Raw genomic sequence first — 141740 nt, forward strand, 5'->3', positions numbered from 1 at the left:
GAAATTTATATTCCAAGTGACACAGTAACAGACTCGGTTGTAATCAAACAGCACTGCTGAGGTGTCAGGAGCACAGATGCTGCCTATCGAAAATATTTAAAACAGAAAGTAAAACTTTGAAAAATCTGCAGCAGGGAGTGCAACGAAAGCACTCTGTGGTGTTTCTAACCCAGTGCGACTCCTCTCTGCTTTTCACAGCTCTCTCTGGTGCTGGAGGTCGGACGACCTATGTGAATCACCCCAGCTACAGCTCAGATAAACCTTGATGAAAAGCAAAGGCCAGCAGCAAGGGAGACACGCGGTGTCTATTGTGCACTAGACATCGGACGGGGGGAAGGGCTGCTCCACGCATTTTGGGCAACTTCAGCCAATGGATTCCTCCCCTGGGTGTTACAGGAGGGCTTGGCCAGCATGTGAGAAAGGGAGGGGTGAGTTTGAAAACAACCCAGCAGGCTCGAAGGAAGGAAGAAGGGTAGAAAGTAACCTGCTCACCTCCGTGCAGGCATTTTGCTCCAGGTGATCGGCGGCGTTAGGGGTGGAAGCTTAGGAGGGTCCTGGTAGTGGCCCGTGGGTCCCTGCTCGGCGCGGGTCGGCGTGGCGGAGGTCCTGGGTGCAGGTAAACCCGGGACGCAGGTGTCGGGGAGCGGGCGCTGAGCTGCGCAGCCCGCACAGGTTGCCTCGAGGTGCGAATTGTCCAGAAACGGTTGAAAGAGGTTTTTTTTTTTTTTTTTTCCTATGGGAGGAGGAATTCTGCTCTTTTGTTTTTATGGGGATTTTGGTGGTATGTTTGCTATTAATGCGGCTGGGGGAGGGAGGCCAGGAGGGAGCAAGCTCAGAGATTAGCATGTGATCAGCTGGCTCTTAAATATTACGGGCGGTTTTGAGGTTAGAAAGGCAAAGAGGCAATATCTTTTGGCAGAGCGGTTGACACAATGGAAAAATATAAATATTCTTCCATGGATGTCAGCCCTTTTTCAGGTCATAGTGTTTTAGAAATTAGAAAGTATGTGCAGTCAAATCTAGATGAGATTTCCAGTGATTGATAACACAGCTGCTAATAGAGACATTCAGCAGAAGATAGAAAAAACACCATTTTCTTGTCTGGAGGTGTGCTGGATGGTTCAGGGGTTTTAAATCTTCTTTTGATTACTGACCCAGCTTTTGGGCCAGTGATCCAGTCCTAAATTTTACCAGAAAATTCTCTAGCAATTCTTGACTGTGCTTTAAAAGGTGTAGCTGGCGTGATGCACTAATGTGGTATTTTGTGGCATCTTCTCTTGTGGTTACTGTTCCAGTTTCTCTGCCACCTCTTTCCTCTTTGCTGAAAAATCTCTTTAAAGCCCTTCTTCTGTCTTGCAGGGGAAGCTGGATTCCATGATCTATGTTAATAGCTAGAATTTATTTTCTAAATCTCGGTGATGACACTGTAGTGGTTTGCTTGGTAGATGCTAGTCAGTTGAGGTGCAAAGAGCAACTAGAAATTATTTTTTGATTGATGGGGAAACAACATCTTTTGAGGCTGCCTCTAGGTTACATGTGAAAAAAGTCTTGTGTGAGCACGCTGAACTGTCCTGACTTGAAAATGTCTGCAACTCAGTGTCTTCATGAACAAGAAAGGTTTTCTTTTTGTCATTTGTCTGATGGGAAAGTATTTACCATTAAAAACACAGCAATCGTGCTGCACATTCTTTTAACAGATCACTATTATTTTAATTCTTAAACCTAGTTTTGATGATTCTTGCAGAGCTGGGCCAGTAAGTCAGTTCAGAGGCTCTTACACAAGGAAAGTTTGGCTCTTATTTCAGTCAAATGTACACTGATTTGGATTAGAATTTTACTGGAAAAAATACGTAAAAATACTACAAAAGTCAGGTCATCATCTATTAACTGAGGAGGGTTCTCTTGCTGGCAGCTGAAAAATCCTGCAATGCAAAAGTACTAAAGCAGAAGGGATCTTTATTTGCTTCCCTCATAGCACTAGACTGCTATTGCTTGGGCTCTCCGGAGTGACAAAATACAGAAATAAAACAAAGGGTTAGCTGAGTTTTTAGGAGAGACTGTGAATGGCGGCAAAATACATGACAATGAAAGGAGACTATCATTAGGTGTCTGGCCTCAGGCAGTGCGTATAGAATAAACAGGGTAAATGTAAACTAAAATAAGGTAGAAAGTTTGGAAGGTTGTGGATGGATATGCACGGTTTAGCTGTCAATCCTAAACCTGCACTGTGTTAAAGAGTTTCAGCAGTGGAGAAGGTGGCTGCAGCACCTTTTACCTGTCGGATTGACTGAACAGTAGGAATCCTGTCTGCCAACTCTGAGGCAGTTGTGGCGTTTCCCAGTCCCCCTGCCTAAACCCGTGTCCTCTAACACCCAATGCTGAAGAGAAGGTAGAGGTGTCCTGTGTGAAGAGGGAGTAAAAGATCTGAAATCCCCACGTTAGCCGAGAGCAACACAAAGGAGAGGCAATACATTATTTTTCTGATGGTTTTGCTCTAGAAAAAAAAACCCAACAAATTGATTTCCAATTAATGGAGGAGGACACAATGTCGAAGAGGAGCCAGGCACAGCTATCAAGGTTTTCCCTGGCTGGCTGTGCTGCCCGTGGAGGTAGGGCTCTCGCCTTCCCGGTCAGGTTCTGTCACTGGCCCTGCGAACACTCACCCATCCCCTCACATGGTCTCTGGATGCAACCGTTCTCCTGCATCCCAGGGTTTGTCATTTCAGATCTAACCTAAAACCTGTCCAAGGTATTGCTGATGGACGCTAATGATCCTCCTAAACGTCAGGAAGGCAGGAGAGGATGACCTTTGCGCTTTTGCGAGCCGACTGGGCTACGTTTGACAGGGAAGTGGCAGTTGGTGGTCTGGTGTGTGTGCGGTAGCCCCAAAGGACACCTCTTCACGCACCTACGCGGGCAGCTTAAGCCAGCTCCACTTCAACCCCCAGGCCAGGCACCCCAAGCGGGCCGATACGCGCCACAGGGCCTGCAGGACAGGGCTTGAGCGGGCGGGAGCCGAGCCGCTGCCGGCGGCAGCAGCAGGGAGCGCTGCACGGAGGAGTCTCTCCGGCTCCCTCTCACACCGAGGCGCCTCCTTCACCTCCCCGGTGAACGCGGCGCTGGTCGCCGTGCCCAGCCGGCCAGGCCGCGGCCTGCAGCCGCCGCTCAGCGGGACGTCGCCTCACGGGCCGCGCCGCCGAGGGCCCCGGGCCCAACCGACCGGCCTCCTGCTCCCCTCCCCGCACGAATGGCTCCTTCCCGGTCCCTCCCCGCCGACGCCCCCGAGATGGTTTCGCCCTCCCCCCTCTCTCCCCCTTCCTTTTCCTGCGGGCCGAAAACCCGCCCGTCCCCACCCACGGGCATCCCCGCCTGCCGATTGGCTGCGGCGGCGGGCGGCAGCCAGCCAATCCGCGGCGCCGCTGCCGCCCGTGTCGCTGGGGGGAAGAAAACAAAAACAAGCAGGCAGGGGCGCGCGCGGCCGAGGGGGCGGGGCCGAACAGCGGCCGCGGCGGGGAGCGGAGCGCAGCGGCTGGGCACGCGGACCGCCGCCGCCGCCGGTAACGGTCCCGCGCGCGGCGTGTGAGGGGAGACGGCGCGGCGCGGGCGGCCCTGCCTCCTCCCGGCGGGCGCGGCGCGGCGGGGCGAGGCCAGGCCAGGCAGGGTGCGTGGGGGGTGGCCAGGCCGCGGGGCCGTCGCTGAGGGGCGGTTGGCGCCGTGAGGAGCTGCTCCCCCCCGACTGACCCCCGGCCAGCCCGCCCCGCTCTCCCTGCCCCGCCGCGTTCGGTCCCTCGAGGGTGGCAGCCGGGCTTGGCTGCGCAGCGAGCCCCGCGTCGCCGCCTCCGGCGGTGGGAGCGTTGCTGAGGGCACATGCCGTGAGGTGCGGGTGCTCCTCGGCCGCGGCCGGGCCGGCTCAGCGGTTGCCAGGCCTGTGCCGCCGTGCGAGCGTGTGGCGGCAGGCCCCTGTGGCAGCCGGGCTCCCACCGGCCTTCAGCCCTCAGTCACGCCTGTGTTTAAGGGCTAGAGTTGCTCCGCCATTGATTTCTTCCAGCGGCACGGGTTTTGTACGGTAGCTGAATCTTACCTGGTTATCCTTGCGTGTGGCAGCAGAACAACAGCTGTTGTTTGCAAGTCTCCAAAGCCTCGGTGATGAGTGTTTGCTTAAAGTTAGGGAGGAGAGAAAAATCGTGTAAGCTGTGTGGAAGTTCCTCAGGGATGTTTTCCATGGATGTAAGGTCTTGATAAGTTTTGGAAGCTTTCTTCTACAGTGTGTGTTGTTCCTAAGGGATCAGTTGCCGCTATTTGCCTGGTGGGGTAGAATTGTGTATTTAGATGAAGTACATGCAGTGGTGGTGGTGGTGAGCACAGAGAGTTCAGTGTGTTTTATTGATGGTTTTCAGTGACTTGGGAAATACCCTTGTCTGCTGAACTACTTTATTATTTGTATCACTGATTAATTTTAAGATCTCTCGCAGCATTCTTGTTTTACAGATGCTTAAACTTCTCTCCCTTTTGTTCCCTGTTATCTCTTCTAACAAAATTTGAGGGTTATTTATTCTGATGGTTTTAATGCAGGTTTTCAAGCTGTGTTCTGTAGTTGATTGGTAGTACTGTGTGGTATAACTGCAAAATACAAAGTGATTTTTTTTGACACAGTGATGAATACTAGCATGGTGAGGCTCCAGCAGACCTGTTGGCTTGAGTTAATGAGAGGGTGCATTGCTAAATTGAGAGTATGTCTCCTGATCAGTATGGCAACATGAATTGCAATGTTCAGTCATTCTGTCATCCTTGTTACAAAGCAGGGTGCTGAAGCTCAAAAAGACAGCATATGAAAATTGTGTTGTTACTTATTCCGTTGCCATAGGTGGAGAATTTCAGCTAGGGTCCTATATGGAAAAAGTATTTCTCCACTTGAAAATTAGGACTTGATTACAAATGATGGAAGTCATGATTGTTCTTGTAATACAGGTTTTGTCCTTTGTCTTGTTTTTTCAAAGAGGTGGACAACTGATGGAACATTCCATTAGGAAGAATAAAACTGTTCTTACAAGGTAGTTTGCTCAGATTAGACTGAGATCCATACAAAAAAATCTCCAACCAACAGTGACTGGGAACACTTGAAAACTCCTGAATGATTGATTGAGGTAACTCAGAAAAAATGTTTATCTAAAAAAATGGTGTGGGGCAGGGAGGGCTTCTTATTGCACAAAGCTGTTAACTGTTTGGGTTGGCATTAGGAAATGCAAGATCATGACAGCTTGATACTGTGCCCTAAACCAGAGTTTCTTTATTGCCAACGGTCTGTGATGAATCATTTGCAGTTAATAGGTCTGTGGTAGGCAAGTGGGCATAAGAGGGGAAAACAAGGAAAGAGAAGAGAAAAGGGGAAGGGAGTGCTGTTGTTTTGTGTCGTTTTGTGTCACAATCTTGCCACTCAACGGTAAACTGTTTTCAGGGCAGCAAAGGGTGAGAAAGGGGAAAAAAGAGCCACTGAATTCTTACGGGGCAGACACAAATACTAGTAATATTCACAGGACTACAAAGTGATGTGTGAAAATCTTGCAGGTGAAAAAGTGTATGGGGAATTCTGGAGCTGCTTCATTTTTTGTGTATAGAAAGGAAAGATGGATGATGCTGGATTTCACAGTGACATAGGCTGGTTTGTAGAACAGCAGCTGCTAGGAAGAGGGCGAAAGAATAACAGAAAAAGAGAAGTGTTCAACTTTATCCTTTGCAGATTGAATGGTGGTTGTTAAGAGTGTTTGAAGGGTGCAGAAGCACAGATGAGAAAGCTTGACAGCTGTATGTATGCGTACAGTAAAACATAAAGACTATGTCTTTGAGGGTAGGAACAAAAAATAGCTTGTCTTCTAAGGGCTGGTCTGAACTCGATAAATTGGTACCATTTTATCAGTACAGTTCACCTGAAGAACATTTTTCTTGTGGTTGCAATTATAACATAGTTATTGTATGCTTATATAGATAGCCACTTTGCAGAATAGGACAGTCTAAGTTGATAGAGGTGGCTTTTATCACCTAAAAAAAGCTGCACAGAGGGGGCTTTTAAAATAACGGCTTTTATCCTGGTGCCTCCTTTATAAGCAACAGAACTGACAGCTGTGAAGACATCAGGGCTTAGATAGATGTGTTTGAGGGTGGTGCTGTCTCATGTTACACTGTTTACCTTCTTAGGAACTTTTCAGTGGTTACTGATAGTTAATTATAACTTTAAAAAAACTATTTTTGCATTGTATTTTGTAAGTGAAGCCTTTGCAGTTTTTTACTACTTTAAGGTTTGGTCTAGTGCTTTTCTTGGCCTAAGCTTCTCTGTTTCTGTTTAGGCCTTGGAGGGGAAACGTTAAGACTTTACATTTCACAGTCAGTTCTGTTAAGCAACTATGGAAGTAGAAAAGGAGCACATTTATATTACTCCAACAGGTACGTAATGTAATCTGTATTTTTTTACTTAAAATTGCTTGGCTGACCTGAAGTGTTCTCTGTAGAAAAATTTTATTACCTGTTAATTTTTTAACAGTACTGGTTTAAAAAAAAATAATCCTCATCAGGACTTTACAGAATACTTCTTTCAATTATGCATGATAGTATCCTGCTTGATTACATTTATTTCAATATTTGTTAAAATCACAAATTTAACATTTCTTTAACTTACTAAATAATAGTGACTCTAGACTCCTTATCACCTGGCTTCAGGTAGTGCTGGTGTGAAGAAAAGAATAAGCTCAAAAGTAAAATGTGTAGGTCCATTTGATATGTACAAATTCTGCTTTTCTGTAGCCGTTTAGCTTAAAATTAGAGGAAACAGATGATGAAAGGCTTGACTGGAAGTAGGCTGGCATGGGAAAATTTATCGAATATGTGTTAGAGACTGCCCTGAAATTGACTGGTTTGTCCATATCATGAATGTGTTTTATGATGCCTAGTCAAGTTAACACAGTTTCACGTTGTTTTCTGTGTCTTCCAAAGGTTGTGATGATCTGCACTGACCTTTTTATACTGAAGTTTTTGTAGGTTTTAAATGTTTTTCAGAAAAAAATTGTATATATGTTAAGATGGTATGTAATGCAGTTGAAGTGGCAACATGCTCCATATGACCTCTTATTTTAAACCAGAATTAGTTTAATGTAGAGGATACATTGCTTCTCATCATTTTAGAATTATATTTGGATAACTAGATGTCTAAATTGACCTAATTTGGTCAAATTAAATTTGTATGTAGGTAAGTACTTGCTGAATGCTTTGTTAATTAAGGTAGCATCGTAAAGGCACAAATTTTAAGTGTGCCTGCTAGGCTTAATAGCAGGGTAATAAGATGATTTCGGATAACTTTTTAACCTATAGTAAGCAAAGTCTTAAAGTTTATGAAACACTGTTACTGCTTATTTAGGGGTGTGTGTGTATGTTACATGATGTAAAAATAAGAAGCTGAAAGGAAGATCTGCATCATTTTATATGTACTTTTTATAAAATTATTTTATTTTATTTTATAAAATTGTTGAAAACTAGTATATCTGTTTTATCTATTTTTTCACCCTAACTAGGTAACTAATAGTGGAGGGCCAGTTGGTTATAGTATTATGGAGGAGGTTGCAGCTGGAAGTGATAGTGTTATATAAAAAAACAGTTTAGTAACACAGTGAGAAATATCGAGTCTTAAGGGTTGGATGTTTCCTGTGGAGGATTTCCTTTAGTCTTGAACCTGAGATCAGGATTGTGTAAGGAGGTTGGACTGTAGCCTTCCCTTTTATTCTTAGTCGTCAGATTCAGGACTGACCTATGTTAATTGTTGGCCATTTTCTTGGGAAACTGAGAAAGACTTAAGTGGTCATTTAAGAGTGTAGTTCCTGGACAGTAGGATTGCAGGTCTAAACTAGAGAAATTCATGTGAGAGTGGACATGAAGAATTATTTAAATTCGTTTGTCTGAGATGAACTGATTGTGCTTATGGGGTCTCCTTGGGGAATGAGAGGAAGGAAACCTGTTCTGTTTGGTTTTGTTCCCCTGCCACCCCCCACACCCCCCAGCTTTATGCAAATCTCTCATTGTTTTATTAAAATGTAGAGACAAACTGAGAAAGCTTGTTGTGGGGAATCTTTTCCTGGATGTGATGCGTGCTTTTCTTATTTAGCTTGCTGCAAGCATAAAAGGAATGCTTTTGTGGGAGTAATGAGTGGAAAGATGAAGCTTAGACTGGAATGGCTGCATTATTGTTCAGCTATAGCATTCACATCTGTGAAGACTAGTATCTAAATGTTACTACTTTGACCACGAAGACCATCAAACTTTCTTCACTTTGTAGTGTTGTATCCTCTTTGATATGGGTAAATGCTTTGAGATTGGAAATGTTTTATTGGTACACTTTGCTTTCAAAACAATTTTTCAGGAACCTGTTTTGAATTGAAAAAATACAATACTGAGAAGTATTGCCAAATGAACGTTGCTAATTAGAATGTATTGGAATGGTGAGGTAATACATTCAGCTAAGGTCAAATACAAATCTTAAATACTATCCATATTCTGGGTTTGTGGCAGTGAACTTTTCTGTAAAGCAGGCTTGGCACAGCTGGAAAAGCAGTTTCTTCTGTGTGCCTCATCGTTGTACTTTACCTAGGGTTCGGGCTGTAGGTTCTATCTTTGAGACTGCTGAATCCTCAAGAAAAGAAGGGCTGTATAACAGAGAGCTGAGGCTGTTCCCTTTGCTTTTGTGTTTTCCAATTTGCAAGGACTCCTAGGGTACTAACTGGAATGTAAATAGGTCCCCAGGTTTTTATCTTGATGGGTTAAGAAGGGGAAGAACTTGAGGCTTTTGCTCATAATGCTCTCAATAAGACATTCTGCTGAACCATACAGTTCAGGTGGGGGGACACCCTAACTTTGTGAAATAGAAGACTTTAGATCCAAATTTTAAATGTACATTAGCTTCCCGAAAGAGTGAAACTATTGCACTTCTCAGTGCTCTGAGACATTCACAGGTCCTTAAGTTGTGAGTGTTTTTTGTTGGGTATGAAGCAAGGCTAGTTACCTATTACATATGATTGTGCTGGGGAATAAACGATGGCTATTTTAGAAGCAGTCTTGACAGAAGCTGCAGTGAGGGGCAATCCATAGACAAGAAGAGAGATCACACTGTTTCAAAAGACTTTATTCTATGAGTCTTTGTTGCCGAACTCCCCCGGCTTTTGATTAAACAGCAATTTTTTCCCATAACTTCAAAAAGAATAAATAAAAGTAGTGATGTTTTTGTATTCTTGTAAGTCTCAATCATTGCTTTTCCAGTTGGTGAGCTGTGTTTGAAATTCCTTGAATGAGGGGAATGTTGGTGGATGATTTAGGAAATTAATTTCACTTTGGTGACTAGGCTATTAACGTTAGTGAGTTTTTACAGAATTTACTATATTGGCAGTTCTGTTTGTTTCTAAATCAAGAGATGAGTGGGTGGCGTGAGAACTAGGCACTTAGATCTTGTGTACTAAGGAGTTCTGATAGTTTTTGTTTAACAAGGGTGGGGTTTTCTGTGGTTTACCTGTTCATAAATGGTTTATTCATTTGCTTTCCAACTCTTGACATATGCTCTGTTTAGATTGTGGATAGTTTGTGCAGGGGAATAAGGAACTCCTTATTACTGTGATGTGTAGACATATTTTAAAAACAACATCACTTGTCTGAACACTGTTGGAAATATGAGTTCTATTTAATCTTGTAATCCTTTTAAAATGCAGTGTGTTTTGGTATTCTAACTTAAAACTGTTTAAAAGTGTAGCAGATTTTTTTGCTCTGTCTCCTTCTTAAGAACTTGAGAATCTAAGTGATGCTCCATTTTCCGGTGATGAAGAAAATGGTGGGTCTGAGGAACGAAAGACTGAAATCAATGGAAATTGGATTCCTGCAACTTCAATTACTGAAGCCAAAATAAATGCTAAAGCAAAGAGACGTTTGAGGAAAAATTCTTCTAGAGATTCTGGGAGAGGAGACTCTGTTAGTGACAATGGAGAGACACTGAAGATTGGAGTTGTACCAACAAGCCCAAAGGGGAGACTCCTGGACAGGCGATCCCGGTCTGGAAAGGGAAGAGGTCTACCAAAGAAAGGTTGGTGTAGCTTAGCGAAGAGAGTAGCATGATAAAGATACATTCTGTCCAAAACATAGGGGTTTGTTTGTTTTTGGTTTTTTTTCCACTGGGAGTAATCTTCATAAACTGCAGTCTCTTTGCAGGCATTGGTTCTTTATGCTAGATAGTAGGTGGCAATAGGAGCTAACAATAGGTGGCATTCTTATGAGAAAATTTTATGTGTTTCATCAATTAACTTCTGTCTTAAGGCAAGTACCTTTTCTTAGCAAATGTAATACACAAATTTGAACTGTTGGTGGTTCACAGGATTGTTATTAATGCAAACTTAAGGGATGGTTATGTTTGAAAGTACAGTTTCAACATTCAGTAATTCTTGTGCAGTTTCGTACTGCTTCTTGTATCTTACTGCAAAGTGATGAAGAGACTGGTTGCTAAAGTGGGAACCTGTCATACAAGCACACCCTTTTCAGCGTGTATTGTTAGAGTCAGGAGGTGGGCACAAGCAGTGATATATCACTTAAGTGAAAGAATGTTGGGTTGAATTCAGAAGTATTCTTTGTAAACTGATGGTCCTTGCTTACTGTCCCATATTTTGCCAGGTGGAGCAGGTGGTAAAGGAGTTTGGGGAACACCAGGTCAGGTGTATGATGTAGAAGAAGTAGATATTAAGGATCCTAATTACGATGATGACCAGGTAGGCAAATAATCTCTTTGCAGAGTTGTTTTTTATTTCCTTTATTGATTTCAATTGCTGTGATGCTTATGTTAATGGAAGTTTGACCTTGTGAGTTATGTGAATGTCACCCTGGCTCTACTAAATGCTAATTTTTATGTTCAAGAATGGATTATTGGCTAGTTAAAGACAACTGGTTTAGAAGTGTCATAGTGTAATACTCACAAATCTTACCCCACGAGCCCTCTTTCTGTGCCTGACTAGGCAGCACCCTTCTACCAGGTGTATTCTTCACTGCTGGTTCCCATTGAGGTGAATGTTGCAATGCTGCTCTATATTGGAAACAGGCACCATGTTAAAAATGGAGCACAGACTTTCTTAAGTTGGGAGTTTAGTAGGGGACAGTATGCTTTATGGATTTTTCTCTTCCCTGTATTCCCAACCCTCCCAGTGTCTTGTATCTACTTGGTATAAACTCTTCAAACTAGTGCAAAGTTGATAGCCTGGATATTTTGTTTACATGTATTTATTTAGAATATGTTATGGAAGATTGTGGAAGATATCTTACAGCCATATTATCAGGGGAAAAAAAAAAGCTTACTGGGAAAGGGTGCTTTATAACATTAAGTCACTGAAGAAAGGAAACACCGATTACAAATACATATTATTAAAGTCTCTGAGATCAATACAATTATGAGACCGTAAGTAAATTCTGTGTAACATAAGCAGAGCGATGGTGCTGTCCTTTGAGCAGAGGCTGTTTGCTGTAGCCATAGCTGCTGAGAGGATGGTATATTGGAATATCAAAACCTTCTTCCAGTATCAATTTTTTCGCTGCAATGCAATGCTTTACATTAACAGATTAGCTGTTAAAAAGGAAGCTGATGAGTGCTTAAAAGAAAGTTTATTGAAAAGTGAATATTCTGTGGAACTTCCATATGCTTAGCTTTTCTAAGGTTGTAAATGGAGACTGATGTGATGGAACAATAGGCTTTTGGACTTCTGCTATACTTCTTGATCATGGAAACCTTCCTTCCAATAAGTATTAGTTGAAAAACTTCTTTGTTCAGATTTCTGTGATCTGTAGCATTGCTCTGAATGTTACTTCTGTAGTCTGGGAGGAGTAGGCAACTGAATTACGGTGGGGAGATCTGGTTGTGCTGGAACTCTGCAGGACCAGGTTATACAGGAGGCAGTTGCTGTGTGATTGTTCCCCCCCCCCCCCCCCCCCTTAGGGAATGTCTTTGCTCACAAATATTCTGAAAATGCTGTTTCTCTGATTTGTACATGCTATTGCCTGTCTGGTCCTGCAGTCACTAAGGAAGAGGGAAAGCAGGCAGGCTTGCTGTCAGGGACTGGAGTGCCATTTGCAGGGAGAGGTGCTGAAAGTTTTATCTTGTCCTGTGGCACAGCTAACTCTTGGGCTGAGACAGGAGCTTCTGTTGCTCTTCCTTCAGTACATACTACATTGGTACTTGAACTCTGTGTTCATGTGGTATCAGCAGAATCCTAGGAACAGAGTTTGGAGTGTTTATAGTAACAGTAAATTCAGCCTTTCAGTTGAACTCAGCTAACAGTAAATTAAAAATAAAAGCAATATAACAGCATGATATTTAGCCAGTATTGTCCGCACTTTAATGTTTAAGACATAATGTTATGTTTTCTGGCAGAATACTGACTATCAAGACTAAAGCATTAAGGATTTAGAAGATATATTTTGATGCTATTAGCACTGCAAAAGATATAAGAAGAGACAGTACTGCTTACAAAAGGGTATATGCTTTTGTTTGTCTTTTAAAATAGGAGAACTGTGTCTATGAAACAGTAGTTTTACCTCTGGATGAAAGAGCATTTGAAAAAACTTTAACACCAATCATACAGGAGTATTTTGAACATGGAGATACTAACGAAGTTTCGGTATGTTGCATGCCTTTTTACTTCTTTATTTTAGGGGGCAAACCTGTAGTTTACAAGGGGATCCGACTGCTAGCTATAAATAAGTGTATAGAGATGTTGGCAAGAAATGTGCAATAGGAATACCTAAGCAGTTATATTCATTACATGAGCAGAAGCGTATATGTAAATCTAAACATAAGCATATAAATATTTATGTATTTGTAACATTTATATAATATATATTGATATAATAAAAATTATGAAATCTTAATCTGTTTTGTTTTTTTCAAATCTTACTTAGGAGATGCTGAAGGATTTAAACCTTGGTGAAATGAAATACAGTGTGCCAGTGCTGGCTGTTTCCTTGGCATTAGAGGGGAAGGCTAGTCATCGGGAAATGACATCTAAGCTTATTTCTGACCTTTGCGGGACAGTAGTAAGCAAAACTGATGTGGAAAAATCCTTTGATAGACTGCTTAAAGAACTACCTGAATTGGTGTTGGATTCTCCCAGGGCGCCACAGGTATATTTGTAAAGTTTTATGCTAGTAGTCAAAAGCTTTTTCGTTTAAGTTGTGGCTAAAATCAATCAAGTAAACTAAAATAGATTCTATTCTGAAAAATTGGATTGTCTTGCTGTCTGTAATATCCTACCAATTTCCTAGGCTGTGTTTTTACTTTGAGATGGCTCGTTTAAATAAAATTTGAAAACCAAGCACATTATAATTGTCTACTTAGAGCTACTTTGAAATTCAACATTTAATTAAAAATGCTTCTGTTTTGTATGCAGTTGGTGGGCCAGTTTATTGCTAGAGCTGTTGGAGATGGGATTTTAAGCAGTACCTACATAGATGGCTACAAAGGCACTGTGGATTGCGTCCAAGCTCGGTAACTTTCTTGTTTTCTTTACATAGCTACAGTTTTCTATTCCAAATGCCAAAAATGATGATTGGATTTTAGGACTTCAGGATAAATCATGTGGTTCTGTATAACTTCTTATTTTTCAATTTAAAATGATAAAAAAGAAAACCACAAAGTCTGCAACAACAAAATCCAGAATGACTCAGGTTAGAGGAGAAACACTGAAAGTGCCTGAAAAATGTATTAATACATTTGACTTCAGTTTGTCAGGTTTCTTGTCCAGCTTATGGTTGAGGGTGAAAAAAAATGAGCTGAAACAAGAAGTGATTATGGAAGGTTTTGTCTTTAGAAAAAGCTTTAATGTGATTAATGAGTAAATATAGCATCAGGACAGCTGCTGTAAATATGTTGTAAATACACAAGGGATTAACTGTTTTGCCTTGTAAAGGTTTGAAGCTTGTGCAGTGCTTTCCCAGACTTTCTCTGTAATGCTTTATTCATCAAGAAGTATAATTGTTTTCCATGTCAGGGTGAGAAGTTTGAAGGAGCAATCTCTGAAAAAGAGAGACATTTTAATAACTAGGCATGTTTTATTATTTTTTCCCCCATAAGTGTGTGTTTCAGGCTTGATATGGAGGTGCTGAACTCTTGAAGCTTCTAAAAGCTCCCTTTGTAATGGTTATAGTTGGGTACTTTTAGAAGGAAGGGAGATGGTTAGCTGCCTAACTTGAGGGTTCAAAGTGTGAAAATTGTCAGTTATACAGATGTCTCCTGTGATTTGAAGGATTGTAGCCTGCATACTGCACATCTGGAATGCTTTGCTGCCTTTGCTATTTCTTGGCCAGTCTTTTCTGCTTGTTAAATCTTGGTGAATAGAGTTATTGTTATTGGCTAGCCCCCAGTCTGAGGATTGGGATAACTGTTCCTTCTTTAGCTGGATGGTCTTAACTGGATCTGAGGTTTTTCACCTTACTTCCTTTTTCATTCTTTTCTCAACAAACTGGCAAACTTTCCTAGTTCATGCTGTCTTTTTGCAACTACATATTTGCCTCCTGAAGTGCTATTTTGGCATAATTCTTTCGATCCAACCAATCCAAAATAATTTCAGTAGAAAAGCTGTTCTTCAGTGTGGAAGCACCTTAAGCCTCTTCTGTTTGAGATACACGTGCCAAGCTGTGTTCTTGGAGGAATCCGTCTCTGCATAAGAAAATACTAAGTTCTTGTGAGGATGTTTCATGTTCTGCACTGATGATTCAGATCAGCTACCATCACAGCACTGTTACCAGTCCTTAGCATGGTATAACCAGAAGTGTAAAGGTGGCAGAAAGAAAATGTGCGGAGCTAGCCTGCTGGCTTCTTGATCCAGATGTCCCCATGGAGTTGCTAACCTTGACCTCTTCCCAGGGATCTGGTTGCTTTGCCCAAAGAGGAGTGGCAGTGGGGAAAGTTGCACATGTCTCTCAATGAAGTTTTGTAATAACTTTTTAAAACACCAACTTTGTTTTCTAGAGCTGCGCTGGACCGAGCTACTGTGTTGCTGAGTATGACAAAGGGTGGAAAGCGTATAGACAACGTGTGGGGATCGGGAGGTGGCCAACAGTCTGTGAAACACCTTGTTAAAGAGGTAGCTGATTTCTACAAAACTCTCCTCTCTAGAGTTTGCTGTTTGTCTAAGCTTATCTTGTTTGGTATAGAGCAAAAAGATACATATATCCTGTAACGAAATGATTTCTTGAGTGTTTTGGCTTTTTTTTTAAATTTATACAAAGTAGTTTTTAAAAACTGATGTAGATAACTTTGTTGATTTTATAGTATTTGTCAGTGGTGGGAACATGCTAGTACATATTCTGTATTGCAAGTATACATTTATTTTTGCTTTAAGCAAAACTTAAAGCACTTAGCTTTTTAAGAGCTTACAATATAAAATGGTGAAGCAATTAGAGCCAAGATGAAACTGGCTAAACTAGATAAACTATTATTTTTTGGCATCACTGATTAAAAGCACAGTAATAACTCAGAGTGGAAGAAATGGGAATGTTTAGAGATCCATGCTATGAAGTAGGCAGGTTTAAAGGAAAAGGTCATGTTATAATTTTTAAGTTGAGTGTAACAGATAGGAGTTCAGGGAGAAGATAAAACTTAATCATACCCATATTAACCTTTTCTGGTGATATGCATCTTCTAAAGCAATGTTTTTGGTGTTTGTGTGTCTGCATTAACACTATGGATAGCTACTTGGCTTACACTGTGTTTCAGGTTGCTGATAATGTCTCAATTACATTTATAAAAATGCAGCAAGTTTCAGGAACTAACTTGCTGCTGGGTTGATTGCAGATTATCAAAACAGTTGACAGCTTTTAAATTTTGTACCTAATTAGTGTTGGGCTTTTTGTTTTAAAATTCAATAGATTGATATGTTGCTGAAAGAGTATTTGCTTTCTGGAGATGTACTAGAAGCTGAACGTTGCCTTCAGGAACTGGAAGTACCCCATTTTCACCATGAACTTGTATATGAAGTAAGCAGAAATCAAGAGTCCCTTTAATAACTGTCAATAATACCAACAGGTTTGGTTTGGTTTTGATGTGGGCATGCAAATAATATAACTGGAATCTGAAGCTCAGATTGCTAGTTTTGATGTTATTTGAGTAACTAAATTTTTTCATGTAAAGTTAATGGTTTGTGTGCTCGTTTGTGTGCACACTGTGCAACAAGTAAGCTGCTGCTAACTCTGGGAAGATCCAGAATTAATTTTTGTTTGTTGGGTAAATAGCTGAATTCAGATTATTATAGATTGCTGAAAAAGAAGAGCTCAGTTTATTTTCTGCTGAGGAATTACAGCACAAAGCCCTGCTTTGTTTTGGTGTTTATTTCCTTTCAGTTTCAGATATCTGGGTGTTCTAATGGGTGTTACCTGTTTTTGTTAAGCTATAGAGCTTCCTTTTCATCTAGCACATTTGTAAAAGCTCTGAGATACTTCAGAACCAGACTAGGTGAGCAAAAGATCATCTTTGCTGTATCTGGGAGACTGTTCCCATTTGTACTTCTTTATCTGCCAAATTGGGAAGTGGTTGTTTACCAGTAAAGCTGAACACTCACAATCTACAAAATTTACTTTTCAGTAAATGGACTCCTTTTAGAAAATTCCTTCACAATAGAAAAACAGAATCCTTTTAGTTGATAGGGGTTGAGATTTGTAGATTTTAAACTTCTAAGTTCTTCTGGAGTCACAGATACAAAATAATCATAGATACAAAAGTAATTTTACGAAATCAGTTAATTGCCTCTGTACTGCAGCAACCATATGGATGTAGTTATGTGTATCTCAAACCAGAGCCAGAAAGGCAATGCTTTTCACTCCATCTAGTCCTTTCTGGTTTTCCATACCTCCTCATACACTTACATGACATATACTCGAACCACTGTTTTCTTTGTAGTTAACACAGTTGCATGATTTGTTTTAGGCCATTGTGATGGTTTTGGAGTCAACTGGAGAAAAGACCTTCAAAATGATACTGGATTTGTTCAAGTCTCTCTGGAGGTCTTCTGTCATTACTATGGACCAAATGAAAAGAGTAAGTGTGGCATTTAGAGAATTTTGGTAAGGTCTTCCAAAACTTGCCTAGTTTTTACCATCTTTTAAGTACTATTTGTATTCTATTGCTGACTTCTACTTTTAAGTTCTCCATGGTTATTCTGTATCCAATACAAATAATTTGTCACTGATGTATGTACAATGCTTGTCATGTACTGACAGAAGTACAAATGAATTCCGAGCAGTAGCTCTCTGTAGAACTGCAAGGTACAGAATATTTGAATCTTCAGTCAAAGATTTCCAACTGCTTTTATGCAATTAAGTGGTTAAACCTAATCATTTAAAATGCTGCAATATAGCTTCATTTTTCTTAAATAAGTTTTTCTCTTTTTATCCAGTAGTTCCTCATAATTAAAGCAGTACAATAAGGACTGACTTAATTACACGTCAATTAGAACAGCTAATATTTTGTACAGTTGGGATCATCCATGGCTTTGCTTCTAAGTATGAATACAAGACAGCTGTTCTGTCCCAGGGCAAATTAGGTACCACACAAAGACTGGTGTCAAAATTTACCCAGCCATACTGCTGGCAGGAAGTGAAGAAGTCATCTGTGGTTGTCACTAGTGTTTCCCTTACTGCATAAACTGTTGTGGTGATTTGTGGCCACATTTTGTTCATTTACATGGAAGAAAAATTACCTTTTCTTCTTGGTGTTACTACCCATGCAATAGCAGCCAGGCTAACACACACATTCTGTACTGTCTGGATTTCTGACTTCTAAAGAAGTTAAAAATTCACCTGGTGTTTTTATGTAGATAGGTAGTTGTGTAATACCATGGTAGTGGCTGGTATTATACCTTCCTTTTCCACTGACTTGCAGCTGCTCTGCTTTAGGTTTGTTGAAACTGTCCATAGTATAGATGAAACTATATTGAAAAATCCTCTGAGTGCAAAAGGGTATTTTAAAAATTTGTTATAAAATCACAGAATAACCAGATCATTATTTGAATTCTTACATTGTAGGGCTATGAACGAGTTTACTGTGAAATCCCAGATATTAACCTGGATGTGCCACACTCCTATTCTGTGCTTGAGCGGTTTGTAGAGGAATGCTTTCAGGCTGGAATAATCTCCAAACCACTGAGAGACCTCTGCCCTTCAAGGTACTTGTTTCATTGTAGATAGGTGAAGGCACTGCCTTTTGTTCCCATTCTAGGTAACAGAAAGCAGGATTTTATGACCAAAGTATTACAGATTGGAACTGGAAACTGTGGAGGATGGAGAAACAGAGGGGTTGGACTGGTAAGAAGTTTATTAAGAAGCTCCACTGGTGTGAAACCTGTTAGGTGGAGGCTGGGATAAATATTTGAGGAAAGTAAGCCTGTGGTGAGTCCCAGGCAGCATGTCTGTGTGCTCTCCAGAGAATGAAGACCTGCTTCTCCTCTGTTTTGCTGATTTGCTTGGCAGAGATCAGGGCAGTACTGAGATGGAAGATTCAGGCATCACAATGATCCATGTAGGTGACACTGTCAGCTACAGTGGGAGGGGGGTGTGTGTGTGTGTGTGAAATTGCTTAAAAAATGGTTTAAATATATCAAATGGCATGAATAGAGTTCTAAGATGAGACAACCAATTCTAATGTTTATGTAAAAAGGAATAGGACGCTTAGGTGGAATAAGCTTTACACACCTGATCCCTTTGTGTCTGTCTGTCATGTGGTTTGTATAGTGGTTTTGGTTTGTTACTGTTCATAGTGTAAATGATGCTGTTTGAACTGTAGCTTATCAGTATTCTGTTCTCTCCTTACTGGTCACAATACAATTAATAAGCCTCATGTAAGGAATACATGTAAATTTTTAAATATGATGTTAAAATTATTACTTGCAATTTTATGCATTGGGAATAATACTACTTACTAGACACATCTTTTCCAGTTTGGGTGTTCTGTTAGGCTTCTTAAAGCATCTTCACAGCTTGTGATAAATTCAAATTTTGAAATGTTAGTGTCTTTATCAAAACCAGCCTCCATTTGTGGACTTTAGACTTAAAATTGAGTTTGTGTGTATCTCGGTATCAAGTGTTTTGCAGGTTTGTGTTATGGGAGGTTTGAAAGTCATCACTGCAACAAAAGGTTGATTATACTTCAGTTACCATTACACACTGAGAGGCGTTTTTGGCTTATGTACTTAGTTTTGAGTAGAAAACCACCATTCCTAGGCTTTCAAGCTAGCATCTTTTGCAAGTGTGAACATTAAAAGGTGAGCAAAGTGGAAGGCACTTGACAACGCACATTTTGAAAAGCTTCTTGCAAATAAACCTCGACGTAAGATTCAGATGGATTTTTAAGCAAATTATCAGTGATCAAGAATGTCAGCTAATCTTGCTGAGCTTGCACACGTTATATGTGACTCCCAAAACCAAGAGAAGATTCTTCTCAGGGATAAGAAAAAAACCACGCTATATTTGAATTACTGAAAAGATACTTTCTCCTTTTTCTTACAGGGGCAGAAAGCGTTTTGTGAGTGAAGGAGATGGAGGTCGTCTTAAGCTAGAAAGCTACTGAATGTGAGAACCAACTCCTGAAGCCTTAAAGGGAAAATAGATATCTATATATATACAAACATGCATCCTTTTTTGGTGTGTGTATGTATATATGTATACACATATATAATACACCAAAATTTTAAAGAGTTGCTTAGCACAGTTCATATTTTTTTAAAAGCACATGTTTTGGGTACAAATTGTTTTTTTAAAATAGTTTTATAAATTTCAGGAAGAAAACTTCTTTCTTTGGGCATATAGTAGAACAACTGGCCACTTTGCTGTGGTGGTGCCTTCAAATAAGCTATCTTTTCAAGTGCCATATGTTTATGACCTAATCATTCCATGTTTGCATCGACGTCTGCCTGTCGCTCTTTCTTTCAAGGACAGTGTTGTCATCATAAAATCACTGGTTTATACAAAGCTTTATAGAAGGGTCAAGTTAAGCTGCTGTGATCCCATTTCCATTGCTGCTGAAGAAATACTGTGCTTTGGGAAGAAAAATAGCTGTTTCTTTGTTTTAAAGAACCCAAGAAAATGGAGTTGGGTCATAAGATTAATTCATCTGTTCCAGGGGAGAACACTGGTTGGTTTCAGCCCCCATGTACCAAACTTGTCTTTTTTTTATGTAACTGGAAAAATGAAAAGTTCTGGCAAAACATATTAAAAATATTTTTTTGTGAAGCTCTCCTTTCTGCCCTTTTTTTTTAAAAAAAACCAGAGCAAATTTAACTGTGTTCACGTCTCCGCAGCGTGTGCAATTAAGCTGTACATCTCGCACCGCCCTTTTGTATTACAGTTGAGCATTGAGTAATTAACGTCACGGTAGGTATTTACCAAATATGTTTTTGAAAACCAGTGACGGGGCGTAGGAGCGTCCAGGCTGGCCCAGAGGTAGTTTGAGCGCGCCCGCACGGCGCAGCTTGGCCGACCCCCTTCTCGAGACCAAGATGTATCTAGGGAAGACCCTCTTACAGCGACGCGCTGGAGCCCCTCCTTAAGTTTCCCAGCTTCGCGTCAAAGATGCCCGGTGCTGGGACGCGCGGGCAGTCGGCGTTACGGGGCTGCAGCACCCCAGCGAGCCTGGGGCGCCGTTACGCGACCCGGCCGGCGGGGCTGGGTCACCCGCCTCCTCCCCTCGTCCCACTGGGGCTGGGCCTCCAGCAGCGCCCACCGGGCTCCGGCTGCCCGTCGGACTCGGCCAGCCCAGAGGCGCATCGGAAAGCGGCGAGTGGGGCCGGCACGGAGAAGGCGCCTCCCGCCGCCCCGCTCCCGCCGCCCCTCCTGCCTTCTCGGCCGGCCAGCCTTCGATCCCCCAGCTCCCTGACACCGCGGGTACCTCCGGGTGGCGGGTGCGGCCGCCGCAGGGCGCGGTGCCCGCCGGCCCTCCCCGGGGCGGGGGCTAGGGCCGGGTCGGCGGTGCCCCCTCGGGCGGCCGCGCCGCCTCCAGCGCCGCCCGCTGCAGCTTCTCCAGCTTCTCCAGCGACACCGACTTGAGGGGCAGCACCTTGGGCTTGCACAGCACCATGGCGGCCGCGTCCTCCACCGACAGCTGCCCTGCGAGGGGAGAGAAGCGCGGTGCGTGAGCGCCGGGGCCGGGCCGGGCCGGGCTGCCGGGGCGCGCCCGCCGCCGGTACCTTGCTTGGGCAGCACCTCCCGGAACGCTGCCTTCCCCTCCGGCATGGCGGCTGCCGAACAGCGGCGCGCAGGCGCGGTGTCCTGGCGCCGCCCGTACGGGCATGCGCGGTGCTGAGGAGGGAGGCGCGCCTCCCGCGGAGAAAACTACAGTTCCCTGCCCGCGCCGCGCGGCGCCTCGCCGCGCACGCCCGGCCTTCAGGCCGGCTCCGGCACCCCGGTGCATGCTGGGAGTTGTAGTCCATCTGGGCGGTGCCCCTGCTGCCCCAACGCATGGTGGGAATCGTAGTCCTTTGCGCGGCGCGGTGTCCGCCGGGAACTGTAGTTTGCTGTGTCGGGGCAGCCCCCCGGCTGCGCCCCGGGCGGGGCGGGAGCGGCTCCCCCGGGGCTGCCCCGGCAGCGGGGCCGGGCTGACGGCTCACCGCCAGCCGCCGCGGGGCCCTGCATGGGCGACCGGGCCGCTAGGGCGTGATAGCCCGGCTGCCCTGGGGCCGGGGGCTCGGTGGGGCGGCCGCGGCCTGGCTCGCTCCGGTGGGAGCGCGCAGAGCCCGGCCGGGCCGGGCCGGGCCCCCGCGGCCGCTCCCAGCCACCCGCCGCGGCGGGGCTTCTTCGGCGGGGCGGCGGCCTTCAACCCGCGCGGGCCTGCCCGGCCCCGCTGCGTGCCGCTGCCTGCCTGCCCGCGCCCCGCCGGGTCTGCGCTCCTCCTCGCCGCGAAGCTGCGGCTTCGGGGCTTTTTTCTGTGTTTATTTTTTTTTTTTTTTTTTTTTAATACCCTCCCCCTGCTCCCTCAGCAGACACCGTCTAACAGACGGGTTTGGCCAGGGCGTACGCGCTCCGATTTTCATTTTCAGGCAGCGCCTCGGGATTCACGACGTGAATCACGCTACTGTTTAAAATGTAAACAGTAGTAAAAGCCGGTGTCTTTCTAAACGCTGAGGGCTTAAACGTCGCTAAACCTGATCAGCCAGTGCACCCGAGATCCCCCCGCACCCCAACAGGTTCGCGTTCTGGAGGATCGCTTGCCGCTGGTGGCAGCTTCCCTCAGAAATCCCCCGCCGCAAAGCCGTGGTGTGACCTGGGGTCGGTGGAGGAAGATTCACCCGACTGTCCGTCCCCGTGTCTGTTTGATACCTCAGCGCCGTCCCAATTCCGGGATGTGCTGTAATTTTAGATTTTGCTAATGAGCTTGCCTGTGTGCCCTGCACAATTGTCTGCCTTGGCCTTTGGTTGGGGATTGACAGTTAAGGCTTGTAATCCTGCTATAACCTAGCCTCAGCTGGCAGTGACAATTCCTTTAATTGTTCTGAGATTGAGAGCTTGTCGCTTCATACTACTGCACAGGGACTGGCCGTGGATGAATAAAATGAGGGAGAGAATTATTTTTGCTAATCATTCTTGTCCATTTTGCCTTGATGCAGCTGACCGTGTGCTTCCCTCTGCTAGCTCAGGCACCCCACTGTGGACATGTGAGCTACCGGATCCAAGGCTTCAGTTTGCTGGGGGACCCGTGATAAAACTTTCAACTTCCAGTAAGCGGCACCTCTCTGATGGTTAGTTAAGGCCTTTGTCTGCATTGTTCCAGAACTATTTCCTTTTTCCTCTAGGGCAACCTAGAGTAGGAAACTGATGGTCCCTCAGGTAGCCTGCTTCCACCTCACTTGAAGTCTTGCCTGCTTGTCGGGTTGGAGGCCAGCAGAGAACCTGCAGAAGCTGAGGGCGGGTCTCCTACTTCCTGCCGTTTGTGGAATCAGCTGAAGGTAACGCTTCTGGCTTGGTCTGGGGCAGCGCAGAAGTGGGCTCGTTTTGTTGTGTGATTCACATATTCCACTTTCAGGTCAGAAGATTGGCATTGATGAGGCTAGAAAATGGATGTGCTTGCTTGGCACATCCTTCTCTACCCTTTGAAGTGCACAGAAGTGTTCCCACTGATTTCAATGGGAAAATCTCTTTTCTCTGGTGTGCTAGTCCGAGTGCCAATTAGTATTTTGTACTGATTGGAAGGGAAAGGACTGGGGACTGACTTAGGAAGACTGTGGATATTTGTAGACCGGGGCATTTTAAACAGTACGTGCCATTTGCAGATCAGTAATTTGGTAGTTGTTTGTTTGTTTTTAAAAACTGATCCAGCATCTTAAAGATGGCTATGGCTAAAAATGAATGTAAAAGCCAGTTATGACTGAGAATCTTGCACTGTGAAACCAACAGTTATTCCTGGGGTAATGAATATGGCCTGCAGAGCAACAGAAGATGAACTGAAAGCAAGACATTGAAATCAAATTGTAGCCTAGGTTTTTTGACAGTGTCCTTCACAGTGCCGATGACCACCTGGAGTCCAGCATTATGTGAGAATTGGCATTTACAGTAACCAGAGCCCATCTCAGTCATGTAGGGAATCACTTCCCAAACACAGTTTTCCTGCCAACGGGGTTTGTTTGCTTGGTGATAAGAAACAACGGTCAACTCAGTTTGTTACTTGAGCATTTTAGTGACTGAGAAGTGGAATCTGGCATCGTGTGCTAAATCCATTTTCTTAGCTAGTCAAATGCCAACTTGGCAGCCTATCTAGAAAGCTGATAGCACTGGGGCAGGCATGATTGTGGAGATTGTTTTCGACAGTCTCTAGTAAGTCTGCTTTTAAGACACCTCTTTCCATTGGGAAAAAACACAGTTAACACCTTCAGGACTGGAAGGACTGGATGAAAGAGAGGAGAGGCATGGCCATTGTCTACAGTTTAATATAGTACTTTTCAAAGTGCCTTAAAAACAGGAATGGGTTTAGCTTTGAGTAAGGCTGGCATTTATTCACTAGACTGGTGTTAGCCATAGTTGATAGGAGGCGAAAGCATGGCATAGAGGACCTACTTCCCCTTGTTTTGTTGGAAGAGGAACAACAAGAGAAAATGTGAGTTTTCCAATTACAGATGAGAGACCCAATCTTTTCTTCTGCTAAAGAAAGTGTAGTTATACCCCATTTTTTGCCATTTTCTGCCTCTCCGGTCAACATGTGCTCGAATATACACTCATTTCTCTCACGGGCCTTTCCAGTTGCCAGAAATAGCTAGAAAGCTGAAATACTTTGCCAAAACCCTTCAGTCTGGGAAAAGCATTGTGCACTTGCAGTGGGACCGTGCTGAGTCAGTGCATTGTCTTGGTGCCACTCCACGTAGCTGGAGAAGTCAGAACAAGACCGTCCTTGCGCACAGCATAATGATGCCCAGGTCTCAAGTTGTGTCCCCGTGGCATGCAGCTTCCTAAAGTCCTGAGACTTAACCTTCAGATAAAACCCAGTGTTACTTGACAAAGCGTGACAGTGGTATCCACGGAGAGGACAATGCGCTCTAGGTTGCTTATCGTTACTTTACTGATGTCACAAGCAAGTTATTCTTGTACACTGCAGAAAGCCTCACAACCACAAAACCAGCAATAATTTTATAAATGATAAGCTTGTTTTCCTCCTCCTCTTCCCAGATACTCTGAGTGCAGCAAACAGTAGAGATGTACATTGCTGGAATCCAGAGAGTTTCGTAACATGGCAGCCGCTCGCTGAAAGCCCTGCAGATACAAAACAACACTTATTTTAAGTCTTGAGAAACATCTCCTACTAAGTAGAAGCAAAAAGCATTTAGGTGAAGCAATGCTGCTGGTCCCATTTGTTTATGAGGCTTGGGTTTTGTCTTTATACATTTTAAATGGTTTTTATTTTCATTCTGCTTTTTGAGCCTTTCAAGTTCATGTTTTCCATTTTTTCCATATGACAAGAAAGTCTGGAATCAAGTCCTTACTTTAAAAACAAAAATCTGGTTCAGAGCCTTGTATAATCATGTAGCTCCAGACATGGGGTGTTTAAAGCCACTTCCATGAGAATTACCCATCTTGAAGGTGATTTTCTGTTCTAAGTAAATACTTTGTTGTCAGTTTAAGAAGCTTTTTAATGACATCTGATCTGTGTTTGCTTTCCAGGCAGATCTCTCCCTCTTTAGTTCTTCCTTTCTAAAAACCTAGAGCTCGTTTCACCTCTATATGTGCTGACGAGGTCAGAAATGTAGTGTACCAGCATGACTGTGACGTATGTTGAATAATGCATACCAATGCTTTCAAAAATACACGTGCAGATTTCATGCAATTGTCCCCTTAAGCTGCTGAGTGGTACCATGGGATACAGAGCCCGTCATCTTCAGAGACAGGAGGAGGAAGGTGGTTTGGGTTTACTGGGTGGGGTCAAGCGAGGAACAGAAAGCCTTGCGTGACTCCCTGAGGGAATCACAAATGCCTTCAGAGCCTGCAGCTTGATAGCTTGATGTTTAACCCAGTCCTTGTTTTTGGAAGGGAGTTGACAGATGAATGATTTCTTTTAGTTGAGCTTTCTGAATACACGTATTTTAAATCTGTCGTTTGATGCAGTGGTATCCTTAAGCTGTACACACAAGGCAAGAAGGAGACGTCCTTATTCAGTGTGAAGATCTGTCTTTCACTGCTACATATGTAAAAGTGCCTGGAAATGTATTATCTAAGGGACACAGAAACAGCATTTTGATGGGCTGTTCTTCCTGCTCTATCTCTAGCAGTAGTGTCCGGTAAATGAGAGACCTGACTGCCTGTCTTATTGCTACGTGTAAATCCCATTCTGGGCTCCCAAGCCAGATGCTCTAAACTGGCATTTCTAGGAGGTTACTGCTCTACTTGTGTGGTTTGAATCGCTTAAGTCTTTGGCCTTGTGCCTTAAAGTGCCAGCAGAGGCATGCTGTAATTGCCCGTAAATGCACCGTCTGTCATATTATTGTTTAATTATTCCAGCTTCTCGCCGCCACGCACTGCGCAGTGTCTCTCTTGCTATCTTTATTTAATTGAGTGGAAAAAATCTGAGACTTGTGCTTCGCTTACGTCACTTTGTATTTACCCAGCACCGCTGGATCCTACTATGAAGTCCCAGCTTTTGTATGCAGAAGTCAGTCTTCTGTATAGAAAAAATAATGTCAATATGTAAAGCATATGTTAGAAAGAGAATCAATATTTTAACACATGGTAAAGTCAGACCATAAATCTCTTCACACAGTCAAATGATTGTATTATTCTCCCTTGAAACACCGCTCCTCCCCCTGAGAAACAAGAGGGGGAAAGAAAACTCTTGAATAACCAAGCCCTTGTCCTCACAATGCAGGACTGTTCTTAGCCCGTCACTCTGTGTCGCTTCTTTCTTTTCTGTCTACTAACTCTCTCTTTTCTTGTGTGTCAAATGCCTGCCTCTTCAAGACCTGTCTTTCCCTAGCCCATCCCTGTTCATCTGTTTCAGAGTATTACCGGGATGTCATCTCTTTCTTGAGATCAGCTTGTGATGACCTGCTCCGCTGCCTACTTGTTACCATTTCAAATATCCTTACGCTTCCTCCAAGCCTTGCAACCAACCCCTATTAATGTTGAAAAAAAACATCTTTCAGAGCTCTTTCCAACGCTCTCCTTGTCCGTATGGCCTATAAAAAAACTTGGCAGCACGCTGGCTGCTTTTCTTTCTTCATGCTCCCTGCGCCTGTGACAAATGCATGTCATTTTTCTGGTCTTACATTTTGCTTTCAGTCTCTGAATTGGAACGCTCTTTTTGTACAGCACCCCCCACTCAAGATCAAGGCTCCTGTGCGCTACCACAATAATAATAAATATTAGGGTTGCGCACACTCACTCTGCTCTAGTTTCCATGGCTCTGGGCAGAAGGAGTTTCATGATGTCCTTCTGAAAGATCATTCTGCACCTGAAGGATCTAGTTTTCAGGGTTTTTTTCAGAAATCCTTAACTGAAATTTTCCTTTACAGTTGTACTCCTTATAACTCCTGGCTCCCTGACTGAGCCAGCATCATTGTTGGGGTTATTCTTTTTGCTTCCCAGGACTGAACTGTAAGATCACTCATTTCATACTATTTTCTGATTTGTTTTATTTTTCATCCATCTCTTTCCTGCAGGAAAGAGCAATTTATATAATGATTTCACTGTGGAATTGACTTCAGGCTTTACTGCTATTTGTCACCATTCAGGAAATCCATCCCTGGCTCCAGGAGAACACTCAATCCCTGCTGACAGTCTGGAAGAGGGAGAGAAAATAGATAGCAGAGCTGCAGCTATTAAGATTAGCAGGCAAATATTTTATTCCAAGTCAATTTTCCCCTTCCAAATTACTTTTAAAGAATTTTTTTTCTTTTTATGAGAACGTGAATGAGGCTTGCTTGTTTGTTTGTTTGTTTTCCTGGGGACTCTCCTACTCAGCTGATCTTCATCTTCTTCCACATTTCAGACAGCAGAGCTTGCAGCAGTGACAAGATGTAATCCCGAGTAAAACTGCTTCTGCCTGTAGCCTTGGTTAACCTGCTGGCAATGATACTTGCCTGGGCATGGGGCAGCTGGCTTTTTTACACAGCTCAGCATGGATATGCTGCCACTCCCAGTCACTTTTAGGACACAGTTGAGTTGTTTACAGTAATCTTAAAAAAACGCATAATAAAATTGTTCTGCCTTCCTGGGGCCACCACTCCCAGAGACCTTTCCCCTTTCTTGGCTACTGTGGGAGACTTCTTCCTTCGGCTTTGCACCTTTATCAGCTAAAAATTGTGACAGTGCAGAACTGGTTTTCTTCAGGCTCTCTCTTTGAAGGACAGGCTATACTGCTACCCTGTTGTAGCTGTTGAGGACTGGAAGATCAGAGAAGACAATGGGGAAGTGGAAGCCTGCTCCCTCTTTTATGCGGAACAGGGGCAGAATATGCCCTTTTATGAAGTTCAGCAGAGAAAAACTTGGGCTACACTTGCATTCCTACATACCGTGCCATACCAGTCAGCCTGGTACTAATCTTCACGGACCTTTGAAGGCATGAAACAACATGCAGTGTAAATGAAATCTGAGCCACACCATACCAGATTATTGGTGCCAGCCAGTTTTAGAAGGCTGACATGAGAGCCAAGTGAAACAGGTACAATGGCAGGAGATGTCTTGTACCACCTGCAGGCATGCAGATCTACAGTGCTCACACAGCATCAGAGTCCAACAGCAATGTGCGGCGTGTAAAAAGCTGGTGAACCCACAGCCACTTAGGCTTGAATGCACTTTCCTGGGGAGGAAGTGGCTTTTCCCTTGGAAAGCTCAACTCCCCAGGGTCTGCATGAGGTCAATGGAAAAAGTGATTTCTTCAGAATATGATTCAGAGTGCCTAAGCACAGGCTTATCTTACTGACTACAGAGGAAGCTTAACCTCTGTAGATCTAAACTAGCTTTTGTGAATACCCTTCCCCTCTTGCCCCTTAGCTGGGGGAGTTACGGTAGTCTGGACATGGTTAGTCCCTTGCAGGCACACTGCCTACTGAAATTCAGGTGCTGCAGACCCAGGCTAAGAGAAGCTTGTCCACCAGAGCACAGAATGTCCTGTTGGATCCTGCTTTGTCCTTTTGAGTTACCCTGGGATGTCAGAAATGGATTTGCAAGTACCAGAATAATTAAATGAAGTCAAGAAAGGTTAGTTTCTTTAGGGATGGCCTGACTGGAGCTGGAATAATCAGCATCTGTTTCAGTTTAACTGAGTTTTTCATTCCAGCCTTTCTCCCCTTTCAAAGTACAGACAACTGAAGCCTTTAATTTGCCCTGTCTTTCAATGCAGAGAAAAGTAGGAGTTTCTAACAGCTGATACTATCCTGTCTAGAATATCTACACTAAAAAAAAATACAGTTTATTGTCTGTTGTGAATGAAAAAGCTCTTGCTTGTTTCTGTTGTTTGTAGTGTTGACTTTGAAACATAAATTGTTTGAACTGGTTGACTCTCCGTTTGTATAATTGGAGATCAGCTTGCTTGATAGCCTGCTGGATTTGCAGTTTTCCCTTGCACTAAATAAACTGAAGAACTGCTGGCCCTGGGGCAGTTAGGACACAGTGCATACTTCAAAAAGTTCGTGTGCATACAAGTAAATAAGAGAAAATCATTTTATGCATGGCATTCTGGATGTGCTGTCTCAGCATCGATACGTCCTGTCTCTCCACCTGAAAGAGCTCCTGTAAGACCTAGGAAGTCTGTTTAAAAAATTGCTAACAGCCTGACAGACATAGATAGGTGGCTAATGAGTTGAAAGTTGAAGCTGGCAGGACCAGAATTGTTTTTTACCTGACAGCTTTACAACCCTAAATCATGCTGCTTGGTTTTGAGAACATAGGTACCTTAATCAAACTCTGTCCTTTTATCATACATTTGCTTTGTAGAACCAACTGGAAGAAAAAACAAAAATAATGTCTTGTCACTCAAGTAAGCAGACCTGACTCTGAACACATTAAAGGAACAGACGATAAAAATAGCAACATTTTACTGTACTGTAGTCCTTCAACAGAGAACCACATTTTGAGTTTCCCCTTCTTTGCATCCTTTGTATTGCAACAACATCTCGCACCAAGCAGAAGCTTTTGCTGTGGTTGGGCAGTCTCTGTTTTCAGTGTGATGGATTTTGTTGTCAGCCACCCCGCTGGAGTATTAGCTTCTAGACATTGACAAGGGCTCTGAATGTCTATGTGCATCCTCCAGGTATGGTTTCTGTGCCTAGCACCCTTCCTCTCTCCCCTTCAGCTCCTGAGTTGTGCCACGTATTCCAGCCTTCCCAGTTGTTGTATACTCATAATAAAGGCAGTGGAGCCAAGGTGACATTCAAGGGAAGGGTAGAAAAGCAATGACAAAGGCACACACTATTTTGATGATCGGTATGATGCTCACAAAGTGAAATGGGCTTTTGTCATGCCATCAGCTTTCAAAGCATGCTTCTCTCCCCCAGAACGACTTAAACCCATTGCAACCTTTGGCTAAGAGACTGATGCCAAACTTCTGGTAAACCAATGATTCAAGAGAAGGGAAAGGAATAGGATAGGGCAGGAAGGTCTGGGTAGATTGAGGTGTAGATGAGAGGAAGATAAAACCTAGGTCTGGGAATTTGAAGGTTTGAGATGTGATAGAGGGAGATTGAGATTCACAAAGAAACTGAAACTGGGAATTAGAGTTTCGTGCTGAGACTGGCTGGCAAGGAACGGGCAGCAAGGGAGGCACAGAAGACACAGAAGAATTCAGTTTGCCAGTAAAAGGAGACAAGAAGGAAGAAAGTCAGGGGGCTAGGCAGTGAGATGAAGAACAAGAGACTGAACTAGGACCTGGCGTGGGGAACTAAAGTTGGAGGCCCTGTTGGAGGTTAAGAAAGGAGAGACAGCCTGGGGAAGGAACAGGTGATGGAGGTTTGAAAGTGGAGGTCAGGCACAGGCACAGGGGAAGGGAATGGAGTACCAGGGGAGAGCCGTGGGTGGCAGCCCCACACAGGGCAGAGCAGAGCAGAGGGGTATGTGGGTGGAAAAGGGCGCAATGGGCTGTCCTCGCTGGGACATCCTGACTTCCAGAGCTGGAAGTGGAACAGAGCTTCCCCAATGTTGGCCTTCACGCTGGCTCCGCCAGCAAAGAATTTGCCTCTTGTGCTGTCTGCCCCAGCCCGCAGTACAGAAACGACTAGAATTGAGTGTCCTTGGACGAGGCGGCGGCAGCTGCCTGCCTGGGGGAGGAGAGCGGGCTTTCTTGTAGTTAGATGACAAGAATTTTGCAGTTGGGAGGAGGTAGTGAAAAGGCCACATGACCAAGAGAGAAAGGGTCAATTCATTAGTCTGGCAGCCACTAAATTAAGAAAAGGCAAGTGGGGCTATTATATCAGAGGTATCTGAATTCAGTCAAAGATGATTCTGAAGTTGCTAGATTGATCTTGTGGTCAGCTTGAGCAAGCTTAACTAATTAATTGCTTTATTTTAGTTCATTGTGTAAGAGCTAGCTCCTAATAAATCACGCTGCTTTGTAGAAACATGCTTGAAACAACTGTGTAAATACCAAATAGCCTTAGGAATGGTCTTATGAATCGACTGAATAATCCAAATTCCAACACTCATCCCCCTCTGCTGCTGGTCTAGATGGAGGATAACAGTCTGCTGTTGCTGTGTTTCTCTTTGAGTAAAAGGGGCAGAGGTCTGTGTTGGACATACAAAGGTACCAACATGGCTGATGACCCATGGACGTGCTGTGATGCAGTGTGATCCTGCGCTGACAGTTGTCCTTTTCAGGAACACAGGAAATGCTACAGGTGTTAAAGGAACATTATGAAGGTTGCAAAGCCAAGTGTTTAAAAGTTAGGCAATGTCCAAACGAAATTGCCAGTGAAACCTTAATTCAGAACCTGTACACATGTAGGCTGTGAAATGCTCATTAGTTGTATTTCCCCTCATGTTCATTTCAGTGTGAATGGCAGTAATTCAAGATCCTCGCACAGGTCTCTGCATTTTCTGGGGCAATGGAGACTGAGGAACCTCTGACTTACTGTCTGTGGATCTATCTTAAGGAGAGGTAGGCAGCCACAAAACCACAAGGTTCAAAATATGGGCCTGTCTCCTGATCCTGAGAGGCCCTTAACTAATACTTCTAAGGACTGTGACTCTTATACTTACCTTCTACACTGGGCCAGTCTGTGTCGATGAAGATTTGGGGACAAACAGTGCTGATGGAGGCTGGGAGTAGGTTGGAGCTGAGCTTTCCAGCATCCAGTAGGAGGATATACAATTAACTACTCTGTGCAGATTAAAAACAAATCTTGTGTGTGTGAATTCTGCCTTTGCAAAACGTCTGTTAGTTCTAATTGTTGGCACAAGTATTACCATAGTATCAGTCTCATCTCATAAGACATATTTAAGGAATTGCAGCAAAAGGGTGGAGTTACCAGTGTAAATTTCTTGGCTGATTCCTTGTCTAGTGACAACGCTCCTGCTCTGCTTTACATCCGCTTTTCAGTTTTATGTTTCATCATGAAAAGAGCAAAACACTTTTTTTTGAGTATAAAGTAACATTTTCTTAGATTTCAAGTTATATTTTTGAAAGTGAAGTGAGTAGAAACAGAAGTAACAGAACCAGAGTACGTGTAGCATGTATCCTTTGTACATACTTCTTCGGTGTTAAAGCAACTGGGCAGTGAGTGGCACTTTGCACACAAAGAGCCTGAGAGATGTAAAGGTACAGTACATGGTCAACAAAACGTTCAGATCCTCCCTATATGTGGTGAATACACGCTGTGGTCTTTAACACAGAAGATGTAGTTGTATATAGAAATCTGTCTGTGTTCAAATGAGCTACAGAAGAAAGAATTCTTTCAGACTCCAAGCTTTTCAGGGCAAAGCATGTATTTCCATGTCTTGTAGGGGATCGGGGCACTGTCCGCACTGAACGTTTTACTGAGTAATAACAACAAATAAACATCCAGTCATTGTAAGAAATACTGTCACTAGGAAATTACACCTGGTTTCTGCCCTGTGACCCATTATGCCGAAAAGGCAGTTCTGCTTTTAATGCTGTCCAGCATTTATTAGTAAAGCGTGTTACCACATTGAACTGTCTGGTCTGCCAAAGAATCACACAAAGGAAAGTGGCAGAACCCAGATAATCAAATACGAATAGCCTTGTTTCACTGAAACTAGCCTCGATGGCTGCCAAAACTTGTAAAAAACTGATGGGAATAGTGCAGATGCTTAGATCTGACTATCTGATGTAGGAAATGGCTCCCAGATTTACTCATGGTTTTGATTCTGCTGAGGTGGCTGACGTTCCTTTTGAACGTGAGCCAGCGGGACCAGTCCAGACCAGCAAGTACTGAGATCAATTATTAGACTCCCACTAGCTTTAATGTGTTTTAGAAATTAGAAAGTTGAGCTACTACTGCAGTGCAGAAACCCTCTAGGCTTGAGGGGCGCTGACTGCAACTGCCTGAGAATTTAGCATTAAAAAGCTAAACCTTTCTCAGCAAAATACCAAAAGGTTTGTTATGATGGGTCGTCAAAGAACTAGCTTTTAAATCCCATCCAAAATCAAATGACGACTGATGGCAGATGCTCTGTCACACTTGAGCGTATTTGTCTACGCAGAGGCATGGTTGCCACCTTCTGAATGGCTACCGCCATTTCTTGCAGCTCCCACATATGCCTTGCAAGGGCAGCTTGGTCACGCTTTGCTTGCGGTATCTCCTACAGAAAGAACAGTCGGCACATTGGTGCGAGGTTATAGTAGGTGCCAACCGGGGTCGGTCCCGATTTTGTAGGAAACAGAAACACGGGAATGTCGCAGCCGCCCGGTCCATCTCTTCCGTAATGTCTCGGTAGCTAAAGGTGACCTGCAGCAAGAGCTGTGCGACGCACGCACAGGACTGAGAAGAGCGACTTCGTATGGGCTCGTTACACGCGAATTTCTGACCCTGTCTGTCCTGGGGGGCAAACTCCCCAGTTGAAGAGTTGGACGGGCGGGAAGGTAGTTCCTGCTCTTGAGGTACTTCAACGAGCTGCAGCCAGCAACCGACGGAGCTATGGGCTGTCCTCCTCCCTCAGGGACATCTCAACCCAAGTTTCTGCCCGGTGTGGCGGCGGTGACACGACGGAAAGTTTCACCGGGACGTGAGGCCAGGGGGGCGGCGGCGCCGGGCTGGTTACCTGCTCACGCTGCCCCGCCGCGGCAGCGGTGGGCGCTGAGGGGCGGCGGCGGGGCGGCCCGGGCCGCGGCCAGGCCCCGCGGGGCTCAGGGGACCCCGAGGCAAGCGGCAGCGGCAGCGGGGAAGCCCTGCCTGAGGACGCCTCGCTCCGGCCCGGCCCGGCCCCGCCCCGCCGCCTGCGCCGTCGCCAGGGGCAACCGGGCCACTTCCGCCCGCCGCCAAGATGGCGGCGGCGCCGTAACCTGGAAGCGGTCGGCCGCCCCGCGCCTCGGCGGGGCCCGCCCCCGTGGTGCCGCGGGAGGTCTGTGGGCGGGGAGTCCCGTGACGGCTCGGTGCGCAGAGACGGTGGCCGGCAGGGGCGGGCGGGGAGGGGGGGGGGGTGCCGAGCGCGCCTTCGGGAGGATGGCGGAGCCGCACGGTACGGGGCGGCCGGGCCGGGGGCCGCGGCGGGGCTGGCCGCCGCCGGGGGCGGCGGGGTGCGCCGAGGCGGCGGCTGACAGCGGGCGGGGTGGGCCTGGCGGCGGCCGGGGGCGGTGGCGGCGGCGGGGGGCGGGAGGCCGCGGGCACAAAGGCGGGGAGGGCCTGGGCGGCAGGTAACCGCGCGGGGGGCGCGGCCGGGAGTGTGTGTGTGTGGTGTGTGGGGGGCGGGGGTCGGTCGGCGGCGGGACAGCCCGCCCGGTCTCCGAGCACCGGCACCCGGCGAGTGCGTGTGCCTGCCTGCCCCGGCGGGGTGCAGCCCCGCCCGGCAGCCGCGGGGCCCGGGGCAGGTGGGGCGGGCCGGGGGCCGGCCGCTGGCTGCGTGCGGCGGGGCGGGGGCGGCCCATCGCCCCGCCGTGGCTCGGCGGCGGCGGGGGGGGGGGGGGCTGCCCCGCTCCTCCCGGGCTGCCGGGCGACGGCATCGAGCGGGCACCGCCGCGACGACAACGACGACAACAGCACCACCAAAAAAAGAAAGGAGGAAGCTCCGTTTCACGGCCTCGCCTCTCCTCCTCCCCTCCGGAGGGCTGCCGGTACCGGGGGCCGGCAGAGAGAGGTGCAAGAGGCTTCGCGTGTGTGTAGTGGCACTGAGGCTCGGGGTAATGATTAGCGGCGTCCCGGGTAATGATTACCTCTGCCTCTGCGTGCGGGAGTGCTGTCCCCCACCCTCTCGTATAGGCGTGAGGCTCTTTTCCTGTTTCACCCGATGCTTTTATTGTGGCAGTTCTGATGCAGCCGGAGAGGCAGAATCTCCTTTCGAAAGTCGTCGCCTTCCTGCCCAGCCAGGTGACTTTCCCGGCGTTTAAAACGGGGAGGCGTCGCAGAGAAAGCGGTGTGACAGCTTCCCGCGTGTGCTTGTGCCTGTAGAAGGTGTTTGCGCCGAGTTGCACGGATCTTTCTCTAGGAAGCGCGTTAAAAAGCTGTAGTAACCTTAGGTAAGGTGAACGGCCATGTGTGTTGACGAAAATTGCGACTGGGCGTGAGCTATACAGAAATTCACCGCACAACTGTAGTGAAACTGTGTTGCTGCTTGACTCTACCAGCTTATTCGGGAGCAAGTACGGAGGCGGCATAAAAAGTCGTAACGTGTGAGAAAACAATTACAAAGTGCTGAAATTAGTACCGGTAGTTTTTAACTCGTGTGTTTGAGATGGGACTATGGAAGCGTACGGTTTATTCCGTTCTGCACATGTGCAGATGCTTTCGAGGCAGAATATTCATGACCAGGGAGTTGTAATTGTGTGTATTGTCATTGCTGCGGTACTTGGTCAGGATTTTTTGGGACTATCAAAATAGAAATCAGGATGGGTTCAGTAATTGCCTTCAGGGTCTTGATTTGCTACTGTTTCTTGTTCGCATGTTTGGCTTTCTGCTTACTGTTTCTTCTTTTTACCTTCTAAACTGTGGTTTTTTTAGTCACTAGTCATTATTGGATGCTTCTATTTATACAATCAAGGGCTTAAAGTAGGTGGTGGTCAAATTAAGTCACACTTTTTTACAGCCATATTTCAGGCATATGTTGTATGGTGATCTTGATATAATCCTAGCCTAGTTTTGGGAAAGATTTACTGTATCCTAGGAATTTGTTATTATGCTGTTGTGCATACATTTTAATTTTAGTAACACCCTTATCCTCTTAATTCCCGTCGAATGATTTGGGTTTGACTGTTTTGGTTTTCTGTGTAATTATTCTTTGCTCTGGATGAGTAAAACGGGAGATTATTTTACTAATTTGAAGCTGGATTCCTTTTAATTTAGACTAATGTTTGTCAGCCGTCAGGATTTCTGTACGTGTGGCAAGGCAAAACATGTACATCAGGCAAAACTAATTTTATATGTAATCTTGTAATACAGAAAGATGATGCCAGACAAAGCTCTCCTTGTGTCCACAGCCTTCCTTTGAGGAATACCGTAGGAATCCTCAAAGAGGATGCTGTCTTCTGCCACGTCCCTCTGTTCTGCTCTTTCTAGAAATGTTAAACAATCCCCAACATTTTTTCTTAGGGGTGATGGCAAGGGTAGGGTCGATAAACAGTGCTGATCGTGAATAGCTGCCGTTCCCCGGTCTAGTTTTTCCTTTCCAGCGTGACATATCTGTAAGGCAGGAGGTGCTGGGAGGGGCGTTCCTTTGTTATGTTGACACTTAAATCGCACTGACGGGTGTATTCTCCTCCAGGAATTTTGTGTGATTGAAGGGATTCCTTCAGACGATGAGTATTTTCTCCAGCTGTCTTTCTGCACTCTTAGCCTATGTACAGAAATTAATTGCTCAGAAGATCTCTGTGCGTGTGCCTTTTAGGAAACCCTTGGACTGATTGTTACTTGGCTGTGGCTTTCTAGAAAAGAATGTTTCTGCTGAAGCGGTGTGTGTGTGTGGCGGTCCTGGCTTGTCACCGTGCGAGCCGGCTGCTGCTGACCTGTATACGGCACCCATGAAATAGGTGGATGTATGTGCTTGCGTGTGTGCCTGGTGCTCATGCATGTTAATTGAATTAAGGCAGTAAAAGTATCTTCTGCTTGTGGTGAATGAGAAGGATCGCATTTTGTGATGCCTTCTTGGCAAGGCTGAGGAAGCCCTGCGAATAACCCAGCTCTTTTTCGGGAAGGTTTAATATGATGATAAGGAAATAAAACTGCATTAAGAGATCTCAGATGTTCCAAAATACTGTTGTGGAGGATTTGGGTGGGCGCTAAGAAGGAGCCGTTTCTCTCCAGCAGCAGGTTTTCCTTCGTGTCTGAAGAAAGACGAAAACTTGTGTGCGTAGAGGGAGGGGAAGGCAGCGCTCGCCCCTTCCCCTCGCCCGTTGCAGCCCCCCCGGTATGTCTCACCCCTGATGCCCACCTCGCCCCTGCCCTCCTCAGCAGGTGGGTTTCGGCTGGCTCTGTGCCTTGCCCGGCTGCAGGGTCGCTCCCAGCCCGCAGCTGGTAACGTGTGCCCGTGTCCAGCCTGCCGTGCCCTCTCGCACCGCTTGGCTAGTGGCATTTCCCACCCAAAATGCTTCGAGGCTCGTTGCTTTTAATTTTTTATTTTTTTTTTGTGCGGCAGCTTTGTGGATGCTCTTTTAATTGAAGCGAGCGTTGCTTTCCTTTCTGTCGTTGTGATACCTTCTATTTATTTTTACTGCATGCAACTGCATCTCAGAGGAGATATTTCTGTCTCTTTCTGGTGGGTTTGGGTGTGTGTGTGTGTGTGCGTGAGAGGGCTGGGGAGGACACAGTAGGGAAGATTAAGCAGCCAGTTGTAACTAGATTGTACAGATAAAAAAAACCCCCTTGTTTACATTAAAATAGTACCGGCTGATATAGTCTAGTCTGTTTGATACAGTAGTCTCGCTATGTTACAAAATGTACCGGGATAAAATGTAACAGGTTGTATAATAAGCAGGTAATGTTTGCGGTACTAGCCATTGACCTTAATTTGCTTGTTTTTTGCTGCACTGCTTGAGCTTGAAATGTACTATTAAATTTGGGCATTCTCTGACACCAAATTTGGTTCAATAAAGGCATTTTCAGGATAGCAAAACAATGGTCTCTGGATAAAAGGGGAATTTTAATAACTAAGGATTTTTCTGTCGTTAACCTCTAGGTAATGGCTATATTTTGTATGGAAATTATGCAGTGTTTATAATTTCTTTTAAAAAAGTAATTTTGTACCACGTAGTTAATTTTAGACTGGTTTAAGATCGTTGCAGTTTAAGAAGTACTTTATCTGTATTGCTCTACAAGAGAAATACATGAGAGAACAGAGCCTATCATATAATTGTAGACATGCTGATTGGCCTGAGAATATGTTAAGAGGCTGTGAATTGGTGTAGATAAATACTAGGATGGGTGGTCAGAGAACTTCTTAAAACAATCTGGCATGCCTATATACTTGGTTCTTTTAGTATTTTTTTACCGTTAAGGTGTACATGTAAAAAACAAACAAACAAACAAAAACCAAAAAAAAGGAAAGACTTGAATATATTTATTTGCTTTTTGATTTCTCAAAGGAAGGGTAGTCGATGTTCTCAGGATGGATGTACATTAGATCCTAATTTGCACGTCTGCCTCCCTTTTTGTTACAAAAAGCTCTGGAGAATATTTTTTGCCACAGGAAAGTGTGTCGATGTTTTTTAATTTATTATTTTTTAGCATAGTGGAAAGTTTGCTACTTGTCTGTTAGCGGTGGTGGGGTTTTGCAGAGAGGAGCAGCGCTGGGGAGGCGAGCTGTGCTCCAGCCCAGTTGTTCATCTTGAGAAACATGCGACTGGTGCTCGCAGTAAATTGGTTGTAGCTTGCTCTTACCTTTGCCATGCTAATCCTCTACGTGCTTTTGTGTCTTAAAATGCTTCATATTCTACTTATGAGCAAGATGTATGGGGCAGACAGCATTTCCATGGAGCCCTGTTGATCCCATAGATATTGTATCCGGTTCAGTGGACCTGCCTACCCTGTGGTCGGAGGCTTTTTGTTATGCATGCATCCTAATTGTTCTTTCTGTTGGCATTGTACATAGACTGAAGGGGCTGTGCACCAATGCAAATAGCCTTTCTAATACCTTATGCATTTGCATTATAATGGCTGCATAAATATTGCAGCACATCTCAGTTCACTCTCTCGCTGCTTTGACTGCTAGGATTTAAAATAGGTTCTTTCTGTAGCACAGATCTTGTTCGTGGTTGGTATTGCTTTGGAGAGGGGTTCTGAAGCACATCTTTATTAAATAGTGAAGACTGTTTGCTATGAGGTGCAATTTTAATTTACCCATGTTCTAGTCTCCCACTCCTTTCAGCCCACAGGTTGATACAGGCGCTTGGAGGAAAAAAAATTAAAGCTTGAGCGGTTTTTCACCAACTATTTCTAAACTCACTATATCGAGTTGCAAAACATGTTTGCTTGAGACTTGGTTTTGCATTTATTTCCAGAAATCCTATAGATGTCTGTGGGAATATTTTATGCATAAGGAATGCAAAGTACTGTGCCACCATTGTTTTGGTGCTGTAACGTTCTGTGATTTATGACTAACTTTACCAGAAGCACCCCGAATTTCCTTTGAAAGTGTCGATACAGTGATGTGACTGAAAGCGGACATTCTTTTTGGGAACTGGTGGCAGATTGCCATCACCTATCTGTCAAAAGTTTGCTTTACAAAGTTGTTAAACACAACGCCAATTAGTATTGCTTACTTGACTCTTAGTGATTAGTAGATGCATAGAGGCTTTTAAAATCATCATAGAATGCCATCTTTTAAAGGTTTGAATTAATTTCTTGTAGCTGCAGCCTTGTTATTAATGTATTGTGTCAAATTTTGGGAAGGGTAATTTATTAAAGTATTATTTATATTTTTTGGCTAATCAGTTGTAATCCTAGGGTTTGCTCTGTTCTACGCTGTTTATTTTGTGGAAACTGCAGCAAGAAAGGCATGTTTAAATCAAATGATCTTTTTTTTTTTAATATATCTGATGTTAGTAGCTTGTCATTCTTTCACTTGTTTGCACATATTAAAGCACTAGTAGCTGTTCAGGTTAAGGATATGATGAATGATGCTGTTGTTGGAACTAAAGTTACGAAAACAGTTTTCTGAAACAGTAAGTGGATAGTATTGCAAGAAACCATAAATTTACTTAGAACTTCTATAAGATGATTGATGATTTACTTATATATGAAGCATTCTGCAAACAACATACATGTTACTACAATACAGTATTCTTAACACTTATCCTGTCAAAAACTTGTGTCTGCTAGTAGTTTAGAATAAGTATTTATAGTGATAGCCATGAAAATGCAAGGTTAAATAACGTTAAGTGAAAGAATAAAAATAATCCTGAAACCCTGACACCTGAGAACCTGAAGCTGTAGCATATTTATACTTCATGTGTACTTGGATTTTAATTATCCATTAGATATTACAGATAATGTTGGTTTAGTACCTCAAAGAATATGGCAAAACCACTTTAGGATTTGCTGTTGTATTTAGATCTATGTTTTCGGTGTTTCCATCCTAATAGGAATAAATATAAATCAGAAATTAAGGAGGTGTTTCATGACAGTTTGAATGGTCAAGAACAATCCATTGGTCTGGCATGTTGTTTTGACTGGAAGAAAAATAAACATATTTATTACTTTTATGAAGAAATACCTGACTGGCAGCCAAAAAGACCAGGGCCTGATATTTAATTGCAGCCAAGGTGCAGCAATGATCATGGGGAGTTGGACTTATCTGTTTTCCTTTTCCTTTCTCTCTCCTGTGTCCCAGCCATCTAAATCTTGGCAAATAGGGGATTTTGCTCTCTCTTTGGTATGAGGCTTCTCTCCTGTGACTGGCAGTAATGGTAACCCGTGTAATTGTAGCACAGGTGAACTGTCCAGTCTTCTGTATAATAAAAGATTTCTCAATGTTGTATTTTTTTTTTGAGGCTGAAAGTTAGGTTATAATCTGTTTTGTAATACACAGCATTGTGTTTATTGATAATCGTCCTGTGAGGAAATACTCATATTGTGTCAAAAAAAGTAAAAAAAAAATCCTTTTTTACTGTTTTAACTGTTGCATAGATTTATCTTTTTTTTTTTTTTTAACAAAAGAAAGCAAATTCAGTATGTCACTAACTTAAAGCTTGTATAGCACAGCAGTGAAGGTCCTAGTAAATTTGTGGATAATTGGCTAAAGCTATACATACAGTGCAACTGCAGGTACTGAGTAAAGTGCTTTGTGCTGTGAAAGGGTTCAGGTTCTTAGCTTCAGTCTTATTTTTCCTTCATGTTATACCTACCTAATCCAGCAAAATACTGGATTTTATTCCATCCTCATTACAAAAAAAAAATTTAAAAAAATCCTATAATCTCTCTTAGTGCCTTCCCCCCCAACTTGACAAAAAAACTCCAACTCAACCCTCAGCTGTCCAAGGCATGGAAATAATTGAGTAATCCTTATTCTCTTCATTAGATGAACTTCTGAAATTGTGATGGTAGAATTTTGTGCTCTTTTATATTCCCCTTCCCCCTCCTCCTTGAGTCAGCCACTGCAGAAAAGCAGAACTGTGCATTTCTTTTAATTCTAAGGGATAGCCGTGCAAAGAGGAGTCTTCAGATTGCTGTAAATGCCAAGTCCTGTTTAGAAGCATTTTGTTACATGGAGTTGCTATGTGTAGCAGAGAGAAAATGACTTCACTAGCAAACTATATGGCTCCTGGAGGCATCAGGTGGCTTAATGTGTAAACAAAAGTCCACAGCAGTCAAAAATAGATCTTTATAAAAAGAAATAGTGCAAAAAAGTGACCTCCTAAACAAGGAAGTAAAGGGCTACCAGAGAATCTATCTGTGTAGTCCTGCAAAATGCTGATCACAGCGGAATGTGAAGGACTTGCCATGAAAACCCATTTTGCTGTTGCTTCTGACACAGAGTACATGACTTTTAAAAATGTTTCTTGTAGAGAAATGATTGTACAATCAAAGGGTTTAAAGCCAAGAAAAATCCTATGAAATATGCATAATTTGGAGTGGTTTGCACAATTTTCATATTGAAGGGATGGGTGGGTTAAATGAAGCCTCAGTTCAAATGTTCTTGTTAGCATACTAAATCTGTGACAATTACTTTTCTAATAGATTTTAAAATCTAATGGCTATTGTACAGTACTTGCAAAACCTAAAATATTTCTTATTGAAGAGAATTTTATGATACTGGCAGTTACATGAGCTATATTGAATTTAAGATTCTAGATTATTTCTTTTCAGGAAAAGGGAAATTTATGTTAGTAAGTAACATGAATTAAGACACCTGGGAACTTGTCTTTGTGCAGCAAATTTTGTTCTGGTAAGTCCCTCTAACTCTTCTGAACTCTTGGATACTCTGCAGATAATGGCAGGTTTCAGGTTATCATATTTGTTTTTCATGGTGGGCTACGTATTTGCTTTTTGGAATATTCAAACAATTGTTTGGCAGCTTTCTTGATAGCACATTGTGTGTGGTAGGCCTAGTTAGGAAGGAAACAAAAGTTTAAATATTGTAGCCATGAGTTGCAAGTCACATAATAAATACAACAACCTGGATTTTTTTTTTCCATGACTTCATCCATAAATTTATTTTTCTGTGTTTTAGGTCGTCATGAGGCATGTTTTTACAGTAGGAATTTCTCTATTCTCTTCCCCATAAGAAGTCTTCAGATAAATGTTGGTAGTTATTTCTTGCCCTTAAAGTGTATACTGTCTTGTCTTTTAAAACTGGCTCTTTGCAGTCTAGCTCTTTTAAGAAGCTCTAAGTCATACCCAAACAGTTATCCAGGTTTCAGTTACATGCTCTCACTGTAGTAACACGGTTTCTTCTTCTTCTAAACTGTGATGCTGTTTATTGAACCAATTAGCTGCTGGTTGCAAGCCAGAACTTTCTCCTGAAATCAGAATTGATGAATAAACAAATTACACTGGAAGGATTTCTGTTCTCAACGTGTGATAAGGACGTGGTTCGTATCCTGCAACCTTGGTGCCTGTGTGTGTTGGTGCCTGTACTCAGTCCTGCCGAAATCAGTGGGGTAAGCTTTTGAGTATGGGTCACATGTTCGCATCATATATTTGATGGTATGTCTGTCTTGGAATGTTTCTGAAACCATTCCAGCTCTTCTGTAGCCAGCAGATGGGATGCATACGCCTTCATTAACAAGCAGTTAACTCTGCTGGTAGGACTGAATTTTCATCACGCTTGGGGTCTCTGACTTGGCTCTTTCTGTGTTCCAGCTCCCACTGTTTGTTCTGCTCTCTCTAAGAAGAAATCAGCACTAGCATTACATGCTCCTGCCCTCCTGTGGTAATGAAAACCTAAACGTTTTTCTCAAAATCAGGTTGTGTAAAAATAAAAGAGAAAGGGAGGAGAATAAGGAACTAGTTTTTTCTCTTCTGGAGCAGCTGCTCACATCTCTCAAGATGTATGTTTGCTTTTGGTTCTGCTTCAAAAGCCCTGAGAAAATCATAGTTATTTCTAAACTTGCTGTTATAGTATCAGAAAGACCTTCTAGCCTTTTAGAGCTTTGAATTAATCTTCTGACCTTTTTATGTGATATGCACTATCCCTTTTGCAGTAGAGTAGAGAAACTAAGGCACAGAATTAAAGGGAAGATTTTTAACAGCAGCAATGGGATTGCTCTGCCTTCCCTCCTGGTGGGAGCTGAAACCCAGTTCCAGCACGTGCCTTGGAGAGCCCGCCTGGCCGTGTGACCCACACCAAGCTCACCATGAGTAAGGAGCATAGGTCGATCCCAACCCCAAACTCCTCACTCCTTCCAGATGAGCGAAAGGCAGAGCAAGGCAAAGGGGTGCGAAACCGTTACGGCCGTGAAATTGTTGTCGGTAATGAAAGCCACTGAGAGTAGCATGTTAGGTCTTTGAACATGCGGTGTGATAACAAGTAGTCATGTTGCCTGAAAGGATCCTGAAGTGGTTGTAGTCTGTATGTGACCTCTCATTTCTTTAATGATCCTCTATTAATAATACTAAAAGAGAGCTGCTGTCATCTTAGTTTCAAAGCTAATGGTGTGTATAAACTATGGACATACAACTTCAAGTCTCTTTAGGCAAATGTTTATGTTACGTTCAACAGGTAAAGTCTTGGAATGAGAAATCTGTGTTTGTCACAGCTTTCACTTCTGTGACTTCCAGTTCCTACTGAAACTGGTTTTTTGTTAGCAGGGAGACTTTTCACAATTTGTACACCGTTGGTTCTTTGGGCCAGCTTGTTGTCTGTCTTGCAAAAATATTTCGTATGAACTGATCAATTGTATACCATGGTAATCTAAAAGCATGCTTTAGAGTTGCTTCTACTGATTCTTCCCGTTGTTTTGTACTTTTACAATGTCATTTTTTTTTTGTCCCTCTTCATCTTTGAAGCCACTTAAATTAGCAGTGAAAATACGTTACACTCGGTTCCAACAAAAATAATTTTTCCAGAATAAGTTTCTGTAATCTTTGCTGTAAATTTCTTATTTTGTGACACAGAAACAAGTTAATGCAAGGCAAAAGGGTATAGTGCATGAAAGCTACTCACTGCTACTGCTTGTCTGTGTTCCCTTATACCGGGGTAATGTGATGTATACTGCCTCCATTCATTTTAACCAAGAGTATGTGTGCATGCCTGGACTTTCTGCAAGTAACTGGTATGCTTTGACCATTGAGTTATTCTGTTTGCAAGTCTGTCTAGAGTTATAAAGTTTCAAAATAAAAGTAGGGGGAGAGAGCATGAAAGGTTTTCATGTGAGTGCTACTTCCAAAATGCTGCTGATTGTTATCTACTGCATTTTCTAAATCGAAACCTAATAATGATTTCAACTTTTTGCATGTACTTTTTCAATGATAAAGCAGTGACTTGTTTGTCATGTTTGGAGATGATCAGCAAAGGGTGATGAGCTACACAGTGTTCTGCATGGGTTGTGTGTGGCTGTAAAAAAAGCTCATGGACTGAATTTCAAGTTGTCTGTTTTAAGTGCAGAGTGTAAAATGACTGCTCAGACCCTTTTTTCCCCTATCAAGAGTAAGTTTTCTTTCCTCTCTTAGCAACTTTCTCAAGCAAGAGAGGGTGAGATGGGCAACTGCCTTGGGTATCTATTTTAATTATGATTTTATATAAATTGAGTGTTGTATAACCTGGTTTATGAACTAAATGAGAGACTAAGGAACTAGTTAACAAGTTTACCTTTGTGGGGTTGTACTTTGATGGCTCTTCCATGTGTATTGCAGGTGTGTGTATATATTCATCCAGTAAAAACACATGCTGCTTTTCAGTTACCAAAAGTAAATGGGCAGAACTTGATTAACAGGATAGAATAGAATTAATGCTGGAAATGTTACTTTTCACCCAGTTTTACCACTTTTCAGGTGGCTGCTCTAATATGAGGTTTACATTGATCCACTATAGAGATGATAATTCCAGAACCCCAACACTTAGGATTCATTTGGATTCTGATTTTTCTTGCTGCTAATGAGCACTGTAAGTCCTGTTATCAGTCAGATGCGGGGGACTGCTTATATGGTCCTTTTTTTTTCATCTAATGTGACCATGGGCACTTTACATCTGAGAGTACTGTTCGGTTTTGATTATTATTAATATGCAGCTTTTAGCACTGCCTAGTGCTTGTAGCCTAATGTAAATAAAATATCCCAGCTTGAAAAGCAGTGACAAAGTGAAGTGAGCTTTTCTAATATGAAAACTTAAACGTGATCACAGAGTAGACTAATTAGCCAGTGCAAGGAATTTGGTTCTTTTATGTCAAGCTTTTCGCTTGTCTGTAAGGTTCAGTATGAGATGTTCTGATATGCTGACACTGTTGTAACTGTACCATTATAAGTGAGATAGACACATATATCTATATATATGTAAAAAAAAAAAAAAGAAGTGGGGATTACTTTGGACTGTTTGTGAAGTTCACCAAATTCACTTGTTGATCACTCCCAGCTTTAGTTTGGTACTTCTGATGGCATGTAGTGGTTCTTGGAGAAGTAATGTGGGTTTTATGCAAATCTTTTAATATTTGAAACAATATCTAGAAATAATAAATAACAAATTAAGAGCTCCTGATGATAATAGAGGTGAGGAAGAAATTTTAACTGAAACTGATGGTACTTTTTTCAGTTCAATTTAGATTTGCTGGTTTATCTTTTTTTTTTTTTTTTTAATTTTAAATAAGACTTCAAGACTTAAGCGTGCTCATTGTAATGGTCTTGCTCTCTAGAAATATCTGCTTATTATTTCCCCCCCACCCTTCCAGTGTTTAGGGAACTTACTTTCTTTGGGCTTGATGTGTCCCTTAAGCTAAGCATTATTCTGTTGATTCAGTTTTTGAAAAACTATTTGAGAGGAAAATCCAGGGGATGCTGGGTTGATGCTGGAGTATGGCTGTAGCTTCTACTTCTTGTTAAAGTGTTTGTGTCAATTCTCCTGAGAACACATTTTAGTTGCTAGGATCTTAATAGTTAAATTTCAGTGAAAGCACAGTTTTTAATGGCTCAGAAACCCCCACTTAACCAACCATGATTGTATTTTCTTTCAGTAGTCTCAAACTTTAATGTTCTCCTTGAGATACCTACAGTGAACAGCTGGTCTTCCTACTGTTGTTTCTTTAGTGGAAAAATTCAGGTGTCCTCTGTTGGCTTCATGCTTGCTTTTTGAGTGTAAGGACATGTGCAACTTTTTGAATCTTCTCGTAAAAGATAAAAGAAAAGCACTGTGTCACTTAGCTGAAATATTAAAATTTTACGTTCTCATTTTACTTTAGCACTACACTAAATAATGATTTTGTTGAAGAATAATTAATTTCACTGCTTGATTGAGTTGCTGTTTTTTTTTGTTTTGTTTTGTTTGTTTCTTTGGTTTTGTTTTTTTTTTTTTTTTTTTAGTTGCTCCCTAGTTCTGTGCCTGTCTTTGGGAACTGTTTATTGGTGTATGAACGCAGATCCCAAAAATAGCTATCAAACGCAATTACTGTTTGCAATTATTTCTGATCCCAGAGGGGAAACTCAAATAGGTGCAACCTGTAGGGACCTTCCTTTGCCCTAGGGGTCTGTAACAGTTCCTATTTTACAGTATACTGGATTTGTAGTGGTATTTAAATTGGTTGCTGATGGTTGATAACCGAATCCCAAATTCGGAGAAAAGTCAAACTCTGATTAACTGATGTTTTTCTTTTTCATAGATGCTACATTTTCTTTTTGCTGTAGAGTGGAGAGTGAAACGGCCATTTCCTTCTTGCTTTTTCTGGTCTCTCACAGACATTGAAAATACTGTATTTGTGGTGCCATGTGCAGATATCCAAAGTCTGATTTATGGTCACATGAACTCTGTAAGGCTTGTTCTTAAACAAAACCCCAAGCCTTTTAAGTTTAGTTTTAAACCAGAGTTTTTTGGTTTCATTTCTGCTGAAGTTATTTTTATGGATATCTTGCATGTCTTTGTCTTGCTTTCCATGGAAAAATATCATCTACTAACTGGTGAATGTCAGTAAGTTCTGTTGCATTCTAGAGTTTTTTGTTTCTATTTAACCTTCAAGCTTTTTGTATCTTTATTAGCAGCTTCATATATTGTATATGCAAGCATGAATGTTATGTTGGAGCATGCAGGGCAGCATAGCTTGGTAGCAGTCTGCAGGCTAGAAGTGCCTTACAGGGCAATGATTTGCTTCCTTTTTCTGAAGGAGGGGTGGAAGGGCTGTTTGGGCAACAAATACTTCAGGCACTGAACTTTTTCTTAGATGACACTTTGTAGCCTTATCTAGACATACTAGTACCATGGCCAAAGGATGGAGGGGATAGGCAATTTTCTAGCAGTTACCTACAGAATTATGGTGTGATTGTAAATATAAGTGAGGAAGTGGACCCAGAAAAGCATCCCTTGAAGCTATCACATTTTTCTGGGGAGAGATGAAGAGCTCTTGAATTAAAATGATAGTTTATTAATAAATGCTAGAAGTACGAAAGAGGTGGTACTGCATAAGATCAAGTATGCTGAATGTAGCCTGCAGTAATGAGTCTGACTATGGCAGGGATCATCTGGCCTGGATTTAGTGGTAATGTTATTTGCTTTGTAACATAAGCTAGAGGTTGGTTGTGAGAGAAGTGAGCAGTGAAATAGTATCATCTGCACAGATCTGACATGAGGAATTTAGGAGTTAGAGGACAGCGCACAATGTGTCAAACAACAGAGGCTGTGATTAAAACCTCTTTCTCTGTCGTGCTTCCAACTGGTAGTCCTCACAACCACAGATCAAATTTAGCCTTAGCAAGCAAGAATCATTTTAAATTAAAATTTCCTTGTTTGCATCATGTCTGAATTTGATCCCCATAGGATGCTGATTTAATATAAAGTTATTTTATGTCTATCTTCATTTTTAAAAAAAGAAATTGAAAACATATGTTTATAGCATTTAATTATACTTTAATACTAAGCCAATACTGACAATTGTCAGACAGTTATGTTACTGTCCATGGAAGAATTATGAAGCTTTTGCTTTGGTAGGAATTTGTGTGATACAGTCAAGCGACATTCAGCTCTTCAGATTGCAACTTCTTTTCTACCTTCTGTTTGAAGAATTATTGTCAGAGAACGGGAGAAGGGGAGGAAGAAGGAACTGGCGGGGGGAGAGAAGCTGCCCTTGTTTGTACAACCTTATGTCCAAGAATCACAGGAGCTGGAGGCTGGTAGGGAGAAGAAGGTTTCATCAGACACATGCTAAACCTTCAGCCCTGCATAGCAATAAAGGTGTAATTTGTCTGTTTCTTGCCTTGCAGCAAAGGGAGGGATGGAGAAAGGCTTGGGACAGGATGGAGGAATACAGCACTGGCATGTTGTGCCTTGCTGCAAAGGGAGCATATGTTGAGAAGGCGGCATTGGCCATGCCCTGTTGCAGGGGTCACACCAGTTCAGGTCCTATTCCCCATGTCTTCTCTAGTTCTGCTGTCCTGCCTGCCTGTCTGCTACTGCTCTTTGGTCGTTATTCCTATATTTATAGTTCCTTGCAGTCTGTACCTAGTATTCCTGTCTCGCTTCAGGTAAATGCTGGTGGTTGACATCTCTTTTTTACCTGTACCTGTTCTCTTTGTGATCCTTTCTGTTTTCATTGGAAGTGTGGTTTTTCTTCCCTTCCCACTATTTTGAGAATGTTTGAGTAAAAAAGGAACAAATAGGTAGCAAGTATTTGTTAAAATTAATTAACTAACTTCCTTGTTAACCTCATTTTTATTTACTTATTTTTAGAGATCCAGGTACCTCTCCAGTGTTTCAGTTTCTTCTTTTTCCTTCTGTTCAGGAGCTCTTTTCTCACTTCCTCAGATATTCTCCTTGTATCCTCATACTGCTTGTATATAAATATAGTACTCTGATTTTGAATATATTGTTCTGGAGCATGTTGTCATACTAAAATTTTTTCAGTCCTTCTAGTTAGTTCATGAGTCTGTATACCTTTTCTGAGTGCTTTCTGCATCTGTCTAATACTTTTTGGATTACACTTGTTTTGAAAAGGGCTAATTCTCTTTTAATCTGGATTATTTCAACCTGTACTACTCATGTGAATGTCACCTAGGTGGTTGAAACACCCATCTCCTGCCCTGTGCATCAAAACAAAAATCCAGACTCCATCACTTTGGTGAGCTGTGCAGCGGAGGTCGGGTATGGTACAGGGACGCTCTGCAAGGAGCTGAGAGCAGCCCTCGCCTCTGTGCAGCTCAGAGAGGAGCAGATGTGGGCAATCTGAATGCAGTGAATTACCTGTTCTCAGCTCACACCATCTAGTGCAATCCTCTGGTCCATTTATTTAATACATACGGATTTTCCAAGGTACAAGTATCTGGAGACCAGCAGGTCTGCTGAGGCACAATGTTGTGCCTGAGCCAGTGTAAAGGTTGCATTTTTCTTAGTCATTTGTCTTATAACTATTAAATGTTCACAAACAGATCAGATGATTCCTTGCTGAGTTACTTAGACATTTAGAAATGACATTTGTTTTTTGTCTAAAAGGGGCAATAAGGTGCAAGAATGTCATTCATTAGAAATTGGCATACGCTACAAATTTTTTTTTTATTTTGTTAGGGTAGTGGTATGAACTTTCATGTAGCTCTAAGCTATTCTGCTTTTTCATTGTTTTCATCAGATTTCCATTATCTTATTTAATTTATTAGGAAGTGGTGAGGTAAAAGGCTTATTATTGCATCGTATTTGTACAGTGTTGTTTAATTCAGTTTGCGTGTCTAAATTTTTTCCATGACTTCTTTCAGATTAACATTGCTGCTACTTTCTACTTTTACAATACACAAGCCTTTCAAGCGTGCTAAAGAGTATATCATCCAGTTGATTTTTGGCAAGCAAAAATCATGTTTTTCACTATTTCGAGTAAAAATGTCATTGAAGACCTTTTGATTTTTTCAGGGGAAAAAAAAAAGATGCCTCATCTGAACAGATTTTGAAGAATCTGCTTGGAAGGGATCATAGTGGTTTTCTTTTTTCTTTTTTTTTTCTTTTGAAGGAAAACATCTTGTTCCTGTGAAGATACCCAATTTATCATGCATTTTCCAGAATTGTTAGTATATGTGAAATAATCTTTTAATCAGGCTCCTAGTTATGAGCAGAATAATATTAAGTGCCATTTGGAGTCTTTTTGGGTGTCAGGCTGGGGCTTAAGGTGTTCTGTGGGTAAGGCTCCTTGACAGCAGGAGTGAGCATGAGGAGTGTTCATGGCAGATCTGGGCTTTATGTGGTTCTTCATAGGAAGGTGAACAGAGCTGGCTTTCTCTTCTGTGAATGTTTCAGTTTTCTATCCTGGGAAAGAAATCTCTGGGATCATCGCTGGAATCTTTAAGAATGTGGATGAACTTGCAAGAAATTCAAATGTTACCATTCTTGGGTTTTTTGTAATGCTAATGCATTAAATGTTGATTGGGGGGGGGGGGGGAAACTCATGTAAAAACTAAATAAAAATACTCCAAGAAGTTATGAAAATTAAGTTTGCAATACAAAGCAGTCAAAATTAGACAGGTGTGAATGAGATGGCTTCTAGTGCTTTAGGTGACCAGAATCTGTTTAATACATCTCCAATTGCTACATACTTTTGCCTTCCTTAAAACCCCTTCTCCAATGCAGTGTGTAGGAGCAGGAGTGGTGTTTTGTTGACTGATTACTGTCTCAGTATTTTTATATCTGTGATATTTTCTTATGTGGAGTTTCTTACCAGCTGCTTCTTGCCCGCCACCCATGCCCACCGGCCTCCCGTCCCCGTTCTTGTTCCATCTCCTGCCTGTTTCTCCCTTCCCCGTATTTCTGAGCTCGCCTGTGCTCCCGGCAGGAGCTTTTCTCCTTTGCGTGGCCACTGTGACCCCACGGAAGGTGGGGAGGACTGTAGGAGGGTGTCTCAGCTGGATAGGAAAGGCCTGTTCAGCCACTGTGCATTTGACTTGCTCTGTGGGAATGCCTTATATCAAAAGAAGTTGGCGTGTAGGAGTCGAGGAGGTGAAACAGGCACAGGGTTTATGAAATACTCAGCTCTTTGTTGCTGGAGGAATTCCTCGCAGTTTTCTTATTAGAGGTTTCAGAGTGGCCAGGAATGAATATGTGGTGAAATTCACTGTGGCACCAGACATCTTAATAAATTTCCAAGTCCCTAATCTAAACCAAAAATGTCATAGTTGTTATGAAATCAGTGTTAAGATTACCTTCGACATGAACAAAGCAACATGCTTTTTACCAGCTGTCAGTCTTATAAACAGCTGAACTGAATAAATTATTGTACCTTTTCCCTCGGTTCTCATGTCCCCTCAGGGCACCCTCCCCAACCCCAAAAAAGCCCAGAGACTGGCAGGCAGCTGCTGGTAAACATCAGCTTTGAGGAGTGAAGTCTAAAGAAATTCAATGTGATTGAAGAAGCCTTTGCCACAAAGCATTGGCTGTATATAGCTGTATACAGGGCTACCTGAATCACCTATAATATGCATCTATTTGCTTAAATAGTATTTCACTGCTTTCTGTCATTATGTTTAATTCTGTTTTGCTCATGGGGGAAAACAGTTGAAAGCTTTGAAAAAGGCTTGGGAGCAGTTTTATTCTTCATCACCGTATCAGGGTGTATAATGAGCCTACGTTTCTATGGTGCCATTAATTTACAAAGTTCCCCAAGGTATTTCTAAGTTGCTTTGGCTTCTCCAGCTGTGGTTGAGCATTATTTCAAGCAGCAGTGCAGGACAGTGGTCTGTCCATTGGAACACGGAAGCTGTTTAACCATGTGCAGTAATGCAGAACAAGAGGGTAAGGACAGGGAGGGAATAATGCAAAATCCAGTTGGCACTGGAGGGAGAATCTGGGTAGGCAGAATTCAATTAACCTTAGAAATATAGCAGTAAATAATGAGAATCTAGCTGGAGTGGACACACATAGTACAGGAAAAATACCATTTCTCTTTGGCAGTTCGTAGTTCTTGCGTCTGAATAAGAATACTCGGAGGGCAGAAGTGGTCCATCACATCGTGTTTAGGCAGATGTTTGCGGGGGAAAAAAGAGATGAGAGTATTTTAACTTGCATCCTGTCATTTGAAACGTAACAGTTTCTTTGTACTTTTGTTCTGTCTATATACTAACTTGGCTGGAATCAGTTTGCTTTCACCAGGTAAAATGCATTTATCTGAAAGGCTCAGATTACAAAACCAGACAAAAAAACTCACTGGAAAAACATTGGTTAAGCAGTAATGGGGGAAGAGGTGTAGATCTTTTTGATTTTTCATTCAGAATAGTCTACATTTGTTTTGGTTTCTTGTAATACTTAAAGATATGATGTAAACTTTTGGAAAAATATGCCATCGTGAAGAAAACAAGTCTAGCTGATCATTGTGCAGTTTTCAAATAAATTTTCTTTTTATTTAATTTAGTTGTAATGAAGCGGAAATGTACACTTAAATTGGAGTAAATTTGATTCCGATTACGGTTGTTATCTTTTCTATGTGAAGAATGCTGTTCTGTTCAAGAAGATATTTTCTGAGAGCAGGTCAGATGCAAAATATGTTAACGATGTCTAAAAGTGAGGAGATTTATAATTGGAAACTTGTGGGTAAATATGTATTTTTTTTTGGACTTTACCAGACACTTGTACGTCTTCCAAGCTCATGTATGTTAGTTGGAAAGTAAATGTTATTACATATATCCTTTTCCATACATTAGTTATATTTAAACTAGGTGTTCAATAAAACAAATATATCCAAGCTTTTTTCATCTTAGCTGAAGATCAAGAACTGCATATAATCTTAGATAGAAAAAAAATTGAACAGGGGCCAGATATTGTGCAGTGCCGAGCTGCCATATGTAGTTATTGTGGCTTTGTCTGCTAGAACATAGAAGGTAGAGAGTCATCACTCCTCTTCATGTTCAGAATTGTGTTAAAAGTGCATTTTAAGCTGATTTTTAGATATGCTTTTTTTCCTAGCATAGTAACCCTCTGCAAAGGGATCTTGTGACTTACACAGTCACTAATTATGGTCAGAAAATTCAAGGGACTGAGAGTCATCCAGCACTGAACTTTGTGAAACAGTCATAATTATTATATAAAAGCATGTTGAAGAAGATGAGCAAACTTACTGCATCAAATTCAGAGGCGAAGAAACAAAGAAAAATGCTACAATAAACAATATTTTTGCTTTTTTGCTAGATAAGGAGCCAGGGTAGGATGCTACCCTAGACATTAATAGAGCAATGTTTTATTTAGCTGAGATGGGATTTAGCATGTGGTTTGTCCCAATTTCTGTAGGATCAACATAACAAGTTGTTAATATAGATAATTAATAGATATTGTATTAGTCTATTGTTGCATTGTGTGTTTACTTTCTCTCCTGCCCATCAGTCTTGTTTTGTCTCCGGTTGTTTTTGTTTTGAAATGTTGTTTTTATGGCTCAGAGGAAATGATGAAAGAAAGAAAAATACTTGATGCTGGTATAAAGTTTGCATCATCACCTTTGGTGAGACCAATGCCATTTGCTATCAAATTTGTAACAAAGCTGTGTGTGGCAGGCTGCTTCCTTTGTTTATAGGAACTGTTTAGGGATCTGAATGGTAGCGCCTGGGTGCTGCGTAGTCGTAATAGTGAAGTTTTTGCTACAGCAGGGTAATCTTTATTCAGAGGAGGGTACTGGGTAGATTGGGAACACTTGCTTTTATGGAAGGTTGTATGCCACTATAGACACAGAATTTGTATAGTCACAGAAATGAGATAACTGGATTTTCCTAGAGTAGTATGTCCGTTTAGAATAACCTTTTTTTAGGCATATGTAGTTATTAGAACCTGTACTAAGACCGGGAAATTTGTTTCATCTAGCAAGTTACCATTTTCAAATTTCATGTATTATGCAGGATTATACAGCCTGCTGATACAAGTTACCGTGGAAACGGAGACATGCAGCCCAAAAGGTACGTGCTGGGGGGCCGCACATGCAGAAAGTATCTTTTTACATATTAAAATAAGCTGCCGCATGGAGTTAGCACAATTCTTTGTACTTGCTCTTAGGGTCTATTTCTACAAAAACATGAAACGGTATTTTATAACTTGGCCAAAAACTAGTGGGTTTTTTTCCTGTAAAGGAGAAAAAGAGAAAATGCTTCAGAAGAATAATGTTGGAGTGCATAGAATGAATCACAGTATGTATATTTTTGTACTTGCTAGATGAGTTCAAAGGCAGGGCACAAAAGATTATTTCTACCCCCTAGGAACTTAAGGCATAGGTGACTTTCTGTCTGTTAGCGTGGAGCCTTTTTGTCATGATAGATCTGGACTTTGGTATGTGACCTGGCATTTAGTGCAACGAAGTACTTCCAGAGAGCAGCAAATCTGGTGACTGGTGAATGAAGAGATGGATTTGAAAGCTTTGAAACTGGCAGTAACGTCCGTGTGCCTGTGTGTTTGCTGTGGACGCGGTTGTGTCGGAAGCCAGGATGGGATGTCCAGGGAGATATGCCTGGTTCTGTAAGCACGAAGTGATGAACCTCCAAACACCTCTTGAAACTGATTTGCTTGTTTATAGTAACTTCAGCTTTAATTGCACGTAGATTTGTAATTAGGTGCCTACAGTTACAGATGAGCCTGCAGATTTAAGAAACCACAAGTAAAGTATAAGCAAGCCTTCAAAAATGGTCTAGTTGTTGCCCCCTTGGTCTGATGTTTGTTCAGTCGTTCCCTCGACCTCCACGTTTTGCTCGAATGCGAGATTGGGTTATGCTCAGCTGTTCTGCAGCCGTGCAAGCAGCAAGCAGGCAGGGAATGGTCTTGGCTGCAGTCCTTTGGCAGATGAAGATATCCTAAAGGGCTTAGTGGGCTGTCAGGGTCCAGGCCTCCTCACTTACCCAGCTCCACAGGCTCAGGCTGTGGACGCAGGGAGGCAAGAAGCTGTTCTCTCAGTGTGACAGGGGATTAGGGGGGAAAGTGGGGTCACATCCAGATATATTGAAATCAGGCTAGATTGGTAGTCTGTAAACTACGTACCATCTGCTGGCCGTTCATTTACAGGACTGAGATGAATTTAATGGTCAGCCTTCTCTGTTGAACAAGCCAGCCATCACAGCTGGCACTAAGAACCATTACAGTATTATGCTGCTGCCATCGACCATCCTGTATGCTGAAATAAAGGAGTTTTCTTCCCAAAGAAGAGAAAGTGTCTAGCTGGCATATTTCAGGAGCACTACTTTTGTCCAAATAGATTAGGTGGCATTTTTGATGTATGGCGGTGCGATGGCTAGTTGTTCCCGTGCTGTCTCCACACCTCTGAATGAGGTTTTGTGTTTAGAGGAGCTGTGCAACCGCCTGGTGACTGATTCAGCAGTTTGCTCCCAGCTGGTCTGTGGTGGCTGCAGCGGCAGAAGCTCAAATGCACTTACGCAGATGAAAACTCTGTAGGTCAGATGTTCGAAGCTAGTAAATTGTAGGAGAGAATGTGCTTTGTTTGCAAGTGACTCGTTGGCTTAAGCTATTTGGGTTTTGAAATGAAAGTAGTAACCATCTTTTTTTTGCATATGTGGTATTGAGAATGGAAAGTCATTGTAGCCGCTTGGGCTAAACTTTAAATTTCATCCATTGCTTATTGATGTGTTCATGTTTGTGGTGTACTGGAATAGGAAATGTTTTTCATGTAACCCATGCTATTCTAAGCAAAAGGTAAATACTTCTAAGAAGGTAGATTTTTTTTCAGTTTGTTGTTTGTTTGTGAACAGGTGTTGCTGCAATTACTAGATAGCATTTGAACTCTGCCTTGTTGTTAAAAGCTACTTATGTCTGACTAATCAGAATTTCCTAGATCAGAATTGTGATCTCAGAACTTTTTCTTTTTTATTATGTAGTGGAATCATTGTCTTCTTACTCTGGAGCATCAGGTATGAGCTGATTCCTTTTTTCTTCGACGTCAGAATGATCATACTCTGTTATTTGGGTTGAAAAGCCCTAGGCATGGTGTGTGCCCTTTGAGTTAAGTTTAGTACAAACACAGAACGAAGAGAAAAATCATTCCTATTCCATGATACAAAATTATGCACATAGTAAAGAATTTTCCTTTCAAATGCAGGCCTATAGGTTTCCTGCTACTTTACAGAAGAATTAAAATTCTGTTTTATTTGAGTGTACTGTATTAGGCTTTAGTGAAAATGGTGCCTTAGATACCACATGCTCAGAATATTAGAAATGTTTACGATTTGAAGTGCCTGTTTTGTCTACTGAAACACAGAACAGGAACCAGTAAGTATTTAACTGAAGTTGTAAAGTGACATTTTGTAAGATGATGTGCCATGATGATTTTCCTTTGGCAGAAAAGACTGCTGTTGGTTGGCCTCATCACTTGAGAGGGAAATATTTCAGCAGTGGAAGAATATTTTATTTCAAGTAATGATTTCTTCTTCAAAGCAGCTCTGTGAACATACAGGAAACTTTCATATACTTGCAAGTCACAAGACATGTAACGCATCCTCTGAGAACTCATGTGGGGATGGCCTCTTCTGGAAGGGTCCCACCGCTCTGGGGTGGGAGCAGCGATACTTGCAGTGGGAACTTGGTGCCGTCAGTGAGGTGAGCTTTGGCTATTCCTGCTGGCTGGCTTCCTCCTGCACTGGGGGTTTGGTCACCCCGCCATCCTGGCACCAGTTCAGCCCTGGTGCCAGTTGCCTGCTTGAGAGTTTATTCATGTAAAATCAAAATTAAAAGGTGTAACAGGGGGGAAGTCTTTACTAAGCTGTCAAGTAATATTGGCAGTGGATTTTTTTTTTAGGTACTAAAGTTGCTCTGCAGTAGTTGGTAGGAGAGAATGTACTTTACAAGTCTTTTACAGCCTTCTTTGAATAGCAGTGGGGTGAAATCCCTTATTTCAAGCCTCATATTGTATTAGAAAATGACCAGGAAGCAGCACTATTTATATTATCAAGTTGCAGATGTTTAGTTTAGTATTATTCCTAAAATCGCAGACATAATTGTTCCTACGTTACCACATTTTTTACAAAACATTTATTGCATAAAAGTTTTGGGTTCTGTTGTTCAGGGTAACTGAAATATCTTTTCAATTACTTGTACATATTAAAAAAAAATAAATCAGTAAAATATACAAGGTTGGTGTGTTCTTTAGGCAGCTAAGGAAGGTGATACAGTTTAGGCTGAAGTTGTTTGTGTTTCTGAAGTTTTGTCAGTTACAGTTGACAGAAAAAAATAAGTACATCTGGATTATGTTCACCAGACATCAGGAGGAGTGAATCAAAACTCTGATGCTGGTTATTTATAGCTATTTACAAATATTTTACTTAAAAAAAATAAATATTCAGAACAGGGAACAGATTATTTTCCTTAACTTCTCTAGAAGTTTTATTTTCCTTCATATGCTGTGCCAAGCAAGAGTCTTACTCAGTTTTCCAAGTTCTCCAGCACATAATAGTTAAATGTTTTTATGTCAATTAATATTGACAGGAAGTCAGTTTGAACAGCATTGGAAAATGGAAGTAGTTGGCAGAACTGGCTAATTTCACTGAATTTCCTTTTGCTAAAAATAGCTCTAAAAGAAGCTCTCCTTTTGAGATACAATGAATGCTTGTTTGACTGTAGTTCAGAATTGATGATGACTCTTGTCCTTTAACCAAAAGGGCTTGAAAAATATGAATAACCTTTTGAAACATATTTAGCTTCCTCTGTAGTATATGTAATTATGCCGATGTCCTCCAAAAGTTTACATACATGCTTAACTTGATGGGAGTAACCCCATCAGCTTGAATGATCTGCAGTAGAAACAAAAGTTCCGTAGAGCTGCTTATGTGAAGTTAAGCATTTCATTTGTGTATGTGTTGGTAGGATTAAGGAGTTCTGAGTGTAGTTGCCCTGTTGAGTTCTGTCTTAAAACTTGGTCATTAATGTATGAAATGGCAAGATTTTAGTGCTGCTAACTGAAAGCATACATCATCAAATATGTATTCTCACTTATATTGCATGCAAATATGTTAAAAATAATTTTAGATAGCTTGCAATGGCAAGCATTAAAAGTTATAAAATACTAGAAGGATGAGTTTCATGTAGTTGTTTAGGTCCTGTGCTGCCTCTGCGTTAGGATACAAGAACATTATACTGTACTTACAGGATAGCCTAGAAGAGTTTTTTCACAGATTTGGCCAATTTGGGGGATAAGTCAGCATTATTTAGCTAGGAAGACTTCTTGCTTGGACATCCTTCACTTGTGGGAGTTGATGTATGGTGACCGAGGGGATTTTAAGAAGAGAAAGGGTTGTCTCCTGAATTACAGTTTTGCCTGGCTCTTTGTACTTGCTGGGACTTTCTCCCCCTGAAATAAAGCAAAGTGGGGAGGACAGGTTGCAGGGATGTGAAGAGTAACGGGAAACACCAGGACACAAACAGTGCCTTGTGGCAGAGGAGTTTACTGCTCCATGGAGTAACTGGGTGAAACCCGGCTGGTACCTGCTGTGCAGCACCACTCTGCAGGGTGGTGGGACCTTCTGCTGTTGGTAATCCCAGCCCTGGTGAGCGAGAAGGGGGAGATGCCAGTGTCTCAGGGGTGTCTCGGACTCTGGATGGGTGAGGCTGTTCCAGTCAAGGCATTTTCTTTGATGTGATTCCCCCTGCATTGGCTTTTGTTGTGTTTCATCTGGTAAGGGTTTCATCATAAGCTTTTTCTTTTAAGTGCTAGTTAGTCATTCTAGGTATTAGAGAATTACTTTATTTGGAAAGAAAGAGGCTAAACCTTCTCAAACTATTTTAAATACATTTTGCAGTCAGGCAGTAATTAAAATCCTCAGTAAACAGATAAAAATGACATAGGTGCAGCACATTTAACTGTTAGCCTTTTGTCACTCTGAACAGGGAGTTTATTTTGAAGGCCTGCTGTGCTGCAAGCTTGGCTTCAGTTTCCGTGTGTTAGAAAACCACGGCTGCCTGTGGCTTGCCTGCAAGTTGACTGCCTCCTAACATCTTTAACTGTGAGGTGATGTTGAAGTCTCTGGTCACGACCCTTTGTATTGCTCTGAATTTTCTCTGTGTGTTTCAGGTGATCTCAATGACTTGAAAATTATTTGAATTTTTATCCTTTTGTATAGGCAAAAAATTTTGTTCCTTACCAGAAAATGAAATGTTAAACTGGTATATTGAAACAGGGAACGTCCCCCTCCCCCCCTCCCCCCCCCCCCCTTTTTTTTTTAGGTGCAATTAAAGTAATTGCTAACGAAGACAGTGAAATGCGTGCAGATTATTTGGAGTGTTCACACTACCAAGCTGCTTTCAGCAGTACTAATCTCCAGCCGTCTTTCCTTTTTGAGGCTCTTTCAAAACCTCCTTCAGCTGCAGTGCACATAAGAAATGAAACAAATCTCTTGGCAGGTCCTAAATTTGATTAAACTGAAAGCTCATGAGAGCAGCAGCCCTTTGAGTATTTTGCACTTCAGGGGCCTGATGTGGAGCAGTAGCTGTCTGGCACTGCTGCATGGCTGAGTTTTCTGTGTATTATCAGAATTTAGAAACTGTGTTAGTTCTCAATTCTTTGTGTTACCTTTCATACTGAAAACAAGTTGTCAGGCATTTCAGGCTCCCACCCTTTAGTCAGCTGTGTTTTTGCATTTGGAGTCATTACATTTCCTATTGCTGGAGTTCTACAAGCACGCAGATTATACAATGCTGAGAACAAGTTTTAAAATATAATGTAGTGAGGTTGGTAAACCTGAGGACAAATTGGTTAATGGATGGTGTAAAAGCTGGGTGGAAATCTTAAGGATGCAGTAAGGAACTGGCTCATGTTGCCTTAGAAAGCTCTGCATTGGAGACAATTTCCAATTTAAAAGCTGTTGTTGCTTGCTGCTGCTAGCAAACGGCCATGGGCCTTTACAACAGAGTTGTCCAGAACACAGTAAATGGAGACAGTAGGGTTTTTTTATATTATGGGGTTTGTAGCACACGCTTGGCGGTACTGCAGCAGTAATTAATCAGGGTGAAGGATTGGAAGCCATCTCCTGGGGGAGGTTCTCTTTTGAGCTTTGTTACTGAACAGCTTGATTTGCAGCTGAGGTAAAGTGGCTTGCCCTTCTTACTGTCCTTAAATAGAATTTCTTTACCTTTTTTTTTTTAATGTGAACGAATATATTGAGCAAAGCGTGCTCCTTTGTGTTCTCCAAGCACATGTTTATACTTGAAAGCAAGCATACGTAGCATAACTGTGTAATTAAAAATAGTTACTTGAGCTTTGCTAAAAAAATGTTTGTATTTCTAGTACTTTCTGATGGCTTAGGTATGCAAAATATTATTTAATTGGTTTTGATTATGAGCTTTATGAACTTGTGCAGAAGATGGAATGCCAGGACAGTGACACAGCTCTTGTGGAGGTTTTAAGGGTATTTTAATCTAACTCAGGTGGCTGGGGAAACAATTCTGAGATACAAACTTTCTTCATCAGTGAATGCTGCATAACAAAGGAAGGTTGGTTCAAGGCTAAAAGCTGGACTAATATGGAGATGTGAAATTATTGTTGCCATTGATTGACCATTTATTTTCTTCCACAAAGATAACATTTAAAAACCTCTCCAGAGTATTCAGAATTGTGAAGTTCTAGACCATGTCATGTGTTTTGAATTGAAACATGAAGCAAAGCTACTTTCTATGAGATGCAGTATGATTTTGTAAAAATGTAAATGGGGCTCTATAGGTTGCAGACGTCTGTTCGCTTACTAGGCTGCATTGTAGTCATTGAGGGGGAAATTCAACATACTGTCTAAAGATATGTTATATCCTACTCTCATGAGAAATTCCTTCATAGTTTTTCTTGTCTTGAAGCATAATATATTATTTCTTCTGAGGTTTCAGTTAACTTTTTGATAGGTTTATTTTAAAAATCCTCATGTTTGCGTCTTCAAAGCATGTGAAGTTGGTGACAAGGTTCTGTTCCACGTTAAAAGCAGAGACCTGTGCTTCAGAGCTGGTCAGAAGTGAGATCTCAAGGCAAATTGTGTTACAGTAGTGTATTAGATTTCACTGTAGATCGAATTGAGACTCTTTTGTGCTGAAAGAATAAGGCTGTACAGGTTTGTTTGAAGAGGTAGGCACTTAAAATTATAGCAGATCTTTATTAACTGATTGGGCTTGGAGTGGAGAGAGAATATTCATGTTGATGACGTGTTATGCTAAGAACTAGCTAAAACGTAAGGTGGTGACTCAAATGTAGTGCTGAAGGTAGTGTTATGTTTAAGAATTGTAATTTTTTTTTCCTCATGTATAGTAATTAGTATAGCTCTTCTACCACAGTGGGTCTTCTGAGCAATATGTGTAGTATTTTTGTTTTAGCACTGGGTTTTTCATTAACATTTGAAGAGAAGGACAAATCATTAACCTGAGTTAGTTGTGCATAGGCTTGCTGTAGAAACATTCAACATTTAACTGGAAGTTAAGTTTTATATTTACACTAACTTTGGCTTCTCTTCTCTCTATGTGACAGAAATACTAATACGGAGCATTTGACCTTCTAATCTCTACAGCTGAATCTCCTGATACCAGGATTAGGAAAGAGTGCCTTCAGAACCAATATGTAGCAAATGGGTATCACACCTACGAAGCTCCTCCCTTGGTTCAATGCTTGCATGTTTTAAGGATCCTTGTCGCCTCAGCAGTGAATTGTTCTCGTGAACTTCAGAAACAGATTTCATGTGGTGCTTGCTAAACGTTGAGTCACCATGAGTAGTAATCTAGGAAAAGAAAAGGACTGTAAAGAGAAGGATCCAAAAGTCCCATCGTCAAAAGAAAGGGAGAAGGAGGCCAAAGCCTCTGGAGGATTTGGGAAAGACAGCAAAGAAAAGGAGCCTAAGACCAAAGGGAAAGATGCCAAAGATGGAAAGAAGGACTCCAGTAGCACGCAGCCTGGGGTAGCTTTTTCAGTGGACAATACGATAAAAAGACCTAATCCAGCCACAGGTACCCGCAAAAAATCCAGCAATGCTGAAGTGATCAAAGAGCTAAATAAATGCCGGGAAGAGAATTCAATGCGCTTGGACTTGTCCAAGAGGTCTATACACATGCTTCCATCAGCTATCAAAGAGCTAACGCAGTTAACAGAACTTTATTTATACAGTAACAAACTGCAGTCCCTACCGGCCGAGGTGGGCTGTCTTGTGAACCTGATGACACTGGCCCTGAGTGAAAACTCACTTACCAGTTTGCCTGACTCTCTTGATAACTTGAAGAAACTGCGCATGCTTGACCTGCGGCATAACAAGCTTAGAGAAATCCCTTCGGTGGTGTATAGGCTAAGCTCTCTCGCCACTCTTTACCTACGCTTTAATCGTATAACTACTGTGGAAAAGGATATCAAAAACTTGTCAAAACTCACCATGCTTAGCATACGAGAGAACAAAATCAAGCAACTACCTGCTGAAATTGGTAAGCAATTGCACTGATTGAAAGTTTAATTCTATGCTTATGTTCATTTTGCAATTCAGTTAAGTATATGTAAACTGCTACTTCTCCAGGTGCCCTTCTCCATTTAAAACTTCATAAAATTATGCTCATGATCACATTGTTGCAATGTTAGCTTATATTGACAGTAATCAATACCTTGGATAGATATATATTTTTAAATAACAAAAGCCCTTTTTTTTCATCTGTCATCTTAAAATCAGATGTATCTTGTTTTCATCTTTGCCTTGTGCTTTCACATATTGTGTCTTCAGAGCCCAGATGTTTTTTTTTTAAAAAAAAAAAGAAAAGATACAGGGGCATATTTCATTTTAAGATTTCTTTATAAATCATTTATGAACTGTTGCAAGTTATAAACACATTATGGGCATGTTACAGAGGGGTGTGACCACAGTAATACAAGGTAGAATGGGTAGTACATGCTATTACCATGAGCAAGCTGTTGGATGCTCTAACAGTTAATAATGTAGGTTAATGATTTGTGAAAGCCTCTACCTTTTATAAGTCACGAATGTATTAATACATGGATTCTTAATATAAAGTGACCAAATGTTATATGCATGGCTGATGATTCTTATGACTTTTTAATGAGTAATATTTGTTTTTACAAATGCCGTTACAAAAGTTTGAAAGATGGTGAAATAGTATGGAAGTGGCTTATTAATGTAAATAGTTTTTTTACAAAAAATGTGCTGGAATAGCTGTGTATCAAGAACTCCTAAGTTGTTCCTAATAGGTTGTGATTCATGGAAAACATCTCTTTATCACACTGTTTTCAAGCAATATTTGCACAACGTATGTGCCTCATAAAAGGGAGATTCTGTCATCAGTGGTTTTTTTTTCTGTGTATCACCAGTTTTTAAAATGCAAGCATAGCTTAGTCCCTTTAGGGGGTGGGGAAGCATAAACTTCATGCAGTTAAACTGCTTTGACTTTCTTCAAGTGTGGAAAAATACTTGTAAAAGCCCTTGTAATACTGTGAGTAATAATTCCTGTGCCCTGTTTTTAAAAGGTGATGTGGGACTTTTTCCTGTTAACCAAGCCAGTGCGTGAGTATGTTAAGTATTACTGAAGTTGGCCTCTATGCTCACTAATTTTGCAAAGCCTGGGAAATGCTCTTGTTTGGATCCCTAGTAGATGTTTTTCAAACCAGCACTGTGTTTGCCTCTTTCTTCTGCACCTTGATAGGAAAGATACATAAGATAACATGTTCTTGATGACAGGGAACTCTTGGACACGTCTGAAACCTCTAATCATGTTGCCAGCAATGTCTGGTACAGACAGTTTCTGTACATGATAACAGGAGTGAAGAAATGTAGTGAGGCTGTCAGCTGTTGGTCTGAGTCTTTGGCTCCGTATAGCAGCTATTGGAATGGATTCTACTCTAGCCACAGAAACACTTTTTTGCTAGGCAAAAATTAAATGGTTAATGTAGTATGTTTTCTAATCAACATGATTTTTGAGTTGGCACGAACATCTCTGCAGTCCTGGGAATTTCTCCTGGGAGAACTAAGGAATTATAATTTTGACCTATTTTGACACTGCAGTTTAAGTCCAACAGCCTCTTTGAATCTTTTACTAATCAAAGAATGATACTGAAAACCATGGGGCTGATGTTTGCCAAAAAAATCCCCAAACCCAACATACTGCTTTTTTCCACATATGTTGAAGAAATTGTGGTTGATTTAGCTTGTTGAGCTGTATTACACAATTGTCAGTACTTCACCTGGGTCTGTTTGTGGCTCAGTTATTAAATGTAATCTAGCAAAGAGTCAGCTTCTGAGGTTCAACTGGGGATAATACGGCATAAATTTAAATTAATACTAGTGTGTGAAGAAAAAACTTTTGTGAGATGTTGCATTCCGGTGTTTGGTGTTGCCCTTTAGAAACTTGTCGTAGGTGTGTTTGATACTGCAGACATTGTTGCTGTTGGAACCTCTTTGTTTCTTAACTATTTTGTTTGTTGAATTCTTACAGTTAAGTTGACATTAAAGCATGTAATTTCCATATGTGTTTGTTCACAATAGTCTTGAAAGAGATCATGTGTAACAGTTTCATGAAGAAATTTAGTAGATATATGTATCATGAAGGAATATATGTGACCTGCTTCTTTCTTGTATTTTTTTTATTCATGTCTTGATACGCATACAGGCAGTGTTCTCGGTTCTTTATCAAACCCTACCTTGAAAACATTAACTACTTTATTTCTGTCGTTGTATCCAGCAGTTAGTCATGCCTTTATTTGTATTGTGATAATGCCCATGTTCCTTGTTACGGGTCAGCACCGAATTGTGGGAGGCATTTTAGAAGCACAAATGCAAGACGATTGTCACCCTTATGAAGAATTTCAAAGCAAAATCGCTATGTTCAACAACATCTTTTTTTGATCGAAGTAAATTTCTTTGACTAGGTTGCCTGGAATTGAATTGGCTGAAAAATAAATTAATTAAAGGATTTCTAAGTTTAAGTAACACAAATAATTTTAACTGCCAAGACATACAGAACAGGCATTTGAAAACCTTATTCCTCAAATAGCAAAACCAGACAAGATAGTTTCACTTTTGTAATTGATTTCTACTCACTCACTTTCATGTATCTTTGTTCTAGCACAAAGATCAAATGTTTGAGTTGGAAACACAGCTGAAAAATGAAACTGCTGAGAAATGTATTTCTTACTTTCCAATGGAATTTCTCTGTTTCTTTAAACACTTGTTATTTCTCTGCATTTTACATGTGCACTTTAAAAAAAACTTGCCTTTTAAGTCTCAATGATTTTAATCCCTTGTACATTTATAATGCAGTTCCTAAATACTATATACAAGCAAACACTAAGTAACACAGAAATTTTTGTTGCTGCAAAGCGGGAAGTAAAATGAGGCCATTATCTTTTATAAAGCAATATCATGCAGAGCATTTCAAATTCTTTTTGAAAATACCCCATTGTTCTAAGGCCTAAGGCTCACATGTCTGGTGGTAAACTAGTGTGCTTGTTCATATTTTTAAAAATTCAAAGCTTATGTAACCTGCTGACTTGTCCAGTAAGGAAGAGTCTTGCAGCAGTTAGCTTCTGTGTGTTCATGTTGCTAATCTGGTGTGCAACTAAGTGAAGAATCCTGGGGTTTCTTTACTTTGTCTTTTGGAGGTAGATGTGCTACAAAAGGTTGCCCTGGACAGGAAAAAAAAAAAAAAAAAAAAAAATTAAACGCCCAGACTTCAGCTTGAAAGATCAGATATTGCTACTCTTCCCTCAAAGAGCCAGCATTGAGTGTGATGGAATTAAAGTTTTACCCTGGTGCTAGAGACTTGTGATGGCTTTCACTACCACTGAACACAAAATACCAGTTCTGTATAGTTGTAAAAGGCTTTCCAACTTTAGGACCTTGCTGCTTTAAAATAAAGGGACACCTGATTTGTAAGCAATCATCCCATTTAATTACTTTTCTGGGAGTCTTTAGTCTTCAGCCTTATAAAATAAGTTTATTTTCCTTCTAGTCTCATTGAAAGAAATTGAAAGTATGTCCTGGAGTCTTAAGTGCTTTGATATTTGAGACCTTTCTTCCAACACCCAATATGTCTCTGACTAGTTGATTTTTGTGCCAGTGATGTTTCACTGTTCTTAGATGCAGCAGTTTCCCTCTGTTGCTTACATTTGCTCTCCCACTGTATGTGCCAACAGCAGTCGTATCTTCTCCCAGCCCTTACTCAGACCACAATGTTTAGTCTTGCATAAAATCTCCATTCCTTCTGTCACCCTGCTATCCATTTTCTGTGTTGTCTCAAGTTTTGAATGCTGTGCATGCTTGATTAGTTTGAATATACTGTTCCAGATTCTAGATAAGAGTTTCCCCCTTTGTACTTGAGAAAACCCTGTCCATGCATCTGGATCATATTGCAACTGTGTTAGATTTACCATACAAATACTCTTGTGACCATGTAAGACATACACCCTTTGCCTTCTCTGTTCTTCTCTGCCAGAGGTCAACTCTGAGATCCTAGTAGAAATGTACTCTTTTTTTACATTACTAAATTTCATACAGTTTCCATTATTTTTAGTTGCCTGTTTCTTCCAGTGCCTCTAGCTTTCTAGAAAACCCTTGCTTTCTGACTATGTCATTGCTGAAGACACAAGATTGGTCCTGAGGTGGTTTCTTAAGAGTCCTGGAGAGGTAACCTCCACCCAAGCTGATATTTTACTTTTAGTTCTGTTATGTCTATAGCAAGTTCTAGTCAATTCCTCAGGTATCTGGACATCTACTGGTCACCTGAGTCTCCTAGTTATTTTCTGCTACTACATCAGACATCTTCATTGAGTCTAGGTTGACTAGACTGAATAAACTAGATTTTCCATATTTTTGTAGAAAACGGTTAACTCTTTATGCCAAACTAATTTAATTTTTTTACTGATATTTTTTCAAATCACTTTTTATTTGTCTCTGGTTTGATGACTTCTACTTTCATGTCTTTTGTTAATGTTTCCTGCAAATTCTGTTGGTCTGCATAGTGTTTAGATGACTGTGAGGTCATCAGAATCTCCCCTTGTTATTTCTCCTATCTTAGATTTTTGAATTGGTAGTCTCTAGTCCTATGGTAGTGTTCTTTGTTTGATAGATGACATGTAAAAACTATACTGCTGGTCATGTGATTTCAAAATAAGTTTCTAGAAATTATTATCTAGAACATCTACTGCTTGCTGTGCAAGCATACAGTATTAATATTTGTTAGGTTCCTTTTAGGGAACCTGAAACTAACTAAAACGTTTCTTAAAAGCCTGAGTGAAGGTAAAACATTTAACAAAATATGATTTGCAAAACACATAGTTGATCAGATTTTAAGTGGTCTTGAAAACTGCTTTAAAACAACTGACCTGTTATGGTGTGTATTGTCTTGAGGAAAACCTAGAAGAGGTGAAACCTACCAGCACTGAGCTGCTGGGAAGTAATCTAAAGTTTGGTTCTATTTTGGGCTTTAAACTGCCTTTAGTAGTTAAACACCACAAACTTAAATGAGGTGACTACACTGGGGGAAAAGTTGCTTTGCATTTAAAACAAACGTTTTAGTAAGAAAGAGGAAGTGTTATGATATGTAGTTAGTAAACAGATGTGTGTGTTTCTAGTCTTTTTCCCACCAGAATGCAGTACCTCTCATTCCCTTGCATCCAGTTGCTTTACTATAGGTAGGATGATGACAATAAGGTTTCCTGTCTTTTCAGTATTCAGAAGGCTTTTTAATTTTAAATAGTAATTTACTCAACTGAACTCGCTCAGTAAACCAAAAAATGAAGAAAAAATTATCTGTACTTCGAAAGAAGACATTCTTTTAGTAACTTGCCAAATCCAGGCTCCAGGTACCTAGCAAATCATTGCTACTAGTAATTTATTGGATTTCTCTTAACACTTTTCCAGCAACATATATATTGCTTCTACATTTTTAATGTGGTTGGAATGATTTTAATAGACTGCATAGTCAGCTGAGGTCTTGATATGTATTGTTATTGTTGTATTTTCAAATATAAATAGATTTGTTTGAATAAGATCTAAAAATACTTAAAAATCCATTAAACTGAAAACATATTCTGAGGTTTGGGGTTTTTTTTTTAAAATCTTTTTTTTTTTTTTTTGCATGTTTAGCCAAAAGCTCTGTTCAAGAGTAGCTGAATTAGAGGGAGTTTTCGTGAAATCGCTGTGCTGATGCGTAAACAGCTTCATGATGCTGAAAGGGGCAGTGTCCGCTCCCCTTCTCACAGCTTCCCAGCTGCTCCTTCTGCCTCCTTCATCTGAGCTGTTCCTTGGTGAGGTGATTTATCTCACTAAACTAACAGAAGAATATTAATGGTTTTGCTACTTTTTGTTGTCTATTACTTTAGTTAGTTTAAAACAGTGAAGTTTCAGATAAGGCTGGAACTGGTGTAGGAGGAGGAGTGGGAAAGCATGAACTGGAACAGGGAGAGCAGGACTGCCACTTTTGCCTGCACTGACCTGTTAAATCAGCTTGGCTTGCTGCAGCTCACTTGTGAAACCTTGCAGGTAGGATTGCTCATGTTGTATAAAAGCATGTGAAGTGCACTGCAAGTGGTTTGAAGAAGGATGGGTTACTGTCTGCAGAGAGCCATTGAAAATGCGTCGGATTATATTGTCAGAATCTCTTTTTCTTCCTTTTCTGCCTGCTTTCTGTGTCTTGTTCCACAAAACCATGTGTAGCTTATTGGAGTCCTGGTAGCATGAGCTTAGCCCCACCTTCCTGAAGCAATTTTTTGTTACGCTTTTATGTGTAGTGGTGAGAATTCATTGATGCAAGTTTCTTGATGGCAAAGTTACTCTATGTTGCTCTTTGTGAACCTAGTCTTCTTGCACCCTACCCAACAGTGGTGATAAATTTTCAGAGTGAATCTTGCCCAGTATCCTGCTTCTGACTGTAGCCCTAAGCAAACTCTGCATCAAAACAGGGTAAGTGTATATACATGAGGCTTAACCTGACTTCTTTCCCAGATCCAGCTATTTTCATATCAGTGATTTCCTGAGCCTGGTGCAGCTTGTCTTTTCAGTAATTCTCAGCAGACTCCTCTTCCAAGGGCTTGACCATTTTTTTTTCCTTTAAACTCCTATAAACACTTTGCATCCTTAGCAAGGTCCACAAGTTTGCTTTGAACATTATTCTTGACTAAAAGTTCACTGTTATGCAGATGTTGAATATAGATACATACCCAGTGCAAAAGCAGAACTTACCTATTCACTTGGCTGTTGAATATCTGGTGGCAGCCACAAAATAAAACCTTAATGGAAAGGTTTCCATGTGGAAGCTTTGCCAAAACACAGTCTGGAGGGATAATTGTGGAAATGAGTTCACAAGGTGGACTCCAGCTTAATCACCATATCTGGTAAATTGTCCATTCCACTGAGATCAAGAAGTTGAAGATAGGAATGGAAGAATGCGAACACTTTGGTGAGTCACAGTCAGTACAAGAAGGATGAAAACCAGAGAAACTGTCTTGGGATGACTCCAAGCAAATGCTTCAATTTTCAGGCTGTTACTTAAGCCATTTGCCTTTCTTGTATCGAGAGTTTTATTGCGTTCCTCTGTGTTGTGTTGAAGGAATTGTTATGCACAATCAAGTTGATAATATTTTCTTTGCAAAGACAAGATTGCATCTTATACCAGTTTTGGGTATTTTTGCCTTCTTGGCATACACATCTTGAATAGAAGTATGTTGTCAACACGGTTGAAATTACTTTTCCGTAGTTTCTGCAAGTTTCTTAAGACTCCAAATATTGTGTTTTCTGTCTGTGAATGCAACTCTTATTCTATGGAGAATCTGGTCAGGGCTGTTCTGCAAGGGAATTATTTTTAGATTGTAATTCAGGGAATCTGCCTACACCAGACTTGGAATGTCTCTGAGACTCTCTTCTGTTCTTCCCTTCCCCCATCTACCCAAGATTTAGATCATTTGTGGTTTCTTCACTACTTTGAAACTCTTTTTCATAACACTTGCACCTGTTTGGTTTTCAGTAGCATAGACAGCAAACCAGATGTGTGCAGCTGCGTTAGTTCATGTCTGCTTACTCCATGCTGAATATAGTGCCTCCTTATTAAATGACTTGTTAGTTGCAAAGCTTTTCAGTGGTGCTTTGAATTTCATTTCCCCTTTTTCTAGCAGACCTGACAATATAAATATTTATTTACATTATTTGTATCTAAGAACCTCTTCTCTGTTTCAGCAGTTTGAAGGAAACCAAATTGTGCTCCTGGGCTTAGTTGGCATGCTAATGTCTACAAACACAGCTATTGAGAATATTTTTCTATTTTTGTATTCTAATGTGATAAAAGCATGAAGTTGTGAACAGAAGAGGAATAAATACAGGCATTGATACATGTGTGCCGCTCCCTAGAAGTTAGAGAAAATGACTGCTTATTTGATCCAGTTCTGGTTGCTTTCTTGAGCTGCAGAAGGGTGAAGAATTTGATTTTGGCCGGCTTCAGCTTTGGTGTCTGGGTACTGATTCCTGTGAAAGCTCTTGTGGGGACGCAGTTTCGTCTTGTCAGCTAGTCAAATTCCTCCTGATTACATTTCCTTCAGACTGGCTTTAGGATAATGATTAAGTAGTCCTGCCTTTTTGATTTACTTGCAGAGCTTATTGGGATGATGCCCCAAGTGTAATTCCAGTGAACACTGACAGCTTGTTAGCAGTCCAGTGTTGGGTTTTTTTTTTTGTGTTTTTTTGGTTTTTTTTAATATCGACATGGCAATTATTTTAACTGTTTGAATACTTTCATAAGTGCTGAACAGAGGGAAATAATCGCTTCCCTCGGGCTATGCTTGCTAATGCAGCTGGGTAGGTGGTTAGCCTTTATTATTTGAGAGTGAGAACACTTGTTCCACACTGAAAATGGACAGGATCCAAGATGTGACCCCAGGTTCAGCTTCACCAGGACTGACCAGGGTCCTTCCCTGCAGAGCTGTTTCCTCACTGGCTGGTGTGAGGCTCTACTGCTTTACAGGGTTATTCTGTGCTAGGTGCAAGACTTCACCTTCGTCTTGGCACTTCATGAGGTTCCTGTTGGTTTATTCTACTGCTCAGCTCAAATCCTGCCTTGAGCCCTTGCTAAGACTGTTTCTTCTACATGTTTTACATGTTTAAAATGTTGTTTGAACATGTTTTTAATTTTATTTATATTTGTTACTTTTAGTTATAAACAATAAATAAAAAGCGTTATGCTGTTCTGTCTTGTTGAAGCTTGTTTTAGACCAGGTTGAGTCTTTATTTTCAGTTGAGCTTAGCTTCTGTGTTTTTCAGTGGTTCCCATAACTGGGTCCTGTTACGCATTCTGCAAATTCTAGATATTTTACTGTACTTATTTCTTACTTATATGAATATTTAAACTTTGGTACATAAGTCACTTCTGACCATATTAAAATTGCATTCTTTATACTCAGTAACTCTTCTGTGTAAGTTATAGTTGTACAGTAATAATTCAAAATAGCTCTGACTGCTTAACTGTTCTTTTGGGCAATTGGTAATGCACAGCAAAAAGTTCAGGCTGTCTGCTACAGCGATGTACTGAAATCTCGGAGAGAGGGAAAAGATTCTGAAACTGTAAAAGTGCTTTTAATTTTTTTCTAAAATCAGGACACTTACCCCACAGAGTTTTAAAGACAGACTAAAAATTCTTTTGCCTCCCCCGTCCCAGCAGAGAACCTAGTGAGAGATGAATAACTACCAAAGTTATGGGAACTATCTGTGACTTGTTCCCAGCGTTGCTGATTTTGGATAATTATTCTTTACAAATTAGCTTACAACCAGTATTCTGACACACCAGCCTGAAGTACCACTAATATTTGCATTCTGCCCTTCCTTGTGCTTTCCATAAGAGTCTTGATCCTCTTGCTGTCTCATCTGGCCCAGGATTTATCATGTCATGAAGGATTTCATAATTTTAAATCTGCTTAAGCATGGACAGGCATGGAGTTAATCCAGTGGAAAACAGGCTATATTACAAATTGTGCTTGCCATCCAAGAGCGTTGCCCACTGAGTGAATTAGTGGTAGGAGACACTGAAGCCTCTCTGCTATTGACCTATACTCTCTGCCTATACAACTGTTAATTTGTGTGTACTTTTACATTTTTTTTAATGAAGCTGTATTTTGTTTTTTAAATAGCCAAGAATTTTCAGAGTTATGTAAGTCAGGGCATGTAACTTGGTCCTCTTGTCATAACAGGCTTTCAAGGTTAGCCATGTAATGGGACTGTAATTCTGTCTCATTATGCAGACAATATTAGTCATTTCGTAATGTTGGGGTTTTTCAGCAGGTATATTTAGCTTTGTCATACTATACCATTTAGTCTCGGTGCATATGAGAAGAACAGTAAGGTGATTGTTTACCCCACCTTTTTTAAGGATTGTTGAGATGTATTTTTAACTATGTTTTTAACTGGAAGGTGGTTGGGAGTCTTTACAAACTATTTTATTTGAAAAGTGCATGTGAATCATCTAAAATTTTTATCTTGTAGAACCTTTTAAAATGTAAGTTTTTAAAACCTACACGATAGGGTGTAACTATTTTGTGAAGACATATTTATAGAGACACTACTTTATGTATTTCATATAGGCATTACTTCTAATTCAAAATCTTTTATTGTCAAGCCAGCTAGTACATGCAATTTCTATCTGCTTTCTTGGCAGATTTTGAGCTTCAAATCCCTCCCCTTCCCCATGCAATATAGTATGAAGAAAAAAAAAAAAAAAAAGGACGAGGGAAGGCAAAACCCAACCACAAACCCCAGCTCCTTCCTAGTTTATTTTCTGATTGTCCTTAGGATGCTTGTCCCTTCAATGCAGTTGCAAGTGGTCCATAGAGAATCCTTTATTCACTTCTGTGAACTGAAGATTTGTCTATTTTGGCCATTACTTGTGGCGAAAAGAGTTAGTTCATTTTACCTGTGATTAGTATTTCGCTGAAGTAGTGCTTGCCTTACTCCAGTGATTTCGGGTGTTCAAACAGTCCTTTGGTGAAGTGATGCTGGAGTTGTCCACATGGTGAATGGGAATGGGTTTTTCTTTAGTAAACTGCTATATGGGTAAGGCTGATTTTGAGCTGCAGCACATTTCACATTTCTAGCTGGCGTATTTCTGTTAAATTAAAATACAAATGCGTTTCAGCAAAGGTTATATAGTACACCAGAAAAGAGCAACTGTTTATTCTTTTAATATGAATAAGATCCTCACTCATTAGCCAGTTTTCTTTTTGTATTTGAGCAAATCTTTCTTTTAGGAAAACTTTCTTTCTGATTTTGACATATGCTTCTGCCCTGGCTGAGCAAAAATGCCAGATTTCAGTTGTATCTTGGTGAAACTTATTTTCATCTTTTTTTGCAAAGCATTTCCTTCAGTACAATTGCCGCTGTTCAGACAATAAGATGAACACTTTCAGTCACTGAAACAAGCTGGCTTTACATTGGCTCCTAGGAAGAGCATTGTGCAGATGGCCTTAAGTTTGGCCTCTTTGTTCTTGCAGATCATTATTCGTTATATCGATTGTTTATGCCATGTGTTTATCCTGGCATAATTTTTGAAAGAGCTGCTGTTGTGCAGCAGTGCAGTGCACAGTGTGTCCATTCATGGGGTAAATCACTGCCGTCAGTCAGCCGGTGAAAGAGCTGCCCCTGTTCTTTAGCCTCTGGCCTGGTGGCAGCGTGCTCTCTGTGCCCAGAGTGGTTTTGGTCCCACGTACTGGGATGATTTCAGTAGTGTCGGTCACGTTAACTGCAGTGTTGCTGGTACTCAGATCTCCATGCACGCAGAACAGAGAGCCCCTCTCCCAGGAAAGTAGTTAGAGTTTAAGGAGAAGACAGGGCAGGGGGTGCTGATTGGGCACAGGGCATGACCAGCATTGGTTTGTAAAGGACTGGACACTTATTTCCTTATTCCTCTATTTTCCCACGCTTGTCCTTCCTAAACCACATTCATTCTTCCCTTTGCCCTTCTCTAAAGATTCCTTCCATAGCAATTCTTACCATCCCAAGTTGCTCTTCCTTGCACCTCATAGTAGGTGTTAAAGCCCCATATGCAGTTACAGCCCTCAGTCTGCGAGGTGCTCTGGAGAGCCTTTCCACTTACTCACTGTGATGGGTCTCACGCTCACCATGGGGCTGATGGCTCTTCTGGGACAGCCCTGGGAGTATTTGGGTTCTCCCACCCACTGCTGATCCTCTGTGTGCCTTTGCATGTGAAGATGAGCCTCTACCACATCACCTAAACATTTTTCACCTTGTTAAGCATATAGGATATGCTTTCCATATGTCATGGAGAACAACAGGAGAAATGTGCCTTGAGTGCTTTTTGTTGACTTGCACACTCTGTGTTGTGTCTCAGCAATCCAAGTTAAAGTATTGAAAGAATTGCAGGGCCAACAGTACTTTACCTCCCCTGTCCTTCTGCCCTTAGGGGGGAAAAAAAAGAACATTTTGGTAAGATGCTGTCAAACTTTAAGTATTATTACGTCCAAGACAAAGATTCCTTACTGAGCAATGTGAACTAAAAGCTTAAATTTTATAATATCTCTTGAAATTGCTGTTCTTAAGTCACTGTACTTGATGATAAGGCTTTAACTTTCACTTGATTTCAGTTCTAAAGTCTAAAATGTATTGGGCAGTCCTCAATCTATTTTAACGTTCAAAATTTTTATTAAATGTTTATCACTGTTGCTTTTAAAAATCATGCCTGCATCTTTAATATAATGATATTAAGTATTGCTATCCAAATTAAACCAAAGTGTTAGCTGGCCCTTAATTGGCTAAATAAACATGGGCATCTCTTCTTTTTTTTCCCTTCCCAGAATTAGCTAGTGAGGTGTTTGTTTCAAACATGTAGCTTGCTGTTGTCAAAGTTTTCAGCAGGTGCAAAAATGAAGTGCAGCAAATGTTGCTGTGAAAACCCAAGTCTTTCTTCGACTTCAGCAGATGTACAGTGGGAAGAGTCAAGTAAATGAGAAATCAGTGTGATGAAATGAAATTTATGCCACATTTCAAATTTGACGACATTGGTTTCGGTCTAAGTGAAAACAAATGAAAACAGCAACCATGAAGTGAAAACTACTGCCCCAAAGTATGCAAAAGTTTTTGGATTATCTTAGTAAAGATTTGTGGGGTTCTTTGTTTGTTTAAAGGGAGGGATATTGAAGTCTTCCTCAGGCTTTTCTTCCTCCTTCTATTGCCTTCTACACTTTGCCCACTTGTTTTCATCAATAACAGACAGAGGCTCCTACCACAGAACATTAAATCTTGCTCAATTTTTTCTTAAGTTTTCTTTCTTCTGCTTATTAATGGCATTGAAATGTGTGGTGTATGCAGTGCTGGATACAGCATGTTTGACTATTGACCCTGGTTGCCTGGAATACACTTGAATGCTGACTTGAGAGTGGGGACACACGCAGTGATGGAAGAGCTGCTTAAGCACCACCTTTACATTTCCGTCTGGCTAGTTTCTAGAAAAAATCCCAATTTGGATTAATAAATGCAGGAAATAAGTTCAGTTATATATTAACAATCTAAGAAAAACAGGCTAATGAAGCTGTTGGGGTTGGCCTTTTTTTTGTGTGGCCTTTCACAACTCTTCCATGATAGGTAGTAAGTATTGTGGCTGTGTGATACCTGCAACTCAATACAGAGTCTGAATTCATAAATATTGTATGATTTATTAGATCACCATTTGTGATTATCTGCTGATCTAATGGGTAGACAGTCTACAGGTCAGAACTTGCCCAAACTTGTCCTGCAGGCCTGTGGGAAAATCCTTAAAGGACTGTGTCAAAGATACAACACTGAAGCTTAAAAAATAGACATTTGTTCCTCAAAAGGAATTTGCTACTCCTCCAAATTTGTGATTCACTGAGTCATGCTCTTATACACAAATACAATGACCTAATCTTTACTGGATAGCGTTAAAGCTGTTCAAATCATTTGCATTAATTTCACCTCCATCAGATGCAAAAAATGTGAATGCATACACCTGTATTCATCCACACACTTTTTTTTTTTTAAATCCAGCAAGCTATTGCTCAGAACACAGTATATCTGTCGTTAAAATAGGTGAAGCTGCTGTACCTAGAGTTGTGCCTACCTGTACTTTAACGTGCAACGTTCAGAATGAAACAGTTCAGTGTAAAGTAGCTCTAAACTCTAAGCAAGTCCAATCTTTTTAAAATGCTTAACAGATAAGCCTTTTATTTCAAACTTTTATTTGCTATAGCTCTGCTTGCATATATAAAATATAATAATCTGTTTAAATAGGTTTACAGTTTACTTGTCATATGTAGCCTTTTTTTTGTGATGACTAAAAATGATTAAAAATAGCACTCAGGACTTTGGGTGGATTATCTAGTTTGTCAGCCAAATAATTTTGCTGTCTCTTAATTGTTGATTTTGTGCCTAAAAGTAATTCATGGTATAAAACCAGATCTCAATTTCTCAAAATTCAATACAATTCACTTCGTGAAGTTTTAAACTTCTGGTCAGCCTGAAACAAGTGTAAAGTATAGGTTTTGTACTCTTATTCAACAGCTTGAACTGTCAGAAGAAAATCAATAAATAAGTAAGATATCTTCAGAGGATATATAAAAGCTTTATTTGAGTTTTTAAAAATTGTTGATCAGGTTTTAGATCTGACTGATGAAATTATGATCCTGTAATACCTTGTTTTATATGTATAACTTCATGGTAGCAATAGTTTTTTTCAGATTATCCCCAAGTCTGTCTGATTCTATTAATCTCTGTGTGGAAGTCATTGTCTAGAGCTGTACATTAAAGAACTTGATATTTTGGTTTTCTTGTATGCTTTTAGGTGAGTTGTGTAACCTCATAACGCTGGATGTAGCGCACAATCAGCTTGAACATCTTCCAGAAGAGATTGGAAGCTGCACGCAGATCACCAACCTTGATTTGCAGCACAATGAGCTCTTGGACCTGCCAGAAACCATAGGTATGTGAAGAGACTGGAGAAGAGAAAATAAATCACTATTTCAAAATGTTCAGTAAGAGGAACAAATTTAAGAATGAGTATTTGGTTGGTGACTGTAGAATGACTGGTGTTCAGCTCAAGGCAGCTTCACATTTGAGATCAAAAGCAACGTATGCATGTTACCTTAAATGTAGTTTCTAGCTTTCTGAATTACATTATGAAATCCAACTGTGTTGCAGAGTGCAGCAGCATCTAAGAATGAGAGTTATAAGGAAAAAAAGCCATCATTTCTAACTCCAATTTAAGGTGTTCTATGGTTATGAATAAATATGTACAGCTTGTCTGTCCATTCTGTAGTGAAACTGAGCATATAAAGGAATGAAAGGCTAAAAGGCTCTTATTTGAAGGTAGTACTTTGGCAGATAGTTTTAACTGATGCCTTTGGCTAAATTAAAATAGAACTAAAATGAGAAATGTTTTAAATCAATTCTGTATATTTTTCGCTTTTCCATAGAATGACTAAAAAAATCTTCCAAGTCCACAAAGTCCATGTTCTAATGCAATAAAATACAGAGGATTTGCAACTTAGATGGGGAATAAGACTGAAATAAGCACTGCCCTGGTCGGTTTCTGAATCTCATATAGGATGAAACAAGAAAATACGACTTCCTAGTTAATTAAATCCATTTTAAACAGATGGCAGAGAAAGACGCATGATGTGATTTAAAAAGACAAAAAAGGCGGCCATCATGATTTTAAGCTTTTATTTGTCACCAGAACATACTTGGAAGAATGAATGTTATCACCTAAACAGTATGTATGTTGAACATTTCATTAATGTACTTTAACTCATAGTGAAGTGAATGAGCAGAAGAGTGAGGAACCATTTAACAACAGGCCAGCTTTTCTTCTAGTAGTAAATTGTTGATTGTGGAGTTACTGTAGCTTTTTGTTTAGAAAGTTTGACCTGAACAGAGTTTACATTGATGAAGTATCCACTGGAGCTAAACTTCCTTCCTGGATTGATGATATTTTTAAACTGTGGAGATCCCATTCCATCTGGAATTTGCATCTAACTTACACAATTAATAAGCACAGCTTTATTTTTGTAGCTATTTTGTAAATCTTATTGAAAGTTGTTTTAAATAAAGTTTATGTAGTGTACATGTCATATTTAGGAAGTGAGTTCTCTGGATAAACTACTAATTATGGGTAAAATTCTCTAAGCAAGTGTGAGATTTCCATTGTCAGGGCTTATAGACGACTACTGTTGATTATTGTGCAGAATAGTAGTAGGATTTATTGAGTTGTTTCGTGACTGGCAGTCACTGAGCTTCTTGGAGGACCACAAAAATCTTACTTGTAATATGCTGCAAGACTGCTTACAGGGAAAGGTCTTTGGGTAGGAGAGGCACAAAGTTACTTAAGCAGTTAAGTCATTTCTGATAGATAGGAAATTGCTGACTATGCAATCAAGATAGTTTGGACTCATCTGTTTCTTCAGAAAGTTACTGTAAGCTTAGGTGGTTTGTACTGAGTCGGGTTCATACCTGGTTGGACTGGATTTCTGCCTATTTTCTTAGTTTTGTTTTTCCATTGCATCGTCTTTATGGTTTTTTGAAGTTACTTATTTTTAAATGTATATAGCTGTCTCTTTACATGCTTATCTGAGCTGAATATCAATCCTATATAGCTCAACAAACCACCAAAGACAGATGAATAAGAGACAGCAGCATGCCATTGTGTCTTTAACCTTACACTGGTTCAGTTTTTGCTCCACTGGAAAATACCTCTTGTTTGTATTGACCGATGTGTAGTAGCCGAGCATTTCTGTTTAGAGTAAAAACTTCAAATCAGAAACCCCTATTTGTGCCACATTTAGTTGACAAACAACCAGAATTGAATACTGAAGGGAAAAATTTTAAACTCCAGTTTAAATGATAGTGATCAACCTACATTTATGCATGTTACAGAAAAGGCAGCCATAGCCAGTTCAGCAACATTGGGTTTGTTTCTTAGTCATCGCAGTTTTGGTTCAACATTAAAGCAAGTTGCGGCTTGATTTTTAGATTACAGCTTGCTTTGTGGTTAGGATTGTTCAGCGAGAGACTGAGTACTGAGAAAAACCCAGCGAGTAAATGGCGCGTGGCCGCCTGGCGTGCGTCGCTTGGCGCGGCCGCGGGATGGCCTCTCCAGCCTCTCCATCTCTCGCTCCACTTTCTGTCTCTTCCCTACTCGCAGGTAGCTACCTGGCGTTTGGCACAGCAGGCTTTTCGTGCAACATTTGCACCCTGCCAGGTTTCAGTATGCTTAATATGTCAGTGCTGTTAATGTTTCCCCAGTTCAGTCCAGCTGGGGTGGGGGTCGCAGACCAGGTACACGTTTGCTTGTTACAAAAATTGAATGCGCTCTGAGCCTCCTGTTATGGAACAGACTTCCATTACTGCCAGGTCCGTCCCCTCTTCCTCTGCCAACACCCTTTTGACGGAGGCCTGTTTCTTTCTTGAGAGGGATGTTTTTGTCAAGCTGCTTTGAAAAACGAACAGTCTCCTTCCTTTTCTATTCCCCCCCCCCCAACCCCAAACCCAAACCTTTGCAAAATGCTTCTTAAATTCACTGCTGGACTATCTAACCAAGTTTTTGTTTTACCACAGAAAGATTTCTGAATCTGCCAATTAAAAAAAAAGGCAAAAAAAAAAAAAAAAAAAAAAAAAAAAAAGCTTGTTTTCTAACTAACAGTACTGCACTGAAATGTGCCGGAGCTGTGAGGAAGGGATGTTGGAGGGTGACATAGAGGGGAGTGGCAGGGAAGGGATTATGCATCAGCAACGATTAAAGAGGTAGCATAGCCAATATACCCACTCTGTAAAAATACAAAGTTCTTGTTTCAACTAAGGCTGTATAAGCACGCTTTCGTGCAGTAACAAATGTCGATTTTAGATATTAGTTGTCAGGAAGTGACCTAATGTCTTGCTTTATAGATATTGGCTTAATACATTCATATCTGTATTTCTGTTGATTGAAAATTGTAAAGTACTTTGTATATTAGATCACTTCCTGTAAGAAAAATGAGCTTTGTGGAATGGCTTAGCACATTCCAAGAGTCTCAAGTCTAGAATCAAAATCATAGTGGGATCTTAGCTGCTTAGTGTTTTAACTGCAGATCCTCCCCTCTTTTTTTTGGTGGTTGGGGGGGGATTATGATCTGCTTTTATTTTCACAGTGTCTTATCTCTGTATACTTAGTTGGCACACTAGTATATCCAAAAGATACATAAAAGAAAGTAAAGAACATACCATTTATATCAAAATTAATGATTGGACTTTTGAGACAGAGAGAAAGCAAATTTTGGGTGGAGTAAAGTATTTCTTTGGATTACAAGCTTGCTTAGAAAATTCTGTGCTGCAAATACCACATTGTGAGTGTTCCCTCTTTGAACTTTTAATTTTAGCATTCTGTAAAAATGTGTTCACAATTTTGTATTTAAAAGCACAGAAACATTTATTTGAGAAAGAAATTCAACAGAAACAGAATTACAGCTTTTAAAAAAATCAGATTCTTCATCTGTTTTGTAATTTGCTAGTTTTGTGTGTTTATGTGTGCAGTTTGATTATGGTCAAATGTGCCATATTCATGGACATTTAAGGCAACAGACATTTTAATAAGAAAAAGAATAGTCAGTTGTAAATGTTCCAAAATGATGCTTTAAAAGCACAAAAAATTCCGTCACTGGACACACTTTCCAGTATCTGACATGGCACTGTTCCTAAGAGATGGTTAGGAAAATAAGGCATGTTCAAAGCCCTGTGCTATACTCCGGCCCTTCGCTGTGACACACTAGCTCAAAACCTGAAATCGCAACTTTCATAAAAGCAAATATTATGTGGAGCAGCTTTGCCATTTTTGCTGGTCAAAACTGTGCTACAAACTAGGCTTCTGACCTGTTCAGCCCCAGTGTACCTCTGAGAGCACTGTTGTGCTTGTAAAACATTAGTTGATAAAACATGAAGCATCATGTCCAGAACTGGGCATGTGTAATTGGTACAGCTTAGGTTATACAAATTGTGGTTGAAAGCTTTAAGTCCCTAGAAGTCCTAGTAGAGATACTTCTGTAGAAAAGTGGAATTACTTTAAAATGGTACTTTAAGTTTCGCAGGCTTAGTAAAAACTGGAGCAGTCTTATTCTGAAACATCTGACAAATGCACTGGTCCTGATAAGACCCAGCAGAGCACCGGCACCTCCACTCGCTGCTCAGGGGTGATGTTCATATGCGACTGATAGGTTTGATGTTACTAATTATTTGCCATTCTGATGGAGCAAAGTGGAGCATAGGCTCCTGCTCCAGCTTTGATGGCAATATTCATATTCTTAAAATTTAAGCGCATGACCTAGTGTTTTGGTCTGTGAGCTCTGATCAGTACTTTGCAGGATTGAGCCCGTTTCCATAGGCTCACATTAGGAGATCTGATCAGTGTTCGGTGCTTTTGTCTAAAGTTTTGTTCTTGGATTATGCTGTTAATGAAACATTTTTAATTAGATTCTGCTAGTATTGGGCAATTGCTATAAGCTTGGCCTTTTCTTTATCAGGTGGAAAGCAGTTGTTCCCATCCTTCATTCTTATTTTCAGGTTATTGCAAGCCTTTGCTAGTTCTCATGGTTGTCTCATAAAGGGAATGAAGCTTCTGGTTCTTGCTGGCTTCAATTCTAGACTTAGTAAATGTAAAGCAGTGAAATTGGCTAGAAAATAGTGAGTGGCAGGAGAGGGTAAGTGGGAAGCGACTGCTCGCTGTCTCCTCCAACGGCGGGAGGGGAGGGATGAAGCAATGCTGTGAGGTGTTGCCCTGAAACCAGTAAAAAGCAGACTACTGCACGCGGTGAGTGGGGAGCACTCGGGCCTCAGTGTTCACACAGGTTGCTGTAGATGCTAAAAGCTCACAGGGCAGTGTGACAATTGCACAGAAGTAAAATGTATCAGTTGCTTCTAAATTTGGGAAGTTGCTGAGCCACACGCTGTTGAATCTTCCCCCAGCTCTTGGGGAAGTTTCAGGGTGTGCTTTTCCCTTTTCTTAGGTTCTTCTCTTGGTGTCTGCTGTTGGGCACTTTTTTCTGGAGAGGAGATACTAGATGGTTCTGTGGTCTGCATATAATAATTCTCACATTTCTTAATTAGCTAAAATTTTAAATGTATATTCATGTGTCACACATTTTATATGTTTACTCTGTAAGGTAGGGCGGACTTAGAAAATTAAACACATCTATCACTTAGGAAAGGTTAATGTGTTTTCTGCATTACCAGTTAAGTATAAACTGTTCTTACAATGTGATTTACATTTATATAGATCTTTAATTTCACAGAAAGGTTTTAAATAGTCAATTGAGAAGGTAAATAAGACTACCAATCAAAAATTAAGTGAAATAAATGTCAGTTGCTTTATTGTATGAAGTATGAATTGAGTAAAATGCAACAGTTTCATTGATAGCCCCAAATAAGTCCAAACTGTTGCTTTTGACTCTGTTGCAATGTGAAGTGTTTTCATGTTTTTGTATCATTTTCAACTAATTATAACTTCCCTTTTTTGTTTTAATAAATAAATCTCCAATGCAAGCCTGATATAGTTAAATACATATGCGCTGTTTTTCTTTAAAAGTTAGGCTAGCTTCTATTGGCTTATTGGTTCTGAGTTTATTGACTTAATGTGTATTTATGAAAATATTTTTTATTTTGTCTTTTGGGTGGATATTTTTCCTGGTACGACTAGGATGGGTACAGTTTATTTTAGTGAATGTACATACCATCACACAGTAATTAGATACAGAGACCAATATGTACAGATATAACTGCAGCTCAGCATTTTCAGAATGATTTGTATACTGCAGAAAGAAAAACCCCATAGTCTTATTTTCTTCGTGTAAGCAGGAGACTCGAGGGAAGAGTGATTCAAAGGAACACATCAGAATCAAGACAAGCAGGTCTATTAGTTACATGCATTTTGATGAACACATGTTAAATGAAGTTGAATTTTTGAAGCTTAGACGGGTTCAGAAATATGTCACTAAGAGTTTGTGCTCTCTAGCCTTATGCAGGTGTTGTGTGTGGTGCATGGCAGATACTTGAGCTTCTGTCACTCAAGTTTTGCCAGCATCTTGTGTGCATCTTTCACACATGCAGTCAGGAACGATTATGGTCTTGAATTAGAGTTGAAAACTAAGTAACTGCTGACATGGTCACACTTCAGCCTTAATCTTGAAATAATGAGGGAAAACCTGTCTTTGGTTTTTTGTAAATAGGAAACAATCTCTTTGCTGTCTTCAAATGGCATTTAAACCAGTAAGGGTGGTAAAGATTAGTTTTAATTTCACATTAAATAGCTTTCTAATAGATAACATCTTTATGAGAATTCCTAGACTTTATGTAAGGAGGATAATGCACTTTGGCTTGAGCAGGAAAAAAAAAAAGATGGACCCTGCTGACCCTTGTAATTTGAGAGTCTGAATCTGCCTTCTATACTGGCCTGGTATATCAGGGGGTATTGGTGGCTGAAAAGAAAAACTAAAATACACTAGAAATCACTTTACTGTTAAACCAGTAAAATCTGGAGTTTGTGAGTCAAGCTTTGTGTTGTGTTCAACTATACCTTGTTATTTGGAAGAGTATAGTTACATGCCATGCTTTGGCTTTGGTAGGTGGTAGCAATGATCAGAAGGGATTCTCTTCTCTTCTGCAGTTTTCCTGAGTGCTTGCCCTCCCACCCCCATCACCTTTCTGTCCTCATTCCAAATTTTCCTAAAACATCAGCCTTTAGCCAGGTGATATTAAACAATGGGGATGTTGCAGTCCTGCAGGTAGAAAGGATTTGACCTCTCTTGGATGATTGATTGGTGACTCGGGTTTACATTCATACAAATCTATGCGCTTTGGTTTAGGAAGGATTTGCCCCCCATCAGATAAGTAATGACTATGGGATTTTGTTCTGCTTTCCACTGCAACATGGTCACTGAGATCACCTTCAGGATGTCTTGCCAGACCGGTCACTTCACACAGTTGTAGTGTTGGACATTGGAAGACATGGTCCTTGCTTGTGGAATGCAACTGAAGGTTGAAACGGTTTATCTGAAGCCTTTCATTTTACTCTACAGCTATCAGGGGAAATGGTTTGCTTTCTGACAAGAGGTTAGATTAAACATGTCAACATCTCCTTTCACCTAAAATTCTGTGAAACTCTTCAACAATTGTTATGGAGTATGGCTGACATCTGGAAAAAGTAATATATAGAAGTACAAGGTGTGATGCAGGCATCTTCTGATTTAGGGCTATTTTAAACTAGGAGCACTATTGAAATATTTGAACACAGTGTTTAATCTCCATCAATAGCTGGCAATCTCTAGCTTGTCTAGTCTCTCCTATACAATTTTCAACTCTGAAGGCCCTTAGGTCCCACCTGCTTTGTAACATACTCGTTGAAGATCTTTTGGCTTTTTCTTCCATATTCTCATCTTTGTTATTCTCTCTACAAGATTAATGTGATGTGGTGTATTAAGCTTACTTCATTTATCTTTTTTTTTTTTTAAAGTGACATCAAGGTTTGTTTTTTTTTTAAACTTTTAAAATTAGTTTTGGATGTACCTCTTGCTTTGTATTTGTTAAAAATGACATCTGGTACCTTTTGTATGCAAAACAGCAATTTATCTTTCTTAGAAGACGATCCGTTAGCTCAGTTCACTTAATTCATTCTATGAAGTGATGTGTGGTCGTGTAAAACGTGTTCTTTAATAGGTGGCTACTTGTTGTGTGCAGTTTAATTAAATAAAAATCTAAGGATATTTATAGGAGTTAGGCCACCAGAAATACTTCATAGTGCCATGTTGTTTGTAGCAAGTTCTTGCAATGATCTATTGCATACTGAGGTTCATGTATACTTTTGATTACAATCTTGCAGGGTTTTGCTGTGCACAGCTCTTCTAAGTCCAATTTGTGTTTTTAACGTTATCTGCAGAAGAGTTTTCTCTAGTGAACAGATTTTAAATTGATCTGATGCTTCCGGTTTATTTAGGAGAAAGCAACTGATCCTGACAGCAAACAAGTTTGATGAACTAAGTTATATAAAACAGGCTAATTTTTCCATCTTTTAGTAATGATGCAGTAACATTTTGCACTAAGTAATGACCCTTCATCTAAGGATAGGGAATTTGAAGGATTATTTTATCTAAGGGAGGGAAAGGAAGGGGTGTGGTAAATCTCAAAAGAAGAGAGCATTTGATACTACCTTTAGAAAGCACTGGTAGGACTTTGAATTAGGAATTTGGATTTCTTTATATTATTCAACATACCAGTTCCTTTTTCTCTTGATTTTTGAAATATTCAAGACAGAGATGTATTGCTCCTACTTGGAGAACCACTTCAGGTGGTCTTTCTAAAAAGTGTGTTTTTGTAAGCGTGGTTTCCTGCTTTATTTCCAGTCTTCCCTTTGTTTTGGGATTGGCAAACACCTGTTTTTTCTTTGACTAATATTTTTGAGGTACCTTTAATAAAGAATTTAATTGAAACCATCTATTTAGGGTCCCTTTTATAGTAACAGAGTTTAATGTTTCTGCATTTGCATGCTTCCAAGTATTTTTAATTCATTTCTGTGTAAATTAAACAGCTAACCCTGAGAGAGACATGCAATCACTCCAGTGAAGTGATTATGAATTCTGCACTTAATGTTGCTTCAAACCTGAGAGCTGGGCAAAGTGGAGCCCACGGATGAGTGTTAGTACGCTTTTCTGGTGAGAAAATGGACCTGAAACAAGGTGGCTGTGTGAAACCTGATTCCCAAGAGTGACGGTTCACGCCTAAAGTTGAACTAAAACAATTTTTCAGTGACTTTCTTAGGCCTGGCTTAAGTTTAGGGATTAGTCAGGCTTTAGTATTGTATTTTTAGAAGTACCGATGGATGGGGCACTTGCGTTTACAAGGTTTTTTTGTAATGCGCTCCCTAAGAAAACAAGTTGGAAGGGGTTTTGCTTGTTGCTTTTCCTGCTAGTGGCTGCTTTTCAGTTGTGGTTATCAAACTGTCATGTTCATGAACATCTAGTGCTGCATTTTCTGAGTCACTCTACCTGCAAGGGGCTGTTTTAGAGTAACTGCTGAGGTACGGTTTCGGTGCCAGAAGTACAACCGCAAAATGATCCTGATGACTGTCTGACTGAGTTGATCGTGATCAGTTGTTGCCTTCCTCACTTTATTTCTTAGACTTAACCTGGCAGCACGTCGGCAGAGTAGCTAATATGGTGCCATCTCAGAAACCAGTAGCTGAACTGGAGAAGATGGAGATGAGTGCAGGCACTGTAAAGGAGCTCCAAATACGAGTCTCAGCTAGGTAATCCTGAGCTCAGGGAGCTGTGAATGGGATCACTTTGGATCATGTACTGCAAAAGGTGTCCTATTTAGCAACTTGTAACAGTTTCTGGTTATAAACTGGAGTTTGTCACTTGGTGGTCAGAGAGCCTGCGAGGAGGCCTGAGCGTGTTGGCCAGCTCCCAGCAGCTGGGCTTTGGACCATGGAGGCAAATATTAACGTCATTGTACTGAGCATTCCTTTAAAAGCAAACGAAAAAAGAAACAAAAAAAGGTAAGTTTTAATACACTGAACAGAGGGAAGAGCTCTAAGGATCATCCTTTTTTTGTGAAGAGGAGACTAAGGTCTAAGATCTGGCTTGTCCAGCATATGAAGATAAAAGCTGATAAGTGTTTCTCACTGTGATGTGTTCACAGTGAGGTGTTAATATGAACTCTCATGAGGATGAAAAGATATCTGTGTCTTGTTGACAGAAGACTAAATGGCAGTAAATTAGCTATAAATAAATACTGGCTTGAAATGAGAAGGCGGCCCATACTGCCTGCATCGGCTGAGTGCAGGACAGCGCTTCCAGGTGCAGTGGGAGAGGTGCTACTGATGAAGCTCCACCTGAAATCTTGCTGCTTTTGTTCTCAGGAATAACTGTATTTAGTGCTGTGATGTGTAAAACAGTCACAGGGAATGTGGTACATGCAGGATGTGTCTTCTGTTATGCGTTTGCATGCCTTTCCCATGGAGGGGAAGGATAACTAGTAGAGAAACAGTGATAAAGTTATATTGAGAAATGCTACTTATGATAAGAAAAAATTACTGGGAGCTGCTTTTTATGCCTCCTTTCTGATAATGCCATGAGGATAGCCAATGTGTGTCATTGTCTTCTGGAAAATGACGGTACGGTTTGACTTTCTCTGATGGCTGCCTTGTTTCATTTTTCTGAAATGCCACGTTGCTGGTAGGAAGAGAGCCATATACATACAACCTGTGCTCGCAATCTGGGAATTGGCATAGCGACATTGTATTGCTAAGCAACAGTTGGCATCATGCTGTCTGTTAGAGCCATTCCCCGTTTGTTTTCTTTGCCTGAAGAATCCAGATCAGCATCTAGCTGACGGTTTAAGTAGTGAAAAAGAATGGTAGATTGATATCTTACTTTACAGAAAGTTTGTAATTCTTTTTGTTAGTAAAGCATTAAATAACAATTCAGAGAAATGCAGTCAGGATGTGCTTTTTTTCATCCCTAGGACAGCGAACCCTAATGATCTTGGTGCCTTGCAATAGGATGTCTATCATGTGAAGTGAGGCCAGTTTCCTATACAGCCAGCAATGCCATATCTCACCAAATACAGCATGAAATAGCTACATTACGTACAAATGTGCATCTTTATACTAGTGGATTGTAGGATCAAAATAGGTCTTAATTATTCTCTTTAGTGTGTATATGCACTGTAGGATTTAACCTCAAAAGATGAAGATTTGTGCACTGTAGAGCAATATTGATAGCCCTGGATTTTAAATGCCTTTTTTTTGGTTAAGGGAAGACTTCCTTTGCTGCTTCTGCAAAACCTGATTGTATACTTGCTTAGAAGGAAATCACTTAAAAAATATATATAAAAATCCCAATGGGAGACACTACTAGTTAAGCAGCTCTGGGTGGCTACCTGTTGTTTTAACTTTTGTTTAGTTATTGACAGTACTAAGTGGAATTTGTTGCTAAACTTGTTAGCTAAAGGTCACATATGCACTGAAAATTCATCCTCTTTTCTCTCTTGATTTGTAAGACCTGGATAATTTTTGTTCTATATAAATTTTGGGGGTTTTTGGTTTGGTTTGGGGTTTTTTTTCAGGGTGTGTATGTGTGTGTGTTTGTTTATTTTCAATGCTTTTGTGAATCTCCGTTTTAGTAACTACAGTGAATTGTACAACAGTCCCAATTTCCGGTTTTTATTAGCTACTTTCCCAGCTACTCAGTGATGTGGGGTCATTCTTACAGTATATTTTGACCAAGTTCAGGAAAGAGGTATTTTGCCACTTCCTCTGTTGAGACTTTTCCTCTGTCTAGCAGATCTTGTTGTAGCACTTGTATTAGTTTTCATTTTCCATTTCTTTTTATTTTGTTTCATGCTTAGCTTCCAAGCGTACTTCACACACTACATTTGCTTCTTCCTTTGCTGTGCTCCAGCAACCTTTGTATAAGTACATATGCATAGACATTAATATAGCCTTCATTTAATGGGTAGTTAGACTGTAAGCTCCCTTCATCTTCTGAAATTATTTCTGGTTATTCTTGCTGCCATTTGTTAAATCTTATGTTTCTTTTCTAATGTGTCTTTCTGGTATTTCAATTTGCAGAACAAATGTGTTATGCTATGAGTGGTTGTAAAAATGAGTGTAAAATAGTGAATGTTTTGCAAGGAACTGATTGATTGTGTGAATCTGTTCACAAGCTCCACTGGTGTGATGTACCCACATGCAGAGATATGTTTTCCAATGATAAGGATGAGCCAGAAGACTAAGCACTGTTCCTCGTACTATTTGCCAGTTGACTTTTCAGTGAAGTTCAAGGTCTTACTACCTGCAGGAGAGTCTAAATGCCCTAGCACTGTATAGTTCAAAGACATTCTTAAGCAGTTGATTTTGCTCTTGAGTATTTGTTAGATGGTAAAGGTTGGAGCTAAAGGGAGCTTCAGATGGGAAATTTTCAAGTGGCAAGTTTCTCAAGAATTTTTTTCCTGACAGAAATACGTATCAACTGGGACTGTTGGCCTGGCAATATTCCGAAATATTTTTACATGCACTGTTGTCCAGATTTTTGTGGGCTTCCTCCAGACTTTTCCTTCGGTATCATTCAGAAAACTTGGAAGTGGGTTTTTGCTTTGTGGGTTTTTTTTTAACCTATCACTTTTTAAAGGTTGTTGCTTTTGGAGGATGGTAAAGTTTGTTGGTGTGTTTTTTTTTTGTTTGTTTGTTTTTTGTTTTTTTTTTTTTCTTCCCTGTAGGGGAAACTGTTTTGCCAGGACCTGAGCTGTGTGATGTATACCCAAGTTCTGGTAATATGAATCATGGCATTGAATGATGCTATCTGTAATTTCAAAAAAGTAATTTTGGGGACATCTGGAAAATGATAGAGTTTTTTGTCAGTAGAAAGATCAGGATAGAAGGACTTCTACAATAGGACATAAGCATTGCTTGCTTACCATACTAGGTACAACTTAGAATATTTAATAGGCACAATCTACTTCTGCACTGTTGACTTCAGTGTTGGAAAGCACTGTAATCTGTGTATCTCCTGTTTTGGGATGATAGCTCCATTTTACCATATGAAAAGCTTGAAGTGTAGAGTGTGAGACAACAGAAGACTCAGAAGTAAAACCTTGTACTGTGTTAATCTAACGACATATTAATACCTGTTTCCTACCTGTAGGAAATCTGTCCAGTCTAAGTCGTCTTGGCCTGAGGTACAATAGGCTGTCAGCAATTCCGAAGTCTTTAGCAAAATGCAGTGAACTAGATGAACTGAACCTGGAGAACAACAACATTTCTACTTTACCAGAGGTGAGAATTAGAGGGAGTTGACTGGGGAGGGAATGTGTTGTAAGGCATCAGTGTTTTGTAGAGGGATTGGAATATGTGAAGTTACTTCATCTTGCATCATAACTCTGAGCCATACCCTTTGTTTTAATCTGCATGTGTGTAATGTGAAATATTGCAATTCTGTACATATTAGGTGTATCTAACTAGTATAGAACAACTAATGTCATACAACTTCAGTTAAAAGTGGGAGCAATTCATGTGATTGCATTTGCTGTCCTGTCTCTTTAGAAAACCTTAAATAAGGAGTCCAGTTTCCCACCATTCAAGCTAGATAAGTGTTTCTCAGTGTTTCTGTTTCATGGAGGTGGGGAAGAAGTAGAAAAAAGAAAAATGGGATATCTCTTTCTCATCTTATTGAGGCAAGAATGACCTTTAAGAGAGTGAGTAAAGCTTGTCACAACTACTTGGCCTCAGCATTCTCATTTTAATGTGGAAAAGTGTGCTGTTGACACCAATGTGCTATCATCTGGCAATTCATTGACACACCTTCCATCAGTTATGAAAAGTAAATATTTGCATCATTTTTCAGTTTCCAGTGACCCTAGGAGAAAGGAGAAGAGAAAACTGTTTTCTTGCTTTTCTTTTCATAGCTGCTGCACTTGATTGTCTTACCTTGACCTTTCTTGCCTCAGGCTTAGTGTGGAACCATGGAAAATGTTAATAGGTAGAAGTTCTGGAGCTACCTTGTCAGTCTCTTCAATTAACACATTCCCTGAAGAGAGTGCTTTACTAGCTCTGGGGTGAAGAGGCAGAATGTCCTAGTCCCCAGTGCATCTGTATGTTTTTGTATACTCCTTCTCTAGAGTTGTCTGAAATGTGCCTCTGTGGACTCCAGTTTCACGGTCCTGGATAGGTAGTTGGTTACAGACCATTTTTTAAATACAGCTTTGATATCTGCAGACTTTGAAACTATTTAAACTGCTGGGTTATACCTTCAAACCTTTTTGTTTTCTTAATTTCTTGAGACTATTTATCAGGGCAGCAGAATGTGAGATGCTTGGCTGCATACTGTATACTTTTAGTGTTAGTAACCATTTAGAGAAAAAACTTTGACTTGAAGCATTAGTGCCTGGGAAGAATTGCTCTGATGACAGAAGAAAATCTGTGCTTGATTCTTATTTTGGATATTTCTTCCATTGCTTTAGAACTTCTTGAGATGAAGTCTTCAGGACGCAACATAGAGTTTATATTCTATTCTGTTTTAATGATGGTCCAAACTGCTTTCCTAAGCTGTCATCCCCACCCCACCCACTCAAGTTGTATAAATTACTAGTATAAAATGAGTTAAAATCTTATCTAAAGAGGTATATAGGAAACTATACATAGAAGAAAAAACCAAAATGCATTTGGCGTTAGGCAAAGTACTCAAAGTAACAAAGCGCAGTAAGTAACAACTTTCCTTCAGATAGATTTCTGAACTTGGCAATGATAGACTGAAAACAGAGAATTTAATAAATGTTTGGGTAAAACTATCATTTAAGAAAATGCTACTGAGTGAAAGCCACCAGGCTGCTTTTAAGATGAGAGCTAAACTAGCCCACCCCACCCAGACAGATTATAAAAGCAACTACAGTATAATTACAAAAAGCTAATGTGAGGGATGATTACTTGCTTTAAAATATGTTCAGTCATAATACAGAACTCTTTGCGACTGTGCTGCCGCCTTCACGTATATTTGCCAACAATATGTTAACACTTAAGCTGCTACCTTGCAGAAGTGTATAGTTTATACTGTAATCTGTTTAAAGTAAAACATTCTGTGCTATAATACAAAGAACTGTATTTGTAGAAGAAACTTCTGAATTTCAAAACATAGCTGAAGCTGCTGACACAATGCCTAATAAATATTTTATCTTAAAAGGATGGGCTGGGAGAAGGCAGCACTGCCACAGCTCTCAGATGTAAGAGCATTGTTCTCTTTGTACTGCCAAAGCTCTCTCGCTTTCCTTCAAATGTGTTTAATTACTCTAGGCTATTAGAGTGTATTAGCTAACATATTTTTAATATTTTTTGTATGGAAACAGACTTTAAAAATGGCTTTTTGAAATGCCAAGATCCATTTGAAGCAATAAAGTGTGTTTGTAACAGAGCTCAGGGACTCCCTAACCCTAGGACAGATTATCTGTTAAAGTATAGCTAGAAGCAGTATTTCCTAATCAAAAATTATACTAGTTAATGATTAGGTTAGATTAATACTGATTTGAAGACCCATTATTTTATCTTTAGGGGGAAAATTGCTTCACTGATAGTTGCTGAGATGCCCCCAAAGTTGTATTTCAGTGCTTAAAGTTTTAGCCATGACATGTAGACAAGTCCCTATTTACTCCTGTTTTATTTACAATGTTAATAAACTATTTAGAAAAGTAGCCAGAGTTTTCCTGGTGGAACAGCAAAGCCATGTTCTTAAACCTTTTACAGTGAATATAGCACTGCAATTGCAATCCAAAAATACTGACATTAGGAATATGGTTGGAATCATTATCTTGTTATCACTCATTCCTGATTGCAGATGTTGCATTATTTATGGTATGTAATGCTATGCATAAATCTCCCATTTCTGTAATACTTAAGCAAATAGGGCTGAATTCAAGTTGGCATAGTAATAAGCAAAGGTGACACTTCAGCAGTAATTTAAATCTCATTATTCATCCCCACAGTTCCAGCAACATGCTTGGCACGTAACTAACAGATAAACTCTAAGATCTGTGCTGCTGAGATTATAGAATCTAATTAAATTGCAAAGTGAAATGAGACTCTGGATTCAACGGACAGCCATTGCTATCCAGTTTAACTCCAAGCTTCTTGCTTTTCAATTCTTAAGAGAAAAAAGAAAGAAAGAAAGAAAGAAAAAAAAAAAAGTGGAGTAGTAACTATTTAGGAATATTTTGAAAACAGGAAAAAAACCTGGGATTTCCAAACCCTTCCCTTCCCATTCTTTTTCTCTGTCCTATCTGATTATCTGAAACTTACAGCCTAAGAGGAAACTTCTACCAGATGTGATCACAATATGGATTTTTGTTAAATTAACAAAGATTTGTACTGGAAGTATCAAAAGCTTGTTTGAAAAATGGTGCATACAGTTGATACTTCTTTGGGCCCCACTCTCAACTGTGAGCAGGCATCAAAATTGAGTGAGTGGTAGTTGGGTGGCATTGGCCGAAGCCAGGACCGCTGTTCAGGATGGACACACTGCTGATTGCGCCTGCCAACCGCTGCCCCTGTGCTCTTCAGAGCTGCCCAAGATGTATTATTAATGCCCAATGTGTTATTAAAAAAATTCCTTTCAGAGGAGAAAAGAGTTACAAAACCTCCTAAACTTGTGCTTTTAAATGCGATATGTTTGCTTTTTTTGTATCTGTCAGTATGTAAGGAGAAAGGGAGAAATAAGATAAAGGCTGAAGATCGTGAGCAGAGATTGTTGCTGATGGAAGTTTTATCAAATTTAACACTGGTTTGTGTGTTGCAACACTTCTTTAGGGGATGGACTTGAGGGGGAAAAACATTTCTAATTAGACCCATGAGGAAAAGAGATGTATTCAAATAAATCTGTCCTAAGTTCCTGGGTGGTTTTCTTCTCTCTACAGGGTCTTTTATCCAGCCTTGTCAAACTGACTAGTTTAACACTGGCCAGGAACTGCTTCCAGTCCTATCCTGTGGGTGGCCCGTCCCAGTTCTCCACAATCTACTCTCTCAATATGGAACACAACCGCATCAATAAAATCCCCTTTGGAATTTTCTCCAGAGCTAAAGTATTAAGTAAGCTGAACATGAAGGTGAGGCACAGAAACATGCTACTGTGTATAAAATCAATGAGGAGCACTGTTTGCTGCTCCGTGAATTCTGGCAAACTTAATGATAGAGGGAGTGAATTTATCATGCTGAAGTGGATACTGCTGCTGTAACATATAGAAACAATTCTATATTAGTTTAAAAATGTACTATCAAGATGTTATTGATTTGTCTTTACTTTTGTTAGTTAAGCTTTTGTCACATTTTCTCAACTTTGAACAATGAAAATAAGAAAGTTGGTTGCAAAGTTCTTGAATATTCACATGGGACACGAGCATGTGGAGTAGTTTATTTCCACCACCACCACCACCACCCCACCCCCCCCCCCACCCCCCCCCCCCACGGTTACAGTTTAGATTATAAACAAAATCATGTAAAATATCTTTTTTAGAATATATTCTTTCAAAACCTAAGATTGGAGCCTTTTGGCGGTAGTTGTAGAACACAGAAAGAGAACCTTTAATTCTGGGTTACATACACTTAGGGTGAAGAGAACTAGGGAAAAGAGGTGATGTTTTTCTTTGAATGGTTTGGTTTCAAGTTCTTAAATTATATAAAAAAAATAAATAATGTTTGGGCAGTAGCTAAGCTCAGCTACTGTTTTAGAATATCTTTTGGCACAAATGGATTCTCAGTTTGCATTAAGACAATTTTTTATCATGTACCCATTTCTAACTTTGCATGTTTACCAGGACTTTGTATGACCTGTTTTTTTAGATTTTGTGGTGTCTGTCTAGATCAAATTTTGTAGCAACATTTTGAGCAGTAAGACGTTCAGATTAATTTCAGATGCTTTTACTCTGAGCCATTGAGGTGTATTTCCTTTGTGGTATGTTTGGTGGGGTTTTTTTCCCCTTGCTTTTTTTTGGGGGGTGGTGGTAGGATTTTTTGGGGGGTGTGTGTGTATGTAGTGTTTTTGGTTTTGTTTTGTTTTTTTCCCAAACTCCATATATTTTTAGGATTCCAGCATTGCTGATAGCAGCTTTGTAAGTTATGGTGAATTTTCTGTTCATTTTTTTCCACCCTCCATTGTATTCAGCAAAGAAGGGACAAAAAAAAAAAAGTTTTAACTACTGGGACACATGAAATCTTGAGAATTATGTACCTCTAATATTTCCACTTCAGTTCATATTAGTAACACAGAGTCAATTCTGTAACTCTGTTTGGGACTGCTTATTATTTGGAGGAATTTAGAAAATATTTGGCCAATTATCAACATTTTATTCTTCTGTTTTAATTATCAACTGTTTTGTTATGAAGTATTTTGTAAGCAGTTTGTTTAATCTCTCAGATGCCTTGCCAACTTCTTGCAAGTGCAGACTCTAAATGTTTGATATGTTAAATCACAGGACAATCAGCTGACCTCTCTCCCCTTGGACTTCGGGACTTGGACTAGTATGGTAGAACTGAACTTAGCGACTAATCAGCTCACAAAAATCCCTGAGGATGTATCTGGGCTTGTTTCTCTTGAGGTGAGAAGAGTATAAATGAACAGCTAAGTGAACCCCTGCAAACAGGCATTCTCTACTTCAGGCTTAAGTAATATTACTTTGGGGTCAAATAAAGCCAAATAAGTATGTGTATGTATGCTATTTAATTAGATGTGTTGCATCTGTTTATGGTTATTGTCAACAGCTTTTTGAATGTTGTTCTTCAGGGTCTAGATGAGTGTCCACAAAGGGCTAAGTACCTATATATTTTTAACTACATAGAAGGAAAAATTTTCTCAACAGAAAGGTAGTGTTGTAAATGCAATGGCACTGAACTCAGCTCGATTCCTGGAGAGACCAACATGGAAACGGCAGGGATCAGAAAAATGTAATGAGATGGTCTACAGCCAGAGGTGGCTTGAATGTAGCTCTGTGAACCTTGTAGGCAGCTGGGTTGGAATTCTCAGCCTTTGAGAGGGGAAGAACTCGTAGGTTGAAACTGTGAACCAAACCTGTTGTGTCCCCTAGTCCTGTTTCCCAAGGCACCATCAGCAGAGACAAACTTAATTTCTTTGGAGGGACATAAAGGTAGAGGGGCTTTTTTGGGCAGCTAAGGGGTCTTCGTAGCCTCTGTGAGCTGCTGGGAAAAATCTGTTCAAGTACGATAGCAAATAGCGTATTTGAAATTGCAAAGTTCCAGTGTGACTGCTGCTCTGAATAATTAATAACTCCTGTAGTTTGGAGCAAAAATTATATGGCAGAGTAATAGCTATTTAGTGGCCCAGTTCCCTTTAAGTTAAGGCTGTGATTGATGTGATTGGGAAGTTAGTAACCTCTAACAACTGGATTTGCCGGTGGTCTGCCGGCTGCTGAAGCTGGAGAGCTGCATGACCCGTTAGCAGTATTTTTCTCTGTAATTAAAGAATCAAATACAAAGAACTATTTGGGCAGTGTTTACACAAAAGTGAACGTTCCCACAGCAGTGCTAAGTCAGCTGTGTTGCATGTAGGTAATATTTTGTGTTCCTGCCTTTGTTTCTTGATATGCGATTAAAACGTTACTATTCTTATCATTCTGTGTATATCGTAGTGCATAAAGGAAAGCCAGCAAAATACTGCTTGTGCTAATGGTAGGACTTTGGCTTTTATTCATTTTGATTTTCATTTTGATTTTAGCCTTGTTTTCTATTCTGTTCCTGCCTTTGGTGTTTCCACGTTACATGAAGCTAGTGAGCGTTGGGATTGGTAGAAGCCAGGTGTTTGCAACCTTGGCTGGCTTAGCAGGGAGTTGTGTGTGGCTAGGATGAGGGTCCACGCTAGGTACTCTTTCACATCCTTGTGTTTCAGTGTGCCTTGTGAAATAACTAGATAATAGCATTGTTTAATCAGTAATTAATTACCTTACTACTTACTGTTTTGTTGTGAGGCTTGACTGCTACTAAGAACTGCAAGACTTCTCTGGAGGAAAAATGGTATACTAGTGTAACCCCTGTTAACTTGCTTGTGATACAATGAATAACTCTGTTAATTGACATTGCAAATAAGGAGACATTTCTTGAACCTAGGGTATTTATAATTCAACTTAGAAAGGGGGAGAAAAACAAGAGGATAACACTGTAGTAGGGGTGGGTGTGTGATAGGAGACCACTTTGGTAAGCCAGTGGATACCTATGCAGTGTTCTGCTTGGGTGCCCTGATCTGTATGTTTACTTGCTGCTGCTCCTAAACAAAGGGACATAGGGAGAAGAGGAAGTATTAAGCTTTTTAAGGAGGACTTGGCAAGCACAGCAAATAATGTAAAACATGATTATGAGATAGCTGTAAGGTAGCGTAACGAAATGTAGGGAAGTACAGGAAGAAAGTGTTTTTCTTTGGTCATTTGAAGAAATAAGGTGTTCTTCATTTTTGCTCTGCATCTATTATTATGTAAAATAATATTTGAAAGAATTCTGTCAAATTTATGTATTTGTATCATTAAAGATTTAAGATGATTAACCACTGATTTGATTATTTTTTTTTTATTTTCAGTTTGCTTCTGTAATTTAAATATAGGCTAATCTTGGACTTAATTACCTGAAAATATAAAAGATCCTGTCTTAATTTGTTATTTACTTACTGTGTTGCTGAAATTCTGTGTGTTTGGTTGTGGGGGTTTTTTTTAGGTTCTTATCTTGTCAAACAATCTACTAAAGAAACTTCCCCATGGAATTGGAAATCTACGGAAACTACGAGAGTTAGATCTAGAGGAAAACAAACTGGAATCCTTGCCAAATGAAATAGCTTACCTCAAGGATCTGCAGGTGAAACAATAATTGGCTAAGATAAACATCTTGCGTCCTTTATTTACACTGCTGATTTATTTACAGCTAGTTTGATGAGGGAAACTATTTGGGACTGGACATAGAACCAAACGTTAAGAATCTTGTGCAACTTCATCCACAATCTGTCCCCACTAATTCTTCCCCAGATTTATCAGTTAATATTGAACAAACAAATTTTGAAGAGTTTAACTGTTGTACCATAATACTGCCACAGGAATAGCCTCTGATTTCACTCATGTTCATGAAAGCTTTTATATTTAGGCTCGTGTTTTACGATGCACTATTTTATTTTTATGTTTCGTGGTGCTTAATAGAGGTCAGAAATGTTGTTGAAGGATACAGGTTTTTTGTTCAAATGCTAGAGAGTAGAACCCATCAATTTATCAGCTATATATCTTGTTACTTGCTGTCATTCAAAGCAAAAGTCATTAAGTTAATTTTTAAAAATGTGGTTTTTTCCCTTAGAAATTGGTTCTGACTAATAATCAGTTGACCACCCTTCCCAGAGGTATCGGTCACCTTACCAATCTGACACACCTTGGACTTGGAGAGAACCTTCTCACACATCTTCCTGAGGAAATTGGTAAGATCCCTTTTTCTGGTTTTATGCAGTGTGCCTGAGCCAAAGCAGTTACCGACACATAAGATAGGCATCTACTGTGTTTGTGACTAGAAGCCACAAAACTCATTTGTAACTTCTAGATACATAGAACCTGATGTGAAGCATGTGCCACAGGAACAGCAGTATAGTGTATGAGCTTTATCTTGCCAAACTGTAGTGAAACAAATGGTCTAGCTTTTTCCAGTTCTTCTGCAGAAAGCTGCTGAACACACATTAACTTGGAATGTTGAGATTCCTTTTCTCTCCAGATTCTCCCACAATTTGCGTGTTATCAATCATTCAACTTCATAAACCTATTCTTGGAAAGAGAAAGGAAATGTACTGGTCCTACTCTAATTCCATGGTGTAGACAAAAACCTTGTGCAAGGTGTAGACAGCTGAAGCAAATGTTTCTGCTGATAGTTCCTCTGCACACACTTCTCTTTATAGACCATCATATTGTTTTTCACCTTGATGAGATAAGCAAAGGAGGTGGAGAAAATCTACAGAAAGAAGGGAGAAATAGGATTCTTTTTGTCTACTTGAGACATTCAGAGTAAGTGCGATTCAGAGCATCTGAAAATGAAAGCCTGGGTTTCTTTTATAGTTGGTCCAGAGCATGTAGTTGGTCCAGAGCATGATTCTGAGCACTTAAGTTAAAATTTTAAAGTTAGAGCTTATTATGGAGGAAAAAATGATGGGACAAGCTACAGAAAGCAAAACGTGGTCAGAAACAGTGATGTGTAGATGGGGAAGGCATGGTCTGTCTCTCCCAGCATCTTTAGTGATAAGCCATTACAGCTTCTGCTCATCTTGTATGTGCCTCAGTGTGAGAAGAGCCTCAAACAATCTAAATCTGGAGCTTTGTAGTTTAGTTCATAAGTTAGTGGAGAGAGTTTGGATGCTGTGGAAATGAGCTGTGGAATTAAAATCAGTAAGCACACTGGAAATACTATTGTAGGAGTACAATTTGGTTATTAAAGCTGCTTGTCTTAACAGCTTAGAGAATAGTTAACTATTTTTAGAGGCGACTGCTTCATCTATCATGCTATGGGCTATTTCTCATTATTTCTTCTGTAGCCTTTCCTTTTTGTTGGTTTTCCATGCCTTGAGCCCTGACCTACTGCTTTCTTTTGTAAAAGATTAAATAGTCTTTTAGGTTAAAGGAGATGTTTATGGTATATAAGTTTGGAAAATGGGGAATGTTTTGAGGAAGAATTGTATGTTTGGAGTGTATTTCGAAGATATGGATTAATTTTGATATTTTATTGCTGTGGAGGAATGGAAGTCTTAAGAAAGAAGAAATTACTTTGTCTTCCAGCTTCTGGTTAGTCTATTGCAGTATCTGTAGTAGAGGCAAGTTGTAAAATTTGAATTCAGGAAAAAAATTTCACACAGGTTTGTTCCATTTAATAAATTCACTGCTGTGCAGAGATCTCTCCCGCTTTCTTCCTGTAGCACATTACAGTTACAGCTTCAGGTCTTTAATACATGGGTTCTAATTACATATATGTATGGCATAGATATTTTTAAAGAAATAATAGAAACTGTATGCTATAAATATTTTCTAGGCCCTTCTAACTAGATAGCTATTCAATGGTGCCTTCAGTTGCAAAGCACTTGGCTAAACAGTTATGGTGAAGTCCCTCTCAGTTGTCTGACTCTGTGTATTCTCAGTTCAGTTGTTATCTAAAGGAGATGTAGTAGTGGATATTTTTACGGGAAACTAAAGCAAATTGGTTCTTGCTTGGGTACCAGTGAACAGAAAGCTTGCTGTGCTTGAAAACAGCAGCTTGGATGAGTCACTGACTCAAAATTCTATATAGTAAAGAATCTTCAAGTGGACTTAGACCTTCTGTCTAGAAGTTATAAACTGCATGAATCAAAAAAAATACTGCTTTGTATTATTTTATTTTAACCAGGTACACTGGAGAATCTGGAAGAACTGTATTTGAATGACAACCCCAATCTGCACAGCCTTCCCTTTGAGCTGGCTCTTTGCAGCAAACTGTCAATAATGAGTATTGAGAACTGCCCGCTCAGCCACCTTCCACCTCAGATTGTTGCAGGAGGACCCTCCTTCATCATTCAGTTCCTAAAAATGCAGGGACCATATCGTGCCATGGTCTGATGCTAATCGGATTGTCCAATACACTGTACAAAACACAAACTGCATTAATGTTGTAATTGTCTGTATATGTATATATAATATAATATATGTGGTTTATATTATATTATATATATATATAAATATATAAATAATATAAAAAGGCAAATTTAAGACTGCATTATGTGTTTCTGCTAATAGAGGAATCATAGCCATTTAGATTTTTTTTTATTCTGTAAAAATGCTTGTCTAAGTTTTCTTTGCTGAATTTGATGGAATGTCTGAATAATCTGAAAATGCCAGTTCATTTAAAGCAATTGCCAATGAACTCAAAGTTTAAATTTAAGGGACAAAAATAGTTTTGCTTAGATTTACTTTCAGTTAAGAGAAATGTGTAACCTTTATATAATGAACTTTTCTGTTTTCCTCCCTCTTTTTTTTTTTTTCTTTGTGTGTCAAAACCTGAAAGGGTCATGTGTCCTGAGGTTGGGATTTTCTTTTAACTTATTTTGAGATTTGAAGCAAATGGTGTTTTTATATTGTTTACAGTCAGAGTAAATCACTGGATTTTGTTTTATTCTGATTTGCTCTGTTTTAATCAATCATATCTAGAATTTATATGCCTCTGCTGATGAATTTTTATCAACTGGTTTGTATACTAAAAGCATATACTCATCAGAACAACTGGCAGGTGAAAAGGATGCAGTCAAAACAAAAAGAAAAGAAAAAAAAAAGCTTGAATTCCTTTAAGTCTTGCTTCCCTGAGTTATCAGTTGCAGGCATAACATATCTGAACTGAGCCTTTTGCGGTTGGTCTTTTCTAGCACAAGTAAATCTTTTCAGATTGGTAAAAACATTGAGTATACTCAGTGAAGAGCGGTTTTCATTTTGTGAAGTAACAAGTCCATGAGGTCTAACAGTACAGTTAAGTGGCAAGGAAATAATATATATGTACATTTTTATTACAATGTTGAGTCATAAACTACAACAGGCAATTTTAAGGATTCCTTATAGTCCTTGTACAATAAATGAATGTGTCTTACTTTTAAACACTGCAATATATGTAAGTTTTAAGATTGGTTAACAATGTACTATGGTTTTATATCTTGACTTGCCTTGTACCTCCTTCCATTATGGAACTTCTGTGTCCAAGCACAATATCTTCACACTGTGCTGTTTTGCTGCTGAACTAAATGCACTTTTCCCCACAGCTGGGGCACTTGCTTCAAAATATTCAGTTCAGTATCTTGATTATTCTTTTTTAACTTCATCCTATCTGTTTCAGTATTAAACCAATCTATTAAAAAAGAGGCACCTTTTTCATTTGTGCATAGATGTTGGTAGCTCAAGAGAAACACTGTAAGTAGTGGACATTCAGTTTTATCATGACTTTATTGGTTGTTTAAAAGGCAGAAGATGCTTCAGGGAGACTTACGCTATTGCTGCACTTGTAGGGCCAGTTGTCCTTTTTCAGGAGGGTACATTTCAGGCGGTTACATTCCACAGTTACTCAAGAACTGTCCAGTTTGTAGTCATTGGAATTGCTGCTGGGGTAGTGTGACTTACAGGACTGTACCTTTTGAACAAAATCAAATCAATCGATACCATGGGAAATCTATTTCACATGCAGAAGTTTGGGGAATATTATTTCTGGCTTCCAGGCATGCTTACTTAGACGTATTGCCTTGATCTATTTGCATTCTGTTTTGTCGTACGTCTTTTCATTAACAAGGAGTAAGTTTTAATGGAAGGCAGGTGGAGATATAAAACCTTAGAGGGCTTAAACATGCTGTAAAACTATTGTAGATGTCACTGGATTTTACTAAGTAATGTTCTGTTCTTTCTCACACACTCTGTCTCTCTGTCCCGTCCCCCCCCCTTTTTTTTACATCTACTGTAGCTTTTCAGTTTAGACTTTCTTTAGTTTATAAAAGGCTAGTTCCTTACAGTTCTGCCTGAAGTTAATCTTTCTCAGCATTAAGGTGTTAAAATATGAAGATGCTGAAATGCTTAGTATCAAGACTGTAATCTAACTTCTGAATATACTGCTAAATCCGTATTTGTCCCCTCAGGTCACTAGAGGAAACTGGTTTGATTAATATGGTTCCTTAAAACAAAAGTGGCGACCCCTTGTGTTCTCAAGCATTGGTCTCATTCCCTGTCTGCTCCTCAATCCCATTTTTATAAGAGTTGACGGGATTGAGTTTGTTTAGTTTGTAAATATGTTGATTATTCACCTTGTTAAGGTACATGGTTAATGACTGTATGATTGGAGCTGACCCTCTCTCACATAAATTCTTGTGGAGAAGTTGGCTACCAAAATAGTGCTCGTTACACTCGCTTAAAAACGAACTATTCTTTTCATTACACTTATAGGAATAAATAAAGCTATGTTTTAATTCATTACTATATTAAAAACAGGATATTTTTTCAAACTATCTTTGTACTAGTATGGTTGTTGCAATGCCAGATAATCCTGAGCCCTGTTTTAGGAGTTTAATTTTATACATTCTGAGGTGAATGCTTATTTTTTCAGTGTCTACAGAGAAATTTGAATAAAAGCAGTGTGAGAGAAGTTCTGGTACAGGAGAAATCAAGTCAAAGAATTTGAAAAGTTCTTCAAAATGATCCAAAAGTTTAAGTATTAAATGTGGGGCATGGATTGGGAATAGATGCATATAAATCCATATAGTACAAACATGGATTTATATCCAAATCTATACACAGATCCGTATAAATCCAGCTGTTTTGGTCATTCAAAACAGTCTTACATCCTGACATAACAGACTTGCATTTCCCAGGATGCTGGATTGTTAACTGGTGCGGTTTCTAAATTGTATTTAATGCCTGATGACATTCAGTTGGACACACGTGCTGGCTTATGCGTGTTTAAGAATTTTGTTTGGCCTAATCAAAGTATGAATGGAAAGAACTTCATCCGGACAAGTATGTATACATACATACATATATGTATAAGTGTATCTATACATGTATGAAAGCATAGACAAGGTGGAGAAATAAATTCTTTATGGCATCTTTGAAAATGTGATGGAGAAACAGGTGATTCCCAGATAACTTGTATTAAATATTTATCCCCCTTGCCACAGTGGGGGAAATAATTTAGAAGGCTTATTGAAAAGTGTGACAATCTTTACTTTGGGTGAAAATCATTACCTTAATTGCTTGCCCATAGACAAAATATCAATTTTGTGTATGTCTGTGCTTATGTACATAAGAATATGTACATATACACATGCCCCATAAAGACACTATCCTGAATCATGCCTTGATTTAACAAGCTAAATTACTGTACTATAGACTCTATAGTATTATGGAAGTCTGTTAAGGTGTAAAGCAGATTAAGGATTTGTTAAACAATGAAAAGAAGGAATAACTGCAGTTGTGACTCGTGTTGGTCACATACTGCATTTAAATTCACTAAATAGAAAGTTGTTTGGTAATTCTTTGCAAAAATGTTTTCTTTTAGCATAAGGAGTTAAAGTTCTGTCTCTGGCTGTCCCATATTTAAGTTCATCACCAAAGTTGTCTAGTATAAATGCAATGGAAATGCTGCTTGTAAAGTTGGGTCACACAGTTATGTAATTGGCACTTTTCCGTTTGCCAGATGCTATTGGAAACTTTGAAATTCATACACCCTTTTTAGAAAGAGATTTGGGTTGTAGAATGTTTGCTTCAGTGCCTCTCTTGGATTTAGGTTTTCTCTGCAGTTTTGTCCATCTTTTGCTAATGTTGTGTGAGAAAGTGCATGTTCAGACTTCTTGAAGGTTGTGTTTGCTCATGTACATGATTTAGAAAATTAGTACTCAGACTGTCTAGCTGGTTAGTGCTGAAACCCATTGTGTCACCTGGAATTCAAGTATCATCTTTAATCCTGGGAGTTTGAAAAATAGCTTTTATTTAACAGTTAGAAAACTTTGAGAGGTTATTTCTCCTCCCCCCCCCCCTTTTTTTTTTAAAAAAAAAACCCAAATAAATTAAATTTCTGTACCAATACAAACCCATCTGAGGGGAGTCTTCATATCTGGATGCAACTAACAATTTTCATATAGTCAGTAGCACACCTCGGTTGTATCAAATTGGCATGCCGGAATACCTTCTAATTAGACATTAGAAATGTGCAGTTGGCGGTAATTTGCACAACACAAACAAGGCACAGTAAGGACAATTACAAACAAACAATAGTATCTACAAATGGTTTTTTGTTTTATGTTAGCAAAGATCAGAAAATTATGTTTATTCTTCTGATGTTTAGGTCTTATCCAGGACTGCACAGGACTTTTGCTGTGGAAAAATACCAGACCACGCTAATTTTGTGGTTAAAAGCTAAACAAGAGTGTAAACAGTCTACAAAAATGTACTTTTAATCTGAATTATTGTAATGTTGATTGTTATGTCTATATAAAAGATTGCCTTGCTTTTTTATAAGAGTCATTCTGTATCAATGCATTCATTATAAATAGTATATTTGTAAATAAGCTGCCACTGAGTCTTTTGAAAGTTTTCTAGTATTTCTAGTCTAAAATTAACTTGGATGTAACTTTTGCAGCACCCCAAATTATCAAGAACTGCTTTCTCATTATATACTCATCACTCTTCAAAAGAGCTCAAGTAAAATATAGATTTTCATGTAGAGTAATTACAGGAAACTTCGAAAGTTGCATGATAGTAACTGCTTTAGTCATGTAGATTGCACACCTTTTATAAAGCAAACATTGGTAAAATCTTTTATTTTCATTTTGTTATTGTACAGTAGGGCATATAGTAAAAAAAAAAAAAAGAAAACAAACCCCTTTCTGAAAGGGAAAATAAATCGTGGATTTTAGTGCAAAATGCATTTCAACAACAACAAAATTAAAGTAGGTATAGAATTCTGGCGCCTAAAAGACAGACAAGGGCATTTAAACTTCTGATTTAATAAAAGACAATATTGCCAAGCTGATGTGACACAGCTCTAAACCGATGTCTTTTAACTCTGTAAAGGTCATTACGATAGACAGTCTTTCTTAGAAGGTCATGCTTACATCATGTCCTACAAACAAAAAAAATGCTAGTATCCTTTGAAGTTAGAATAGAAGGGCCTCACCAGTTCGGATACGATGATGACGAGGAGGGCACTGGTGTACTTGGTATAGCTGATAACTTAAAAAACCGGAACGGGTTCTTGTAGTGTGCAGCAGTCACTCATGCAGTAATCTGAGAATCAGCAGAGACCTGATGTAAGGACAGAGATAAAAATCACTAGAGGGTCTGATCAAACTGCCTAAAGGTCTGTCTGTGCGTTGAGTCAATCCCTGTTACTGTAAGTGATCCAGCAATCTGAAAACAAGCTCAGGAATCGGCCAGTCTCATCACACGAGTGGCTGTCCTGTGCCGTGGTGTTGGACCACGCAGCATCCCTCCCCAGTCCGACAGGGCTGAGTGACAGATGTGTACGGAACGTAAGAGGGACGTGCAGTTCCTCTGGCGTACTGCTTCACACCTCACCACCCAGAGTTTGAAGGGCTTGTGACAAGGAAACACCATCTGCATCGCTGCATTTAGTAGCCGTTGATAGATTAGGCAAATTCACAGAAGAAAGTGCTTTCTTTTTTCTTTTTTTTTTTTTTAAATTCTAAATCTATTTGTATTTCTGGTCTCTGCAACATCCTGTATCTAATAATTCTACAATATAATTATGTGCTGGGTGAAAAAGTACTTCCTTTTGTTTCAGACCACACCACCTTATTTCATTTCATGGCTCCTAGTTCTTATATTCCGAGAAATTTATGAACAAGCTTTTTCCTGTTCATCTGCTTTTTACTATTCTTGAGGGTTTTTTTCATAAATGGCAGTGTTTTTTCTTCAAGTCATAGAGTTCTAGTTTCTTACCTTCTCTTCAGACAAAACCTCTTCCATTCTGTGATAATTCTTGCTGCCTTTCCTCATAGTTTTCTAGTCCCAGCTCTGATTCTTTTTCCTAAATCATGGCCTTTAGCAAGCTATTTTGTTCTTTGTGTGCTTCTAGTTCGTGAAATAAAAGTACAGCTCTGTTATAAAATTTAAATTTGAGTGGGTGATGAAGTTTAGCGCTAAACTCCGGTGGGGAATAATCCCACTAGGCAATGATCGGATTGGGGTTTAGACTTCAGATGCAAGCCACCCGCTGCAACAATGAATTGTTTCCTCTATTGTTTTATTAGCTATAACTGATTTTCATCATCTCTTTCATCAACTAGGTATGAGAAACAAAATTAATATTAAATGTTACATAAGTATGCTGATTTAAATAATGCCAGCATTTAAAATACTCTGCTCATGCTAGTAAGAGTGCATAGGTTTGGAAGATGTGACTTTTGAATATTTCCACTGGTGGTCTTAAACTGTCAGAGCTCGACATTTTCTGAAAATACTGGGAAATTTCTAGTGTTGTTTCTTTGGAAGAGAGGTTGAAGACCGACAGTGCAGTGGTTGAGTTTAATTTTCTTCCTTGAAGCCTTTGCAGAAAACCATGTAAGAAATTCCCACAGTTTAAAAGGAAAAGAAAAAGCAATTTCCCCCCGCCCCAGTACCATCCTGCCGATAATCGGTGTCAGCCAGACAGCGCTTGGTGGCCACCGGGACTGCAGGGAACTTGCTGGCCATGACCACTTTCTGTTCAAAGGGTTGAAGTGAGCAGCCACAGATGAGCCTGGCCTCAGGAGAACCATGCATGTTGGCTCTAATTGAGTGAAAAGAGAAGAAAATGTCTTGTTTCTGGCACCGTATGTCCTAAAGGCTGTATTAAAGGTCTGAAAAATGTGCAGACGGTGTCTTGCGTGACTCTGGCAAGACAAACAGATGACACATTTGTGTAATTATTCCAGCCTAAGTGCTTCAGGATACCAAGTCTCCCAATGCTGTGCTCCAGTGACAGGTCCTACTTTCCACTGGTGGGAAGTTGTGGATTTAGATACCTACTGTATGTTGAAGTGTTTAGTGTGCAAATACTGTATACAATCTGGATGCCGGGCAGCTTTATAGGGTATAGCTGGTGCTTTGAACTGTCTGTGATGGCAACAGTAGAAAAAAGGTGTTAAAGGGCTGGAGATGGTTAGCTTTGATACAGCTAGAAGAGGCTGAGTGCCTTGAAAGCTAATTTGTTGTGTTTTCGCAATCCATCTCAGTCAAATAAAATACATCATCTCTTCGTACAAGCCTTGCCTCACTTAGGATTGTAAGAGTGGGAGAAAATTTGATTACCAAGATCAAATGATGATGTTTTAGAGGAGGAGCCATCTGGAGTATTTGAGTGAGCAGCTGGCAGCCTGGGCTGCACAGTTAATGATCTGACTGTATGCCTTGCAACTATTTTTTTCCACTGCAAAACCTTTTAAGAGTCTTTAGAGATCAATCTACCCCACTGCCTCTGAGTAAGATGCTATCTGCAAAATTGCCCACAAGTGTTCCCTTTTAAAAGCTCTTTCCACAACACCCTCTTTTTCCTTTCTATTGGTAAAGTATTTCTTTGTTGAGACTCATAGTGAATCCTTAATTTGCTGTAGTTTGGTAGTTGATTTGCTTGACCTAGTAGTAGCTGGTTTGCTTTTTGTCCTGCATTATTACAGCTGTGCTGCCTGAAGTGATTTCCAAACTTCACGTGGACAGTTTTAACAAAAATACATTTTTCCGTGAAAATCTTAAAATGTTGTTTGAAAACAGCCACGGTAAGAGTAACACAGTAAAACTCTTCTCTCTCTATGACCCAAGTTTTTTGGATGCCCTTCAGCTTTTTTCAGTCCTTGCCAAGTATGTTAACTGAATGGGAAGTTGCAGCTGAGAAGTCTGAAATCATTTCTCTTTGCCAGCATAGCAGAGGGCAACAAATTCAGCTAGGTAAGGAGCTGCTGGTCAACAAGGCAGCTCTGATTCCAGGCTTTGTAATCTTCTCCAAGTAAAGTACTTCTTTTTAGGCATTTCCAGTCTCCCAAGAAGCCACGTCAGACGGCACCGTACGGTTCTGGCGTGGGGGACCAGGAGAGACTCCCAGCAGCACCAGAGTCGGAGGTCTGCCTGGAAGGGGTGAAAGGCACTGGAGGAAATTCCCTAAAAGCAAGTTGAGCAAAGTGGTAAGCGGGTCCCCTGTGGCCAGCATCTCCTAGTTGGTGCTGTGGATAGCCCACAGCCAGCTGCAGCTCCGGGGACAGCCTGCCAGGCAGGAGAGAGCGGAGCCAAGATTCTTGGGTCTGTGGCTCCACCAGATGGATGGTGCTGGAGCCAGGCCACCGCTTCTTGAGAAGAAGCGTTTGAAATTTGGTGGTGGGGGGGTTGATGTCACATTAAAACAGAACAGTATTGGGAAGTAGCAGAATCCTCCATGAGAAGGAGGGGCTTTTCCAGCAGTGCCTGGTTTTTTCGCTGTAAGCTCTTGCAGTGTCACATCTGATCTCATCCTCTCCACTTGTGCTCTCGCCTCCCATGTCTCCTACTTCAGATTTCCCTCTTTTTGCAAACAGCCTGTTACCTCATCCCGGTGCTTCTCACACTGTGCTGAGCTGAAGTAAGCGGAGAAGGGCAGGGAACGCAAAATGATGATGTGGGACCAGTGGCTTCCGATCCATATACCTGTTGGTGCATCCAGTTCTTCTGAACTTGCTTCATATTGGGTACAAGCCCCTTTTCTCTAGTTCTGTTGCAGAATGGATACACCAGGAGAAAAACAGAATTTGGGGAACAGATGGCTGGGAGAGGGAAATATAAAAGATGGATCTGCTGCACGTGGCACAGCTGTGCATTGCTCTGCAGCTTTTCTTTTGGCTCCTGGGACACTCGGTTTATAGAGCCCAGCCAGGTTTTCACATGGTGTCGCAGAGTCCCTGTGAAGGGTTTTGATGTCTGAGTACTTACCAAAGAAATTATTTGGCTTGGGATACGTGTCAAGACTTGGATAGGAATGAATGCTGATTAAATGACTGTTCTGTGGCCTATCTTTGCTGCAAACTATTTAGGAATAAGGATGAATGTCTTAGTTTTTGAAGTGACACGGGGCACTTAACAGTCCATAAAGAGTTCTGAAATATGTGTAATGCTTAATAATACTCGTCGCTTTTGCTTTAGGAAAACCCGTGTGCTCCCACAATTACATTTTTAGTGAAATATTAATGAGAAAATGACATTCTCATTTCATACAGATACTTAATTCCCCAGAAACATTAAAACATTTCGATTTTCTTAAGATATTTGTTGAAGTTGCCATAACTGCTTTTTACCACTCTTGCCTTTAGCTCTGCTTAAGGAAAATTGAGATTGGATTGTAGTGAGGAATCAACGATGATCTTCAGTGACTTCAACTCCAGAGGATTTTGCTGGCTTGGCGAGGTGTTCCAGTGCTCGGAGACACTGGGAACCCACCTCGGTAGCAGACCTGAGCCTGGTTCCTGGCTGGCTCGGTGGGGGGTTGTTCCCGTACACCCTGTCTGCGGGGCAGGGTGAAAGGTATCCTCAACAAAACCGTTTTGAGGGGCTGTCAATTACAGCTAGTTGAAATTTGCAGTAAGCTGCCTTTCTGAGGATTTGGGGGATATTTTTAGCCTAGCTGAACTGAAAGGGTGCTGTTAAGCCTTGAGATTTTGGTTGCGCTGTTTTCCTCTTGATGTGTCTGATTGCACTGGGACTACGCCTCCGGTAATGCTTGGATGCTGTACAGCAATTTCCACTTCTTTGCGGTTATGACCCAGCAAATGGCCTGGCCTCAACAAGTGGAAAGAAGAGTTCAGGGCTGGTTCAATGCTCCCCATCTGTAGGGAGCTACAAAGTTTTCACAAAGTTTGTTTTCCCTTTCAGTACTTCTGCCCTTGCATTTAAGCGGTGCTGACAGGCTGAATAGCAGAATTGTACATGAAGTAGTAGAGATTTCTCCTTTTCCTCCCCCCGGCCATAGCTCCCATCGGTTGCTCTCGGAGTGGCAGAGGGTGTTAAAGACATCAAGCCTCGTGAGGATGGGGATGGCATCCTGTGCAGAGCACTGCTCTGCAGCATCCTTCATCTGAGTGCAAAGACAAAACTGGCAAAAGAATTTGCCAGCATTGCTCTGTGCAGGGTTGGAAATGACTTCTCAGGAAAAAAAAAAAAAGGAAGAGGGTTTGTTTGTAGCACCAGAGATTAATGCTTGTTGGTATGTGTTTAGTTTTCTGTGACATTTCAGAGCAATACTTGGATTATTTTGCTCTTGAATTTTGTATGGCAGGAATTTCCCTTGCTACCTATGATGTTTCCAGGGAAAAGGAAAATCTGAGTTGAAAAAGCACAAGTGGAGATATATTATACCTCTTCTCTCAGCATCTAGTATATCAGCCTGTCTTCTCTAAGTGCTTTGTCCTGATTACGCATTACCACCCTCGGTATACTATTCCCAGATAGGATAAATGTTTCCTGGGGAGAGAGCTATTTTGTATTGCTGAAAAGCAACTGTTGGTGCTGAATAAGCAAATAAATCAAAAGCTGGTGTTTAAACTTAATATGAGCCTCTCAGGAAAAAAAACCTGCGTAGGGATAATTGTATTGTAGGCAACGAGGGAACGAGCGCAGTAACGATGATGGATTTCCCTCTGCGGCACGTTGCATGCAGGATCTGCAAACCACAGTGAGGATGGAATCCCTGGCTCTGGAGAGAAGAGCCCTCCCTCCTGTGCCCACCAGATGATGAATGTTTCTGTCACCTTCCAGCTTACCTGGCTATCATCACGCAGGCCGGGAAGGTGTCGGACCATCCGCCAGCCGGAGTTCAAACGCGGGGCTGTACCCGCTCTGCGAGCTCTCCTCTTTGGGAACCCCCCCTGCAGAGGAGGCAGGTCCCGGCGGAGCAGATCCATGTGCAAACATTTCTGCCGTGTCCAAGGGGGTGGATCGTGACCGGGGTGTGGGAAGGGGGGCCTGGCCTTGGGGGAAATCTCCTCTTCTGCACGGCCTGATGGCAAAGGGGCAGCACAGGGAGAGAGCACCTCTAGAGAGCTGGTGAAGGCAAGCTCTCCCCAGCACCCCAGGTGCTCGTAACACCCGCCTGAGTCCACAGTAAAGGTTTTTCCTTGAAGGTATTTTTGTCCCTTCCCAACGCCCTTCCTCCTCCACCCACCGCAGCCCTGGCAGATGGTTCAGCTGAGGTGGGGAAGGAAAAGCCTCAAGTCAGAAGGACGCTGCTCACCCCGACGTTTTTTCCTGGGGGCTTAGCTCAGCCCGTGCCTTTAGTTAAGCTGGGTTTGATCACTGGGAGGCCTGACGTTGCCCTACCCTGTGCTGCTCTTCTGCAGCTCTCTTGGCTTACTGTCCCCCTGGGAGCTGGAGCTGGGACTTCCCTGGGGTGAGCCAGGTGGTTTTTTGGGGCAGAGGCTGGAGGGTGGGAGGTGGTTACCGGCACCTGGGGGGAGAAGCTACAGCAGCCGGTGGGATACAGCTGGGGTGTGGGGATAGCAGGGACACAGCGGGGTGGGCAGAGGGTCCTGGGATGGGAGTCAGCCTGCACGGAGGAGGATGTATACAGGGCCGTGATTTAGGACAGCGGGACTTCCAGGGTGCTGGATGCTGCCCTGTGCCCTCCTGTGTGTCCCCAGCCCAGGCGGCTGTGGGGGCAACTTGGGAGAAGCTGGGGCAAGGAGAGGTCTCCCTCCAGAGCCTGCTGCAGCTCCTGGATGGCTTCGCAGCGTTATTTGCTTTTGCCACTAGATGGTGAAATAAGTAATAAGGGAAAACACGGAAAAGTCTTGCTCTGTTCTCCAGTGGCCTCCCTCCCCGTGAAACCATGCTGACGTGCTCAGCTTTCTGGGAACCCAGCAATTTCAGGCAATTATCCCCTGGACCTTTTATACGGCTCAGCCTTCAAGAACTGCTGCTGCCACCCTGGCTCTTTGATCCTTTTAACTCTAGTGCTGCCACCCTGGATTCATGTAGACATGGCAAGACGGGTTAAATGGAGACAGCAAACCTGCTTGATGTAAGGGTGCGTGGAAAGCTGTCTCCTGCTGTAGCAGCCTGCTGTGGTCTGTTTTCTGAAGGGGCTGTGTGATCTGCTCCCCTTTTCCCGTGATGATCTGAACCCGCTGTGAGACCCACACCTTGCCAGGTGGGAATTGCAGCCTTCAATCCCTGCTTGGCTGCTCTCTGTTGTACCCTCTCTTTTCAGAGCTGTTTGCTTTTCTGGAAGCTTTGCTCTGGCCGTGCCAAAGGAGCTTGCTGGGGATGTGCAACAAACCGGAGAGTTACAGCTCGCCTGGGGCACTTCTGCCTTCCGAAGAGGGATTGAATGAATATTCCTGACTGCAGCCGCTGGCCCAGAGGTAGCGTCACTGTGTCAAGTCTCCGATGGAGACGGTGAAGAACCGGGAGGGAAAGGGCAGAGACACGCGCTCGCACCTTAGGGAGTGGAACTTGAATGAACGAGTTACTCCTCAGCTGAGTAATTGAATGTTAACCTCTCCCATTGGGAAATTACACGCTTTGAAGTGAGGCAGCCTCAATTTTGCCTTAAACGTGGGCCGGGTCTGCTGATGAAAGGTAGCTCGTTGAGCTGCAGAAGCTCGATGGGTTTTGTTTAGGGAAGGTTACAAGGAAAGTTAGTGGCGCCCAACCTTTGTCCTCTCTGAATGCTGGCCTGGGCGCCTCTCCACACACCCAGGACTACCTGCTGTCCTCCGAAAACCTGGTTAGAAAACCCTTTTCTGGCCATTTCTGTACCGTTCCCTTTGTGGCTGGCTGGAGCGGCTAATGGCAGTGCCCTGCCGGCCCCGGGAGCATGGCAATGCTCCTGGCTCAGTTATGGCTCGCTGGGGCATCGCTGCAGGGGGGAGCTGTGCTGGAGCAGATCAGGGAGCGCCCACAGGAGCAGGGCTGTGGGTGGGCGACCTCCGGGAGGGAGCAGTGCCAGAGGGTGGGGAGTGTCGCCTTCCCTTGCTCTGGCCAGGGCTGGAAGGACTCGGCTGTTTTTGCTGTGTTTTGGCTATATGGTCGCATATGTATGGAAAAGCCCACTGTAGTCTGGTAAAGGGTTTTATGGGAGGCGGCGAGTTAGTCCCTGAGCGAGGGACTGATGGTGAGCGGTATGGAAGGTCCCCGTAATATATTAGGAATGGACCGTAGACTGTTTGGTTTATTTTTCATTATGTTTCTGCTGTTATTGGCTAATTTCAGCGGTATCCATTTTGTGAGCTGGCAGGATGGGAAGCCTGGGGAGGGGGATGGAGCTGCTCCCCAGCATGGAGGGATGGCCCCACACGTGTTTAGTCCTGGCCCCGCTGCAGGATGCAGCGAGGGTGGAGGATTTCCAGATAGGGAACAGGATAAAGAAAGTAGGACTGCATAAAAACACGCTTGCCTGTGCTCAACACAGAGGAACACATGCATGCGGTATGTACTTGCGGGTGCTACAGAGAGGAAACGCACATTTCTCTCTCCCCTTCTCCCTAGGCAAGAAGTGCCTGAAAGGCACGAGGCCAGTGACACGCAGACAGCCGGGGAGGTTTCTTGTTGTGCATCGCTCCTCCTGCAGAGCTGAAATGAGCCTTTAATGTCGCAGAGGCCACTGTGACACCAGGCGAAGCAAAAGAGGGAAAACAATGAATAAATAAACCTGAGGCTTCTGTGAGCGCAGTCTCCGTATCTCAGTCTCACCCCTGACTGCCACGCTACAATCTGTAGCATGGAAATGTTTCTCTTGGCTGTTGGTTTAGGGCTGTGCAATCAAACCTGGTAGTTAAAATCCTGCCAAACAGGGCAGGCAACCCAAACGGCAGCTAATGAGGAAAGGCAAGCAGAGCTTTCAAGCTGTTTGCAAAAAAAAAAAAAATCAACTAACACCGGAGGAGCAGGTGGTCACACAGGATCCATCTTGTGCTGGTTTGAGCCAGCGCTCTGCAGAAGGGAGGTAGTGAAGAACTGCCGCCGTAAGTAATATTCAGTGTGTGCCTCCTTTCTCTCCCCTCTGAACATCTGATACCGCGACAGCATCCCTGCTTGCAAGGGGATTAGGTGCTAGCGCAGACCGCTGTCGCAGCTATCCCTTTCCTACTGTTTTATTCAAATAACTCAGAAAAGTACATCCAGCAGCTGAGTCCGGACAAACTCTGTTGAAAAACATGGCTCTGCAGAAGCCGTTGCTGTGAGATCAATGAAAAGAGCAAATCCCAAACTCGCATGTGCAGCAGCAGACGGGGAAAGGAAGGGCTGTGGGTTTGAGTGACTGTGCAGGAGGAAAAGTGCCCGAGATCCCAAAGCAGCTGGAGGGGTGGCCAGACCAGTCACACTTCTGATGATTTTTTTTTCAATAATTTTTAAAATAAAAGAAAAATATGAATCACAGCATTTGAAACACCTCCTTGGAAATGGATGGTGTGCTTGCTGTATTACTTTGCAGTGGCACCATCATATACCCAGCAACGTCAGGTTTGCCTGCAGAAGGTCTGTGCCCCTTCCCCTGACAGCTCCGTGGTGGTTTTTTTCCTGGGGTTAACACAGTAAAGGGAAAAGCATTTTTTTGTGTGACTTGAGTGCATCTCCGCCTGCTTGCCCAAGGCCTGGAGGAAAATTGGGCAACTCGAAGCTGCCGTGAAGGGCTATTCAGTCATTAGTCCACAGGTTGTCACAAGCCACGGGCTTTCGGTGCGTTACCCCCGAGGGAGCCCAGTTACTAAAGCAAATCTTCCTGAAAGACGCCCTGCTTTGATTTATTCAAATATACCCAGTAGCATGATCAAAATCTACAGCTACAACGAGGGCTTCCTGCCATGGATATGCAAATATTGACATCAGTGTAAACGAGCAAACCACGGATCTCCTAACACGAAGCAAACTGTGACTGGTGTTTACCTCCAGTTGCAGAGCCCCCACGGCTCCAAACCAAGGCTCCCCTCTTTGAAGGCTTGTGTCAAGTTGGCACAGAGCCGCTCTTGAAGGCTTTGCTGAGAAATAATTTCTGCACTTTGTTCTAGCGCTTGCCCCTTTTGTGTGGTCCCCCCAGGAGTCTGTCCTGCCATGCCTCGAACGAGCTTTAGGTTTGTCCAGCTCCTGTAACTCTGAACCGGACTGTCCAAAAAGCAAGTCTCGGTCCTTCAGCAGCTCTTGTTACTTTTTTCCCTGCCAGAATCTCACTGCTCTTCTGGAGATAAACGATTCCTGGGTTTGCTTGTTCAAAACATGCATTTTGCAGCCTTATTACCATAGCGATTCTTTCCCGAGATTATCTCCCCGTACGTGATTTGCTCTGTGCTGCGAGCAGCTCCGAGACCTCCCGAATGTTTCTCAGCTCCTTCTCCCTGAGAAGCAGCAGGGGAGGGTGGTCCCAGCTCCTCCCCCCCCCCCCCCAGAAGCGATGCTGGAGCTGAAGAGATGTATAAACATGGAAGCAGCGTGCCTAATTAATGACCTGAAACCAGCCGTAAAGGTCAGCTTGTTTGCGAGCGACGCGCTCGAGGTACATGTGCTGAATGCGAACTTCGCCGCCGTGCCTCGGAAAGGGCATCGCCGCCCGCCCGGGATGGCGGCTGGCGGAGGGGGATCTGTCAGAGGAGGATCGATAGCCTTCAGCCTCGCTCATTAGTGTGCACGCAGGCTGTCCCCCCTCGCCTGGCCAGCCCGGCTCCTCGCGGGGCTCTGCTGAGAAACCAGGCTGCTTTCTGGGGAAAGGGCAGGCTCCTGCAGCTCTTCGGTGTGCGATGCCGCCAGAGAACAGGCTGTTTTCTGGGCTGTCTCGTCAGGCACTTGTTGACTGAGTTCGAACTGCAGAGTCCTTATAACTCATATCAATGCTGTCAGCAGCATGCATTCAAAAATTGAGCATCTGGATGCAAATGTTGGGGAATTGATATAAAAATTTCATTTACTAGCTGGTTCCCCCCCCCCCCCCGAAGCTTTTCTGTACAGTCTTCCAGGGGCTACAAATTCAAGTTTCTTGCCTAAGCCCAGGACTTTGGGAGTTGAGGCTTTATGAATATTCCCAATTATCATCAGGCATGGTATAGACTCGTAAAGACAGCTGTCCTGTAGGACAGGGTGTGCCACGGCTTGTTGTGTGAGATTTTAAGGGTCCTTGCCAGCCCCGGCAGTTTCTGACCACCTTTCATCTCAAGAGTTGGGCAGAGCCTTGAGATGACCTGCAGAGATAACAAACGGGAGACTTGGTGTTACCGAGCCACTTTGCAGACAGCGCTGAGCGCTTCTGGTGTCATTAAAATCACAGAGATGTCACACGCACCACGATGGTGGCGGTGCGAGGCAAGTGCCTTTGATGAGGCAGGTTTTCTCCCTCTCCGAGATGAACGCGGTGCCATCCCAGCTGTCCCCCGCTTGCAGAGAGCTCTCTTTCCAGTGGCGTTTCTGGAACAAACCCTTTTCTTCAGGCTTTTGGCCTCAGGTGTTCCCCTCGCACTCTTTGTCCCAGCGGAGAGCCCTGATCAAAGCTCTGCTTTTGCGAGGCGGTGGCTCAGAAGCGATGGCTGGGTTTAGCTTCAGGCGGACTGAGGGTGTCCGGCCACAAAAGGAGACGGAAAATGAAGGCAGCTGGTCGTGTTTTGTTATTTAAATCTACTCTCTGCCTGTATCGGGGAATGCAGCTCAGCTTTGCGGAGAGCATGGGGGCACGCAGGGTGTTTCCAGAAAGGCACCAGCCCAGGTCTTGAGGAAAGCACCTCAGAGAGTCCGTGGTGGCTTTAGCGCAGGTAGGCTGCTACAGCTGAGGTCAACCGGGTCAGAGAAGGGGTTATCCACGCCAGGCAGGGCATGGCCTGCAGCCTCCCTCTCTCTGGGTCCTTCCATCCAAGCACTGACCGAGGAGGCCCCCACCAGGGGTGATCTCCAGCCCATGCAGGTACCACACACAAGGGAGAGGAAGACCCGCTGCCGAACAGAACTACGCGTCTTCCTGCAGAGCGCACGGGTCCCCTGCAACGAGCAGAAAGCAGGGGGATGCTCACAAAGTCCAGCATCTCCTCAACCTCCTGCCTGGCCTTGCCATAGACTTGGGCGAGTCCCTTCATCCTCGTGTCTCCGCTTGCCCCTTGCAGTGAAGCCCGTGGTCATACATCGCATTTACTCTCAGATGGAGATCTTTTCTGCACGCGTGTCACTCATCTTAGGTTCGATTTACAGGTTTTAAGTCACTCCCTGCAGATTGCTCTTTTCCCAGGCAAACTGGTGCAGCGGGTCCTGCGCTCCCTCGCTCAAAGAGTGGGATTCCCCCTCGTTTTCCCTCGCTCGGCCCCGCGCCAGCCCCAGAGGCTGTGCTCTCTGGCTCCCAGACCCCGTCTCGCCCACTCCTGCTCCCTCTCTCACGGGCGTCATTGCTCCTGGGCCTGGCTTATAACACGGCGTGTGGCACAGGGACGAAGATGACAGGGCTTCCTCCATCTCGCAGAGGAAATACGTTCATTGGCCCGAGCGTTCGGCATGGCGATTAATTGAGAGCTGCCTGAATCCGGAGCACCAAGTGAGCATCTTTGGAGCCATCTGAAAATGTGGGAGAAGAGACCGTGAGCGAGAGGAGCGGGGCTGGAGTCCGCGTGCCGTACGGGTGAGTAATCTGTACGTGCTGAGAGACGACAGCTCTGGGGGCCGGGCGGGCTACCGGCAATGTCGCTATTGCTCTTTCGCTATTAAAAAGTGGGGCAGGATGTGGGGGCAGCTGCCTGCCTTGGGCCTGCGGCCCTCCTCCCTTCCTCCCACCCGTGGGGCTGGGGACAACCAGCGGGGAGCACGGGGGGGAGGCAACGAAGTGGGGGGGGGACGGGACCCAGGAGCAAACGTTGCTGGGCCTGGCGCTGTGGGATGAGACCCCTCGTGGGTGCTGCCAGCCTTGGGGGGGGTGGGGGGTGCCGGGGCTCCTCCTGACCTCCCCCTCGGGGGGCTGCCCTGCCGTGGGTCACGGCGGGGGGGGGGGGGGGGGGCTGGGGGGGAAGGCTGGGGGCTCAGCCCCGGGCCGGCGGGTGCAGTGAGGCGCCGCGGCCAGCAGGTGCCACTGCCCCCCCGCGCTGCCCGGGGCCGCCGCCGCCCGCCACGGCGGCAGAGCGGAGCGGGCAGCGCCCTGCCCCGGGGGGCTGCCTTTCCTCGGGTGGGGCTGCCCCGCCCCGGGTGGGGCTGCCCCTCCTCGGGGGGGTTTGGGGGGGGGGGGGGGCAGAGGCACAGCCGTGCCACGCTGCCCTCGGGGCTCCCCACGGCCGCACACCCAGCACCCCGAGCGGAGCCCCACGCACACGCGGGGACGGGGCGGCAGCTTCCACCGCAGCGCGGTCCGGGCTTGGCGGCGGCGGCGGCAGCGGCAGCAGCCCCCGGCCGCAGCGCGGTGGGTGCCCGCAGCCCCCCGGCATGGCGGGCGCACCGCTCGCTCCCCCCCCCCCCCCCCCCCCCCCACGAAGCCGCAGCCTGTCCCCGCTGCTCTGCCCCAGCTCCCCCCGTGCGCATCCCCCCCACGGGTGCGACCCGCCGGTCTCCGCTCCGCGGGGCCGCTCTTCTCTCCGGGCGGGATGAAGCCGATCCCGCCGCGGACCGGGGGGGTGGGTGTCGTGTGTAAGGGCTGAGGTGCCCGGGGGTGAGCGGGTGTGCGGGAACCAGAGAAGGGGCCGAGCAGAGAGCGTGGGCGGGGTGAGGGTGCGTGGGGTCGGGGTGGGCAGGGGCGAGAGGCGCGGGGGGGAGCGTGTGTCCGTGTCGGAGCGGGGGGGCGTGCGGGATGCGTGTCCGCGTGTGTGCCCGCCCGCGTGTCCGCGTCCGCGTGTGCGTGCGTGTGTGTGTGTGTATGTGTGTGCGCGCACCGGGGGCAGCTCCCCACGTGGGGCTGACGCGGCAGCCCCGGCCTGATCCGGGGCTATAAAGCGGCTCGGCGGCGAGCGAGGCAGAGCAGCCGCCGCCGGCTGCAGCCCCGGCCCCGCTCCGCGCTCCCCCGCGCCCCGCTCCGCGGCTCCCGGCGGGCAGCCCCCCCCCCCAGCATGAGCGGCGGGCGGGCGCAGCCCCCCTCCGGCGGCCGCCGCGCAGCCCCCCCGCCCCGGCCGGCGGCGCAGTAGGAGCGCGGAGCCCCCCCCCCCCCCCCGCGGAGCCCCCCCCGCGGAACCGGGCGCGGCGCGGGTGGGGCAGGGGGCGAAGGGCGGGGGCGCCCGCGCGGCCGGGGTTGATGTTTAACCTGGAGCGCCCGTTCACGGAGAGGGGCCGGTTCTTCTCCTCCATGGAGTACCAGCGGCAGCTGGAGGAGGAGGAGGGCTACCCGCCCCCCGGCACCAACGGGACCTTCAACGACAGCGGGGCCGGGCCGGGCTGGGGCGCGCCGTACCCCCTGCACACCACCGTCACCCTCGTCAGCCTGGTGGGCTTGCTCATGCTCTTCACCGTCTTCGGCAACGTCCTGGTCATCATCGCCGTCTTCACCAGCCGGGCGCTCAAGGCCCCCCAGAACCTCTTCCTGGTCTCCTTGGCCTCGGCCGACATCCTGGTGGCCACGCTGGTCATCCCCTTCTCCCTGGCGAACGAGGTGATGGGGTACTGGTACTTTGGCAAAGTCTGGTGCGAGATCTACCTGGCCTTGGACGTGCTGTTCTGCACCTCCTCCATCGTGCACTTGTGCGCCATCAGCCTGGACCGCTACTGGTCCATCACGCAAGCCATCGAGTACAACCTCAAGCGCACCCCGCGCCGCATCAAGTGCATCATCTTCATCGTCTGGGTCATCTCGGCCGTCATCTCCTTCCCGCCGCTCATCTCCATCGAGAAGAAGAGCGGGCAGCAGGCTGACCAGGGGGTGGCAGAGTGCAAGATCAACGATGAGAAGTGGTACATCATCTCTTCTAGCATCGGCTCCTTCTTTGCCCCCTGCCTCATCATGATCCTCGTCTACGTGCGCATCTACCAGATAGCCAAGAGGCGAACCAGGGTCCCGCCGAACAAGCGGGCGGAGCACCCCGAGAAGAGGCAGAACGGCTTGGCCGACAAGGAGGACCTGCCAGCCACAGCCCAGCTCAACGGGGACAAGGCGGCAGGAGGTGGCGGTGGGCAGGAGGGAGAGGTCAACGGCATAGACATGGAGGAGACCTCTTCCTCTGAGCACCAGGAGAACAACCAGTGTAAGAAGTCAGAGAGACCGTCGAGGGGAAAGACCAAGACTAAGCTGAGCCAGATTAAACCTGGGGACAGTTTGCCCAGGAAGGCGGAGGAGGAGAGGAACACCAAAGGGTCCCGGTGGAGGGGCAGGCAGAACCGGGAGAAGCGCTTCACCTTTGTGCTGGCGGTGGTGATCGGGGTCTTCGTCATCTGCTGGTTCCCCTTCTTCTTTACCTACACGCTGACGGCCGTCTGCAAGAGCTGCTCCGTGCCCGACACCCTCTTCAAGTTCTTCTTCTGGTTCGGTTACTGCAATAGCTCCTTGAACCCCGTCATCTATACCATTTTCAACCACGACTTCAGACGGGCCTTCAAAAGGATCCTCTGCAGGATAGAGAGGAAAAGGATTGTTTGAAGGACCCTTTGCTATGGGCAGGACTGATTCAGGACTTTGTAGGAGAGTAAGGCATGGCTCTCTTGGGCTGTGCTCGCATGGGATGGTTTCCTTCAGCTCGTGAGCAGGAAGCCTTTAAAACCCGAGATGAGCCTACGGAAACGCCGGGCAGCAGCAGCGAGGAGCAGCAGGCAAGTGGACGTCCGAGCCGTGGCATTCGGCTTTCCAGGGGAGGATGGCCTTTGACTTGCTCGGTTTATTTTGTCAGGTTTTTTTCTTTTCTTTTGCCGGAGTGTCTCGGTGGATATTTTCATGACTGCTCAGTTTGACTGTGTGAAGACGGGCGACGTGCAGCTCCGTGAAATGAACAACAAAGAGGGAGTATGCCACCCCAGAGGTGTTGGCTTTTTTATTTTATTGTATCTTTTTTTTTCCTGTTGTATATGTAATTAATTTTAATCCCCTTGTAAAATACAGTATTGTATCCCTGAATCTGAATGTCCTAATTTTTGTAAGGCGAGCAGCTTTGAAACTGTGAATGCTTTAATTGTCTTTGACACCTTAAAAGTCCCTCTCTTCCCACCCCCCAAAAATCCCCTCACTCAAAACCACTGAATGACTAGAGCCATTCCCTCTACCTGACAGTTTGATAATATTACCAAAATTTCCAATGTCCTGTCATTTTTTTTTTTTTGGCTATAAAGCTTAGGATCACAGACCTCACCAGACCGGCTATTTTTGTTGGCATTTTTTTATATCGTACCTGCTTCTCTTTAATTTCTGTGTTGCCTGTGCTATAATACAGCTGAGATGGTAACTGCCCTTTCGTTATTCATTAAAGCAGACCCTGACGGAGCGGTGGCTTTGCTGTGCAGGCAGGGACGTCCCGGGTGATGAAGTGACGGGCTATTTCCCGTGCAATGTGGGGCTTGGGACCCGGCCAAGCTCCTCACGAGTTAATCTTGGTTGATATTATACCACACTGCAGCACTGAAATGTGTTCGATGCTGACTTGCTTCCCCCGCCTCCAACTGTAAATAGGTAACATTTCAAAGCAAATAGCAGGGCTCCGTATATCATGTTATCTCATTTGTGTTGATTTGTGATGGTTTAACTCCTGCGGGATTTCCTGCAGAAGAGGACGGGGTTTGTGCATAGGGGCTGTTCTGTCTTTCTGAATTAAGGGAGAAGAGTTCAGTTTTTAATCTGCCGGTCTCATCTTCCCTAGGAAATATGAAAGCATCCCTCTTTCGGTCTTATACAGGGCGAAACTCTGAAATGGGAAACTTAACTGACAGTTTCTCCAGTATTTTATAGTGTAATTAAGCTTTGTTTTTTTAAAAAAAAAAAAGAAAAGAAAGAAATGTGTAAATATTGCGAGATTGGAGCAGGAAAGAGAGTTAGTACTGCTTTTACACTCCTTTCCTGAAATGTCTTTCAGCTCTTTCTGCTAAAAAAAAAAAAATAAAATACAATAATGGACAGAACAAATCTAATATCCTTGTGCCATGAAGAAATTTCTGTAGAACATTAAAAGGAAAAACTTTTGATTCATCACAATAAATGAGTCTGCAAGCCTTTTAATGTTACGAAAACAGCTTTATCAAATACTGACAAGTCATAGAAATTGTTTGGAGAAAGCAAAGTTTGTAGAAGTCTCACGTATAAGATGAATTTGCCTTCTCTGGAGTCATATGGTGCACAGGAAGAGACTCTAAAAAACCATACCTTTTTACTTTTGGGAAGTGTTTTGTTGATTTTGCTCTCTCTTTTGACTTTGTAATTAACTCCAAGGGTCCCTGGATGCATCTTGGGACCTGGAGAGCAATGTTTACATTCACTTGCATTTTCAGAATTGAATCCTCAAAAGGTGAGGAAAGCAAATAAACTGTGCTTTAATGTAAAAAAAAACCAAAACACAAAACAAAACCATGAGCAGAAGTTGCTATAATGGATGATTATTTTTATTAAATAAAAGAGCGTTTACAGATCAAGTGTGAAAACCTTCTGAATAATCTGTTAGCTGTTTTGTTTTATTTTTTTTTTTTTGCAGCTGTTCACCAATCCTCTGGCAGCTTTGGTCTTGATATTTTTTAAAGAATGCATTGGGAAAAGCACTCGTGTTTTCTGAAAGGCGTTGTTACCCCAGGTAGGAAACAATGGCTCGGTTCATGGTGCAGTGGCGTAATAACAAATGAGTCCTTGATATTTCTTGGGGTTTTATTTTAACCCCCTTTCATGCCACAGTAAGAGCATTCACGTGTTTCCTAAAGAAAAGAGCTTAAGGTTTCAGGGTGTGATTTGCTCCCTGGAAATGCAGCCTGGCACTACTGCTGGGGACACCTGGCTGGTGCAGCATTTACAGCTCTTGAGTTGAGAATGTTTTTAATAATTAGGTCGCGGATGGGATTAGAAGTTATTAGGCTGGAAGGCACTATTTCTTGGTATATCCAGGAGCGTCCATACGAGTGGGGCTTTGTTTCCAGCCCCTGAGAGCCAGCCGGCTGGGCTCACTTGCCCTTACACCAGTGCTGCCGAGAGCAGCACTGCGGGAGGATGATGGGGGATCGTTCTTCCACTGAGCAAAGCGCTGCTGCTGTGTGGCTGCCTGCCTCCCTCCCTGAAGATGCCGGGGTCTGCTCACCATCGGCTTCAGCTGGGCTCTTTCTTTGCCCTGAGTGCCAGCTAGCTCCAAAGGTGGGGGGACACCAGGTACTGATCCTGCAAGTGCTTTAGTGTGTGCTTTGTTTTGCCCAGGAGTACTTGTAACCATTTGGGAGCTCTGGCTCCTGGTCTTCCCACTCTTGGGGTACCTGGAGTCACCCTGCTTCCCTGCTCTCCTTCTTGTTTGGTGAGAAGTGACCAGAGCCCAGTGCTGGGGCTGTTGGTCTCACAGCCCCACTGCCAACGCCACTGAGGTCGCAGTCGGAGGTGCTCGGCAGGCTGGGAGGTGGACCAGGGCTGGCAAGCAGCATCGCTGCTGAGCGTAGGGTATCCGACGATGGCCCGGAGATGAACGTCTTGGTCACCTTGTGGAGGCCTTTGCGGGCCAGGAGAGCTTGATCTGGGCAGAGTGTCCTGCTCTCCATCCTCTGGTCTCAGCTGGCCCTGTTGGCCTTGGAAGGTTTTAGAATGCAGACCCCGTGGGAGACATAGGGGACGGTGTCTGGGACAGGAGGTAATCTGGCAGCCATCGGCTGCGCTTGCCCCATCCCTCCGGCTGTCTGATGTCCTTGTGGCCAAATCTCTGGTACAGACAGTAGAGTATTTTGGTGGGTTTGGGGATGGGGGACTGGGGCTTTAGTGGGCTTTCAGCTGGTGAAATGTCTGATTGCTCCCATTTTCCGTCAAAAATGAAAGTAAGGTGCAAGAACCTGAAATTATGCCTCCAGGGCTGTGCCCCTCCCAAAACCTCATGTGCTCATGGTTCAGCCCAGTCAAATAAGATACTCAAGGTGCTGTTTTACGTGGGGGCAGTGACTGCCTGCGTCTGACACGGCAGAGCTGCCTGCCCATCCGTGTGGCCAGTGTCTGAACTTCCACCATCCCGATGCCTTTGCCACCTGCTGACTCAGGCTTTTATTTCCTTTGCCCTGAGCGGTTGGTCATTTTGGTTTCAGCTCTGTCCTGGACCCTCCGCACCTGCTGGGGACAGGCACGTCCAAGCCACAGCAGCCTCCAGGCACCGTGGGCTGTGTGGTGGAGGTGCTGGGGTAAAAACCACCGTCATTTTCCCTTTGGTAGGTGAGGACCAGACCAGCTGCCTCTGCACCAGAGGTCATACTGCTGTGGGCTTTGCTGGGATGCTCCCTCCGGCTCTGCCATAACCACGTCCAGCTCTGCTCACCTCCGTGGCTGGCCCATCTCACTGTAGGGCTGAGTCCCACCATCCATGCCAGGTCCCGACGTTGGCTCTTCCCCTTCTCCCTCCCGAATCCCTCCCCGGCAGGAGAAAGCTGCCTCATTGCTCCCAGCTCATTCCCATGCAAATGACACATTAGGGGGTGTAATGAACTTTGGCTGTTTTTTATAACCTTTTATTTCAGGGCTGAAAGGTTAATGGTGCGAGGGTGGGGAGGGAGAACTGCCTCCCTGGTGGGGTGGGAGCCATCTGGGCTGGCAGAGCAAACAGCGGGCAGAGATGCCGCTGCCGGCTTTGCCCCAGGAGGGGTTTCTCCACAGGTTTGCTGTGTGGGGTGACCCTGCACCCCACCCCTTGTGTGGGGACCCCTGAGGACAGCCCAAAAGTGCCGGCTCAGGGACGTGCAGGAGGGGCCCAGGTAGGTGGTCGGGTGTGCCAACTGTCCTAAAATATCCCCAGGGGCGATCTGTATGAGCAGCAGGGTTGCCCTTGCAGAGACCGGTGACTGCCTGCCCAGGGCTTGACCCTGACCCCCTCAGCCTACTGACACGTGTGTTTATTTCTGCGCGGTTTTGGTCCCCATTCTCTGGGGGACAAGGAGCTGGTCACACGGAGGAGCCTTTCCAAGATGTTCCAGCGAGGGATAGACTTGGCCCAAATCATTCTGCTTACACGAAATGAGTTTCCCAGGCTTGGGGGAGCCTCTGTGGGTTTTGACCTGTGCCCATCAGCCATCCCATGCCGTAAGTACCCCCAGTCCCACCCAGCATCCCCTTGCCCATGGGTTGCTGGTGCCCTGGGATTTCCATCTGGGTTGGGTGGCTGGCCCTGCTGCCTGCTCAGCTGTCATCCGCTGAAGCTCTTTGTTTTATTCTATTTCTTAACATTCCCTGTTCTTTCACCACTGGAAAAGTTCAAAGTCTTCTGAGATTGCTCCTTTATTACAGCCAGTGCCCTGGCAGACAGCTACACTTGGAGCCGTCTCACCGTTTCTGCTATGAACCGCTCTTTGCAGCTGGTTTATTGTAACATCTCTGTGATTTGTTAAATATTTGTAGCTGCGATTGCTGTGCCTTATCCCAAGCTGTAGAAGTGGGGTGAAGAGAGAACGGGGTTAGTGGGGAGCCCAGCCCCTGCGTTAGCCACTAGTACTCAGTCAGCTCACAAATGCTCCAGGACTGGATCCTGACTCCTCTGTGAACAGAGAGGGTTGTAGTCTGAGCCCTGGGAAGTCCCGGTGAAATTCCACCTGAGCATCACACTGCAGTGATGCTGCACGAGGCCACAGTGCACTCCCAAATGTCCCCAAGGCTGAGCTGAGGGGGTGGTGAACAGGGCTATGGGGGGCATCATAAAACATGCCTGCTTTGGGTCGGACCATGGCTGCTGTTGTGGGGCAGGGGACGTTGGGAGGTGTTGAATGGAGATGCTGATGCTCGAGCAGGTTGTTCAACATTCCTTCCTTCTCCACGGACCTTCTTGGCCATTTGAGTGGTCCCCTAGGAGGACTCATTTCCCAGAGAGGACCACCAGTGTGTGAGGACCTCTCACAGCCATGTCTACAGGGACACGAGACGGGTCCCAGCACCCAAATCCAACAGAGACGTGAGGACAAACTGTAAAAGGGAGCAGGAAGGCATCTCCCTCACTTGAGCATAGGTGTCTATCAGTAAAGGTGTAAACTTGCTGGATTAAATTGGCTTAAAACTGCTTGAACTGGCTCTGGTTTAGTGTGTTAGTGTGATGGTCAAGTCCATATTGGCCAAGTTATGAGAGACCATCCATGCTGGCTTGGATCTAAGGTCCTGCTCTCCCTCTGTGGCTCTGAGAGTGGCCTGTAGCAGATTTTAGGGAACAGGGAGGAGCAAGGACCCTTCCCAGGAGGCTTGAGGGGTCACTAGGCACTCAGGGATTTCCTGGGGCCACTGGTGCCTTTCGTGCTAATGGAGAAATTCCACCAACATGTGTTTCCCTTCAGCGATGCTCTGCATTGGGAAGTCTGGATGGCTTTCAAAAATGTGTTTGAGTCAAAAGCCAGCAACTGAGCGGGGTTTGTCAGGAGGTGAGACAAGCTTATCTAAACACTGCTGCTTCCCTGTGTGCAACACTTACAACATTTGGCCCACATTGGTTTGGGCGCAGCCTGGGACGTTGCATTTGGAGGAACAGCCTTGTGGTCCTCCCAAGCTGTGTGACCTGCTGTAGGGTTCGCTCCCAGAGATGAGAAACATTTGTTTTAAATCAGCTGCTACATGAAGGAATTGATTGCTCCTTTGCTGATTGAAACAGTTGCGTTTTGCTAGACCATGACTTTATGGCCTTTTCCCTGTTTGTTTTTCAATTGCTCTCCACAGAAAAAAGGAAAAAGCTTCCCACCACTGGACCTCTCTGATAAAACAATTCCTGCTGAAAGCTCCTTTGCCTTCATCTGCATGCATGGAGTTGCTGCAAAGCATTCATCTGAAGATTGAAACCATAAGGTGTTATTGAAAAATTCCCCAAGTGAAAAAATAAAATAAATTTATAGATAAATATTTAAGACACTGCATCCAACCTTCCGCTTTTTTGAATTGACTGAACTTTTTTTAAGAGTGGAATGATGAATTCTGGCCTTTTATTACCAAGATAACTTTTGCCACCAGGAAAATTTGGACAAACTATTCCTTCTGCAGACCAAACCCTGCAGGGTTAGACCCTGAACGCGGCAGACCTGCGCAGCTTGGCTGCTATGATGCTGATTTACACCCTGGCGGAGCTTCCCCTCTCCTAGCAATTATCCCCGCAATCACGATCCCTGGGTAATCGAGTGATAAGGCATCTCTGTGTAAAGCTGAGTTGGTTCTTGGTTTCGTGATGCAGCTATTTGACCTGAAATGGCTCCTTGAACGAGGTTTGCCAGAATGAGCTTCCTGTTAATTTAGGCATGGCTGTGCCTGGTGGCTTGCAGCCTTGCTGTGGCACAGACTGTGTGTTTGTCAGCTCTGCTGTGCCGTCACCCAGACGGGGCACATTTCTACAGGGGATCCTAAATGCGTTACTAAGTTTTTCTGTTCTCCAGGGGGGTACCCAAAATGCAGGGCAGTGACATGACCCAAGTCAACCAAGTGGCCAATGTGAGAAGAGAGTGGAGTCCCCATGTTTCTCTTGATTACGGGTTTGACCTGTAACCTAAGCACAACCCAAAGATTTAAACTTCAGAGATGTTAGTTAAAAGTAATCTTACGTTTACTATTTTCACAACAGCTTGTGGCTTTTAAGGGAGCCTCAAAATTTGTGGGGCCAGAAGAGTTAAAATGCCCAGTTTAAACTGAATAATCTGACTTGCTTACGTTGAAAGATTTACCACCACAGGGCCTTTGGCGTTGCTGTCTCAGGATAATGAAGATGCATCCAGTACATTTTGAACCGCAGTACAATTACTTTCATCAACACTGGTCAGCGTTTGGGTGAGATGGCTTTAAAACAGTGCAGCAGAGAGGAAAAGGAAAGCTAAATGCTGCTCTGCTGAATTGGGCATGCACTGAGGAAAGCAAGGTAAGTAGTGTTGCGTGCAGGGCAATCTTTCATCACTGTTGGCTCTGCTGGGGCTAATTAGAAAACGTGTTTCTGGCTGGTATGACTGGGATGAATATGGTTTGGTCCAAATAGGGTTTCCTGTAGTAAAATAAGACGGTTGTAGTGGCAGATGCAATGGTGGCAGCTGCCTTTATAGCCCAGTGTTAATTGGCTTAAATCCTTTGCAGTGGAAATGATCTGCTCCTATTGTAGCTGTTGCTCATCATCCCCAGAAATGGCTTTTCCTGGCCATGCTGCTGGGTGATGGTCCGAGACATGCAGCTGCATCAGGAGAGTGGGCCAGGCACCGGGAAATGATTCATACCAGCCACATCTACCTATGAGGGGCCTGGGTTTTACTTCCCTTTGGTGAAATAGCCTTTCCCAACACCTTAGCTTCCCGGATTCCTACTGCTGAGGATGTAACAGTGTCTGGGAGTAGGATGAGGGCACACACTTGTGGGAATAGAAATGAAGTCCATGGAAAATGAGAGACAGCGAAGCAGGGTGTGGAAATGGTTGGTGTAAACCAGATGATGCTATTGTACATCCAGCTGCAAAAAGATTCAGCCTAAAAGGCTAGAGGAGGCCAACAACCCACCACAGCAATTCCAGCAACTGGGAACATAAAGATAGGATCCCTCCCTTATTAATTACCATCTCAGTTGGGCTGGCATGAGCTGGCATGTTCAAGTTATCAGATGTTTGGAGGAAGAGGTGAATTTTTAGCTGTTGTTTATTCAGACCAAGATTTAATTAATATTCAATAGATTAAATATTTGATGAAATAGACTAAAATTAAATATTTAGCTCCCTCTTCTCCCCAGATAGCAGCCCCAGTGGATGTTTATGTGGGCAGTAAAGCTAGAACATTTTCTGAACACCAGAGAGTGTTCAAAGGCCAGAGCTACATGGGATCATCATCATCATCAGTGGATAGGAATTAAATTACTCTGGGCCCCTTGTGTTTGTCAGACTGCATGGGAACGTGGTTGTCCATCCTCTGGGCTTGTTTAGCCACAACCCTCTGGGACTTCAGGTACTGCTTTAGTAGGGGTTGTCACCCCTGCTCTCCTGCCATGTTCATCTTCAACAGGGAAAGAGGCTTTATGGGGAAGGGTTTTCTCCCAGGCTTCTCATTTCTCAGGGCAGTGGGCAGGCAAACACAAAATGGGAAGCAAACAGCGTTGCTCTGTACAAAGCAGTTACATCCTGTCTCCTGAAGAGGAAGAAAACTTGTAGAAAAATGGCATTTTGCCTGAAGGAAGACAGCTAATTCCCCACCACTTGTGCAGGCTAGTGCTCCTGTGCATCCCACATGAGAGCTGGGGTGGGACCGCTGTCCCCAAGCCCTGCTGGGAGGCGAGTCTGGTTTGCTGAGTGTCCACTGGTGCTTCGGGCACCATGACTTTGTGTAAGCTGCATGCTGGAGAAAGGCACGAGATGAGCCCCGTGCCTAGGAATTCCACGTTTGTCCTGCTCATTAAAAGCAGGTGGTTTTGAGGATTTAGGACTTAAATCCTTTTATGTTAGTATCCGTGCCAGTGTCTTTCAACCTGTGCCTCTGTCATGAAGCGTTTGCCTTTGCAGCGAGGAGGGAAGGTCTGTGCCTGGCTCGGTGTGCCCCACGGCTGAAGCCCAGCTGGAGGGAAGCCTCCACGCATGGAACACCTTGTGCAGAAACACAAAGTGCTTTGTCAACCACAAGAGCAGCCACGGACTGGAGCCACTGGGAGGCAACCCCAGCTATCCCAGGGGAAAGTGGACAGCGATCAGGAGGGGAAAGGTGATGTGATCAGTGGCAACGTGTGGGGCATGGAAGTACAGTCACAGGTAGCAAAAGACACAAGAAAATGTGATCTCTGTGTGTAACAGGTGTACCCTACGCATGTATTGGGTTGGATCTTCTCTGGCCTTAGCAATGCCGAGAGGCAATGGCTTCTCCCAGCCGTTAGGCGAGCAGGGCTGGGATGCTCGGCTGCTCCGTACAGCACCAGCAGTGCTGCTGGCTGGGACAGAGGCAGATACTGTTGCAATAAGCAGGTGAGATCCTGTCCTGGCTTTGGCAGGGAGGAAGCAACCTGCCTGTGGGAGCTGCAGGTGCTCAGCCCGGTGTCTTTGCTGGGCTTGTGCCCTGCATGGGTGGTGGTGGTGGCTTAACTGGGGAAGAAAGCAGATATTAAAACCCAACGAAGCTGGCATTCCCCTTTTTGTCAGACCTGAGCAAGAAAGGCACAGCAAAACCAAGCTCTCGGCCCTCAGCTCTTTGCTTGCAGCACAATTTGAATAGGCCAGATGTAAACCGGAATATCTGGAATTTCATTATGAACTTCAAGTACAGTCTTGTAAATTAGACACGGGCCACTTGGAGCCCTGTCACTTATCATGCTGGTCAGTTTGTGCTGGTCAGATTATTTATCATCTATTCTTTCTCTATAAAAATGAGCTTTGCTTCCCCCACTGTGGTTCTCTACAACTCTCCTTTGGACAGGGCTTGACTTGTTTTGTAGGTGGTTTACCACCTTTGGAAGTATGAAGACCTTGCTCTCTGCCTTTGTCACCCCTTCTCCCTGCCCAAGCCTCTGTATGTAGCTGTCAGAAATCAGCTGCTTGGCCTTGGAGGTAGATACTTACGAAGTAGTCTTATTGCCAAAATCCACCTGCCAGTGAGTGGAGACTGAAAAAACGACCCTTGGTTTGGTCAAACCAAAGATCTGCAGGTCCTTCCCACGTGCGTGCTGGCAGGTTTTGATCCATTTTCCTATAGAAGAGAGAGAGGATTTCATGTTGCATTTATAAAACAAATTCCGATATCTTATCAATATTACAGTGTCTTGCTTTATCTATAAGAGCCTGACATTGCTTTATAACCCAGAATGACAAATAACTCCACTCTGTTCCTGCTGGAGCAGATGAGGTTTCATTTGTTAGCACAAGGTTACTTACTTAGTTAAATTATTCAGAATTTTTCATGCAAGTTAAAACATGTTAGGTTTGCAGGCATGGCTCGTCATGGGCTCTCTCCAGCCACTTAAAGCGCGAGGGAGATACATAGGTTTATTGTCCCAAGGGCACCTTTACCAGGTCTGCTCCTTCTTTTGCTAGTTGGTGTGTCTGACCACGCTTGGTACCACGCTCAGGTTCATGCCACCTCCACATGACTGACACTGGGTAGTACCAGATCTGTGAGGTCTCGTGCATCATCACACATCAGAGAGAAATGTCCCTGCTCTGAAGATCTTGTGCATACCTTATGAAAGTTGCGTGATCTCTTAAGAGGACTTTGAATGGCTGGGGCCAGTTCCCCAGTAGCAGTAAATTGATGAAGACCTGCTGAAGTCTCTGATCTTTAAGCCCAACACACATGTTGGACCACACTTTGCAGAAGGCCGGATAGCAAAGATTTAGGGCTGGTCCGATGGGGCAAGAAGCTGGATTAGGTTATTTCTAAAACTACTCAGCCTGAGTGTTTTGATCCTGTATGTGTGTGGAAGGAATTTTGGTGGCATAAACCTCATTTAGGTGCTCATGTCTCAAATGTAGATCCTCAAAACTCAGTCCTGGAGCTGCCTGAGCCCCAAGGCCATAATCTCTCCTCTCCTGGCACCTCTGCTTCTGCCTGGGCACAGATCACTGTCCTGGCACTCATGCAGGAACTTTCTGCCACCTCCTTTGTCAGTTTGAGAGGACTTCAGAACAGCTTGCGCTGCGCCTGGGGCACCTGGGGTCTCCTGAGCAGCCGTCTCATCTCCTGGCAGTGTGGTACCCAAAGGGCTAGTGGTGAGTGATGATGGACATTGGAAGGGGCTGGGCTGGGGATATTCCTTCCCTTCAGTGCCCAATTTTCGTGCTGGTGTTTGGCCCCTGTGCTGGCACTGGCAGTATTTTAGCCAGTGGTTTCTTGTTTTGGGGTACACTACGCTTGTTTTAGAAGTACGTACAATATCCTAGCAGGAGTTTTCTAGGTAAAAGTCTCAGCAATATAGTCTGTATGTTTAGACAAGACCTCCCATTAAGCATAAGGGCAAACCCAGTGCTCTAGTTATCCAGCAGACCACTTTGGTCTACTGGCATCTGAAACATTTCAGAAGCAGTAGCGGAGTAGTGGCTTGTCCCTCTCATCACCTCCAGCATCATCGCGTGGGGATGAAGCTAGTGCAATCCATTCAGGGTGGTTAAGTGACTTGCTAGAGGTCGAGTGAAAACCAGCTGTGGTGTATTAATAAAAGACGGCTTAAAAGAATTGAGCATGGGCCAGTTGATGAAGCTTAACAGACCAGAAAGCTGATCTGATTCAGCTTGGTATAAAGCAGTGCCTGGCCAGGCTTTTGGCAGAGGGTAAGCCAGACCTGTGGTGAGGACCTCCTGGGGGGGGTCTCGTGCTGTGTGGGCATGTTTGCCCACCCCCTTACTAATCCGGCTGTGGTTCTCAGGGGCCGGTTGGGGGTTTGCTGCCTGCCTGTGGGTTTGCTGTGGTGGCAGTTGAGCTCTGTGTCCTCTGGTGTCTTTAGGGTCAGGAATGGTTTCCCTTTTGGTTTCCTGCCCTTCCCTTTGGTTCCTGCCAGCAGGAACACAGCCCCGGTGCTGGGAAAGGGCGTCCTTGGTCTGGGTGGGCTCGTGGGGTCATGCTGATCCTGACTGACCAGGAAAGGCAGGTCTGCTCCCCGCCGGTGGTAGGGAAGGGAGGTGGCGATGGTACTCGCTTGGGGTAGGTGCATCCCCCGTGCTTGCAGCATCACCAGAGGGAAACCTGCAGACACCCAGGGAAGGAGCCAGACCCTGGGCTCCCTGCCTTGCTCTGCTCTCCTGGTCCCGTGGCCGGGGGTTGCCTGCAGCTCAGCGCCAGCCCATCTGCGGACACCAGCATCTCATGCCTCTGCAACACCTCATTAAACCCAGGTCTGTTTTCCAGGAATCTGCTACAAAATCCCAAACAAACCTGACTCTGTTTCTATGGTTCACCTCTGTGCTGCTGAATTGCTTTATTACCAGCAGGCAGCAGAGCCCCCACAGCTGTCAGGGATGTATTTTCCCTCGCCCTGCTAGGCTTTCAGCAGAGCTGAAAACATAGCCAAGCAGAGAAAACTGTTCCCAAAGCAGATTTCTGAGGGCCTCCCACAGTAAAGCAGCCATGCAGGCAGGTCAGCACCTGGCAAAGCCAGCCCATGCTGGCGGCTCTCCTTTCTGTTTGATGGATTGCACCAGCCTGTTGATCCACATTTTTTAACTGTGAAAGACCAGTAAGAGCAGGCTCCCCGTGGTGGTGGGCAGGTCTTGGGAAGCTCCCCTTGATACATGGACATCAGTGGCAGCATGAAAATGCTGAATGAACCTGCTGTCACCTGTATGTGGCCCTCAGATTGGGGCTTCCTCTACTGGGGAAGCGAATTAGGTTATGACTGACCTGAATGTATTTTTGCCTCGTGATGAAGAGAAAGGCATATGCAGTAGGAGCCCAAAGAGGGTCTGATTAATGCACTTCTAGAATCGGATTGTTTAATGCAAACAGCTTTAGAGATATGACTAAAATAGGAAAAGAAACTTGGAAAAGACCCCATTTGGGATAAAAGCAAAGAGGCTATTTTTTGCAAACACCAGTATAGCTTCTTCTAAAAATATTATCTTGGGTGTCTGTTAGAAAATGAGAACCAAATGTGATTCTGAACGGTCTAATGCAGCCTGTCATTTCAGAGGAGGAGGGATGGGGACCTCTCACTGGAGGCAGGAGATGTGCTTGCAGGCTCTAAGAGACACGGCAGAAAACAGGCTGTGCAGAATCCAAAGCTGCCAGCTTTGGAGGGAAACATGGGTGCAAGTGAACAGCATTTGCCCACAGGCTGCTGAATTGCAGGTTCACACTTTGCTGTGTTGGCAACGTCTTCAGTCGTAGTTCTGGGAAGATTTTTGAAAGTATATAAGAGTTTCTAAGAATCGGGAGAACGGCATGTCGATAGCCGTGTTTTCCCATAAGCAAGCAATGGTATTTACATATCCAAGAAAAGGAGTCACACACTGTTAACTTCTGATTTTTTAAAAATTTGTTTTATTTTTTAAGTGGAAGCAGGAACAATATCAAGGGATAGGGAGGAGAAGGAATGGTCCTTGCAAGAGAGGCCATATCAGAGCTGTCTTTCTGTTCAACTATTTAAGGCCCTTTTTTGCCATCCTTGCCCCTCTGGTGTGCAGTTCTTGAGAATCTCGCAGAAGCAACGAGGTAGTTTTCTCTCCTTTTCACGTGTGTCTTTGCCTCAGGCTCTCAAGCAGTTTCTTTCTTAAGCCAATAGCTGCAACGGCTGCTGGGAACACTGTGTTCAAAGTGAGTTCGGGTTGCGAATATCGATGCTGGTGCCAAAGCCCTGCAAATGATTGAAAACCTTCAGGGTATCCTTCGGTACGAACTCAGACAGCATACAAGCGGTTTTGGAATGTTTTCCATCTAAACTTCTCACTAATCTAATATTAAGCTCTGCTCCAACTTTGCCCTTTCCAAGCAGTGATCCAGCAGTCCTCTGGCCCTCCTTCTAAAAGCTTACAGGAGGATTTTTTCCTTTGGAGCTGATGAACGAGCACTTGTTTTATTTGAAATGTACTGATCAGAGCACCCCACCTTGGGCAGTGGGACAGGAACATGCACCCTATAGAGTGCCCACTTCTCCAGCCCTGCCTGATGGTTTCACCTCATCTTTCCAATGGATGTCAGGGAAAGGCCTGCCTGTTGCCTTTACGACTAGAGTCTGTGAATAACACAGTGACGAGAAGGCACTGAGGCCACCAGCCTGCAGAACGCTTACATCAGGTAGCACTGGAGGCTTTCCTAAGTATGAAACAGAGTATGTCTCTGCAGGGAAAAATATTCTCTTGGATCTGCTTGATGGGATTCAGATCATTTGCCTCTGCTTGTGTGAAAACGTAGATGATGTCATGATGGGACCGAGAGGTCAAGATCACATCAGGAGTCAGCAATGCATGATCTAATGGAGAAGGTCAGGAGGTGTCAGCTGCATTTCCCTGGGGGGTTTCTAGGGGCCTCAACTGTTATCACCTTTGTTAGCCCATTACACAAATCCTTAGGTATGATGCCTGAGACCAAGAGAGCTGTAAGGTGGCATAGCAAGGGCCAGGCAGTCAAGTCTACCAAATCCCTTGGGCTGAGGGTAGAGAGCAAGCTCTTCACCTTGCAAGCTCAGAGCATCCTCTTTACTGTTGCCTGGTAGGCTTGTCTCCAAGATGACTTGTCCAGGAACGCATTAACATTCATGTGGCTTAAGTAGACCTGCTAAGCTGGAACATCACATGTCCTGCAAGTTAGATGGCTTCAAGAGAAGTCCTCATTACTACAGAGAAGAGCTATTCCAGCCAAAACCGTGGCTGATCACTATCATAGGGAGAAAGCTGCAATATTTCTTTGAGCTGTTTTAAACTGATCAAATAACTGATGGGAGTGCTGGGAGCTTTTCAGAACCCAACTGGGTTGCCCCCCCCCCCCCCCCCCCCAAACAACACCAGAAGGCATTTTTCTCGTGACATGTTTTAGTTCTGTCACTGTGTGTAATTTTTGTGATCACTTTGTTTTGTCTGACTGCATTGCTCTGGGCATGATGGGGAGGAAAATCCATCTTTCAGTAAATACTCCTCAAGCCACCTGCTGTCACAGCAGATTGCTGCGCATCTCTATTCCCAGAGGACAAAACTGTTGCAAGTCTAAGATTTCAGGCCATGTTGCATACCTGCTGCTTGCCTGATTTACCTCACAGTGCAAAATTTTCAGCAGGTTTTGGATGCAGCCCTTTTAGCTTTAAACAGCTATAATACAGAATGTGAACCTCCCATGCAAAGACTTGTGAGGATCTGGATTTCCAGGCTGGAGGAAGAGGAACATCCTTCAGCAAAAACACTTCTGCAAGGCCTTGCTTTTGTCTCTCTCAGACACGGCCAGCAGGAGGAGAGACTTTTGCATTTGCTTGGGGAAGAACTCGGGCATTGTGTACTATGTGTACTAAGTACTTCAACAGGCACTGACATCTAAACCCTTTTACCATGGTACATGAAACGTGTTTGTGTTTCTGCATGCTCAGCTGCATTAAGAACCTTTGAAGGTTTTTTTATTTGAACTCTGGGTTTCCCCTCTTCTGGGTCCCTACCGTGTAGCCTTGCTCTGCAAAGACAAGGACTAGGAACATGCTCCTGAGCTTCTCAGTGACTGGATCTATGTTTGAAGCAGCTGGCTTTGTAGGCAGACGTTTGCCCATCTTTATGCCTGTCGCAGCTTATAATGTGTGGCACGACCGCGATGCATCTGGAACTAGCCCAGCACTAACTGCTTGCTTCTTGGCCTTATCACCCAAGCATTCTGCCAGGTCATCTCCACTTCGTATCTACTTTCTTTTGGATGAATTTTTTTTTTTTAAAGTGACAGTGCCCTCAAGGATTTTGGCAAAAGAAAAGGAAAATGGAAAAATCTTCCTGGCAGAACCTATTCTTCTGACGCAGCAGCAGCTGCTGTGGAGGAGAGCCAACAGCAGGGATCCTCTTTGGAGGAGTTTAGGATCAGAGCTTGTGCTTCTCTCCTTGCTTGGTAGCAGAAGCTGCCTCCCTGCAGAGAGTGGTGATGGCCAAATCAAGCCTGAAATGTGACATTCACAGCTCTAAATTAGACATATGCAGTTTCACTTTGTCTCCAGAATCCAGGCCAAGCAGGTGACGGTCTTCCAAGGCTTCCCAAAAGGTAGTCTATGAACCTCCTCAGTGCTGTGACCGGCCGATCCGGGACTCAATGGATTCAGCCTGTTTTAGACACCCTCATTAAGGCAAGTTGAATCACCCTGAGCACTCACTTTCTCTTGGTTGACGGTGAAGGGAACCTCCTGGCCAGCTCTAAGGGAATGCTTGCTCTGTAGAGCTGCAAATCTGGGAGGGAGAAATCCGGTCAAGGAGGGAATAAGATGCTTTCCTCCTACCTTTTGTCCTGGTGGGCTCCATCCAAATCTGCTGCAATAGGCTGACGGTTTGCAGCTCTTCATAATTTATTAAGCCTTTACTGAATATTTTAATAAGCACATCCACAACGGAAAAAGAGAAAAGCTTGGCAGGGATTTCTCATGCGCCTAATGTTTGGATGTGTAAGTTTGGAGCGGAGCTCTGGACAGGGACTGGAATAAGACCACAGAAGACGACAGCAGTTGATCACGCACTTGTCTGGATTTCATGAGCTGAAGCTCATGGCTGCAAGTGCAGGATGCTCTCAAGGTTTTGCTGACTTGCTCTGATAAACCAAAAACCATGCCATGCCTAAGTTTTAAGGAAAGATCTTTTTCCTTCATCTTCCCATCTCCTTCCCTTCCCCATTTCACACTGTTAATCACACTGGCTGGATGCCCTCCAGGCTGAGACTATTCTGAGAGCAGGGTGAGAGGAGGGTGCTGAGAGGGAACAGCAGGCTGTACATTTTCCTTCTCTAGCACAATTTGGCCATGATTAATGCACACAGAAAATACTCAGCATATTCAGCCTAATTCTGCAGAATTATTAAAGGGATGATAGCAAGGGCAGAGGAGATATTTTATTCCATTTTTAAGAAGGAGGTCAGGTGTGAACATGGTCAGGTGACATCAGGCATCTCATATTTAAGGCAGGGAGCAAAATTTGTCTTTTTTTTTTTTTTTTTTTTTTCTTCTTCTTCTCTCCTCTGGAAAAGGCAGTGTTAGTCTGAGCTTTGAAGATCTCCTCTTACTTCCCTAAACAGGATCAAAAGAAGCTCATTCATCATTAAACCAACACAGTCTGTATTAAAGGGAAAAGGGATTGTAAATGGGGAATCTTTGGAAAATGGGATTACTATGCCTTGCTCTGAGCTGATGATCATCTCTCAGCCCTCCACGCCTCCTTTCCATGTGCTGTTCAGCCACTAATGCCGGTGGGGATGGGCACAGCAAATTGCTGCTAGTTCCTGGGGAAAACGTACCGTGCAGGATCTGGGTCAGGCAGACAGTCAGGAGCTGAGTGCATTGCACCAACGTGGTGCCTCTCTTCCTTATGCACATCACCAAAGCTACTTTGTTTAACCTTAGGGCAGGTGTAGCTACTTATAGTGTGTCCACGTGTTCAGCAAGAGCAGCTTGCTGACCATTCCTGATGCTGGCAAGTTCACCACTTACTCGCATCATCTTTCTTTATCCTGTTAGAAAGGAAAACATTATCTTGTTTCATAAGTAAGTTGGAGGTTTTGTAAATCTTTCTTCCCCTCATGTCTTTAAAACTAAATAATAGGACACTGGTTTACTGGAGAGATTGTAATATTTCTCCAGATTTTATAATGCACTAAATAAAACACCAAAATAACTGATATGAAAAATATTAGAAAAGCCTATTTTGTGATTATAATTGCATTCCTTTCTGACACAGGAAAGTGTGTCAGCTACTTTTTTTAATTGTGCTTTTTTATGACTTTGAATTTTTATTTATTTTCCATTTTCTTGTAATTCCCATTTACCAACACAAAATTAACACTTCTCATCCCTGCTGAGCTTACTGCTGTTGATTTTTCTTTTAGCTTTCTAATTTTGCAAACATTGAGTAGGGTTTTTTTGCCCAGTAGGTTTCTACAGGTGTCCATGCCTGATCAGAGAGATTGTTGCCCATAAGTGCTTAATTCCAGAGTCCACAGCTATCATTTAAGACAGAGACAGGAATCTTTTGATCTCTGAATCAAACTGTAAAGAGTAATTGGATGCCATTTAACAGTCAGGCTCTTGGATATTGCCTTATCGCAGCTAAGTGCAAGGTTGAAGATGCCTCCTGCTTTGCTGGAGAGCTGGTGGTTGCGTGGGTGTCCTGCTGCCTTTTGGGGCCATCGGAAGCAGCGGGTGCATGAGACTGCAGTGCACGACAAAGCCTTGGGAGTGGGACGTCGAGGGAATACCCCCCCACTGCCTTCCTGCCTGCTGCGGCACTACCAGTGCTCCCTGGGGGACTTGAGCGCGTAGCTGGGAATTGGAGGTGGCACTGGCGTTGCTGCCTGAGGATGGGGCAGTCCTGGGGGGCTGGGGCACGATGCAAACCCTGCTGGGGTTGGGTTTCTGGGGGCAGAAAGACCACCTGTCACATCGTGGTTGGGTTTCTTCTTTCAGATGCTCTGCAGTGTTCCCTTTTGACCTAGAGCAAATTCCCTTTGCTGTTGACCCATCCTTGCCAACCAGGGTGCCCAGACCTCCCTGAGCTGCTGTCCCTTGGCTTCTTCCCTCATTGCAGGAAGCTAAGGAGAAGGCGGTAGCTGTGTTATCTCCCTGCTTAGCAGTAGGAACTGGCCTGGGGCTCTCCTATTCCATTTCTACAGGCCTGTTCCCATTTCAGGGGAGAATTTCAGGGCTCAGCTCTATAAAAGCAATGGCCTGCAGCTCAAGCATGCTGAGCTGGGGAGCCCCTGCCCCTTGGTGAGGGTGACTACGCAAAGATGGGCCGAAAGTACTCACAGTGGGTGGATGGAGGAGAGTGGGGAGAAGGAAGGATCAAGAAAGAGAGAGTGAGGAGGGATATACACACAGCCCCATGCCCCGTGGGATGATGCTATCTTCGCTTGTAGTCGCACAGCTCAGATGAGAGACCCCGTGAGCTGCAGCAGCGGGAGAATCAGCGCTGGATGAAGGTTCACTCAGCACCTTTTGTGGGCATCATGATCTCCATGCTGGATGGAGAGCACCTTGATTTCTCCCTCAGCGACTGCAACGACAGAGGCAGGATTTCCCTGTGTGCTGAAGGAAATGGGGGAAGTTCCCAGTCACCCTAAAACCTTGGTGCTGGTGGCCTGTGTCCTGCAGAAAGGTCAAAAAAGCTGGAAGGCCATCGGCGCCTTTGGAGAGGTACTAGGGCAGGAGTCATTTTCCACTGGCAACTTAGAAATTGGCTGAGTATTCTTCTCCTGTCAGGTCAGCTTTAAGAATATGCTGTAGGTATGGGAACTGAAATGGAGATTATGGCTAACCATTTTAAGTTTTAGGACGTAAGACCTAAACCTGTGCTGGCCAGACCTGGAGAGTCTGGTCTAACTGAACAGGACAAGCCCATAGGCTTTGCCATGTGATGAGACTTTCTTGGGAAGTCGAAGGTGCTCAATAGCTCAGGACTGAGGAGAGAGGTGTTTTCAGGGGCTCTGCCCTTGGAGTTATTTTGCCCAGACTGACAGAAATGAGCTACTGGGTTGTCCAAATGAAGTAGCTCAGTGGTCCTTCCTGGAGAGGTGTCCGGCCAGCAGCAAGAGCATACAGGTGATTCCTGCAAAGAGATAGCATGGAGAGAGACATGGATTCCTGCTGCAGACTTAGGGCCTCGACAGACGAGAACAAGCACAGGGGTTGTTTGTGTAGATGTTTTCCAAAGGAGTGAATGTCAACTGTCCCTGCAGGGCATGTTAGTCTGGTATTTGCCCAATGTATTTGAAGGGAGATTTGTTTTTTTAATTGGTGTAACCTGCCCTTGCAGAATAAACCCACTGACTTTTTTTTCTTCTCTTTTATGATAAGCACAGGAGCCTGCGGTCGTCACTAGATCACTTCAGCAACATCCTGACTCAAGCAGCTTGTTGCGTTGTTTATAAAAGTCCAATTTTCTTTTTGAGGAAAATCAATACAGCTCATTACTTAGCTGAGAAAAGATCCTTGTGTCAAGCAGCTACTCATTCCACTGGAAGGCAGCCCCCGAGCAGGCTCAGCCACTTTTCCTGAGCCGGACAACAGGCTGATAGCCTTTGTCTTAAATTATCCCTTCTGAACTAAAACTGCCCCACTGAGAAGACCAATCAGCTTCCCGCAGACCACCAAAGAGCTGCTCAACAAGTGAACACCACCAGCAAAATACGCACTGGAAAAAAGACACTCTTTTTACAGCTGGTGTAATGACTGTAAGTTCTCATGCTGCTTCTACGTTATATCTTTTCTTCTGGGCTCTGGCTACATCGTTAAGCTTTTTGGTTTCAGTGTGGGACTTAGTATTATATGAGGCTGACTGATAGCCAATATTCTTTTTCTAGCCTGTCTGGGGTGGTGAGATGGAGTTCAGGTGCTTAGTGCAAACTTAGGATGAGTTTAAGACCTTTCTGCAAGTGCAGAAGATGTTTTAAAGCAGCTTTGGAGTCTGAGAGGGGTTGAGGCTGTTGGGTTGGGTGGACAGTACCTTTGCCTACCATGTGTGTGTATGGCCTTGGGGACAGCACTATCGGTCACTGCGCAGGACTGGCCTGGGGGCATTCTCACCTGCCTTCCCCAGTAAATGTATACTTTAATTACTCCTATGAATATATAGGTAGTGAAAATTGCTCCTTGCTGCAGCCCAGCTTCAGGATCCAGTACTCCAATCGCTTGTCAGAAGTTGCTAGTTTAGAAAGTTGGGGGAGAAATTGCTCCTGTATGAAATGGAGAATGGGGGGAAAAAAAAAAAAATACACATTGTGGCTGCTGGGGAGTAGGATCAGGGAGTAAATAGTAATCTTTTTCATTTTTTGGTTTGAGATCTGAATAAGGCTAACAGAAAATTTAGCAGAGACATTTCAGTGCAGTAAAGTCAACTGACAAGGTCAGTGAGATAAGAGGGCCAGTGCACGGAGAATTATTGAGAAGATTATCTGAGGTTTAGGGTACACGCTCAGCTACCCAGGAAGAGGTATAAAAAA

At 42.9% G+C, this 141740-nt stretch overlaps 4 protein-coding genes and 1 long non-coding RNA gene across 24 annotated transcripts; 4 read left to right on the plus strand and 1 right to left on the minus strand.

Moving 5' to 3' along the window:
* The first annotated feature begins 340 nt into the window (after positions 1–340).
* Positions 341–20277, plus strand: PDCD4 (programmed cell death 4). 9 transcript variants are annotated; one of them, XM_049810237.1, is made up of 13 exons: positions 341–616; positions 4998–5144; positions 6342–6438; positions 9809–10105; positions 10687–10781; positions 12564–12677; positions 12958–13179; positions 13446–13543; positions 15026–15140; positions 15925–16032; positions 16979–17089; positions 18076–18215; positions 19555–20277. In XM_049810237.1, the coding sequence occupies exons 3-13, from the start codon at positions 6399–6401 to the stop codon at positions 19613–19615; spliced, it is 1401 nt and encodes a 466-aa protein (XP_049666194.1). In that variant the 5' UTR covers positions 341–616; positions 4998–5144; positions 6342–6398; the 3' UTR covers positions 19616–20277. The 9 variants fall into 9 exon arrangements, 8 of the variants coding, with proteins under 8 accessions (XP_049666194.1, XP_049666196.1, XP_049666195.1 ...); XM_049810239.1 differs by having other exon boundaries at positions 341–516; XM_049810238.1 differs by lacking the exon at positions 341–616 and adding an exon at positions 3467–3557.
* BBIP1 (BBSome interacting protein 1) lies at positions 11269–21302 on the minus strand. 5 transcript variants are annotated; one of them, XM_049810246.1, is made up of 4 exons: positions 21231–21284; positions 20933–21150; positions 13995–14070; positions 11269–12269 (listed from the first exon to the last, which is right to left on the minus strand). In XM_049810246.1, exons 1-2 carry the CDS (start codon positions 21274–21276, stop codon positions 20996–20998), a joined length of 201 nt encoding a protein of 66 aa, XP_049666203.1. In that variant the 5' UTR covers positions 21277–21284; the 3' UTR covers positions 11269–12269; positions 13995–14070; positions 20933–20995. The 5 variants fall into 5 exon arrangements, 2 of the variants coding, with proteins under 2 accessions (XP_049666203.1, XP_049666202.1); XM_049810245.1 differs by lacking the exon at positions 13995–14070 and having other exon boundaries at positions 21231–21302; XR_007507265.1 differs by lacking the exons at positions 13995–14070; positions 20933–21150; positions 21231–21284 and adding an exon at positions 18969–19561.
* Positions 21303–21874: 572 nt separating this feature from the next.
* On the plus strand, positions 21875–30550 carry LOC126042702 (uncharacterized). The gene is made up of 3 exons (XR_007507270.1): positions 21875–22757; positions 22833–22985; positions 24697–30550. It is a non-coding gene; the product is annotated as an uncharacterized LOC126042702 (long non-coding RNA).
* A 3411-nt stretch (positions 30551–33961) lies between these two features.
* Positions 33962–105853, plus strand: SHOC2 (SHOC2 leucine rich repeat scaffold protein). 8 transcript variants are annotated; one of them, XM_049810231.1, is made up of 10 exons: positions 34569–34829; positions 34933–35143; positions 61634–62571; positions 76939–77076; positions 89816–89946; positions 93570–93758; positions 95124–95246; positions 97366–97503; positions 97990–98107; positions 100048–105853. In XM_049810231.1, exons 3-10 carry the CDS (start codon positions 61869–61871, stop codon positions 100254–100256), a joined length of 1749 nt encoding a protein of 582 aa, XP_049666188.1. In that variant the 5' UTR covers positions 34569–34829; positions 34933–35143; positions 61634–61868; the 3' UTR covers positions 100257–105853. The 8 variants fall into 8 exon arrangements, with proteins under 8 accessions (XP_049666190.1, XP_049666189.1, XP_049666192.1 ...); XM_049810233.1 differs by lacking the exons at positions 34569–34829; positions 34933–35143 and adding an exon at positions 33962–34032; XM_049810232.1 differs by lacking the exons at positions 34569–34829; positions 34933–35143 and adding an exon at positions 33974–34063.
* A 13314-nt stretch (positions 105854–119167) lies between these two features.
* Positions 119168–122043, plus strand: ADRA2A (adrenoceptor alpha 2A). Its single transcript, XM_049810382.1, is given in 4 exon segments — positions 119168–119192; positions 119195–119220; positions 119223–119276; positions 119278–122043. Coding segments are annotated over 4 exon segments (1512 nt in total). The 3' UTR covers positions 120685–122043.
* Positions 122044–141740: the final 19697 nt, after the last annotated feature.

The sequence above is a fragment of the Accipiter gentilis genome, chromosome 9 (assembly GCF_929443795.1).
Source record: "Accipiter gentilis chromosome 9, bAccGen1.1, whole genome shotgun sequence".
Taxonomy (NCBI): Eukaryota; Metazoa; Chordata; class Aves; order Accipitriformes; family Accipitridae; genus Astur; species Astur gentilis.

Bases quoted from the DNA above. Each gene is read 5' to 3' on its own strand.
- PDCD4 (XM_049810237.1), top strand. From the start codon at position 6,399: ATGGAAGTAGAAAAGGAGCACATTTATATTACTCCAACAG. The intron at 10,106-10,686 runs GTTGGTGTAGCT...ATATTTTGCCAG, and splicing joins AAGAGGTCTACCAAAGAAAG to GTGGAGCAGGTGGTAAAGGA. The intron at 10,782-12,563 runs GTAGGCAAATAA...CTTTTAAAATAG, and splicing joins CTAATTACGATGATGACCAG to GAGAACTGTGTCTATGAAAC.
- BBIP1 (XM_049810245.1), bottom strand. From the start codon at position 21,276: ATGCCGGAGGGGAAGGCAGCGTTCCGGGAGGTGCTGCCCAAGCAAG. The intron at 21,151-21,230 runs GTACCGGCGGCG...CTCCCCTCGCAG, and splicing joins GGAGGTGCTGCCCAAGCAAG to GGCAGCTGTCGGTGGAGGAC.
- SHOC2 (XM_049810233.1), top strand. From the start codon at position 61,869: ATGAGTAGTAATCTAGGAAAAGAAAAGGACTGTAAAGAGAAGGATCCA. The intron at 93,759-95,123 runs GTGAGGCACAGA...GTTAAATCACAG, and splicing joins TAAGTAAGCTGAACATGAAG to GACAATCAGCTGACCTCTCT. The intron at 95,247-97,365 runs GTGAGAAGAGTA...GGTTTTTTTTAG, and splicing joins CTGGGCTTGTTTCTCTTGAG to GTTCTTATCTTGTCAAACAA.